General features: G+C 38.2%; 3 long non-coding RNA genes and 1 pseudogene across 3 annotated transcripts; 1 reads left to right on the top strand and 3 right to left on the bottom strand.

Moving 5' to 3' along the window:
* Window positions 1–27,677: 27,677 nt before the first annotated feature.
* On the bottom strand, window positions 27,678–45,284 carry LOC122120127. Its single transcript, XR_006149664.1, has 3 exons — window positions 45,088–45,284; window positions 42,932–42,936; window positions 27,678–27,689 (listed from the first exon to the last, which is right to left on the bottom strand). It is a non-coding gene; the product is annotated as an uncharacterized LOC122120127 (long non-coding RNA).
* Window positions 45,285–48,874: 3,590 nt separating this feature from the next.
* LOC122120119 lies at window positions 48,875–59,759 on the bottom strand. The gene is made up of 4 exons (XR_006149662.1): window positions 59,350–59,759; window positions 54,801–54,896; window positions 51,286–51,493; window positions 48,875–48,933 (listed from the first exon to the last, which is right to left on the bottom strand). It is a non-coding gene; the product is annotated as an uncharacterized LOC122120119 (long non-coding RNA).
* A 5,013-nt stretch (window positions 59,760–64,772) lies between these two features.
* Window positions 64,773–140,277, top strand: LOC122120042. The gene is made up of 3 exons (XR_006149658.1): window positions 64,773–64,947; window positions 65,190–65,272; window positions 140,199–140,277. It is a non-coding gene; the product is annotated as an uncharacterized LOC122120042 (long non-coding RNA).
* Window positions 119,431–119,658, bottom strand: LOC122120155 (annotated as a pseudogene).
* Window positions 140,278–144,179: the final 3,902 nt, after the last annotated feature.

The following is a 144,179-nucleotide window of genomic DNA, read 5'->3' as shown; positions in this document are numbered from 1 at the left end:
TCCTGTCGATTGGCCTGCAGAAACTATCCTAAATTGCCTATGTTACACAATAGGTAAATCCTGTGAAATTGTTAATGTTCAGCCAATTTTACCTTAAAAATGTCAGTTTCACATGCTACAACCATCCACACTTGACCCTCTCTAAACTTTTCATGTAGATTCTACACGAATACCCTCAGAAGAACATGGGTAAATGTATTTGAAGACTTTATTTAAATTCCACTCGTTTTTCGTCTGCAAAATACCAGGCAAGCTGCCTGATCCAGCCTCAATGATTCGTGTATTACTTGACATTTTCTAATGATTTTGTAATTAATCTTCGTATTTTTTAAATCAGCATTATTGCTTTCTGACCAGATGAGCTTCTACCATGAGTTTTGCTCTTACTGACTGATGAACTTGAGCACATTTTACTGTGATGACTTTTACATTACTTCCTGATTCCTTCTGTTCTCAGATCAGTGATGTTGGAGTAGTTATTGTTCTTCATACTTTCCAAATGTAAGAACAGATTTTAAAAACATAAACTACATGGAGGTAATTGTATTAAGTTCTCTGGGTAATTGTATTAAGTTCTCCAGGGGGACAAAAACTTACCATAATTACATGTGTCTAAGCTATAGTTGAGTAGCCATTTTAATAGAAAAAAATCCTTTTAGATGGCATAAAATGATTTATAAAATGTATTACGTGGAATGTCTGCATAAATAAATGATTGAGCACGTTAGTATTTATTATCTGTGTTTCAGATTTACAGCTAATTAAGGTGTTGGATTTATAAGCTTTATTCCCTCCCTCCCAGTAACTCTGTATCTATCTTTGCCTATCACTATAATCAGATAGTCCTTTTAGAAGGAATTTCACTATTTCACTGCTCCTATGTCTTCACTGCCACTTTTTAAACTTTTTTCCTTTCCCAGTTTACTTACTTATTTTTTTTAATTTAGTACTAAGGATTAAACTCAAGGTCTTAGCTATGCTTGCTAAGCAAGTACTGTACCACTGGAGCCAGTCTTCCCCCCACCCCCCAACTTCTTTCTGGGGTTTAGCTTGTTATCAGATAGGGTCTTGCACTAAGTTTGCCAAGGATGGCCTGGAACTGAGATCCTCCTATCTCAACCTCCCAAGCAGCTAGGATTACAGATGTGTGCTAACACATCCAATTTGTTCTGTTCTCTTCTTCCTCTTCTTCTTCTTCCTCTTCTTCTTCTTCTTCTTCTTCTTCTTCTTCTTCTTCTTCTTCTTCTTCTTCTTCTTCTTCTTCTGCTTCTGCTTCTGCTTCTGCTTCTGCTTCTGCTTCTGCTTCTGCTTCTTCTGCTTCTTCTGCTTCTTCTTCCTTTTTGGCCAATCCTGAGGCTTGAACTCAGGGCCTGGTTGTCCCAGAGCTTCTTTTGCTCAAGGCTAGCACTCTACCACTTGAACCATAGTGCCACTTCTGCCCTTTTCTGTTTATGTGGTACTGAGGAATCGAACCCAGGGCTTTATGCATGCTAAGCAAGCACTTTACCACTAAGCCACATTCCTAGGCCTGATTTTTGTTTTTTGTTTTTTTGAGATCAGGTCTTTATATGGGCTTTATTGCCGACAGTTGGATTGAACTCTTGAGTTCAAGGCACCCAACTCCTGACTTAGCTTCCTGAGTATCTGGAACTACAGGAATGAACCACCACATCTCCTTGCCCTTGCTTTGCCTTTTTTTTTTCTTTTTTTCTTTTTATTTTTTTGGGTCCAGTCATGGGGCCTGAACTCTGGGCCTGGGCGCTGTCCCTCAGCTCTTCAGCTCAAGGCTAGCGCTCTACCACTTGAGCCACAGCGCCACTTCTGGCTTTTTTCTTTTCTTTTCTTTTCTTTTTTTTTTTTGCTTATGTGGTGCTGAGGAATCAAACCAAGGGCCTCATGCATGAAAGGCAAGTGCTCTACCACTGAGCCACCTTCCCAGCCCCCTTGTGGTTTCTTTTGGAAGATATATTTCCTCAATTTATGGTAGTAGGAACATTTATCAGATACATTCAGTTGTCTTTTGTCCACTTCATCCAAAGAGATTGTTCGTGAAGTACAATGCTTTATTTGCTCTTGCTTAGCAGCTTTTACTTTTGGAGAGAACTTCTATTATTGCTATCATTTTACATGAACATTACACTTACAATATCCATTTCTCTCACTTTCTTTCTTATTTTCCATTTGTAAGCATGTGGGGTTGAACGCAGGCTTTATGCTCGTAAATCTGGCACTCTACCACTTGAACCATACCTTCAGCACTATTTGCTCCAGTTATTGTTGAGATCGGATCTCCCTTTTTGTCCAGGGTGGCCTGGACCACAATCCTCCTATTTACACTTCCTTCTATAATGGCAGTGACAACAGGTGCATTCTATCATGTTCAGATTTTTCTGTTGAAGGGTCTTACTAAGTTTTCCTTAGGCTGTTCTCAAACAGAATTTTTCATCTTGTCTATCACAAGAATAGCTAGGATTATAAATATAATCCTAGTATATAATCCTGGTATCTGTCCATTACTTCCTTAATTTAAAAATTATTAGGTGCACTAGTATGTGTTTTGAGCACTGTTTTGTTAGACTATATAGATTTCCTATATTTTCCAGTAAATATCCAGTTTGGAGGTCTTTCCTTATTTTTTTTAATTGTTTTAATTTTAATTTTTATTTTTTGTGAACATACTGTACAGAGGGGTTACAATTACATGGGCAAGATAATGAGTACATTTCTTATCAGGCATTGTAGCCTCCTCCTTTGTTTCCCCTTCCCATCCCTTCCCATCTCCCCTGTCCCCTACACCTCCTCTGCCCTCCTCCCACCCACCCAGTCCTCCCTACTCCTCCCCTCCCCCACCAAAGTTGTAAAGTTTGTTTTTTTGACATAACATCTTGTACATCTCTTTGTTGCAATGGGTCCACCTGTATCCCTATTTAAACAATTTGTTTTTTCGTCTTTGCCCATACTTGTAGACAGCTATTTTCATGGAACACAATAGGATCTAGTGCTCTCTTTAGCTCTGACACTTCGAAACTAAACTTGCTCTGACAAATGTAGACATGCCCCCAATGTGTGCTGGTCTTGCTGTCAGAAAGGCTTACATTAGGAACCATAAATTTCTAAGAAGGTTGACAAAGCTGAGATGTTTTTGGGTTGTCGTCTTTGAGATCATTTAGACTTAAATATTTGAAAAGAATCCTCTAGAGATAATCCTTTTTAAAAAAAAAAAAAAGCAAATTTCCCTGATGATGAAATAGAGAACCCACAAAGCCACTACTACTGTAACAATTTCACATCCTGTTTTTCTCTTATTTTCCTTCTGCTACATGTTCAGAAGTTGCAAAGTGCATTCCTGCATGCTTATTGGAGGATGCCACAGCTATTTCCTCATTTTGTGCAGCTATTGTTATAAGGTTGAGGGCAATGTGCACACTGGCATGTGAAGGGTTAACCGCCAGCAGTGTTGTTGCTGTGTCCTCCTTCACAATATGTTTCCTTTGAAGCAAGGGTAAAGTGCTTCAGAAGACAATCACTATAATTCTATGCAGATTTTTCCTGATTGATGAATAGGAATTTTCAATTGAATCTTTAAATGAATCAGAACCATGTAATAGATGAATATAATCTTTACATTTTTCTTATTAAAAGGAGTTTCAAAATTGAAAAGCTTTGACATTGTATATGTATCTGATTTATTGCCCTATGTGTTTCTTGCATCATAAAGCTGTTGTAAGAGTTATATAATGCTTCCCCCCACCAAAAAAAATAGTGTGGTCTCTTTGTGAAGCTAAATAAAATAAAATATAAAGTTTGTGATACATTAAATCACAAGCATAAATATGTACTTTATGGCCAGCTGTTATTCCTAAATGTGCACATTTTAAAACAGAAACATTTACCCAACATGCTGATTAGCAATTTCCCAGTTCCAAAAGCCCAATTGCATTTAAGATGCAAAAGATTAAAATGCCTAAATAGATAAAGTTAATAGTTCATCTTCCTAAATGCTTTTATATGTTTTAAGTCTTACAGTCCCTTCCACCCCATGGACTCCAGGGCTGGAGCTACTTTGATGTGGATTTGCATTCTGTGCACATGCTGTCAGTGAGACAGAATCTGACACCCAGAGACCTGATGAGTGCATGAGCAGAGGCCATGTGGTCCTGTGTACTGCATGCTATGTGCATGGGTTCCTGAGACAGTGAACTGTGCTTCTAATATCATGTCACAATATCCAACCTTCATTTTGGCTAAAAATCATTTCATCTGCTAATATTCCATCTCCCAATGATTTTACTCCTCCCTTGCATAAAAATTGGTCAAGGAGAACATGCCAGATTGCATTGGCTAGAAAATGCAATTCCACAGGGATGCCTTCTTTGCTAGTTCATGCAGTATCTCTATCTCTGTAGGTAGAGCCGAATTTGTAAATGCCTCCAGTCCTTTAGGACACACAGGCAATTGGCAGTTCAAAAGTTCATATGATGCCACATGTCCTAATAATTTTTATGTACATCTAAAACAATACCAGACTGTCAAATAAAATCCCATATGCAAACAAATGATGGAATGCAGGGGTACCCTCTGCTCTAGCCTTTTCTTCTTTGTCCGACAAGCTAATGCAATAAGGCCAATAATAAAAGGTTGTATACTAGGCCTAAAGCCTATGACAGATAAAAAAGAAATGTTGGAAACCAATGAAGCTTTTGCACAATTAGATTTTTTGAGGCTGTGCTGTAAGGATTGCCCAGAGCCTGTTCAGTCCTGATTGATGGTAAAATCATAACTACATCATATTAGCTGTAGAGTTCACTGACAGGTTACTACAGATTAATATTGCCACTGCTGTTCACTTACCATCAAACCAGTGGAAATATGAATTGAGCCGTTCTTCTAACAAACCCCGCATATTAAAAGGTAAGGTGTTCTAAGGCACAATCTCGCCCGTCACTGAGGAAAGACACAAACAATGTCTATTTGAGCGATATACAGATATGTTGCAGCATACTAATTAGTTTTCTGCTCAGAGAGCCCCAGCATATCCTGGATGGCTAACGACCCTTCATGTGAGCTTGTTTCTTTGGAGCTCTTGGCTACAGGATTGCAAACGACACCCTAAAACGTGGAGATGCAATCTTGGTGATTTAAACGCCGGCTGCCAGGCAAATTGCAGCAACATAAATTTGGTCCATGTGTTTTGCATCGTGTGAATACAAAAACAGGGAGCACCATGGAGCTCAGTTTTGTTTGCATTGGACTGTGGAGGTTTGACGTAGGCTATTTTCAGAGACTTCTACCCATGGCCAAGGACTGTGTAGCAGAGACTTTTTTTTACTTGAAAATGTTGAGAATGCAAGAAATAAACAAAAAATAAACACATGCTGTCCTAATTTGACCATCCTGATACTATTGATATTCTAAAATAAAAATGTTTCTTATCCTTTTTTTTTTTGCCATCCCTTGTTTTGGATAAAAAGTCAACTTGAAACAGACTCACAGCTCACTCTACTGAATCTGAAGTGCAAAGGTCATTCCCAATTAGTTGAACTTCAAAGGAGAGAGATGTGTTCCTGCCCTGCATGGTATGATGCCAAGAACCTCTGCCTGGAAGTAAGCAGGAGACCTCTACCCTGGTCCTTTGGTCAAGATGCAGTCTCCTTGAGGCTTGGTATAATGTATCTGTAAGGGAGGAGGCTGAACTAGAAGATCTCTCCATTTGAAGCTGAGCTCTGTCTCCTGGGTCCTGTTTCTAATTGGTGGCCTTTGAATTTCAGCACCAGTATCCCTAAGGAGTTTATTACAGATGCTAAGTCTGGGTCCCACCACACATGGTTAATACCCTGAAGAACCACCATCATGAGAATGGCAAAGCATGGCCAAAATCATTATTGACCTCCCATGGTTATTTTAGAGATAACATTCACTCTCTCTCTCTCTCTCTCTCTCTCTCTCTCTCACACACACACACACACACACACACACACACACATACACACTGCTAAAGGGTCATCCAGAGCCTAGGGAAGGAAGATAAACAAGTCTTATTTGCTGAGAAAAAATTGTCCAGCTATTGTTTAACTATTTTATCTATTTATTTAAAGAGAAAAAGATGACCTTGATCATTGTAAACTGTGTCATAGTGACCTTATAGTTTACAGAGTGGGAGTAAATATTGCATTGCTTTCAATTCACAAGGAAAATGCATGAAGCTCAATTAATACCTAGACTGTATGAAAATAAAACTTCCTACAAAAGGACCAGAAAAAGACAAGGAACTCCAAAGAAAAATGCATATAGTATACGAAACACAAATGAAGAGCTCCCTCTGAAGACCAACTCAAGCACACTGGTCATTGGCACGACAGTGACCAATTTCATCATGTCAGAATGTCAATGATTTAGAAAACTGGTTTTCACCTGGTGTTGGCAAGAATCACTTTTTTTGTTGCTAGAGAAGGAGGAAATGATGACACAGAAAACAACCTGACAACCTTAAGGAAATTTTGAGTATGTCCTAAGACTCATGAGACAAAGATGCTTTTCTTACTGAGGATAGCGTGAAAATTGAGATGAGCTTCAGGAGGATTTATAAATAGTGTCCCTTTCCACTTCCTCATATATCTTTGTGAATTCTACTTAAAAGCACATGTCTCAGAGAAATTATTAAAGAAAGCATATGCAAAAATGTCTAGCTAAACCAGCTGTAAGCCTAGCTTACATGCCTGTTAGCCTAGCTACTCAAGAAGCTGAGATTTCAGAATCTCAGTTCCAAACCAGCCTGGGCTGGAAAGTCCCCATGAGACTCTTATTGCCAATTAACCACTCAAAAAGCCAGAAGTGGCACCATGGCTCAAAGTGGTAGCTACTCTTGAGCAAAAGAGCTCAGAGACAGTAACAAAAACAAAGTCTTGTTAACATTAGTTGTGCAAATGGGGAATTAAAATCAAATCTGATGCCTTCCATTAGAAGAATGGATAAATATACTAGCTGGTTTCCTTCTCTCAACACCATACAGAAGATGCTGATGATATTTCACATGTACATATAGTAATGTTGATTAATTATAAAAAAACAACATAATGAGTAAAATCCAACAAAGAATAAATTTTAAAGTGAAAAGCCATTTTGACTAGCTTTTAAAGCCAACTTGGAATTTGTTAAAGATGAAATAACAAGAGATATAAAATATTAGAATGCTTCTGTGAAGGGGAGAAGGGAGAGGATGAGACGAGGTGAGGAAAGAACAATAATGAAATGAGACAAGTGCTAGGTGTGGACTTGCTAGGAAGAGAGGTGTAGTATTAGTACTGTAGACCTCTGCTCTAGTGGTCAAAAATGGAGAGAAGCTCTTTGTTGCTTTGTATGTCCCTCCCCCACGGTATAAACCCTGCTTTCACTGTCTTTGGTGTTGGCATAATTTGTGGAGGGGAAGGGGAAAAACAAATTGTTTAAATAGGGATACAAGTGGACCCATTGCAACAATGAGACATAGAAGTCATTATGTCGAAAACGAACTTTACAACTTTGGTGGGGGGGAAGGAGGGTCAGTGGGGGGGGGGACAGGGGAGGATGGGATGGGAAGGGGAAACAAAGGAGGAAGCTACAATGCTTGATAAGAAATGTACTCATTATCTTGCTCATGTAATTGTAACCCCTCTATACAGTATTTTCATAATAAAACAAAAAAAAATGGAGAGAAGAATTGGATGCTGGTGGTTCATGTCTGTAATCCTAGCTACAATTTAAAGCCAGACTGGGCAGGAAAGTCTGTGAGACTCTTTATCTTCAATTAACCACCAAAATTCCAGAAAGAGAACTATGGCTCAAGTGGAATGCTAGCCAAAAGAAGCTCAGGAACAGTGCTTCAGCCCCAAGTTCAAGCTCTAGTACCAGCACAAGAACAAATTGGAGAAAAGAGCAACTACTTTTAATTTGTCTTTGGAAAAAAAATGACATTTTATTTCTTTAGTGCAAATGTGATAGTTATCAAAATGAAAGTTAAAAATAAAGAAGTCTTTGAGTCTGTCCTACACAAACTATTCACCAGGACAGAATGTTTAGTTCAAATAGTTCTAGCTAATCATCTAATGAACAGAAGAGCTCTAGCATTTATTATTATTATTAATTTATTTGCTTGTGGCTTAATCCAGGAGACTACACATGCCAGGAAATCACTGTTCCATTGAACTACATTTCCAGTCTTACCTATGGCATTTCAAGCAACAAGTGACTTGGATGTCACAGAAGAGAGGGTACCATATTGTATTTTGAAAATGCTTATTGGTAACTCTCCTGTAACTTCCAGTAGCTCCCTGTTTCCTCTCATATAAAGTCAAACTTTGAAGTCAACCTAAACACCTTCTACCATTTGACATCAAATGCCTTTCCCCCATTTCATTCTCTAATTGATCTATATTGATATTTTATTCTCCTCAACCAGTCTTGTCATTTCTCACACTGCATGTCCTGCCTGGCATGCCTATCTATTCCTCTCCATGTATAATTCTTACTGACTTTCAGGACTGTATTGGACCCAACTGACTTTGCTTGTCTCCTTGATACAGCTGTTCTAGTCCTTTCATACCTGTGTTTTCTCTGCAAAGACTTGGTTTTTATATTCTCAATTACTCCTCAGCTTCTACAAAACTATGGTTGAATAAAAGGGTTGCTTTTCTGCTTGGAGATTGAGGGAGAATAGAGTAATTCCCAGGAAACTGTTCCTCATTGCAAATGAGCTTGTCTTCCACTGGGGAAATATGTCAATGGCAAGAAAGTGAAAGGTATGATGAGGTGTGTTGGGATAGGCTGGGGCTGGGAACATGCTGCAGTGAGGCTCCAGATGAATCTAAGTACCTCCTCTCCATCTTATGTACAATGCATTCAATCCAGTCAGTGCTCAGGAGAGTTATACACAAAGATTTTCAAGAGCTCTGAAGTCCCCATCTTGCTTTGCCTGGTGATTATATAGTCATGAAATAATTTCCCCACTACAGAGCCAAAGATTCTCTTTTCTGTCTGGTATGTTCTAGGGACAAAATAGTTACCGAGTGAGTCTGGACTTTGACGAGTGAAATATTAACTGCTAAATGAAAATGAAAATGGGTGCTTACCTGATTCCGTATTCTGGTCTGGTTCTCAAAATAGGCAAAGTTGTCATGGGCTTATGTTGTGTGCAACATGGAAAGGCAGTAAGTAACAGAATACTTACCCAAAGAATATGCTAAATAGCTAATGATCTCTTGTATCCAGATGTTTGGGACAGGTGTTCCCACAGATGATTTAGTGACTTAATCACAGATTGAGGATGCAGGTCTTCCTCCATCTTCACTCCTCTATGCTTGGCATGCTCTCTGTTCATTCTCAGAGATACTGGATGGCTGCCATGCTTCTATTCGGGAAAACAGTTTTGAGCGTTTCTTCAACACAGAGGTCAAAAGGTGAAAAAGGTGAAAAAGGTCGATGGTTTTAAAAAGCTGGGCAGAATGAGCTCGTGGCAAAACAGGACTCCAAGAGTCTTATGCTGTGCTTTCTATATGATATGAGACAGCTTTGACCAGTAAAGACATATGACAAGACAACAGTGACCTTGTTGAGTTTTGTTCACTGTGTAACCTGCAGTGCTAATAATACTGCATCAAGTAGTGACTGAAAGAAGAAAATCTAAGGCTTGGAGCTTCTAATTCCTAGGCCAGAGTGTTAGAGTCCATTTTGTGTGGAGTAACATTTGCTTGTGAGTATCTGCCCAGTCAGTTCCTAAACCAGTGTCTCCTACCACTGCCATTGCCCTCAACCTCCACATTCTCTATTCTTCTCTTTCTAGCCAAACAAAGGATTGAATTCAATGCCTCACACTTGCTAGGGCAGGTACTCTACCACTTGAACCACATCCCAGTCTTTTTCCTTTTACTTTGTTTTCAAAAAAAGGTTTCTTACTTATTTCAGGGATAGCCCCAGACCAGAATCCTCCAGTTGACGGGTGTACCACCATGTGCATGTGTTTATAGGGGTAAGGCCTACAGATGTGGATGGAGTTTACATATTAAGGAGCTCTAACCCCACTATGTTATCAGGACCCACCCAGTGATCCACTGACTGCTCCCTTAGTCCCTTGGTTCCTAAAGCCATGTTCTAGATTTCCAGGGTTTTCTTTGTCTTTTTTAGCAACAGTCCCTACCAACAATCCCCATAAACAATGACCAGTATTCACAAAAACCTAACTTACAATATGTCTTATACATAGATGTGCATAAACTTCCCATGAAATAAGGTAAGGATGGAGAATGCATCAAATAGGATCAGAGGACCTGGAGTCCTGAGAAGAGGGAATGTCTCCTTAGATGTCTGAGTTGGAAGGGAGCTCAGAACATGGCTAGGCTTCCTTTGGCACACCATTGTACAGGTAAAATGAAAAGGCTGAACTTGATCCATCAACCATGGACTTAATTAGAACTGAAGAAGTTATCTTAACCTTTCAGACTAATCATCTTTATCTCTAAGATAAAGGCTTTGAAACATATGTCTTTGAAAATCCTGGCTAAGTATAAAAATCTATTATCTTAAATCATAGCGGACTCTTTCCCTGTACATGAGTCTAACTTTCCCACTAAGTTTCTCACTAAATGTAGCATTTTCATTTTCTTCCAGGAAAGATTGACATATACTTGAAATTTTAAAATTGATCCATTTTTTTTGTCATATGGAGACTCTTTTTTTTTTTAGTGGTTACCCTATGATTCATGAGCCAATTTACTGCACAAATCCAGTGAATTATTCAGGAAACATAGTAACTTTTTCATCAGTTAAAATATTTCCCAGATTCTCTGTCTGCATTAAAAATAAAGATCTAGTAAATACATACATTTTCTCTGTTTTGGAATATCTATGAGAACTCTGCATTGTGAGCAATGTGTTTGTAGCTAAACTGGGAAAATTTACCTAACTAGGTAGTCTTAGTTCCAGTTGCTGAGAAATGTCATTGTGAATGATAGGAAAATCCCGATGTCAGTTTCCTTATTTGATTTAATCAGTAGCTTAGTTCTTTAAGTGAGAGATAACCTATTTGACAGCCAGATGAATAGGAATAAAGTTTGCAAAGCACTTAAGATATCTACAGAATGACTTGAAGAGAAAAAGATAATAATCCATTTGGATCATTCTTGGATGACATGGTGGATTAGCCTGGTGACATAATTTATAAGTCCTTTTCTTTGTTAACAAAGAGGTCACAGGATCTGTAGTTGTGTTTCTTTGAATTGTATTACTTTTTGACATAGTCAGGTTTTGACCATGACCTAGATCTTGAATAGAAGATCAAGCAAGGCCAGATTAGATCATCAGAGTTCTCCAAGTCTACAAGCATGTAAACATTTAAAAAAAGAACGAAATGTGAAAAAAAGCTTCTTTAAAAACTCCATCATGAGAATTTTACCTAAGAATCCTTGTAGATAGGCACTGTTCTTTTGTAGGGTATCTTATAAAATATTACTTGGAAAAGGTATGTATCATAATTAAGGGATCTTAGAAAATCAGACACATAAGGATGACATTCCAAAGGACAAAAGTCATTGAGTAAAACAGTACAAAATTTCTAGAAGTTTATAATTTGATTTTTGAGAGTAGCCTATGTCTTTGGCGCAAGAAACCCAGCTCTTTTACAATGGAGTCTTGCCTCTAACATCACAGCAGACAGAGTATGCCTTACATAATAAGTCTGTTCTCAAGAGCCACACTTCTTAGTTGTCTGCTACTTTAACAAAACATTTTCTGGAGTTACAGTTCAAACTGTATATCAGTTACTTCTTTTATGGATCAAATTCAAAACTTTAACCTAGTGTCAGATTCTCATGGATTTTTTTTAATGTACTAAGTTTAATTGGAATGTCATACTTCTACTTTGAGGTTTTGGCATTTTAAGAAAATCATTGGTCTTTAAACTGAAAGGTTTGATGGAATATTAAATTTGATGAATCATAGCTAGTGTCTGTGTTTGTTAGCTTTTATAGACCACATTAAAGCATTCATTAATAAAGTCACACTACATTGCCTTGAGTAGGTCCTAAGAGGTTAACGACTTGATGCAGGCGGCTGTTCTTAGCTTTACTGTTTCAGGGTAGCTTGTGGCAAATGTAGTTCATTTTAAAATTATATTACAAGAGAAAAAATTTATTTCCTGTCTCATAGTCTAGGATTTCTTCGTCCTTTTCCTCCTCCTTTCTAGGCTCCAATTCCCCTCCCTCCCAATCTTGCATCCTCAGATATATGTAGTGAGAACCTGCTGGCTAGTTGAGGCAGGATGGCCCTGGAAGGGTGGGGGCATCACCAGAGAAGGCTTTGTTCCTGCAAACACATTTGGCAGTGACCTTCCAGCAAGCAGGAGCTGACTGACTCAGAGTCATCCATTTGGGTGAATAAGAGCTGTTACTTGAAAAGTATCAACTATTTGATTCTTGTTCATTTGGAGGTTCCATTTTAGAAGACAAAAATATAACTTTACTTCACTGTTACAGTATCACTTATCCAGTGCCTTGATTCTGTTATAAATTATTAGTAAAATAAATTACTCATTTGTTTTATATGGGAGACAAGGCAAAGCTTGTCCATAAGGTCATAGAGCTGATCTGTAGCCATTTAACCATTTCCTGAGTGTGTAGAAGCCACTCCATACTATTTAAGGCATACTTTGTCTGCTGTGATGTTAGAGGCAAGACCCTATTGTAAAACAGCTGGGTTTCTTGCTCCAAAAACATATTCTACTCTCAAAAATTAGAAACTTCTAGAAATTTTGGACTGTTTTACTCATATATAGGTGATCATTCCCAAGCTAATCATTGTGGAAAGAAAAATCAAAGTGCATACAAAAGAGGCCACCCAGGGTTATATGGCTGCAATTGTTTCCAGGCTGAAACAACTTTGTATGTATTTATTATGGTCAGTATCTTGTTATAGTGTTCCTTCAGAATCAATAAAAGCTAACCTCTCTCCATAGTTTTACTACTAAAGTCTCCTGGCTTAATGTGTTGAGCTGAAAGTCAAGAATGGAAAAATAGGGAAGAGACAGAACTGATCATGACAAGTAGAGTTAAACCCTACTTCCTTTGCCAACCTTTGAGAGGAAGTTATTCTACTAATATAAAGCACATGGGAAAATTCCTACTGTTTTTGTTTTTATTGTTTTGTTAATGTGTCAGGTAGTGTTTTTCTTTCTCTTTTTTGTCTTTTCTTTCTTGGTAATGGGGATTGAACCCAGGACCTTGTGCTTGCTAGGCAAACGCTTTGCCACTGAGCTACATCCCAGTTCATGTTTTTCTTTAAAACAAAACAAAATCGAAACATATATAGTAGTAAGGTTTTTCTTTTGATTAAGATCTGTCATTTTTAGAAAGTTCCTTACTCTTTACAAAAGTTTCTAGCCATCAGTTTTTATTAAAGGAGGTTCAATGTATCCTATTATCCTTTTAATATTAAACTAAACGTTTTATTTGAAACTGAATTAATGAGCATAACGATTTGCTTTCCCCAATTCTCTGTGTTGTATCATTCATTCATAAGTGTTTCAGGTGTTAGCCACAATAAGTTATAATAATAATAATTATTATAATTATAAGCATCTCGTGTATATCAGTGATTACAAATCCATAAATAGCCTTAACTAGCTTTGGGGTTCAGGGGGAGATCACAATTCTGCTACAGTTGTGGGTGATGCTGAATGTTTCACACCCACTTCCTGGGGCTGATGGCAGGAAGCAGAAATATTTGCCCTTGCACAAAGTTAAAACCTGCTTTTGTGTCTAATTCAAAGCTTCTAAACTTCATTGCTGAGAATGGAGCTAAGAAGAGATGTACGCATCTGGCTTTTACCAGCCAATTATGAATGATTCCTATACTATTCCATAGTGTGGCCCCCTCGGTGACAGGACTATGATTCCATGATTAATTACTAGAAGGAAAAAAAGAGCTCTGTTGGTTTATTTATTTGAATTTTTATTTTAGTCAAAAACTATGAAAACAATTATATCCAAGACTACTAATACTGCCTCTAGATATCAATATGTGATGACTTTATCCAAGCACTACAAAAAACCAGTTCTGGCGCACTTCATTTTCTAAAAATTCTTAGCTAACATCGTCTCTAATAGAACATTCTAAGGAAAATTCTCAGCACAAGAAAAAAAAAAGAAAAAGAAAAATAACAGCAGCAGCATCACCATCATCATCTTCTTCTTCATCATAGTTGTCATCATCATTGTCATCATCATCATTTCTCCTGAGCTTTCTCGAGGTAGTTGATAAACAACAATTGCTTAAATTTAGAGCTGGATTTAGTGGTACATGCCTGTAATCCCAACTACTTGGGAGGTAGAGAGCAAGAGGAGCTAAGTTCAAGACTATTCCAAATAAAAAAGTTATTGAGACCCCCGTCTTAATCAATAAGCCAGATGTGATATGGTACAAAACTGTTATAGCAACTATGTAGAGGGCAAATCATGGTCTGAAGCTGACCTTGGGCAAACAATATGAGATGCTAAGAAATAACTAAAGCAAGCAAAAGAAGTGGTTTGGGGAGTATTAAAGTACCTGAAAGATTCTTAATGCGAATCCCAGTACTGGAAAGAAAAGGAAGGAAGAGAGGAAGGAAGGAAAGAAAGTGGAGAAAGAAGGAAGGAGCATGGAAAGAAAGGAAGGCAGGAAAGGAGAGAAATTGTGTATATTAAGAGTGCACAATGTGCTGTTTTGATGTATGTATATATTGTGGAACCACAATCAAGCTAATGAACACACATGCTAGTTACCATGTATATAGTAACAACATTTAAGATTTCCTCTCTGAAATTTTTATTTATTATATAGTAACTTATTACTCACTTTAAAACGGAAGATGCATAGCCTCTCCAAAGCTCCAACCATCAGCCCTGGAAACCACCATGGCCACTCTCGGTTGCTGTGAATTTTAGGGTTCCCCCACACACATAGAAGTAAGATTGTGTGGTACTTATCTTTCAGTGTCTGGCTTATTTAATTTAGCTTATTTAATTTAGTCCTCAAAGTTTATCCATGTTGTTGAAAACAAAGATTTTCTTCTTTTTAAGGCTGAGTACAAGTGGAATGGTAGATTATAATGGGCAATCTAGCTGTATAACTTAGAAATGTATTTTTAGGCATATTGACTCATTACTAGAATTAGAACATCTGTAGAACAGAATGGCTTTGAAGGATACATTCAGAGAGTCAATAGAAAACAATGGACATTGAAATCTCTAGATCTGTAATAAAGCAACAGGAGAAAGAGCCTATCACATGCATACTTGCTGGTATCTCTGAGATACTTTATGGAAAGTTGTGGGGAGCAGGCTTATCATTTGCAGCTGTTTAGAAGGAATGTCTGCAATGTGAGCAGCCTGGGTTTGAAGATAATGGATTTATGAGTTGCAGGAAGCCAAATGTGCAATCACTTGGGCCAGAATCTGTTAAGTGTCATGTTGCTCTTTCCCCCTTTCTTCTCCATCTCTAGTCACATCTCAACTATGAACAGCACCCAGAGGTTACCCAGGTGATCCCAGGCCATCCTGGGTGTGCAGCTGTGCAGGACTTCACCTTGAGGGACAGATGGCATAAGAAGGAATTCTTTATAACTTGCACCAGCCAGGGCTCCATTTCTGACATTTCTATCTTCAGACAACAAAAGGCTTTTGCTGTGAGCTGCTTTCTGATGCACGCTTAAAACCAAGCTGAATGCATTAAAACGGCAAAGAGCAGAAACCTTTCACTGTGCTTTGTGAAGAGCTAAATAAAATTTTAGTGGGAGTAGGTGGAAGGAAAACTAAATTTTCACAAAAACATTTTGTGCCTTTTGTCATAAAAATGGGTGCAATGTTTAATTTTCTATTCATTCTAATGTATAGTATGCATGTCTCGTATTTCCTTTAAAATAGAAAAATAATTAGAATAAAAGATACGGAGAATAAAATGTTTAATGCAAATTCTATTTAGCTGAATTTAATTTCCTTTTCTGTATTGTATAAATTATCATTCTTTTCTTCATTTTCTCCCATCCCTCAATCCAAGGTACTGGGGTTTGAACTCAGGACTTCAGACTTGGTAGGCAGGCACTGTACCACTTAAAACACATCGCTAGCCCTGTCTCTCCCCGCTTAGCTTATCTGTAATTGCAGAAAGGGGTTTCAACTTAACATGTCAGTTTGTATGTACAGTATATCTTGATCAATGTCACCCCTTCCATCATTTTCCAGCACCTTTTCCTGTCATTGTTTTCCAAATGGTAGGGTCACATGTTTTTGTTTTTGTTTTCACTCATGGCTGCCTCAGGCCATGATCCTCCTAATTTCTGCCTCTTGGGAAACTTGTAATGCTTCTAACAAATCTCTTGGTAAAAATTTAATGTCACTGGGGCAGGACATGCTTTCAGAGTCCTTATTCTTTTTTAACTAGAAGAATACATTCACAGTTTTATTTCTCTTTAGTGTTACCAAGTTTCTTTGAAGTATTATCTGATTTCAGAACAAAGGCTTAGCCATCTTCTTTCATAATTTCTTTTTTTAAATTTTATTTTATTGTAAAGATGCAGTTACAGTTACATGAGTAAGGTAATGAGTACATTTCTTGTTGAACTTTGTTACCCCCCCTTTCCTCCCCCACCTCCTTCACTCCTCCCCCCCCACAAGTTGTAAAGTTCATTTCCAACATAGTGTCTTGTGAGTATCATTGTTACAATGGGTCATCCTGTGTCCTTGTTTCAAATTAGCTATGCTCTTTTTAGGAGACTTAAAATAATTCCTATGGCCTAATTCAGCACTTCATTCTACCATATATCTACTTTAGTCCTATTGATACATCCAAGTTATGAAAAAATTAGGCAAAATTTGTAGGTAATATATTCATTCAAGCAGACTATGTACTTGAATGGAAAATAATTATAGCTAACATTTCTAAAGTGCTTTTATGTCCCAGGCATCATTTTTAAGGCCACATGTGCATTCTTCTCTTAATGTTTGCAATGAGGAGCTACGTGGTATTTTTCTTATCCTACTCATTTTCCAGATGAGAAAACTGAGGGAAAGAAAAACCATGAAACATTTGTAAAGTCACAGGACATACCAATAAGGCAAGATTTGAACTCAGGCATGGACCCAGGGATCGACATTGTTATCCACTACACCATGCTTCATAGAGTAGCCTCACGAATCATTTTGAAATCCATATATTCAAAGGCAGTATGGGGTGAGGTGGTCAGAAGAAGAGTTCTACACCTTAATCTAATTAGTTGTGGAAATGTGGCAAATTGACTAGTCTGGAAAAATATAGAGACTAAAATTAATTATAGTAAGTCCATTTTGTATTATATTTATTCTGTTTCACAGCTCTCAGTGAGCGACTATTTAGGCAGAGATATTAAGATCAATAACAAATACAGTTCTGGAGTTTGACACTGTGGTTGACACAATGTGGTCTTCCTGGGTGGAGTCCTTTTCTGCTGCCTCTTACCAAATGTGAGACATGGACATTTTAGTCACCCTGTGGGAGTCTCATTTTCTCATGTATAAAGCACAGACTATAAAAGCTATCCATCTCAGAAGATTGTGGAGGATGGAATACCTTATGGCATTTAGCACAACATAGTATGTGCTTTTCTGTGTAATCCTCTGAAGTCACTGTCATTACCCACATTGTACAAGCAAACAAAGGTCTATCAAAATCAAATAATGTTACCCAAAGATATGCATCTTGTTCATGATGGAGTCAACATTCTAACCCCAGGCAGGAGAGAAGTTAGCCAAAGCAGCATTATTCTAGGACTGAAATGGTATCATATATTGTCTGTTCCTGCGCTGCCAGCCCCTTTCCCAGAATATCCTACACCTTCTCACAGTTCAATAGCCAAAGAATTAAATTGGTGCTTACAGAAGACATTAGGATTCCTCTACCAAGATCTACAACCCCTTGTGATTTACTGGAAAGGACCTCCCTCTATTCTCATTGGTCAGTGCTATAAACTCAGCAACCCTACACCATCAACAAAAGAAGAGAAAAGGTTTCTTTAAACCTTCAATCCTAGCTTTTATGAGGCACCAACACTCTCAGTTCTACCTACCTTCCCACACGGCCTCAAAGACATTTGTTTTTTAAAGGCTGATTTCTGATTTAGTACAAAATATTAAAATTAATATTAGAAAAACAACCACTAGTAGAAATGGCCTTAGGACATACAGAAACTCACTTACGTCAAGTGATTATGAAAATGGCATGTTAATACTCAAGAAATCAGAACATGGAACAATGCTGTGAGTCAGTAGACCATATATTCAACACAAGAGAATTACTGCCCAGATTTCACTATATGTCAGGTGTTAATTCATTTCTATTTAAGACTTCAGAGAACTCTCTAGCCTTTGAACTACTGGGCACTTACTGAAGAGAATACAAGCTCTTGTAGAGGTTGTATCCAATTTTCTGAATATGTTTTTCCTTTTTAATCAACAGCTGATATATTAAATTTTCACATATTTTGCTACTTGCCTGTTTGATTCCCAAAGCTCCTAAAAGGTACCTTATTATCTCCAAATGGATTCCAACAGACACACAGTTTTCATCTGCCTCGGTTCTGTTGGGCTGAGAAGAACTCATCGCAGTAGTTACCAGTTTGTACCTCGGTATGGACTTCTTCCACACCAAACTTCTTTTTACTTCTCAGGTTTCACAATGAAGCCGTTCAGAGTCAGAATTCCCAGGAATGCAGTTGTTTTGTAAAATGTGTCTCATTCCTAGTTCTTCTCACTGCTGTCTCTGCAGCCCTTAAGATCTCTGGTGCAAAGCCAGAGAGCCACCAATTTCTGTGTGAGGTAGGTCTGCATCCACAGAGAAGTGACACCCAGGCCTCTGTAATTTATTTCTAACCTGAGCTCCATCCTTAATTCATTGTTATCTTGTCATTCAGACATCCTGCTCTTTCTTTGTGCTGTGTGTTAAAGTGGCTGGAGATTTCCCACAGAGAAACACCTTTAACATAGAAGGTCCTGTGCTCAAGATCCTGAGCTCAAGATCCAGCTTGTCAGAAGTTCTCCAGTTTTAAACCTGATCTTTCATCTTGTGATACTTGACATAGATGATAAAATGATGCAAGGTGGTAAGTAAATAGTATACAGATGCCAAAATACCAAAGTGTTTTCTTTTGCTATTGCTACTGTAGGAAAATGAGCAATAATATCATTTATTTTGCACTTGTAGGTGAGAACCCCAGATCCTTCATTAGGACGCTAAATCTTATTTTTGTTTGAGACCAGCATGAACGCTGACCTCTGCCCTTTGAATGATCTTTCCATCTCCCAGAAAGTTCATGAAAAGGTCATGGAACTGTGCTGACTTCCTCTGTGTGAGCATGGACGTGTCTTTGCTATTGATCTGGGGAAAGACCATCCCATGGCTTTGCTTATTTTGTTTTTAATGGAAACCTGATTGGTAATTATAGAATTTTTCTACCAGAATTCATACCTGAGTAAGTGCAGAAAAGGAAACCTCATTTCATTTTGTTTGTTTAACCTTGGCCATAATTCCCAATTAACAACAAATATGTGGCACTTAATGATCATAAGTTTAAAGCAGGAGAGAGGGGAAAATGCCGTAATAGTTGGAAATAAAAACATCACTGAATTTTTCTTACGGACTCCTTCATGTCAAATTCATATCATGAGTGACTGAGTTTTCCCTTTAGATCATCTTGGCATGATCGAAGAGCAAAAATAAAAATGATTTTCAGTATATTCTTGAGGTGATTCCTTCTTTTGATGCTGCCTGTCACCGTAAAAGGGGTTATGAATCTCCAGAAACCTTCTCTGCTGTCAACAGAACAGCTCGGGGTTTCAAATCAGACTGCGGTAACTGGCACAGTTGGAGGGCTTTAAATCTCTACTAGAAAACTATTGCCATTTACAAACAACAAGGATGGTGCGGAAATGGTGAAAAATGCACTAGCGTCATATTTAGAATGATTGTGTGTGGAGGATATAACAATACTTTTCAAGACTGTAAGCAATACGTATATTCATATCTGCTGCTATTTATCTTGTAGATATAGAGCGCTGGACGTTCTCGGCTGCTGGCTGTTAGACTCCCAGCACGGAGAAGGAAGGATTCTGAGGTTTGTCACTGCCGTACATCACTGCTGCTGTGCCCTTTGATTACACTGGGGTGCCACCAGTCATTAATAACAGCGAAAGCTTTTTGTCTGGCAAATACATCGCTGTACAGTCCTTTTCTTAACACCTAGGCATCTTGATGGGGCAATGAAGGTAAATTAAAGAGGAAGCTTGTTTATTTTATAGCCGGACTTGTGAAGATAGAGGTTGTCTTTCTAGAACTATTCAAGGATATGGATTTTTCCTGGGCTTAAAAACTGGAAACATTTTCAATTTTTTATTTTTTGCCTTTGCTCGAGAGTCCTGTCATTATGTGTCACCTGAACAAAAAATCGCAGCACAATTGAGGGTTTAATTTCATCACTGTTCCATTCATTTGGTGCCAGAGGGTTACAGCATAAGCAAGCTATCTTCCAAGGTGACAATTACTATGTAGATATATAAGCTCAAGGCTCACCATAGTTAAAGATCTCTTCAAGAGCAGAGTGTGCGTGGGATTTGTGAAGTCAAGTCCTTTCAGTGTGGAAAACTAAGAGTCAAATTTGATGTATACTAAGTACGTTGCTTTGAAAGAAACTACTTATTTTTTCCAGGAAGAAGCACTTTTCCATCAAAAGACATCCCAATGTTGACCCAATTGCTAGAGGCTCAATTCTTACTAAGAAAATTGAGCAATGGATTTATGAATGCTGCTTCCCTAATCTCAAATAGTTTTAACTTTAAAAAAAAGGTGAGATAGAATAATCACACTCTGTGTTGCCTCTTTTGTTTTGATTGTCCTTAGAATCCTAGACTACTCATTTCTGGCATCAGCTATTACAACAGTCTCTCTAGCTATATTCCCCAAATTCAGAATTGCTTAGTGCAGATTTTCCTAACCTACTAGAGGATTAGTAAGATCAATGTAGTGTTCCCTGACAGTGTCAGAAACAGAAAACAGATAGGCAGGAGAGAAACTGGCTAGAATAAGGCATAGCACCACACACAGAACAGAAGGGTGAACATTATTGCCTGAAATGCTTTCCTTCTGTTGTCTCTGTGTGCACATGCATATTCTCACTAGTTCCAAATGAAACATGTGCTTCTTCTGTAGATACTGAGTCACAAAGTTTAAAACCTCAGCTTTGGTGTGTTTCCCAATGTAGGCTCAGAGCATTGGAACAGGTGATGGCATTTTTACTACCTTTTCAGTTCTTTATCCAATTGAAGTGGGCAAGAGGAAAGTCTCAGGCTGTACTAATACATCTCTAATACCCATCTGATACTTGCCAAGTCTTCCCCAACTCTTTTTTTTCATTTTTAACCTAATGAGAACATTTTTCAGGCTCAGTTTTTGACAAGTATCTGAATTGAGTCATGTTTTTTTAAATATTTGCTTCCATTGTGTTTATTTTTAAAGTAAGTGACACCGTCTTCCCCTGATGTCCAATTTTAAGTAATTTAAAGACAAGAAGGCAATTGATTTAAAGAAAACATTAAAGAATTTGGAAAACAGGATTATCAAAAATTTTACTGAAATTGAAAAAACAACCCTATTAATCTAAATTTAAGGTTAGGCACCAGAAGCTTGTGCCTGAAATCCTAACTACTTGGAGTCTAAGATTTGAGGACTGCTGGTTGAAGCCAGCCTGGGCAGGAAAGTCTGTAAGACTTTTGGTCTCCAATTAACCACCAAAAAGCTGGATGTGGAGCTGTGGCTCAAGTGGTAGAATGCTAGTCTTGAACACAAAAGCTCAGGCCCTAAGTTCAAACCCCAGGATCAGCACACACACGCACGCACACACACACACATACACACACACACACACACACACACACACACACACACACACACAATCCCTCAGCAGAGTTCCACCATTCCCAGAATTTGAGGTTACATCCTTTTCTAAAGGCATCTTCTCCTGCAACTCCGCCCAACTCCCAATCCTGCCCCTTCTGCTGGATAGTCAACCCCTGAAATGGGAAGTCTGCAGACCTCCACCTGGCCGACCTCTACCTGGCTGCACTCTGTTCTTCTGCCGTATCTCCTTATAGGGAGCACCTCCATGCTGTTTATTGCAATGACCTCCACCTTTGCCGTTTTTTGTTTTGCAACATTTTTAGTTACCCTAAAGAACAACATGCTGTTTTTAGTGTTGTTCCTCAGGTCCTAAGACAGTTCCCTACACATATACATTGTAGACAAACAAAAACATTTGAGAATGAGTAAATTGTTCATTTGGCCCAAGACCAGGACCAGACATGATTTAGGAGCAATTAGCAAATCTGAAACTTGCTTCATCTGAACCAACAAGACCAAAGAGGATTTGAAATTAGTAACCCTAGTAATCCCTGAATTTATTAAGTTCACAGCATGTATATGACCTTATACATGCATTGTCCCACTGAGTCTTTACAACAGCTCTATGAGAAAGGAACAATTATTGCCTTCCATGTGGAAATGGAGGCTCAGTGAAGCTGTCACTTGTCCAGGGTCAATAGATCTTTAGCATTAAGATACAGAGCCAGAACTTTCTGCCTCCAGCCACCAGGCTGTGGGTGAGAATGGCACACTCTCCTCTGCTCCCAAAGAGGAGTAGGATTAGCTTTAAAATCTCTTCCCCCTCAACTCTATTGTGCTTGGTCTGAGCTATGCCTGTGTCTGTTGAGAACAGTTCTGGCATCTTTGCATCCACCACAAACACTGCCTTCCTGGCTCCTGGCCCATGCAGAAATTCCCTAAAGTAGATTCTAGCCCACGGGTCTGAACACACACTTCCCTCAAAACTGCCTGGTTCATGAAAGTAGGGCTACTCCTACTTAAGAACAGACTCTGCTGCCAGACTGTAGCTGGGCAGCTCAGCTGTTTGACTTCAGGCAACTTACTGAACTCCTCTACGCCTCAGTCTTTTGAAGATTAAATGAGTTCTTACTTCAGCAGTGCTTAGAACCATGCCAGGCATATAAGAAATATAAATGTATGTTAAGGAAAGTGCAAACCCTCTGGGCAATGCCATTTCCAAATGTTTCTGGTTCACACTTGTTTAATCAAGTCCCATCAATTTCCCACTCCTTTTACATCCTCCATGGAGGTTGTTACTCACTTGAATATCTTTTCTTTAGATCGAAGATTATTTTTGTTATTATCTTTACGTTGTTGTATAAAGAAGCTACTATTTAATAAGGCAGTTTATAAATACAATCCATCTTGATTAATGTCTCCCCTTTCAACATTCTTACCTATCCCTTCTCTATTCACCCCATCCCTCACTCTTCTTAATTTTGTAGGATAAACATTAAATTCTTGATTACAATCGCCCCCTCTTCTCCTCTTCACTTATCTACTCCTTTCTCCTTTACCCTACCCCACACTACTTAAGATCTCCCTCGAATCAATCATATTTCAGTTAAGGCATTGTGTACACTTGCACACCACTCAATATCTTTGCTTATAAGCTAATAAGCTGAATCTAGCTAGTACATATAAGGGAAAACATGTATTCTTTGTCTCTATGGGCCAGACTTAAAAGTTTTTTATCAAGTCTTTCCATTTCATTACAAATGGTTCAATATCATTCTTTTAAAAGGATGAGTAAAACTCCATTGTGCATATATATCACTTTTTTATCCATACATCTACTGAGGGGCCTCTGGACTGATTTCATACCTTGGCTATGGTGAATAGTACTGCAATAAACCTGGTGTTGATGGCTTTACTATATCCTGGTTTGTAATCTTGGGGTAAATGCCCAGGAGTGGAATCACCTTCCATACTGCTTTCCAGAGTGGTTGAAAAAGTTTACATTACCACTAACAGTGTATTAAGGTTCCCTTTTGGTTGCATCTTAGCAAATATCTGTTACTGTTTGTTTTCTTGGTAATGGTCAATCTAATTGCATTGAGTGGAATCTCTGGTCTAAATGATCTAAAGAGAGTCTTCTCAGAAGGAGCAAAAATGGCCAATAGACACATAAAGAAATACTCACCCCTCTAGTCATAAAGAAAATGCAAATCACTTGAATGAGAACACCATCCACTTCTTGATGTGTCCTACTTCATTCCTAAACAATTCTTTGTTTGGGGGCATACTTGAATGGAGCAGCAGCACCACAGGATCAAGAGGATCCTGACTGTGCCCATTCACTCTGAGTCCTGGCAAGACTGGACCTGAGCACCAAGTCTAGGACATGTGCCTCCTAGAGAAGCTCCCTAGATAGGAAGAAGACTGGGTGTTTACTGATGCCATGGTGGTCAAGCTGGGCCTAACAAGAGCACAGAGCAGCTAATGACCTCTGTGTGTTCCCCAAAAGGATTCACGGTAGCACTATAAATGACAGCAATGTAAGCTGCTCAAACCTAGAAGACTAGATGCTTTACAGGAGTGATTTTTTTTTTGAGGACGGAGAATGACAGTAAGCTAACCCTGGTGAGATGTAAGTGTAGGTATGTCTTGTGCAGGTAGAGTTGGCACAGGGACATTCTCTGTGTGGACAGTGGAGGAGGAACAGGGTGAAAAGGCAAGAGGGCAGGTGAGCTAGTTTTAGAAGATTTTAGGCTTAGAAAGTGAACATTGGGCAGTGAAATTGGTACTGTCTTTTGAATTATCACATTAATTTCCTTATTCTATGTCTAATCTCTAGATTAATGCATTATTTACGTATCCCTTTTTGACAGCAGCCCTGTCAATAACAGAAATGTGTCAGTGGTCTTCCTTCAGTAGGTAAAAAGGTGAGATAGTTTTGGTGAGGGCAAATTGCATTTGATCATTTTTAAGATTTCTTCTGGTCCATTTCAGAGCTGTCTTCCCTCTGCTTGTTTATAGTAATATCGTCATCTCAAAGGATGTAAAATGTAAAGGAGTCAGAAACATTTCAATTTAAGAAAAGCAGCTACAACTTTTTTTTAAATCCCACAACAGGGTATTGATATTAGCAACCTTGGAGATGAAATACAATTATTCTAGTAGCTACATACTGCATACTTACTGTGTACACTAAAGGTGCTATGACCAGACAGCATGAAATATGAGTGCGATGTGGTTCCTTACCTCATGGAACTCACAATTTATGAAGGTCACACTCAAACACTAAAGTAGACAAGGCATTGTAACACAATGTTTGAGAAAGTGGATGCTAAACAGTATTGTATTGGCAAATATCTAACACCTGGTGATCTGGAACAAATGGTAGATGTCCTGAGTTATATTTCCTTTTTCTACAGTATAATTACTTGCCCTGTAGTTTATTTCAAGTAACATGATGTCATTGAATACATTGAATGCAGAGATGATAACAATGGACCCCTTAAAGTTGGTAGGAGCTGATTCTAGAAATGATCTGTCTGTATTTAAGTTTCAGCTCTGGAACATACTGGTATACAACATGTACCAGTTTCCTAATTTGTTAGCTTCAGAATCTTCATTTGAAAATTAGGTGGGAAGTATTGCTTACCTCATGGAATCATTTGAGGGTTCCATGAGACAGTTCCATGTTCCACTTAGAACAGCCTCTGATGTGTATTCTCATAAGTGAAAAATGCATTATTATTATTATGAAGTACGAAGAGGATGAAGAGATGGTTTTCAGACCTGAGGTTCTGGGATTTAAGAAAGGGATACATCTTTCTATGGATGGGATGATTGGAGTTGTGGATTGAGTTTTTCCCCATCTCAAGATTTGATGGACAGTGTATCAAAGCCAGGAAAAAAAGAAAGTCATGTTCTGAATTTTTTTTATATAGCTCAGTTTGGCTGGCATATAGGTTATATTATTTTAGAAGCAAGGAGACTGTATGATTTGAAATTTAGCTAGATCTTCTGAGGGATCTAGAAGGCCAGAAAAGTAGACCTACTTCAGAAAACAGTGACTTAAAGGTAGAAGAGTGATATGAGTCCAGGTATTCCCCACAAAACTTTAAATGAGGAGTGACACAAGTATCCAAGTGATGTGAGGCAACGACTTCATTTTTATTCTATCAGTAAGAACAAGTTTTGACAAGTCTACTGTAGTACTGAAGAAAACCTAGACACACTCAGGCTCAACCTTCATTCAGTGCTGCAACTGGAAGCCCAGTTGGGCCAATGGCAGCTTTCAGATAGTTTCAGATGGGTGTGTCTTCCTTATTGATGGCTACAAAATTTCCAGTCAGGTAGATGTTACAGAGATAGATGATCTCACTGAGTGGGGTCTTCAGTTCACAGAATCACTAATACAAAATAAATTGCTGCCCTTTCAAAGAGACTTGCATATAGAACTTGCTCAAATATTACTGAATAGGAGACTGACTTTCAACAGAGCTGATTGAGGGAAAAATTGCTTGGTTAATATTGTTTTCAGAATGTTATTTCTTTAGAAAACACTTCGTTTCAAAATGGTTCATTTGCTCTGGATTTAATTTTTAGCATTCCAGGCTTTGTTTTATAAACAATGTTCAAAGAGCCAAGTTTTATTTAACAGTTTACAAATTGCCTCAGACCAGACTAATTTTCTAATAGCTTTATTTGTAAACTGTTGTAAATGTGCACTGGCAAATGTTGTCCCTTTTTATCCCTGTGAGACGGGAATTAGAAGAGTTTAGAGTTAGAGGGACCTGTGCAATCTAGTTAAAGACTCCCAGTCTTCATAAGATTCCTTCGTTGTATTCGTTGTTATGGGTACTTGACAGAAACTCTGCCAGGATTATTCATGGTGAGTAAGAAAGAAAGTTCTCAAGTAATTTATGTTCTCAATGGGAGGCAGGCAGTAAACAAAAATGAAATCCAGATAATTAAACATTGTGGTGTATGCTCTGAAGGGAATAAAGAGTTTCATGATAGTGAGGATATGGGTGGAAAGAATACTTCAGATATCATTGTCAGAAGGTGATATTTGAACTGAGACTTGAATGAAATGGAGCCAGTCATTAAGAGCTTGGGCATGAACATTGAAGGCAGAGAGAACCCTGGTACAAAAGCAACAGTGAGCTTGGTATTGTTAAAGCAGCACAGTGGGTAGGTAATGAGGAAAAAAGGCATAGGTGACATAGACAAGGACAGGATTTTGAGGACTTGGAATTTCTGAGAATGAGGAGGTTTCAGAGGAGAAGGATCGCGCATGTGCTGGGAGATGAATCAGCCTGTTGAGTTACCAAGAGTGCCAGCAGCAAGGTTATGCAGGAAACGAAAATGTAAAGAGGAAACAAATAACTCAGTCAAAACCATTTAGATAATTGGTGGTAAAATTAACCTAGAACCTAGGTTTTGTACCTCAAGATCCAGTGTTTTTGTACTTTTCCATGAAAGAAAATGACTATGGAACTTTAGCACTTATAAAGAAATATCTGAAACAATCATTTTCCTAGTCAGCAAAATAAAGTCACATAGAGAGCTTTGTACTCAGTGCGTATGTGGCATGTGTGTGAGCGTGTGTATGTGTGTATGTATGTATGCACATGTGGACTAGAAAAATTGAGAGCTATATGCACTGTACTATCATGAGAACCATGCATGAGGCAGACATACATACTGTCTAACATCATCTCCATTCTTTTTTTTCTCTAACACACAGATCTCTTATTTTGTTTAAGGTGACACTGTGGTATGTGTGAGAGAAATTAATATATAGTTGCTATAGTCTGATGATAAATGCTCATAAAAATATGGGATAGGATGAGCTATGTGGTAAAGTCAAAAGCTATGGATTTTTCTAAATTTAAGAAGTATTTAAAGACAACTATAACAAAGCCCTAGTATCACTTTTAGGACAAATTCAGCCATCAGCTTTCACAGAAAAAAAATGTAGGCTCATGAATCAGGGATTGTTAAAATATGGGCATTTGAATTATATTAGGAGAGGGAGACCAAAGGGCATGAATGACGGCACTGCATATTAGCTTAATGTGATTAAAAAGACTAGGCAAGTTGGAGGTTCCTTGAGACCCTATGAGAATGCATCTGAAGGCAGCTCAGGAGATCTTGATACTTTGGGGGGGGATTAAAGGTCATAGCACTTCCTCTCTCCAGGTTAGTCTCAAGCAAGATGTTGGTGGTCTTTGGAAGGTCACCCCTAAGCTCATTCTAGGAATTTCCATATCATTGAGAATCAACCCTCCCCCCCATAGATTCACTTTACCCATACTGACGTTGCCCTTTGAATGTGTATTTTTCCCCTTATACATACACAGTAGTGGACCTTAGACTATATCTCTCATTAACTGTTTACTTGTAGTGATTGCTACATAATTTAAAACCCTAGGACAGCATGAAGTAGTACTATATGTTACCCCATGTATGTGACTCTTATCTAACTCATGAGAATAGATAAATGATCATTAAGCTGGTATATAGGAGCAAGAAGAACCCCAGCCTCTCCATTCTCCCAAAAGTGTCTAGGTGCATGATCATTACATACCCTTCCTTGTGTTCTAACCCTGGACTTGACTAAGTAATTCAAATGAGTATTGTCTACTTTAGTTGTGATATTGAGCACTGATTTCTATTTTCTAGATTTGTGTTCACCTCATGTCATCCACCCACTAATCTACCCCTGTGGCATGTACTAATGGTTTTCTGATTTCCATTATTTAAAGTTCTCTTTCCTTGTGGGGGCATCTAGAAAGTAAAATATTTGGAAGGTTGGAAAGGCTGGCCATAAACTAGCAAAGACCGGTGGTAGAGGCAGCTCAGAACCACCAACAGCTTACATACAGAGTGATGAGATCCCAGTAGGTATTTTAGTCCTTACAACATCCTCTCTTAATGTGGCCTGTACTTCATATTAAAAGCAGAATTTGTATGAGATGTGAAAACTGCTTATGGCTCATGTGTGGGGAATGCAGTTATCGTGGCAATTTATTTTTTGTTTAAAAACTAAATCTTAATGTATTTCTTGACTTTACTTGGCTTCAAGTCCAAGTGATGTCCCAGGAAACACTGGCTTTGTGCTCATTACTGGTTCTGAGGTGGGAATTTAAATAATTTTCAGGTTTGGGCAGAGGAGAGGAAAGAGATCAGGCAGCAAGGATACGCTTTTCAAAAATGCACAGCCTCATGAAAGTTTGGTTTCCCATCACCATTTATATTCCTGAGGAATAGACGTGTCTCTCACTCTGCAGCAGTGTTTCGTGACATTTGGATTTACAATGTTCAAGTTGAAGTCTCTAGCCCCTTGCAGTCTGTCAAAAACAGCTTCTTTGTCCATTTATTTTTGTCTTCCACACCCAGTCTGAATATCTTTTGTAAATTTATACTTGACAACCCTCGTATTTCAGTAGCTAGCTTCGGTTTCACAATCTACCTTGCTTGCTTGGTTACATTAGCTGAAACAACAAATTTAATCCATGATGTCAATAGTAAATTATAGCAGAGAAGTAATATATGTCTGACATCATAAAGGTCAAGGCCATGGTAAAAACTGCAAATTCGGGAGCCATTGTGTTTGACCAAGCGGTAGGCTTTTGCTAAACACTAACATTATGAAAATCAGATTAGCACTAAAAGCTGCATTTGGCTAATCTTATTTTTTAATATCTTTTTTAATGGAAAATTTCTAGAAGCAGAAAGCTCTTCTACTCTATACTGCACCATGGATTTTGTTCCCATGGACATTGGCTATGTAATTATATTTTATATTTGGTAGTGGATAAATAATTAAAACGAGAATTACTTTCCTGAAAAGATTCATTTAGAGCCCACATTTTCTATTACCATAGCTATTCGATGGGGGAGGGGACATTGCCTCCTACCTACCTAAACTACCTTACCATTAAAGTATCTAAATTACCTTGGTGAATTCTGAGCACAGAAGTGGTTGATGAATTGCTTTTGCATAAATGCACTTCCCTTTGCTAGAATCTAATTTTATGGAACACTCGTGTGTGCGCTAACACATACACACACACACACTCACCAAGAGACACACATATACCAAAGCAACCACTGAACCCTCTCAAGAAGAAAAATTGAAGGCTGGAATTTTCTCTATATAATGAAGTTTTTTTAAACGTTGCCAGTAATATAAGCATCTCTGAGGAAAGCCCAAATGGTTTCATCTCCTGTAGGGAAGAGCAGTTCATGAATCATTGTTTCCATGCAAAAGGGTTTCATTCCTTTAACTGGTGCTATCAATTGTACAGGCAGATTTTTTTTTTTAAGGATCAGAATTTGATTCTGGTTTAAACTCATTTATTATAAGTAGAAAGAAAAAATAAACCTTCTTCATAGTGAACCTAAAAGCCATTGTGTGGGTGAGGATGAAAACAGGGTCTGAGAATCTGTGTCTCTTTGTCCTTACAAAGCGCTTAAGTAGTTTGGTCTGTCACTGGGCACAGTTTCAGCAGCCCAGGAGGGTTCTTAAGCAGTGACATCGCTCATTTGGCTCAGATGTATTTTCATTTGTTAATGAGAAGCATTCATTAGAGTTTCCATGTGTCTTTACTGAAAGTGTTAGGAAGAATCCTGTGTCTGAACCCTAAGATCTGACATGGTAGAATTCTTTGGTGTTAAGTATTAGCTCATGGTAAAACCATTCTCTGTTTGTGGCCCTGAGAAAGGAAAAAATGACTTTAGTCTTCCATGTACACAGGGATAACCAACTACTTATGGGACTGAGTTTTATGTGTAAGCAAATTGGAGCAATGGATCCAATAACCTTGACACAAACAAGATGACAAAGTGGAAGGAGCTTGCAGTGCCTTTACTGAGGCTCATCGGGGCGATCTTCCTGCCTCCATTTACTGCACAATATGTATTGAGTTTGGCCCTTGATTAGAGGAGAAGAGGGAATGAAGCACAAGTGGAGGAATCCACGTGTCTGGGCTTGTTTCTCTGCCTGGCTTTCCCTCACCACTAGCAAGCTGAAGAAACATCGCTTAAATTGACCATGGCTCAAGTTCATACATGGAAAGAAAATGACTCCTGGTACCAAGATTATTACAATTAGTAACTATCTATTTTTATTTCCAAGATTTCATTAACTTGTTGATTGGTACCCATGGATTGCCCAAAAGAATGAGAATGAGATACAATTCGTGCCTTCAAGAACATTCAAATACAAAGTGATGTTAAAAAAAAAAAACAAGGCCCTGAAATTGTCTCTCAATCTTTTCATTTTATTTTTTGTTGGTCTTGGGGCCTGAACTCTGGGCCTAGGCGCTGTCCCTCAGCTCTTCAGCTCAAGGCTAGCGCTTTACCACTTCTACAACTTGAGCCACTGCGCCACAGCACCACGTCTGGCTTTTTCTGCTTATGTGGTGCTGAGGAATGGAACCCAGGGCCTCATGCATGCAAGGCAAGCACTCTACCACTGGGCCACCTTCCCAGCCCCTTGTCTCTCTATCTTAATCCTTCTCTCTGTCAACTGCTACAGGGAAAGGTGGGACAGAAGAGTGCGGTGTGGCATTCATGAATAGGATCATCACAATCTAACATGGAGCATACTAACACACTGGCAGCAGTACCAGCACTGACTTAACATGACAATATAAGCCACTGATGACTTGGATTTGTTCATTTTCTCTTACTGGACTTTTCCTTCACTTGACTATGAGTAGAAGCTTGCATAAAGTTGTCCTTCTGCTCTAGGCTATGTGGCTGCTGTTTTGGATAAACAACAGCCATAATTAACAATTATTGAGTGCATTCGTTTGCTCTGTGCTTTGCATTTCAATATCTGTTTCTTATTCAATATTTGGAACAACCCTTGGAGTTAGCTATTTTCCCATTTTACAAGTAGAACATTGGTACTCTGGAAGCTGAAGCAAGAGAATCTTGATTTCATCCTGGGCTATGTAGTGAGACCCTATCTAAAATGAAACAAGCAAATCTTTTAAGATTACATGCATAGTAGCTTGAAGTTGGCCTTGACTTGATTTCATTTGAGTCAAGTTGTCTACTCCTGTTTGAAAAATCCATTTAATCCATCCATTCCTGCCTACCTCAAATGATCAGATTCCTAACAATTAGCCACTTGCCAATCCCAATTCGGTACTGCTTCATCTTATGAGGTTCTTGTAGTGTGGATTATTCTCTTAATCCTAGGAAGACATCTGGACTTCCTTTAATATTTAGGAAGCACAGGTTCCCTAGGCTCTCCTCACCCCAAGCAAGCCTGCTAGCTGCTGTTCTTGGCAAGGGAACTGGGAATGTGATGAATGATGATGTCTGCTCCAAAAATAAACTCTTCATTATTCCATTAGCTATTTTCCATCTCCTGCTAAGCCTAACAATTTATTAGCACTATTTAGGTTAATGTATGGCGATATTATTTTACATATTTACTTTTTGTACTTCATAAGGTGATGCATTTAGGTGTGAAAATCCTCTGAGTGGGTTTTCTGAAGTCAGAATCGGATGAGTTTGAGAACATTCTCTGTCAGCACTTGCGAGATGACCACTAATTCCCTTGTGCAGCCCCTTTCCTCCTCCAAAAGGGCTGAGGACACAATCATAAGGCCATAGTCAATCAAGTAGGTTTAAAATGTAGAGCAGCATTAGAGGAAACGTTTGTGCTTGCTTCTCAGTCCTCCTATATTGGAAGTAAATACTGTACAATATTTACTATAGAAACTATAGAGCCCAGGATATCCTATTCCTAGAGTTCCATTGTGGAGAGTATTCACAAAAATATGCAAAACGTATGGGAAAAAACCCTCAAACTCCTGTCTTTCACTCTGACCTTCTGATATAAGGGCGTTTATTGTAATATCAGATGTGGACTGAAATAGAGAGGGAAGACAGAGTCCTAAGGGATGGAAGGTGGTGTAGGGTCTCTTCTGCATCCCCCCTCAGGTGACATGGTCTCGATCAAGTACCTGTTCTTTGGGACCTTGCTGTCCTCTCAATATGTTTATTGCATTCTTTTCGTTGTCCAATTTCTTTCTTTCCTTTCTTCAAGGATTAAGAAGATGATCAAGGAGCCACCTATGCATGTATTTTATTTGGTTGGTTCAAGGTTTAGAACAAATTTTAAAATCTTAGTACTTTTGTCAAGGCACCTCTTATTATCTAATTGTTTCAAATTTACTTACTTTATTCCGATGAAGCCTTTGATGCACCATAGACTATGTACGTTTCTCTACTGTTTTTTGCTGCTTATTCACACTTTTTGCTGCTGCTTAACTTTCTGTAGGTCCTCATCCCCTCAACTCCCCTCCAATAATATGCTCTGCCATACAAATATATTCTCACTGTTAACACTAATTGAACAATTTATTTCCATTTCCATTCAGAGAAAGAACTTTGGTGGGAAGAAGGTATGGGGAAAGAGCAATAGAGTGGTTATTCTGATTAAAACATAATGCATGAACATGCAAAATATCATGGTGAAAACCCGATGTACAATACACACTAAGTAAAATTTTAAAATGAAAGTAAAGGAGGCTCCGTTGAGAAGTGGGTGTTAGAGGTAGTCAGTGGAACAAACAAGGTGAATAAGGGTGAATATGATTGATGTACTTTATATGCATATGTGAAAATATGGCAGTGAAACCTGTTAAAAGAAGGAAGGAAGGAAGGAGAATTTTATGGAGTAGGTGAGTTAACTGGGGTGCATTGTATATATGTATGGAAGTATAACAATGAAATCCTCCCCTGTTAAAGTAATGTGTGCTAATAAAGATCAATTTTTTAAAGAATGGTGCTACATACAACATAATAGGTCAGTCCAAATTATCTTCAGTGATTTTTTTTGTTATAAGTGGGAATGCACTTTCGAGCTTGGTATACAAATGTAAGGTATCCATTATTATTATCATTATTAACTGGTAATATATGTTAGGGTTATATAAATTGATCTAGCTTCTACATTTTTTTCTCTCCTGGCACACATAATGATTTATTGCTTTGGAGTTTATCCAAAGACCTTAACTAAAGAACACAGCAGTTAAGCTATGGACCAATATTTTTACTGATGTGAACTTACCCATGGGTCTTCTGTAAGCATCTATGGGGGAATCATTTCAGGTTCAGACAAATGGCTTAGATTCTTGGTGGAGTGGATACTGTGTAGGCATAGTCAAGGCACCCTGGAGATAGCTGGGCAGGAATAGGTCATTTAGGGCTGTTTTAAAAACAGTTTTTCATTTTTTTTTCTTACAACAAAGCCATCAATATTGAAAAATGTGTGTGATCTTAAACGTGCTTTCAAAACTGGCTCCTTTCTTACCTTTGATGCACCCACTATCTCTATTAACACAAAAATTCACCTTCATTCTGTTCCAAATTCCTCTGCCAATATAAGCTTAGATTAAAAATGAAGCACAGAAAAGAAATGAAGGGGGAACTAGAAGCTTTTCCACTTTCTGAAAACTCTGGGCACTAAAGTTGGATCTGTCTGTCTGTCTGTCTGTCTTTCTCTCTCTCTTTCTCATTTTATAGAGATAAAGACAGCCACTATTAAAGAAACCAAAAATGCTACCAACTGAAAGACTGTGTGTGTGTGTGTGTGTGTGTGTGTGTGTGTGTGTGTGTGTGTGTGTGTGTGTGTGTGTGTGTGTGTGTGTGTGTGTGTGTGTGTGTGTGTGTGTACATGTCCTGGGGCTTGCCATGGTGCTATCTCTGAAATTTTTTTGCTCAAAACTATTTGCTATCACTTGCGCCACAGCTCCACTTCCAGCTTTTAGGGGAGTTTATTAGAGATAAGAGTCTTGTAAGTTTTCCTGCCCTTGCTGGCTGAACTATGATCCTCTGGTCTCAGCTAGTATTTCAGGTATGAGCTACCAGTGCCCAGCTGATTGAAAGATTTTATAAATACTTAAGCAACTAATATAGCAACATATGTTTACAAAGAAGATAGCCTTCAACATCTCACAACTAGAACTCATTAAGGTAATTAACTTTGGAACGAACCCAAAGCAAACAATTAGACAAATGATCTTAGTCTAGAAGATGCAAATTTTCGAAAGCACCTTTGACTCACTTGAGTATCACACAAGCTTTCCACTAGAAGCATGGAAACCCAAAAGACTATGTATCTTAGCCTTTGTGTTATCTGTCTTGTCTCAATTCTCAGGAGTGGTGTGGAGACTGAAGATCAGAGATGTAAAATGTTGTCAATGCATTTGAAAAGAAAGGTGCTATACATATGAATATCCAAGGTATTATCACTATTACCTTTCTAGAGGGTCTTCTATTTCAAGAATTATTGCATGACATTCAGTTGTAAAAAGCCCAAGAAGTGGAAACAAACAACACTGACAAAGCACACAATAAATCTGGTGAGTCAACCCAGGAGTTCCTGAGTCAATCCATGGGTGCCTGGGTTCAGTGTCTATTTGTCTGTGTGGTTTGAAGGCTGTAAGAGACTGAGTACAAAACTATGGAACATCATTAAAATTGAATCCTATTACTGGATTCATGGTGTGTGTGTGTGTGTGTGTGTGTGTGTGTGTGTGTGTGTGTTAGAGCAAGGATAGTGCTGTTAACCTTTTCTTGTTCAATATGATGCACAGAGCCAGAACATGGAAGAATTAAACCTACACAGATGCTAAAAATTGTAATGTAATCCTGCCAATGATCTGCTGCTCTTTTCAGATGCTAATGCCTTCACACCAATCCCCAAATGACAGGAATCTGTGCAGTTAGCCTGCACAGTTAGATGAGTGTCTTCATTTGTGTTCCTCCCAAAATGGAATCTGATGAAAAGTCTTGTGGACATGAGGTGTCTTTGGAGTTCATGGCAAGGATCAAGGGTAAAAAACAGACAGCGTTTAATGGTAGGGAGGGAAAGCCAGTTGAGTGCCCTATGGAATTGATTCCTGATGCAGTAGCTGGTGGCATGGGTCAGGCCATTGGGATCCAAGTGGATGCCCAAGAGACTGACCTGGCAGGTTTTCCTTAGCCTCTTTTATGTAATGGACTTACTCTAATAGAGGAGTTGACATTTACTCCTCTTCAATTCTTTCTCAGTGATTTTTAATTTTTTGTGTGGAAATCTGGCTCAGAAAATATTTCAAATACGCTTTCACTGGCCAATTTTGCTTGCCCACTTATGCAGTTCAGACCTTTGACTGGCTCTACTTCTAACTAGCAGATTGACTTCAGTAAAATTGTTAACTTGTCCTATCTTTAAATTGGAGCTAGTTACTATCTACATTGTAGAATTTCTGTTCTAAAAATTGAATACAATATTCCTTATAAAATAGTTATCCTAATATATGGGTCATCCAAAATAAATTCTTAGTATATAGCAACTATATTTTAAGTCATCTCACTCATTGGTAAAAGTATTAAATAGAAAATGTTCAAATAAAGAACTAAACAGCAATTTGCTGAACCTTTCTTTTAGATTAACATTATTTGAATGAATCATAACATCTGTCTGACAATCAAGAGGAAATCCAATTCATCATATTAAAATTAAAGGTTGATATATAAGTTCATTAAAAGTGTGTATAAAGGCTTCTACTATGACAAATTTGTTCTACTCAAATTTTTTGTATTATGATTGCAAATTAAAATAGTTGTAAGCATAAAAACATTTCTCCATTTCTCTCTATAACTGTTTTCAATAAACAATGTGTGAGATTTGTTTTAAAAATCATCTCTTGCTAGGCCTACACCTGTCATTGCAGCACTTGAGGCTGAGGAAGGAAGATCACAATATTAATATTTACATCAGTCTAGGCTGCATAGTCAGTTGCAGGGCAGCCTGGTCTCCACAGCAAGGCCCTACCTCAAAAAAAGCCCATTACTTTTTTCTATGTTATATTTGTGTCTATTGAATCTAATATTGAAGAGGAGCATGCATTTTGCATGCCTCTTTTTTAAGTTGGAAATTTCTTCTTACTGGTTTTTAAAAGTGATCACTCTCTGGAGAGTTTCTTAAAAACCTGATTTTTCACCATAGATAGTTTGAGGAGCATTATTCTATGCTGTCCACTTGATTTATGAACTCTTAAAAATAAGATAAGTAACTTTTATAAAAACTGATGTAATCCTTATAAGATTTTCTTCCCTATAAAACAATGAAATTCTGTCACACAAGGCATCATGTAAAATACCTTTGGAGACAGGTTAAAAAAATAAACATCAATTTTCACATTCACAGTCTGTCAATCTTATCCATAATCACAGTGTTAGAGGTGGACCGTGTCACAGAAGATGCGCCTTCTGGATCATGATGCCCACCAGAGAGGGTAGAGGCAGTGTAGAGGCCCTTGAAGGCTTTATTCTGAGTCACTTTCACTTTTTCTTTTTCTTTTTTTTTTTTAATTTAATTTTATTTTATTTGAGAGCATACTGTACAGAGGGGTTACAATTACATGGGCAGGATAATGCATACATTTCTTACCAAGCATTGCAGCCTCCTCCTTTGTTTACCCTTCACCTCCCTTCCCAGCCTCCCCCCTCCCCCCCACCCAATCTCACTTTCACTTTTTCAAATAGGTTTTTTTCTTTTTCTGGGAAAAATATTGTTGATTGACTATCGGACCTCATGCTTGGTAGGCAAGCCCTCTACATCTTGAACCATGCTCCTAATCCATTTTGTTTGTTTGTTGTTGTTGTTGTTTAACTTCCCAGATTGGCCTCAAAGTCCAGATCCTCTGCCTCCACTTACCAAATTGCTTGGGATGTAAGAGTGGTAATAGATACCACACATAGCTGCTTTTGGGATTTTTTCTTGCTCATCTCATGACATCAGATAATAGGACCTGCCCTTCCCTGAAAACCCTGAAAATGGAAAAAGGCTACAATATATTAGCAAATCCTAATCAATCTTGGAGTATAGCCTTTTACACTGCGACTACCAAGACTTGAAAAAGGTAAAAGTATAAAAAGAAGTCCAGTAATAATAACTCAGTGCCTTTTTAGGACAAAAATATATAAATACATGCATACTTAAATGCATCTTTATTGAGATATAATTCAAATGAATATGAAATCTAATTTAAATGTATATTTTAATGGTTTTGTTATTCACAGAATTCTGCAACCATCATCACGATCTAAGTTTAAAACATTTAAATAAAAAGACACTTTAATACATTGACATTTGTGTACATATAAACCATGCACGTGTGTATTGTTTTAGTGAATACTAAAATGAACCTAAGGAACTAAGCTCCTTGTACATCTGTCCGTTGCTCCAGAGAGGAGCTGAGGATTCTCTTTGCCCCCTCAGAGGTAGCTGGAGTGAGCTGCTCTCTTCTCCAGCTACGACACTTCCTGACTGTAGGTAGCACTTGGCTGCTAGCTATGCTTGACCTAGTCTTGGTCGGTGGAGTTTGTAGTTTCTCAATGTTCATTCTTGTCTGGTTGCAACTCCTAATCTGCTTTTGAGGCAGTCACAGAACACTAGATAATGATTTTACCTCCCACTAGCATGGATTAGGTTCAAAATGGTTGTCTACAGGAAAGATCTATGTGCTCCTTATCTTTTTCTGTATTCTAAATCCTAAATCCCTTCAGCAACTTCTGCTTCCAAAGTGTGGCTTTTGCTTTGGTCTCTCTCTCTCCCCACAATTCCCACCCTTCTCTTGGACTCTTTAGGAACTCTAGTTGCCACTCTTGGAAGGGCATCTGAGATTAACTGTATTTGATGAGCTGTTATTATTTTAGTGACTAGACATAGAGCCAAAGAAGTATATTTTCAGATGCAAATAGTTTGTTCCTTCCCAAGTGCTTCACTCCAGAGGGTCACAGCCACCAACCATAGCCCATGTGGAAGCCTTCATGGATTAAGACAGTAAATGTGTTCATCAGGAAAGAAGGAAGAGAATGGGAATGTTATTTTATTGGAAACCCCAAATGATTTAAAAATAAATTTAAGGAAAATACAGCTCCCTAAGGTAAACTTTCCTGTGAAAAGGCAAACATCATAAAAATGTGGTCTCTGTTTCAGGTATTCTGGAAACAAATGCACTTTCAGGGTTGGGAGAGCTAGCCCAAGCATCAACAGAATTAAGGGCTGAATCCTGTGTTTGAGGCTTATGTGGCACTTTCCTTCCTCTCTCAAATAGTTTTTTCTGTCTTACGGAACTTTTAAGGTTGGAATTTTGACCCTGATAAATGACTAACTGGTGCTTCCACTAACATGTATTTAAGTAACTTAGAATTTGCAAATGTTAGACAAAAGCCTAGAGGTTTGCCCTTTTCTTGCCTATAGGGACAAACTGATGGTTCAACTAAATCATGTAGGGAATTTTGATAACAGAAAATTACAGCCTAATCAGAGCTCTTCCACAATTTTTGAGCCCTCACCATGACTGGGGATAGAATGAGCCTGCTCTAAACTCATAAAGACAGTGTCTCTCGAGTAGAGACAACTATTAAGTAGCTATGGTATAGCCTAACTATGCTAGACAAGTATTGAGGCCTGGGAAAGTTCATGGCAGAGAAAGTAACATCTCCATGGCAACTATCACTCTCATGTCATTCTCAGAAGTAGTGATTATTTACTTCACTGCTTAATTCTTGGATCAACGGACACCACTACAGAATTCAAACTGAGAAGCTCTTTCCCAAACTCAGGAAAGTGCAAAACAGAAATGCTCCCTCAACAACAAAATTGAATTGCATATCTAAACAAAAGCAAACTGACATTTTTTCTCAGTTTTCTTTGTTCTCTACCACGTTGGCACTGGTACCTACTCTGATGGTAAGATTTTCATTTTTAAAAAGTAAAACATCTACAATTCTTTTCTATTATTAATATATACTGTCTTTTCTGAGTGATGAATTCAGACAAGTAAAGTATCCCTGTCTTTATTTTCCATCATGGTCGGTCATAAATCCTGGAAGCTAGAAGTGATAATGTGGTTTGGCTTTGGGTAATTGTGCTGGCTAGAGCTCTAGATGTTCATGTCTCCAGTTTTATTGTGTTGGGAAGACAGACAGCTCTTCCAAGTTGCTGATGGAGATGCTGGCGGTGGCCCAGCTCTCTTGGGTGATGATATGTGGATTGCTTACTCTCAGGGATTGCTTTCTTTTGGCCAGAAATTTCCTTCATGGCAGTGTGTCCATCACTTGGAAGGTCATGAACAAAATAGCAGTATTCCTCTTCTCTCCAGCAGTTACTGGGAGGGTAGGAGTAGGAGGGGTGGGAATGAGCACACTGAATTTAAGAGCATAAAAGAAAACAAGTGAGTCATCCTAAACGCATACACATGAGTTCAATCTCCTTCACTCCCTTCTTCACTCCTTTCCACATGCACTCAACAAACATCTTATATGCCCAGAACTACGCTGGACATCATGAAAGTCCTAAAGGAGTTCACAGTACGGCACAGGAAGTACTAATATAAAGACAAATTTAGAGACAAGTGTCAGTTTTGATGGGGGTATGTTTAGGGTCACATTAGCTGCTATAATAATAAACTTCAAATATTCAATGACTTAATGCAATAGAAGTTATTTCTCAGATAGCAATGTAAAGCAGATGTTCCTTATCTTCCGGAGGCTTCTCTCTGTGTAGTGATAAAGGATTCAGGCTTCTCTCTTAGGGGGTGACCTTTCTCTTGTGTAAAATCATTTCTGGCCCTTAGAGGTAGTGAAGAGGGCATGTAAGCCACTTCCCAGAAACTCTACTTTTGTTCATTTTCCATGGGTGAAAACTTGTCACATGACCCCAGCTAGAGGCAAAGGATGCTGGAAAACGCAGTCTCTGATCAGGTAGCTGTATTCCACAGTAATGGAATAGAAGGAACTAGAAGAACAGTAAGCCATGAGGAAAACGATATCTCTCTGTCTCTCTGTCTCTCTCTGTCTCTCTCTCTCTCTCATTCTCTTTTTTCTCTCTGTCTCCCTAGCCCTACCCCCAAATAATATTTTAGATGCTAATGAAACACTGAGTAGGGAAAACACCTGGTGGAAACACAGAGATAAGTTAGAAAGGACATCAAAATTTGTGAGTCCAAAGATTGAAATACAAGCAGGCCCAACCTTTTAATTAAGAAAACATGATAGTGTTTATGTCACGTCTCATTTTCAAATCTTCCATGACAGTGTAATTTGGCTCATTTTCTCTTTTTTTCTTGAAGGGATCATAAAAATTAAATCTAAAACAAATTCAGTTCTTCAGCTAGCAGGTTTGGTTGCCCTTCATGATACCTAATTTACAAAGCTCCATTTAATGGGGACCATCTTCCAGTCTGGGAAATGAGCCACTACCTTGGAAGTCAGGTTTGTTAGCTTTTTTTTTTTTTTGCCTGAATCCCCTCCATTTTTCTCACAGCCTCAGTGAGCACAGTTTCTTTTCATCCTAATGTGGTAGAGAATAAGATGAAAGGAAAATTTCCTTAATTCAATAGTGAAACTTTCCAGTTGTGAAGCACTTTGAAATACAACTAATTAATAAACACAACTCTCTTCCAAGGCAGTAAGGATTGCTCTTCTCATTTTTCACAGCTGAGAAGGCTGCAGTTAAAATAGGTTGCCCCGGGCTGCACACCTCATCTGTGGAAGAACTTTGAGGCACCAGCCCTGAATTCTCGCAGGATGGCATGTTGCCTCTCTGGAGAGTAATCGGCTTTTATACGGGTTATAGCTAACAGTGACTTCCTCAATGACTCCAGAGTGCCCCTGGCACCAGCTAGGCAATTAGTAATGTTCTTGTCACCGACTCTGAGTAACCCATTAAAGAGAATAAAGAAAAAGTGACTTACTGGATAGCCCTATCTCTCACAAATGCTTCTGGAGACTGGAGAAATGGTTTTGCAATCACAAAACTATTTAGTATGTACTAAACTGGGAATCAAAGATGAAAAGCATTGTTCATATCCGCATGACATTAAGACTTCCAGACCACAATTATCATTGTCATTTCACTGAGAAATTGAGGCCCAGAGTTTGTTGCTCCCAATGGTAATCATGATTGGGTTCCATCCGACTGTCATGATTTTGTCTTGGATCAACAATGAATCTGCTTGTAGATAAATAGCTCTTTTGGCAGCTATTTCAGTGAGAAAAGCTATTACGAGTAGTATTATGTGCGAGAACTTATCTTGACCATATCTTTTGTGATGGAATTGGTTCAGAATTGTTTCACACAAAGGCTCAATAGCTATGCACATATGATCATATAAAATAATCTCCATCGAAATGAACCCCAAGAAATAGACATAAGAAGTTTTTTTTCTCTTTGTTGCTATTTTTGCTTTCTTTACCTTTTGTCTTGTTAGTTTATCTGTCTCTGGAAGGGAGAGGGGGGACACAGAAAGAGCAGGACAAAGGGTGAACAAACACAGTAGTGATACTAGACACTATGTTGAAAGCGAACTATACAACTTGTGGGTAAGGACCAGAGGAAAACTGGGATAGAGCAAGAGAAGCAGTGTCACTGTTCAAAAAGACAGGTACTCATTACCTGACTTATGTAACTATAGCCCCTCCGTCCATCACCTCCACAATAACTATTGTATATATAATATATAATAATATAGTACAATATATAATAACACATATAATACATATAATAATATACAATACATATAATAATACATACTGAAGAGTTGCCAATTACTCCTAGTAGTAATGGAATCCACGGCCACCCTATGAAGCCCAAAATGCTTTTAGTATACCCACAGTAAAAATTTATTTTACCAGGGCTGTATCATAATTTAGTTATGTGGTATAGGACTTGTCATTATAAACATTGAAAGTTGCCAAGGACAAGAGAAGTCCCAAAGAGAAAACATTGATCTTAGAATCTTTGCCTCCATTCTTGAAGTGCATCCTGTTTATGTTACTGAGGGATTGATAGCAATTAATAAATCCAGCCAGGACACTCTGAGTTCTATTTTATTTGTGATTATAGTGAGATTTGATGCTGATATTACAACATTGCACTCTTTGGTATGAGAATGGTTACATCTTGCAATGTGACTTCTATAACATATACATGACCTATATAATACACAGCATACTTGAAAGACCATATGAAAGCAGATTGAAAAATATTTTATTATTTTTATATTCATTACATGTTGCAATAATAATGCTTTGGAAATCCTGGGTAAATTATATTGTGCTTTACAAAGCCACTATTAGAACATTTTAAATTCTGTGTGAGGTTCACACATTACTACTGAAAAATAGTCACAGAATGTCAACCTTTGTAAGAATTTCTTAAATATGAAAGCATATTCAATTACTCAGACCCAAAGACTATCAGAAAAATCAACTGTTAGCTTTCCTCACAACAAATGGTATTCAAGTGAAATGGTATTTTCTGACTTGAATAATTAGTCTGTAATGTGTTTTTGCTTCTTCTAGCATTAGAAAAATATGGTAAGGAAAATGGTCTTCCTTTTCTACTTTTTTTTCAGTACTAGTTAATCAAAGAACTCAGTCTCTGTGCCTGCTCGACAAATTCTCACTGAACACATTCCTAGCCAGGAAAACATTTCTCTTATCTTTCTCTTCAGGTTACTGATACATGTCCTCCAGGACAGAACTACCTCACTGCCTCTTGAAAGCCTTCCCCACTACCATATTACTTCAGACTGTCTCCATGTCTGGGGGCCTGGAGCTACAGTAGGTGCTCCGATCGTATGCCATAGCAAAAGTATACTTAACATCTTACTGTTCCTTTCACTTCCTTTTGTCTAGAAACTCTGCACATTTTTATTTTTTATTTTTGTTGTTATTATTACTACTATTATTTGGGTATATGTCAGGCCTGGGGCTTGAACTCAGGGCCTGAGTGATGTTCCTAAGCTTTTATACTCAAGGGTAGAGTTCTACCACTTGAGCCACGACTCTATTTTCAGATTTTTGGTAGTTAATTAGATAAGAGTTTCATGAGCTTTTATGCCTTCGCTACTTTGAATCTGAATGGTCAGATCTCAGCCTCCTGAGTAGCTAGGATTACAAGTGTGAGCCACCAGCAATAGGCTATTTCTATTAATTTTAGAAAATTTCCTGTATCTAGTACAATGTTAGAAACCTTTCATAGTTAATTAAAATGTAATGAATAAAAATAATTCTTTAACCAACATTGTTGTTTCAGAACTAATAGTAGTGTACATTTGATTGGCACTTTGTGAAAGTCGTATTAGTTGCCGTACAAGAGGTTTGGTGGACCATTCTTCCACATTAAAGACACCACATATGATTTAAATATTTTTGAAATACTCTATCTTATGTATCACAATTCTTTAGCCATTCTCCTCAAGAATATTGTGATAGTAACATTGATGACCATGGATTGCTATTAGAAAGTAAAAATAATAATAAGCAAATCACTTGTATTTATATAGCACAAGCCAACCAACTTTGTAGTGGAAAGGGTACTAGTGATTTACATGGAGCATTTGTTGGGAGTTGAGAAAGTACCTATAGAAAAAATTAATGTCTAGGCTTTACATAATCTATTGTCCATCCTAAGACAACCTAAGAGGTTTTGATGGACAGGAAGGAAAGAATCCTGATGTGTAACAGAAGACCCAGGAGTTAGGCCCAGCTGCCCAAGATCCCCTCTTTTCCCATGGCCACCTCCAAGTGGACAAAACCTATGAAAAGCCCAAGTGGCACTACCTCATGAACTTCAAATGGCTTGTCACTTGTCACTTGTGGCTTGTCAACTGGCTGTCTGCTCACTCAAAAAAGTCTGAGAGAATTCTGTCTTCTCCATGGTGAAGAGTTTCAGCTTAATAATGCCACAGATCTGTTTCACTGGACTAGCTCTGGAAGAAAACTAGTCACTCTGCTTTCTTGATCAATGCATTCAATTAAACCTAGTGTATTATTATTATTGTCTTCTTTTGAGGGAAGTAAGAAATGGCAACATTAAGAAGACACATGTTGAAAATGAACTTTGCAACTTGGGGGGGCGAGGGAAGGGAGGAGTTGGGAAGATGGAGAGGTAAGGGATGGTAGGGGAAAAAACAAAGGAGGAGGTAACAATCCTAGATAGGAAATGTACTCATTACTCATGTAACTGTAACCCCTCTGTACAGTATTTTTACAATTAAAAAAACATAAAGAAAGAATTTGCCCAATTGTTCGCTTTGTAATTTCGTATTGTATATGGGATTTTTTAAGGTTAAGCTAAACATTTTTAAATGCATAGTCACAAATGAAAGAAACAAGAGTATAATGATTTCCTGAAAACTGCAATGTTGAATTCAGAGGCAGTTTCAGAAGATACATTGGTGGTGATTACTCACTGGGCTTTTTTTAGTAGGCAATAACTCCAAAGAAGCAACCTGCGGATATGCCCAACCTTCCCCCATTTAAGTTTAGAATAAGCCCCAAGTCAAACAGTGAAAATGTATATAGCACTACTGGTTCCTTCATGGTTTAATTATATCAAGATAAATAAATTTTACTTACTTTTGTGTAGGCAAACTATCCATTTTTGTCCATTTTACTGTTTGTTAGAATAACATCCCTCTCCTGCATATTCTTTGCTTGACCCCAACTGACATATTAACCTAAGGTCAAGAGGAGGAGAGAGAAATGACTGAAATGAATGTCTTTACTAAAATACCAATAAATTTTGTCACACTCAAGGGAAAAAAATTTTCCCAAGGAGAGAACCATGGTGGGGATCTTGGAGACAACAGTCTAGAGAATCTTCCACTGCACCACACTGCATGGAAACCCCTCAGGAAGATCTCCCTGGCTTCCTTTACTTTATGATACAAGCCCAAATGTTTCCAGAGACACGATGTGTGGTCACTTTGCCTCCCATGGACATGGTTACCCTGTGCAACTCCGTGGGCTTCTTCTCCTTGAGTCAACATGATTCCACAGCCCAAACAACCACAGCAAGTCTAGCAGGCGCCTGTGCTGCTGGAGCCACTATGCTGCCCAGCATTATTTAAGTTTTCATTCAAACCTCCTTTAGGGTGACTTCCATGCACCTGCAGTGCCCATTCAAGAAGATCAACAAATGGCTGAAGACAGATTTCTCAGCCAGAGGAAAGAATTATTACCTTACCATCAGTCTAATGAAAACAGAGGTGAAATACCAACCTGCGCTAGATAAACAGCACACGGAGCCATCCATCACGCTCAGCCGGGCTGAGCAGAACACCCTAACCGACTTCACCTGAATGCTGTGTCTAGCTCAGACAGGCACACACAGCATCTGGGAGCTAAGACCTTTCCCCGCAAGTTTCTGTCAAAATAAAGACCTGGACAGGAATCCTTTAAGCCCTTCCTTTTCCCAATCTAAATTTCTTTTTCTCTCTCTGGCCACAGATAGCAGTAGCTTCTTACTGGCTTATATTTCACCTGCATGCTTTGTTAACTCTTTTTCCTGTTCTGTGTGGTTTCTCCCTTTGGATCTAGTCATCACCACACCGCTGGTGGCAGCTCTTTCTCAAGACCTCCTCATTGATTCTTTGCATATCCATTCACCTAACAGAAATGCCTACCTGATCACTCTGGGCATGGTGCACAAAGTAACTGTGCAAAGCCTAGGGGAGAAGATAGAAATCTCAAATAAGAAAAGACCTTTCCATGGCTTTACACATAGATCATCACCCATTTTGCTTTCACAGTATTCTGTGTGGTGGTAGTGTGTGTGTGTGGGGGAGACACTATTAAAACTCATTTCAAAACAAGAAGCCATGACTTGGGTAGGTGTCATTAAAGTCATAGAAGAAAACTAGGACCTTGCGTATTCTTTTAACATGTGATTATACTGAGGTTTACTAACTCAATTTGCTGATTTCCTTTCACCCTATCAGACTTCTTTGGTCCTGTTTTCAGATTTCTCCTTTGTCTCAGAAATCTTAAAACCAAATCTTGTGTAAGATCTACCAAGTTAGTTGCAATAGAAGACTCCCTACCTGACTATCCTCTTCTTTTTTTTTTTTTCTTTTAGAAGTCAGTACATTGATGGGCTCAGGGAATCTAGGCAGCTTGTAACATGCGTACTGAACTATAATAGAAGCTTTTAGGTGTGGCTATCACCAAACCGAGTGTCTGGGATAAATAAAAGCAAGTGGTTACTGTTAAGATCCAGGTGGATTTTTTTTTTGGGGGGGGGGTGTTAGGGATTCTCAATCCATGCATTCTGAAATCTATGCTCAGTGATCTGTTCCATCCAGCAGCAGTGATTCTGGCAGACAAAGTGACATTCCTGCTTCTGACAGTGTAAGTAGATGGAAACAGGTGAGAATCAGTTCTTCACACTGAGCAAACAGGAAGAACTCAATGCAACCAGGATCAGTATTGTCACGAACCATAGTCATTCATCACTCAGGGCAAAACAGTTTATTGGTGGATACAGAGTAAAGCAGTACTGTGTTCTCCACTGGTTTGTTGCTAATAGTTAACTCTAGTAAAAAGAAATTAAATAGAACATTCTAGAAACAAGCCGTTCCTATGTTTTCAATTGTGCACCCTTCTTAGTAGTGTGGTAACTTCTTGTTCTGTCTGTTGTCCATCCAGTATATGACTTAGTCCTTTGGTCGGTGTATTCACACTGTATGCATACATACATACATACCTGTTAGTCATTAGAAGTCATCTATGTCATCAGATTGACTGTCACAGTGTCACATGCTTGTGTCTAAATAAAGCTTATTTCACTCATTAAGGGTTTTAAAGCACAAGTGTGATGATGCTGACAATAGAAACATGCCAAAGGGAAGCCATGAAGTGTTTTTTTTAATGTGAAAAGGTGAACATTCTTTACTTAAAGAGAAAGAACATCAGATGTTGAGGTTGCTAAGATCTACAGCATGAATGGAGCTTTTAGCCATGAATTTGTAAAGAAAAAGAAATTCGTGATCATTTTTCCTTCCACTCAAACTGCCAAAGTTACAGTTATAGTTATATAGTAATACAGGATAAGTGTCTCACGAAGATGATTAAGGCATTAAATTTGTGTATGTATAAATAGGCTCAGTACTGTTCTCAGTATCAAATATCCACTATGGGTCTTGAAATATGCATCGGGATCACTGTTTATAAGCCATCCTTCCTCAGCAGTTTCTTATTCCTTCTATCATATGCAATCTGCATAGAAATCTCACTTGGCCCACATTGCAAAGCTTGAGCAACAAACACATCAACTGCCAATATTGATTTTTTTTTACTTTCCAATCCTACTTAGTATAAAGCACAATGAATGTTTATAAAGAAAATGTAACTATTTCAAATGTGAATTAAATGCTTTAAAAACTGTTAACACGTTCAAATGCACTGTTCTTAGTAGCAACAAAGCCAGAGAGCTGTTTTTTTGTATTTCCAACTCAACTGTACTCATAAATACTTGATTTTGTAAAGGTTCACAGTCTAAACCACCAAATACCTACCAATGTTTGGATCATTTTCCAGGAAAAAATACATTCTGACTTTCATTGTTATCATAATGATATTGACAGCACAGATCCCAAACCTGGAGTAAAATTGTTAAATTGAGGACCATATTGCTAGCCTCCTTGAGTTTTCCAAGATGAACACCTGTTGTGTTTGATTAAATCTTCCCAACAGTAAATAAAATGCAGCATCAGAAATTTTATTAACAATGGTTTGTTGAGGAACAGATTTTAAATGCTCTAACACATTATGATTTGTGTTGATGTATGCTGATTTTTGATGTAAGGATTCATAATAGAAAGAATACTGAATATTAAACAGATTTGTGCAATGCTTATGTGTGACAGGCGCTGTCATATTTAATACTTATTGTAACACCATAATGTTTTAGGATTACCAATATGCAAATGAAGAAAGCAGGCCCACCTAAATATTTCATATCTAGTAAATTGAAAACTACTATTTGGGCCCTATGTTTTTCAGGTTAATTCACAAGAAACCAATGGTAAAGTGAAAACATAGTCCACTTAGTCAATGTTAGCAGAATGTACCTTCTTGAGGGTGGAGTATGACTTTTCTCCCAGCCATGATGCCTTATCACTGTTCATTTCTGTGATAGAATATCTGAAAGAGGGGCTGGGAAGGTGGCTCAGTGGTAGAGCGCTTGCCTTGCATGCCTGAGGCCCTGGGTTCAATTCCTCAGCACCACATAAGCAAAAAGAAAAAAAGCCAGAAGTGGCGCTGTGGCTCAGGTGGTAGAGCGTTAGCCTTGAGCTGAAGAGCTAAGGGACATCGCCTAGGCCCAGAGTTCAGACCCCATGACGGGACCCCCCCCCAAAAAAAAAATATCTGAAAGAGACCAATGTGAGGGGAGAAGGATTTATTTTGACTTATAGCTTTAGTCCATGGTCATGTGGCCTGTGCTCCTGAACCCGCACATGGTAAGGCCAAATACCATGGTAGGAGCATGTAGTACAGAAAGTGGGTAGAGCAAGTGGCTTACCTCTATAAACTTTGGATTGAGGATCACACCGTCAACACATGAGATTCATATTGAGACCCTAACACACAGCAACACTTTCTGGCATATTATTTGGCAAGCTGTAGTCTCAGTAATCTGAAAAGAGAGGCATGGATGGTATTGGAGGATATCCTATGCAGCTTGTGTTAAAATCATGACATTGCAAGTTATTCCCCTTCGTCCAAACACACACATACACAGCACTCTACTCCGTTCTGGTAATAGAGGTACCCACTTTCTCAGATAATTCTAAACAAATTGCAGAAAACTGCCTTTCTGATTACTTATTTTGTGTTGCAGTGCAGCTCACTCAAGGTTGCACACTATCTCTAGCTTGGGCTTTGCTAGAGTAGATATGTTTTACAAATTCATATCTTAATATATGAATGAAGATGACCTTAAAAAAAAGCTGGAGGGGCTGGGAAGGTGGCTCAGTGGTAGAGCGCTTGCCTTGCATGCTCGAGGCCCTGGGTTCGATTCCTCAGCACCACATAAGCAAAAAGAAAAAAAGCCGGAATTAGTGCTGTGGCTCAAGTGGTAGAGCGCTAGCCTTGAGCTGAAGAGCTGAGGGACAGCGCCCAGGCCCAGAGTTCAGGCCCCACGACCGGACCCAAAAAAAAAAAAAAAAAGCTGGAGATGATGAAAAACCATGGTTAAAAAATGTTTTGAGAAATACAAATGCAAATAAAGTTCAACTGTCATTAAGACTATCAAAGATTACCCCACGCTGGTCTGGATAGAACTGCAGGACGCCATGTTCTTCACGACTTTGTGCTATCCCCTCTTCTTTTTCTGAAGTCATTTTTCCCATAGGATAAGGAAACATTTTGTCTCCTTCTATTAGACTTTTACTTAAACAATCTGCTGTTCTGTTTAGAGATCAATCACTTGTCCTCTTTTTAAGTTTCAGAAAGACATCCCGCTGTCATCCCCAAGGACCATCTGCCATTCATTTCCATCGCTTCTATCCTGTACACTTAGTGGAGGAATGAACTTTTAAGTAATCATTGTTTTCCTGAAACTGTGACTAATCTCATTAGCATGTCACCCACCATGGCTGGTTCATGAAATGTGAAATGATAAGAAAAGCTGAGGTTTTGGACTTTTCTTCTGTGGTTATGAAACTTGGATGTAATCCAGCTGTCAGGTCAAAGACAAACTTCACCTGTACTGTTTCAGATCCATCATGCATGGGAAATGGAAAGATAAGGTTACACCCAGTGAGGTGCTGAAACATGGGAAATGGAACCGACCCGAGGGCCATGTTAATTAAAGCAGAGCTCTGCCAAGCAGAGCTTATCAACCGAAAGGACCGTGGACTCCTCAAATGTGCACAGTTCAAGATCAAACCCAGCAAGCCCTTGCCTGTGGCTGACAGTCACTTGGAGGACCCATTTGAGGCACAACCTGAACTTTGTTGGCACTCGTCCAAATGCCTACAGTGGACTTTGATCATGTAGTTCTAAGTGTCCTAGGATTTTAGACCAAATTGAGGCTCAACTACCTTCACTATGACAAAGAGAGAGATTAGAGGAAAGCCCAAATTTTCAACCCCATACCAGCACTGTCTTGAGATATAGTCAATGCCTCAGAAACTTTCTTTGAACCACAGATCAGAGCAGAAGCACCATCATCTGTCTCATTGTGGCTTCTAAGATATTATGTCTTTTCACATTTCTCCTGTGTTATTAAGCACATAGGCATAGTAGCTTTATGTATAGTATCACTTATTTTTCTAGTACATTTGTATTCTTTAGGCCATATTTTGAGCTATGCCGGTCATAGAATTTTAATATGGAGTAAACATAATAAAGATTTGGACAAACAAAATGAAGATTTGTTTTTCTTTGGTATGACAGAGTTCAAACCAAATCCTAGACTGAAAAGCTGTCCTCACAATCAGTTTTATGGTTTTGATGGTTATGGTGTTGGTACAACCCTTACTTCTTGTGTACCTTGGCCTTGGGAGGTTCCATCCATAGGGTCTGTGGCTGGCTGGAAGCCAAGTGTTGAGAGAAGGGAAGCTGATGCTTGTGGTTGTGCTGATGGAGAGCGGGTGGCCTGGGGAGTCATCTCGTGTTGAGTGACACTCTGCACCTTAGCCTGGGCCAGATGTGCTACCCAGCAGGGATCTGTGAAACCACATGTCATGACCTCTGGAGTCTAGCAACACAGAGGTTTTGTAAGAAAAGAACTCCTTTCATGGAATCCCCTTGCTGGCATGCTTGATACTCACTGAGTAATTATATATGATGCTAAATATCACTTGATTAAATATTTAATTGTTAACCAAACTTGTACAGATGTTCTTTGACATACAATAAGGTTCTATCCCAATGAACATATATAAGTTGGAAACTTCAAGCCAAAAGGAGTTTTGGATGTAGCTCAGAGGTAGAGCACTTACCTAGGACAGACAAATTCTGAGTTCAATCTCTACTACTGTTTTAAAGAAGTAAAAAATGCATTAATAGATTTAATCTGCCATAGTTCAGCCTAACCTATCTCAACATACTCAGAACACATTAGCTTATATTTGGCAAAATCACCTAACCGAATGTTTATTTTATAGAGAGTATATTGCACCAAATATTATGTTGGAAAACAGATGAGAAGCATATTTTTACATCTTTATACAGATAAAAAAATTAAGTCAAACTACTTTATGATTTTGGCAGCCAAAGGACAATGGATTAGCACAACATAAAACCATAACTATTTTCTATGCTGTTGCTATTAGGTTTTCCTTACCTTCCTCTGTGAAGGTGGATTCCAGAACCAAATGTTTTATGAACTGAAGTTTCTTCTTGTTCCTTCACCTACATCCAAAGGCATCTTATGGGGTCCTATGCTCCCTCTGTGACATGAAGACTTCTGCATTTTGCATCAGATCCCACATCAGAATGGTGCTTGATTTTCTTTTTTTGGTTGGTCATGGGGCTTGAACTCTGTGCCTGGGCACTGTCTCTCAGCATTTCAGCCAGCTAGCACGCTATCACCACTGTGATAGAGCCACAGTGACACGTCCAGCTTTTTCTGTTTATGTGGTGCTGAAGAATCGAACCCAGGGCCTTATGCATGTGAGGCAAGTGCTCTACCACTGAGCCACCTTCCCAGCCAGGTGCTTGATTGTGTAGGGATCTTTTGACTATAAGCTTATGATAGGTGAATTTTGTTTCTTGTTAAATTATTGTACTATTAGAATTCACTGCAAGAACCTTTGAATCAGAAAACAGCACAGCCTAGTCTATACATGTCTTCCAGTCGAAGTACACATGTTAAATAATAAGACACCACCCTTCTTCTACCCTTTACTTCAGTGTGCCTCCTTCCTGTCCTGCCTCCTGCTTTCTACCTCTTGCTCTTTGGGCTTCAGCCATCCAGTTGGCCCCCTTAGTGTTCCTGAGGCGCAGCAGTTGGGCCTTTGTGCGTGCTGCTTCCTCAGCCTGACTGCTCTTCTCATCTGACTGCATGGCTGCCCCTTCTCGTCTACCGTCTTTGTCCAAATGCCACTATCTTAGCATGGCCTCCCTACCCCAGTCACTTCTGTTCCTTTCCTTGTTTCATGTTTCTCTTAAGTCCTTATTGCTGTACTCTAAATACATGCATACTATAGATTTCATTTTTAGCTCATTTTAGTGACTATCCCCATAACCAGAGTGTGAAGATAGAGAATTTTGGTTTGTTTTGTTCCCTACTGCATAAGAGTACAGCTGGAAGTGTTTAATATGAATTTCTGAATTAAAGAAAAATGATGAAATGAGTGAATGAATGAGAGAATTAAGGCCAGGTTCTCTATTTGTCATTTATAACCATGTCAAACATAATTTCGCACAGTAAGAAGTTTATAGTCTCTTGCAAACGACAGATATTAAGTAACTAAAATAAAAATAGATCCACAAAAACATCTGCACAACATGTTTGTAGTACTTTGTTCATACCAAAACTTGGAAACAACGGTAGATGGATAAACTGTGGTATATCCAGATAACAGACTATCTATATGACAAAAAAGAAACACAAGCTATCAAGCCATGGAAAGACACAGAGGAAATTAAAGTGCATATGACTAAGTTAGTGAAAGAAGCTACATACTGTGTCCAACTCCAGGACCCTAGGAAAAGCAGAACCATCGAGACAGTGGAAAGATCAGTGGTGTCCATGAGTTAGGGAAGAGGAGGAATAAACAGATCACCGGAAATTTTTACAATGGCAGTGAAACTGCTCTGTATGATACTATAATGGTAAATGTAGAAACCTATAGAAGGTCAACACTGAGCATGGACCCTGGGTGAAAATGATGTGATAATGTTTGTCCATCAACTGCAGTCAATGTACCGCTCTGGTGGGGGATGTTCATAAGAAGAGAGGCTTAGATATGTGTGGACAGAGGGGGATCTCTGTACTATCTGCTCTGTTTGGTGGTGAAATTAAAAATGCTCTACAAAACAGAATAAAAATAAATGCTTAATTTGTTAGCAAAATCCAAGTGTCTCCAAGATAACTAGTTTGGACATTATAAAGGTAGTATACAGGGCTGGGAAGGTGGCTCAGTGGTAGAGTGCTTGCTTTGCATGCATGAAGCCCTGGGTTCGATTCCTCAGCACCACATAAGCAGAGAAAAAAAAGCCAGAAGTGCGCTATGGCTCAAGTGGTAGAGCGCCAGCCTTGAGCTGAAGAGCTGAGGGACATTGCCTAGGACCAAGAGTGCAGGCCCCACAACAGGATCCAAAAAAAATAAATAAATAAAGGCAGTATACACACTATGAGCAAAATGCTTACTGCAGGGGCCCTGTGAAGGCCAAATCTGTGACACATCACTTGGTCCCCTGCAGAGGTGATTTATAAACCAAGTCCTGGGCTCTGTGTGAAGAACCAAGGTAAGAGAGGAGTTGGGTCTTAAGGAAGGAGAAGGACCTAAAAGAGGGAACCAAGTCTTGAAGTTTTGACAGCAGTCTCTGGAAGACTGAGCCTGGGAGGTGTTGTTGTTGTTGTTGTTGTTGTTTTTAGCAGATGGTATGATCCAAATTGGATTTTAAAAGACTTGAGAGAAGTAACACCTAAGGCTAAAATGGAGAAGTAGAACTCACTGTGCACAGACAGTCCAACCCATCCCTGTGAAAACTGGCCAACTTTGAACAAACAAAAATAGGAAGCGCATGCAGCATGCAAATGAGATAATGGCTTGGGATCATTGGAATTCCAGTAACACACTGAGCCCATCCTAACCTGGGTATCTTTTCTTGAACATCTGCCTTACTGGCAGATAGATAGATAGATAGATAGATAGATAGATAGATAGATAGATAGATAGATAGATAGATAGATAGATAGATAGATAGATTGATGGATTGATAGATATAGACATATATATAGATAGATAGATCTCTCTGTCTTTCTGTCTCTGTCTCTCTGTCTCTGTCTCTACCTTTCTTTGTTCTTTTTTTCCCATCCAGGCAAAGCTACTCACCCTTCACAAAGACAGTTGTAATTGCCTCCTCCAGAGAGCCATTTTGCAGTTCTTTCTGTCCTTGGGGAACCTTCTTTCCTTTGATCTCCTGAAGTCCTCAGGTACACAGTACACACTTCAGTTTTTGATGGTCCACCTTTCTGAATAACCTTATTACCCCAAGCAGAACATCTTCTCCTCGCTAACAAGAACAGCACACCCCATCTACCCCCACCCCACCCACACAGAAATGGGATGAGAACACATAATGTTCTCTCCACATGTGCCAATTAATTTAGGTCCAAATCACTGAGTAGACCCTGGGACCCTGCACTAGCAGAAGGACTCTTTAGAGACTCAAACTTTATAAGTGAGAATGCCTAGGTCTGTGAGGAAAGCCAGGGAAAGAACTGAAATTTATTATCTGGCTATAATTTAGTCGTGACCCTCAAGTTTTCCCTCCCTTCTAAAATAAATCAGAAAGCCTTCTAAGATGATTGGACATTTTTTACAACAAAAATAAAAAATAAAAGAAACAAAAACAGACATTTCAAAAATTCTCCTAAATTAGGCGATTGCCACCTTCGCATGACACACACACACACACACACACACACACACACACACACACACACACACACACACACACACACACACACACACACACACACACACACACCCTCTATCCATTAGCACCTAGAAAAAACAAACAGTGAATTTGGCCAACTGAATAATAGACAAATCTCATTGATGGTCAGTATTAATTCAGAAAAATGGGTGCAATACATTAAGAATGGCTCTATTTCTGGATGTGATGGGATTCTTCTCCCTTGCCTCCCCCTCCCCTTATATTGGAAATATTAAACAGATTCATGAATGATGACTTGCTTTATGAAGTGTGCCAGTGTCTTTTCATTGGCTGACAAGGAACACTCACTGGATTTATATAAAATAGTGAGCATTAATCTGCAGTTTCAAACTCTCTATCATAGTAAACTATCATTTAGGTGAAAACTTGATGATGTTTTCGTTGCCTAGAGAAGTGGCAATAAATGGATTCCACATTACTGATCCAAATCAAGAAGCTTGTCATCGATTACAGTGTACATGTCTGTAAACATGATAGTGGGCCCCTCTACCATGTGGCAATTATCCCTAGTTTACTTTGTGTTTCACTCAGGGCAAGGAGGATGCCAATCACATAGCTTCTCCTACAGGAGTGACAGCACTTCTTTTCTAGGTCCTTATGTTCAAGAGTTTATAACTTGGCTATAAAAACCAATTACAGGATGAATCTTGGCATATAAAACTCACTTCCCAGAAGAATTTTTTTTAATATAAATGAAAGGGGGAAAAAAACCTCCACATGCTTTGCCATTTGTACATTCCCATAGGCCCCAGAATGAATTAGCAAATCTTTTCCCCTAATCTTATAGAAATGAAGTACTTCTGGGCTTTTGGGTCAGTTTTTAACCGGACTTGTCTGGTAAAGGTTATCACTTAGAATAAAAAGAATTAAATTCTTTGGGGCTATAAGAAAATATTTTCCTTCGGGTGAAGGCAGCGGAGGAAGGCTGGCTCACACAAATCTCAAGTTTGAGTCCATGGCTATGTTTTCTGAGAACAAACAAGATGTAGTGCTGTGCCTATGCTTTCAGCTGCTCTTTCTTGTCCTTGACCAACTTTAGGTCTACAACTTCAGGAAATGAATAACTTGTGAGTTCAAAGACTCAGTCTTGTTTACTCTTTGCAACTGCTGGATCAGACAGTTCCTGACTACAAGCCATGTTCCAGATAACATTATACCACTTAATACCAACATCAATACTTCAAAGAGGCACTAATTATTGCCTTCATTTTACAAATGAGGAAACCAACACTCAGACCAGATAAGTAATCTGTTATAGGGCAAACGTGGGGCTGAAACCAAACCCAGACACAAGGCCAAAGGTTAGATCTGTTTGTATTCTATTTAGTCATAACTGAGGAAGGTCTTGTTAGATAAGGACCATTTAATAAATAGCACAAACTATTCACAGTCAAATATATATTCCAAAGGGCTTAAATTTGCAAGTGTTTTTGATGACAATTGCTAGAGCTTTGCAAAGCTGGGTCTAAGCAACACAAGCAGGTCCAGTTTTGTCTATATTGTCTTTGTCAATTTCCCTGGTCATCTTCAATTTATTCAAAATTTACATTATGCAGTCAATTGATTATGATAGTTACTAAGCAGTATTAGCTCAAAGCTAAAAGTATATTATTCTCAAAAGACAAATCTCATACAGGACCTGGACTGAGCTAGGCTAAGCTCCATGGGTTACTCTTAAATGATGACTCATATTTATGTAAGGTGAACCTATCCTTATATAGCTGCTAGTTATTAAAGTTTGATCTGGATCAGATGTCCCTGGGAAATTTAGTAGTAAAAATCCAATTCACCAAGTTATAGTGTTTTTTTAATAGTCACATTTTCTTCTCACGGTTAATAATTTTAATTGAAAGAGAAAGGAAGAAAAAATTCTCAAAAAAAACATACAAAAAGCTTGTACTATCTTTCATCTGTTTTTAGTAGTATGTATATTTCTTATCATAAGCCAAACAGGAAGAGAGTGAGTCATTTTCTGAATCTGGCATGCAGTCTGCAACAACATTGATGATATAATATCAATCAGGATGATATGCTATCTTGTTATCATTATATAAATATTATTTTCTAAGCCTTAATAAGATGCTTGAGATTTTAAGATGAATGGTTTAAAAGTCTAAATCTACATTTATGCCAAATTCATAGGACATATTTGTCATAATTGTTCTTGTCCCTTGGGTCAGCAATACAGTTTATAATCATCATAAAATTTCATTCTTAATTCCTTTGCATTTATCAGAAGGAAAATATGGATGGTTATTACCCAATTAAAATACTCCTGATGCTTTTAAGGTAAATGTTATGGGGTTTTGGAGTTTCACTGAAGACAATTAAAAAGCAAAGAGCAGCTGGGTGGCTTCAAAGTGGTTGTAAGTGTACCAAGTCTGGAGCTCTTCAGCTGTTCAAGGGTGCCCTGTTCCTACCTGTCTTGTTCTTCTATCATCTGTAACTTAATCAAGAAATGATCAGAACGTTTTTCCCAGATAAAAAGTGAGGGAGCAGGTGCCTAAAGGAAGGATTTTCATTCAGAAGCTAAAGAACCCATTGCAATGTTCACACTTGGCTTACAGTTGCTCCCTTCCCCAAGCCTATAAGCAAAGCATAAATCTGGAGTCTGCTCTCTTCGCTGGATATTGTATCATTTGTCTGGAGAGGCACAAGAGGGGTGACCTTGGGATGGATGCTTTAGGAAGGCGTTTCTTGGGGTGTTTTCTCCAGGTAATTCTTATAGACTGGCTAGAAAGCAACCTTGTGGGTGCCTAGAGCTCCAGGAGAGTGGGTTCCGTTACCAAGGCTACAATTTCTTCCAGAGAAATTAAATGGGTCAAAGTGATTAATGTCCACAAAAAGAAAATGCATAAGCATCAATATTGTATTCTAATTCATTATAAAAGGATCACAAAAAAGAACTTAGGCCCACACTCCTTTTTTGAGCAAATTCAATTTCTATCTGGTTTCTTTTTAATTTCTGATCTTAAATTAGAACGAGGTTGATATTTAGTTTTATCTGTTTACAATCACGTATCCATATATCTCCCCCACCCCAAACTCAGAGCTTTGAGTGTATTAGGCAAGCACTTTATCTCTGAGTTTACATCCCAAGCCAAAATAATAATTTCATCAAGACATGCATCTAATTCTTTAAAAAGAGAGCTCCTAAAGTCCATAAGCTTCTAAGTATTTAATTAATAATTAGCTAATATTATTAACTTTTCAATGCAAAGATGACTTGTTTGTACTCTGAAAGAGGACAAGTTGAGACTTTGCACTGGGACACAAAAATTAGTGGGTGTAGTAAAGGCTATCAGTTACTTAAATACTGCGAACAGCTTACATTTGTAAGGTGTAAGTACTGGGACTTGAACTCAGGACCTTGTTTTCCTGGTTAGCCTTTTCACTCAAAGATGGTGCTCTTTAACTTGAACCACAATTTTCAGCTTTTTGGTGCTTAATTGAAGATAAGAGTCTCATGGACTTTCTTGCCTGATATGACTTTGAAACACCATCCTTAGATTTCATCGACCTGAGTAGCCAGAATTAAAGGTGTAAGCCTTCAGTGTTTAGCTTGCGATGCTATAATTTACAAAAAGTTTTGCATTGGGTTATTGTATATAAATAAATACTAAGCGCAACAATTCAAAATTGTCTCCTAACTCACTTGTGTGTGTGAGTGATGTTCTTTAAAGTAGACAAATTTTCACTAGAAACATTTGATGATAACATCTGTAGCATAAAAAATGATGAAGTGGTTATATATTTTAAAAGACATGAGTTGGCTTACTGGAGGGTTTCACCCACTGTGGCACATTTGGCACTAGTTACTGTGTGTTGCTCTGGCATGCTTTCTAATGCTTGAGCACTAGTTACTCCGGTTCTGGAAAGCTATGAATTTTGATATATTGGTCCCTCATTATGAAAGCTTACCTCTTTATGGCTTTATCCAGGTAAGTGTATGGCTTCAGGCTTTTCTTCTGGGCTCTTTGACCTAGAGGAATGAAGGTTGGAACAGGATCCACAGGCACTGACTTGCCAAAGAGAGTCTTACCCACAGCTGCAGGTAACCCTGCAGTCAGCAAGCTGGGAACTTGAGCCAGGGACCATGGAGCCACTAATAGTCTCAACTTTTAAGGAGGTTAGCCAAACAGGTGACAGACTGCTACACTTCAAAGACAGGAAATCCCTTCAAACGTTAAATTGTGAGGACACAAAATGACCTACCATCAGGAAAACAGGGCGTTAGTGATTCAACGCCATGTTTGTTCCAGTTTAACGAAGCATGTTTGGTGGATATTAATTGACCCTGACAAACAATACTCCAAGTAGATGACAGCCTTTTCCACCGGAAGCCCACATTTTCAAGATATGTATTTTTTAAAGTTACTTGAGCTCACAGCAGCATGAAGTTATTGGGTAAAGCCTTTCTCTGGACCAGTTTTTGCCCTTTAAAAAACCTAGTCTGGTTTAAAATTTTCATTTCTTTGGAATGCATAAGAAGATCCATGAAAATGTTCAAAAGTTCCTGAACATCAAAACTAAGGGAAGGTATTAACCTACAGTACAGTATTGTCAAAGGAGCAGATGGAGTGCTTAAGTCTGAATGATAGCATGGAGGACCCCTACTATCAAGGCATGGGATTCCCAATCATTTTCCCAGCTTAGAATGAAAAATCTAGATGGATCTCTTGTCATCTCCCTAAAGTCCCTAGGGCTGTGGATGTAGCAGTTTGAACCATATGTCAGTGTTAAATTCCTGTCTGATTCACTCAGAATAAAGGAAAGGCTGGGAGTGGTGATGGTGAAGGCGGTAGAGAAATGGCATCTGCTGTTTTCTCATTGCAAGGCCTCTGTTACCCCAGTACTTAGAAGAATTACTGGACAAATGTATAAGCAGGAAGGAAACGGATGACAGAAAAGCAATGCCACCTTAGAAGAAGAATAACAGGGTGTCCTTCTGGGTTTACAGTTTCAAAAAAGTGAATATCTTTAAAAAAGTTGAGATTGGAAGATTCCTGAAAAACAGAGGCTTAACCTACGTTCTGTAGTTTTATCAAATTGAACCTCTCTGAGCAAGGTCAAAGTAAGCTCTGTTTCCCGCTTACAAAGCAAGTCAACTTATTTTGGATGTGTAAGTATAAACTGTGTGCAAGTTTCCTAAGGCAGGCACTTGGGATGAATTATGAATGGAATTAGCTACCTTGACTAGGAATTTCCTCACTTTTACTGGTCTTTAGACAAGAATTTGATATTATTCATATGTAATCAATAGGACCAACAAATGAAATGCCCTTGCCATAAAACATTGTTTTAGAATGATTTTGCAGTTAAGGAAACTTAAATAGGGACTTCCAATATGAAGACGGTAGTTTTTACTTGCAAGTTTGAAACCGATCTGGAAAAGTGATGAGCTGGCCACAAGATTGCTGTCAGAAACTGAAGTTTAGTTTATATTTTGAAATACAATGTTAAATGTGTGCTTGCTTTCACAAAGCCAATCTTCTTCTCTTATTCATAGCCTTAGTCTCCATAAAAATAAATAAATTGCTATTTGGTTATTAAATTTTGAAGTTATGGGTAGAATAATTTAGGTATTCATAAATACAGAACATGAAGAAATCCTTCCAGAGTGCAAAGTACCTTAAAAATTATCATCCAAAAAATGACTTTAAGCTGGCTTAAAGTCAGCTATTAGCTATTTTATAACTTAATAAATATTCTTCTGTATTAACTTGCACTGCTTAAAAATTTTCTTACATATTATCATGTCTAAATTGATTTGAAAAGCAATTTGTGTGAAACCAGGATTAATGCCAAGTGTTAGACAGAAATGAAGTTAAATTGTTTTTTACTCCAACAACTTCAATTTATTCCATGTATATATAAAAAGGATAAATATAACATATTTAGCACTTTTCTATGCAGAAAGTGAAATCATGCAGAATCCAATTTTTTTAATCATATAGCTGATATAACTATTTGGAATATTTTTAAGGCACTGATTATGTAATTTTCAAAGTTGAAAATACAGATAAAGCAATTGTGCTTTTTAGAACACTTATGCACTTAATGATCACAGATTTCAACAGTAAAATGTGTTTACTAACTCCTTTCCAAGTCCCTCAAACATAAAAAGTAAAAAAAAAATCCTTGTATTTTCTTCATAATACAAAAAGTATCAGTGTTTTGATGAAATTTTTACACCTGATTATATCATTTCTACAAGAGAAAATAGCCTGATTTTTAAAAAATTTTTAGAAGGAGGAGGATTGGTATAGGAAAACTACTTTACATGCCCTTATGTCCATTTAAAATACATACATTTCCAAGTTTTTTGTCAAAACGTCTACTCTCATATAGATAGACTACATTTACAGGTTTGAAAATCCCCTTCTTATAAAAGTTTTTGAATGGGGCTGAATTCATCTTATTTAAAAATTTGAAATGACTGTTCCCAGTAATCCTGTCTATCTGGAGAGGTAAAAATACAGTAGTCATGTTTAATATTAAAAAAATACTTTTTTGGAGGATGGATTAATTTTTAATCTGAGGATAAAATAATCCAAGTATAAAGTTTCCTTTTGAACTTTGTAAATCAAGGAAGATAAGGTTTATCATATAATTCTTAGTGAAAAACTTTGAGTTTGAATTATTGAGAAAATCCTAGATGATAAAAAGAAGTATATCTGTAAATCCATAAACATCCCTCACCTACATTTTCAAAGGCAACATGGAGTTACCACTACAGTGGCTGTCTTTAGGGAATGGCTTAAAAGCAAGTAAGTGTGAGTGTTGACCACGGCCTCCCAAGGGCAGGCTCATGGAGTCAAATGGAATTTTGTTATTTATATAGGTTCCTTTTAATTCTGTTTCTATTAGCTTTCTAAGCCTTTGGTAGCAAATGTCAAACCACATTTAAGTTGACTTGTTAGCCATTTCTAAAGCCGGCTGTTCCTGCCTATTTCAAATTCAATGTATTGCTTTGCAAATAGCAAGAAACATTGTCATTTTAAAAAATTGTTAAGCACCTTGTTATATAGCATAATAGCATAACAAAAAGACCTACAGCGTGGAGATCTAATTCCTACCGTGAATTTCCTTTGTTTCAAGCTGAAAGTATTAAGGGAACGTTACTTATCCGGACAACTTTGGAGGCTCCATTTGCCCTTGAACCTGCTACCTTGAAATTAAATGCTTTTGTCATGGGGAAAAGTAAAAGTAAAGATGTCTTCACATGAGTAACCTATGCAACTTTCTATTGGAGACCATAGAATGGTGAGGAGTGATTTTACCTTACTTCAAGGCTTTAGTAAACTAACTGGAACTGTTTACTTTCTGGCCAAAAAACAAAAACCAAAAACACAAACCAAAAAAATGTGGCTAATTCTGAAATGCCGTTTAAAACCTTGGACATCCCTCAGGACAAATGATGCCATGCAACACGTCACTGCCCATTTATTTCCTATTTCACTAGCTTCCAATTAACACACCGACGCCGCCACCAACTCGTCAGAGGCGGCGTTGGCACCATTTTGGAACCTCAAAGCAAGACGTGGCAACTTGACTCTACCTTAAATTTAACCAACCAAAAATACTCCCACTTTTTCATCCACGGGGTACCCTAGCCAACATCTTTCTCCCCTAAAAGACGAATCCTTTCCGGACGTTTACAAACCTGAGTGGGGCTTTCGTGGGGGAGGGGAGACAAGACTTGGGTGGGAGCTGCTGGTCTCCAGCGCAGCCGGGCCGGTCTGCCGAGGCGCGGGCCACGCGTCCGAGCCATTTCCTGCCGGTTCCAGGGTCCAGCGCGAGCAGCCAGCGTGGAGAGGAAGGCGGACTCCTTTCCCAGGCGGAGGCTCCGCCACGGCCTCCGAGGGACACTCCCAAGCCGAGGGCCGCGCCAGGCCGGGGCGGCGCGGAGTGGGTACCGCGGAGTGGGGGCGGGGGGGCGCTCCCTGCCCCATCTGCGCCCCGCGGTAGCGGCTCAGAGCCAGACCCGCGGGTACGAGCCCCAGGCGGGCAGCTCAGAGTGGCAGGGGTGTGTGTAGAAGGGGGGTCCCCAGGGTAGCGAGGGACACCCCGAACGCCGTAGAGGGGGCTGGGCAAGGGAGACCTCGCGCTGGAAGCGCGGTGTCCAGTGCGGGAATGCACTTGACCCGCGACCGGGCTGTCGGAGCGCACCGGCGCCTCGCGCGGGGCTGGACGTCCCCCTCGATGGACTCGAGGCTTCTCTGGGTGGAGTGGCTAGTCCCCGGGCACTAGCCCAGGGCGGGAGGGGTAGAGCGGGGGATCCACCCTGTCCCCCCGAGGTGTAGCAGGGGCCAAAGAGAGCGCATCCCGCTCCTGGGCTCCCGATCTGAAAGCGGAGATGGAGGGCTGCCTGCGGCAAGGCTCGACTTACACTTCATTTTCTTCTGATTTGGAGAAAATGTCACAGCAGGGGGGTGGGGAGCCCTCTCACTGTAAATATGACTTGGAGGGGGGCGAGGCGAGGCGAGGCGGGCGCGGCGCGCGGCCCCGGGCGGCGTGGGCGCCCGGGCCCGGGATTCTCGGTCTCGCAGCGCGCCCTAGTGGACAGCGCGCCCCTCGCCGCCGCCCCCCGCGCGGACGCTCGCCGCGTCTCGCCGCGCTCGTTACCATCCTCTGCCGTATATTATTTCTTCCAAAGTATTGACAATGTGTGAGACTCCGGTCACCCCGGAGCTCTCGTCTGTAATCAGCACATTTATTCACATTTAGGACGAGAGGGGGAAAAAAATCCGAATTAAATCCCCGTGACCCTGCTTGGGTTACAGTGTCATTTTCCCTGGATCCTCTTTTAAATCCACTCCACACTGCTTCTCTGTCTATTACATGCTAATTTAATTTTACTGTGGACGATATTTTCAGCATTTGCTGAGGACAGTAAATTTTGTAGTTTATGTTATTTCACTTTTTATGACTTTTTAACACTTAATAAAATTTTATTAGAGCACTTTTGTGTTTACAAGGCCACAAAACTCTTGGCAGGTTGTCAGAAGTCCTTTTTATTATGATCCTACTGATATACTGCGAGTAATGAAATAATCATGTCCAGAAATGTATCAAAGGCCAGAGGGATTATCCCACTTAATAGCTCCACAGATGCGCCCAGAAGAATGCGGACCCGCGGTGGGACGGGCTGCGGGGCTGCGTGAGGACTGAGGCAGCTTCCCTCCTTTCTTTCCCATTTCAGTTGCTTTCCTAAAAGGCTACTTTCAGGGTCACGTGACTTTCCGCGGTCTCAATAAAAAAACACACACACACAGAATTTATTCTATTGCAAAATGTGCTTTTCTTTTTTATTCTCCTTGTGTGGGCATTTAAGACTGTGCTGGTGGCAGTGGGGCTGGCTCAGCATATCCGTGTCAGTCACTTTGCTCTTATTTCTAAGTGTACTTTTGTGCCATTTAAGCGGCCGATGGTGGATGGTGACACGGGTGTGGAGCCGAGCCGAGCAGCTCCTCCAGTCCTCGCTGAAGGAATTGGGAGGGACCACGAGGGCACAAGGTATTTGAAGGTTCTTCCTGTCTGCGAATCTATACTTTCTGCTGTGGCTTTTTTGGTTTTATTTTGTTTCACAAACTAGGGCATCTGTGACTTCGAGACTCTGCTTTCTGCTACCCTATGCTGCTTTTGTTTTATTTTTATTTAAAAGAAAATTTTATTTTCTGGTTAAAACTTGGGATGAGAATTAAGACATTGCAGCTTGTATTTCTTTTGTTTTTTAAGTTTCCTTTTCTTTTAAATAGATACGCCATCACTTAACACAGAGGTGTTAAGTTCATTCTTGCAGCAGAAGAAGGCCATTGTATTTCCTGACCCTGAAAGCAAGGTGGGTGGCTTTGTTTTATAAGTTAATTTTCTGTCTTTCAGCTTCATATTTATTTCTCTTTTGCTTCCTCAGTAGTGTGCCAAAGTGATATTTTAAAAAAGGCCATGAGGAATAGGCTCATAGAGGAGTAGTTTTCAAATGTCTGTTGCCACGTCCCCAACACGTGTTTGCCTAAACTTTTGGCTTTAAAAGACTTTGGCAGTGTTTTTCGTGTGTGTGTGTCTGTGTGTGTGTGTGGTGTGTGTGTGTGTATGATATGTTCCAGCTTCTTGTGTTAGGATTTTGTAATCTGTCATTGTTGAACACAACCGCTGGGAAGCGCATGCCTCTCCCTGGATTACCTCTATTACACACATGTGTGTAGCTCTCCAGCTTGCATGCACATAAGATTACTCAGGAGGGCTCTTTGACTTTAAGTTCAAGGGAGCAGGTTTGTTGTTGTTGTTTTTTTTAATATCATTTGCTATCTAACCATGAACACGGTCTGGTCTAGTATTCTGCTCTGTGACTATACTGATCTAAGTTTTGGAAAGAGCATAAAGAAGCATTACTCCCATCTTTGAGAGAGAAACAGAGAGATTGGGGGAGAGAGAGGGAATGGGAGAGGGAAAGGTACTGGAACTATTTTGGCAGCCATTTTCCCCTTTCTTTATCAGCTTTACATGTGAAAAGACAAAGCAGTTTTTCTTTTTTCTTTTTCTCAAATGATTTCTCCAGCGGTGGAAACACAGGGGAGGAAATGACACAGGGATCTAAGTAAACACTCTTCCTCCATTCCTGCTGTTATTGGTAGCTCGCTATGTTCTTTGCTGTTCATTGCAACAGGTTGAATAATTTCACAGTATTTTAAGTAAGAGAATTTATACCCAAGGGCAGGTGCATATTAATTATCTTGTTGTAAAGTGACAGTTTAATTTTACAAGTAACTTGTGTCTAGGATGACTTAAATAAAACTTTGAAAGTTGCAATAGCTATCAAGCTAAAAATCTGTTTAATTAGATAATGAAGTGAACCTGCACTGGGTTCTTGCATGTATTGAATTTGTAACTCTTACTCAAAGAGAGAGACTGGCTTACTTAAGTAGGATAACTGATGACACGGCTTGGTCCACGAGGATAGAGCTAGTGTCCACAAAGATACTTCTGTCCCTTTTGCAGTTGTCAGTGCACGAAGGAAAGGAGTCCTATCCTCTCATCCAAGGAATCCACTTCAAACAGAGGAGTCAAAGAACCAAACTCAAGGCCTGAAACTAGGCCTCCCAGATAACCACGTGGGAAAGAGTAGTCGGCCTTGGGTGATCAGCACCTTTCATAAAATACTTTGACTCAGTTCTCATTTCTTAGGTGAACTTGGACCTTTGTGACCAGTTTATTCCTCTACAAAATGGTGCTGAGGGACAAAGAGTTAATCTCTATGACATAATTAAAACAGATCTTACATACTGCTGAAAACAAACCTGAAGCACTGGCTGACTCCCATCAAGTGACAAAGGGCACAAAGCAAGTTAGTAGACTTTGGGTGGATGAATGTTGAGCCAATACTACCCCACTGGCTGCCTGGTGGGATCAGGTGTAGACCGTAAGGGAAATAAGGTGCTATCAGCCTTCTTGGGTTTGGACTTGACTCTCTTGAAAATGGTCAACCCCAAGAGGGGTTGTGTCCTACTGCTGTTCTGTTTTATTCTTTGGGTTTCTTTGCAGCTATTGTTGTTGTTGTTGTTAGCTGTGTAAAGAGATTACAATTCCATAAGTCAGGTCATAAGGACAATGCTTCTTGATCAGTGCCACTTCTTCCACCATTTCCCCCCATTTCCTCCCTTACTCGTACCCTCAAGAGTCTAAAATTTTTTGAGTCTTCAAACTGTTGTGTACAATTCTTTACACATAACAGATAACTTAGACAAACAAATATGCTACATATACTACAGCACTATATTATGATCTGTTGTTAAATACTCAGTAGTTTCAAGTACCATGCTAAATTCTTTACATACATTGTTTCACTCCATGCTCACACTGACCATACAGGTAGTTATCTCACAACCTATTCTACAGGTAAGGATTATGAGGCTCAGAGAAGTTGAGAGTGGCTAGTGGCTAGAGAGAGCTAGTAAAGGATGTGGACATTTAGCCAATGTCTATGGGAATGGAAAAGTATGCAATTGGCACTATCTTTACTATTTCCTCCATATGTTTGGCTTCCTAGAGCCTCTAACCTCTAACAGTGCAATTACTGTGTAAACCATGAGGAAAACGGATATGGGTAGGCCCTCAGCTTGTTAGGTGTGACTCATCATAAAGCTTGAACAGACTGGATTGTCTTCTTGCCTAATCTCAGCTCATTCCACTACAACAAGGCAATGTTCAGAAGGAGTCAGAGAAGTCAGAGGTACTTTTTCCTTCCTTTGAAAACTATGATTATGCTGAATTTACTTCAACTAATTTCAAAACATCTAGGGAACAGACTTATATGGGCATTAAAGACTCAGAAATCATTACTCAGACAAATGAGTGCCCGAACCATTAATTTTAACTCAAAGATCTTTAGGAACTTTAAAGATCATCATTCTGTCAAGGTACTTGATTATGTTCTGACCATTTCAGGAAAGGAAGAGTACCTTGGAGAGCTAGAAGGTCTGGTACATGCACAAGGTTATTTTGTGAGTAAACAGGAGTCATATAGGACTGCTTTGCCTGAACCACACAAGGAATTCTACACCTAGAACCCCCAAGAAGGAAACTAGGAAGCCCAGGAGTTTTCCTAAAGAATGGTTCAGTAACCTCTTAGTAAAAAAGATTAAATCCATCTCAAAAATTTCATAAATGGGTGAGGAAAGAAAGATGAAAGCCAAGGCAATGACAGCTATCTAGTAAATTCTTGCTTTTCCTGAGAAGATAGGACTCTGTCCTAGGTGGGCTAAGACTCCAGCCATCACCAAAACAAGTAGAATTAATCTTTGACTTGTGACTGGTAGAAAGAAGGGAGCGAAAGGGAGAGGAAATGAGGTCTATTTCCAAAGAACTTGATCAACCCCACAGAGCTCAGGCTCACTGCACAAATCCAAAAGCAGCGTATTCAAAGCTGGGAACCTAGGGTAGCACCAGGATTTGGTGGCCTTGCTGGGAAAGACTGGTTTTCTATTTCTCCACATGTATGACTTTGCATTCTTGATTCAATTAAACCCTTCTGTTCTGTCTCTGGGTTGTCCTTTATTGAGAGAGAAAAGAAATCAGATTTTTTTGACTCATATTTTGAGGTTTTTGGGAAATAAAGATGTACTTAGAGTTAGCTGTGAGCTCATTGGTATGAGGTCTGAACATTTTTAAAAATAATGAACATATTATCTAGATGAATAATTGGTGAGAAGAAAAGAAAACTAAAATGCAGCAGTAACAGCTAAACCCAATCCCATTCAAATAAAACTGTAGGGTCACGAACATTAAGCCTGAGATTAGAAATCTCTAGAAAGAACGTAGAGTAAAGAGGTGTTCACCTCATATTTCAGCAGATATAATTTTAAGCCATCGAAAAGTTTTAAAGATCTTGAGCCATTTTCTTCAAATCTGACTTGCCTTTCTTTCTGCATCTCTTTCTTTCTGCATCTGTGAATTTGCCAAGTTAAATTTTATTGCTAGAACAGGCTTTGAATGATAGTGCCTATCTTTGAAAAAGGTCTGAGTACTTTTTGATTATTTGATGGAAAAAAATGCATGCTTTCCCCTTTTTATGCACCTTTCAAACCAACTGCTCTGATATAAATAAAGTCTTTTAAAAATGTACTCAACTCACCCTTTCCAGAATAAGACCAAGCATTTCTTACCATGAAAGTCATGAATGATCCCTGGAAGGACATTATGAATGAAATAATATCTTAGCTTTTATCTAAACAGCCAGCTCTCAGATCATACCATTCCTGAAAGTTTCAGAATCTAGAATAAATGCATTGATCCGCAAGGCAAAAATACAAAACCATGGCCAATAAAGCAGCAAGCCCAGCCGGCTGGCTTCCAGGACAGGAAGCCACTAGAATCTGGTTGCTAGGAGACACTTGTCTTTCTCTGGCAGCAGGAAGATGTCCTTGAGCATGGCTTCCCCTGTGGTTGGCTTTGGACAAGCTGTGAATCAGACTCTCTTCTCTAGCACAGTCCTCCAAGCAGGATCAATCAGCCCACAGAACAGGTGTTACCGAGGGGGCAATGGTGGGAAAGTTTCTCACACAATGGTGGGCAAGTTTCTCTTATTTTGCTGATGTACATATCTGATACCAATATGCATTTGATATGTATACTCTGGATAATTAGCATATGGATAAATACCTTCTGGTATGGTAACAATTAAATGGTACAAAATAAAATCACACTCTTAGTTCTTCAAAAGGACTATAGGGGAAAAGAGAAGAGTGAGATAATTCACAGGTGGTAATGAGAAGGGATTTTCAGGCCTGGGAATGCTATGTCTGCCATGGAAGCTCTCTTAGAGGGCCCAAGAGAACTTGGAGGCATGGACTTGGCTTTCTGGCTCATGGAGGCATCCCCAGCCCCTGGGACAGTGTTTGGCCAAGAGCATGTGCTCAGTGTCCAAGGACTGGAAGGTGTAGGAGAAGGAAGGTGCTGGATAAGTGTCTGGGCTTGATCATTATTGGTATTCCAGAGGAAAGCCTGATAAAGCACAGAAACTAGTGTAGGCTGGCTTTTTATCTGACGATCTCTATCTGAAATTAGTAAGAAACTAGGCTGGCTAGACAAGGTACAGCCTGGCTATGAAGTTCTCAAAGAAGAAAAAGAAAAGCAATCTGAAAATGAGTGCCTTAAAAAAAAAATTGGGAGCCATGATGCAAATCAAGAAGAGACTGAAGTTCAGTGTCTGACAAATGCTCTTTCAAATATATCATTTGTGGAAGTGGTGCTGTGGCTCAAAGTGGTAGAACACTAGCCTTGAGCAAAAGAGCTTAGGGATGGTACCCAGGCCCTGAGTTCAAGCCCCACGACTAACCAAATTAATATATATATATAAATTTGTCTCTTAAATATATTCCATATATTACTGTCAATAAAGACATAAAGCTGTTAAAACAGTCTCATTAAAAGTCCAGTATTGGGGCTAGGAAGGTGGCTCAGTGGTAGAGTGCTTGCTTTGCATGCATGAGGCCCTGGGTTCAATTCCTCAGCACCACATAAGCCAAAAAGGCCGAAAGTTGAGCTATGGCTCAAGTGGTAGAATGCTAGCCTTGAGCTGAAGAGCTCAGGGACAGCGCCCAGGCCTAGAGTTCAGGCCCCATGACTGACAAAAACAAAAAACAAAAAAAGAAGTCCAGTATTTGCTGAAATGGATCTTACCATTATTGGATTTTTACAGATGAGGAAACTAAAACCCAAAGAGGTTCCTAGCTTGCCCTAATTCAGATAACAAGCCAAGACTTCCAGTTTTCTGCCTTCTTACTCCTCATTTGCTCAGATAGCAGCTCTCTAGTGAGGGACTTGGGGCAAGCCTAGCCTGTTGGTGGAAAGGCTAGCTGGGAGATGATGGTAGAGGGCTTGAAGTGACCACATTGTTAGCTGTGGGATCGAAGGGGAGGATGGGAAAATTGTTTTTCCTTCTTTCTTCTTTGCTTCCTTGTTTATCCCATTCCTTTTCCTTCTCAGTCAGTGTTTCACCTCAAGGATACTCCTAAACAGCTGGCTATCCCCTACTGCTGTATGGTCAGATTTGGGACACTGCCATACTGACTGGGAGAAGAAAGACAATTGTTTACATTGGATACATTGTATCTGTGCCACCTTCCCCCAAAATTTGGAAAATTCTGATGAAAAAAGAGAGGATAAAGAATAAGATCTGTAGTCTATACAATATTACTAAGATTTCTATAATGCATGGAAACATGTATTTACATAATACTTCAAAGGTCACTCTAACAGTCATTTAGACCCGGTTTCAGTATCATTCACCCATCCCTCACATGCATGAATGGCAGAAAAGCACTTGGATTTTGACCTGCAGATAAAATGAACCCAACTATCAGCAACTTTATAGAGCCCTTTAGAGAGTTAGTTTAGTGTTCTGGACTTCAGAGACACACGACTTAAAAATTTTCCAACCTCCTTGAGCCTCAGTTTTCTCATGTGTCAATTGGAAGAGCAAGTCTTACCGGGAAAGTTTATTGCAGTAAAAATATAATAAAATATGGCTGAGCACAATACCAGGCATCTTTTGAGCCTTCCTGATGTGAAGCACTCTCATCACCTGCTTTACCTGAAATACTAGAGAAAGCTAACTTGTTTTTATTTTTTTGTTGTCAGATTTTTCTCAGGCTGAAGAGTATATTCATAATGCTATGAATACTTCCAACCTGTTCCCCCCCACCCCCACAACAGCTACATCTGCAGCCTTTCTTTTCTCCCATCTGCATATAGTTCTATTCAGCAAATGACACTGAAGAGTTTTAGGGAATGTATGTTGAGTGAACATATGAAATGACCACCACATCCAAAGCTTGTGTAGTTTCTTCCATGGTTTCCAGAGGGGAATTGTTGGGTTTCTGAGAGTCGCTGTGTTATGCTGATGAGCACCACACCTCCTAAAGCAGGAGCTTGGCTTGGGTAGGTGGGACTGTGGAGGTGAGGAAATTACTAGCTGCACACCATTCATTACCCTGTAAAGCAACCAGATGGGAAAGAAAACTAGAGCCAGCTAGTTTTTTTTTAAATGGAAAGCATCAAGTTGGCATGAGTTTCTTTTTGTCAGAGTCCTTCCCCTCTCTTCCCTAATGACCTGAGTAGATTGATGTATTGTTCTCAATGAGTGTAGTCTAGGACATGAATATCAAGCAGTTGAATGCATGGCAAAGGACATAGTCCAAAATCAAACCAACAGCAAAGGAGTCGAGAAGATGGCCAGAATAAAAGCTAGTTTGTGGAAGCAAGATATCTTTCCAGGGGCACTCTATATATACTAAAACTAGAGGTCTCATTTTCAATGTAGTCAGTCAGACACATGTTTTAGTTACACTTTGAAAGTAAAAATAATTAATGCATTAAGGCTGTATTTTCCTTTCTTACTAGAGACTCCTGCAAGAATATTGCTCTAATAATGATTTTCAAACAAGTTGCAAGGTTCTGGAAACCTCAGCTGAATATAGAGCCCTGGTTAGTGGCTCAGATCATGGTGTCAGCACCTGTTTTTAGGCCCATGGTGAGACCAGTCCCACCACTAGCTTGTCTTGAGACATTACTCCTCAGGATCAGGCTCTCTATCATTCTTTGAATGTGCTTAGTCCAGAGATTTCATCCTAAATGGATGTCAGATTAGACCACCAGGTTTGTGCCTGAGAAATACTTTCTCCCCCCACCCCAGCACACATTTCCCCATCCATCCATTTATCTATCTATTTTCCTTTTATTCATTCTCCCACCCATTCATTCATCTCTTCAACAAATGTCCTCACTCAGGTTGTAGTCTCTGAAAGGTGAATAGGACACCCATCTTCTTGTTACATCATCTCTAAAACATAGCCAGCAATGTTTATTCAGTGAGTGAATGTACAGTTATCAATTGCCTATTGTGTTTTGGAATGGGGGCAGTAATAGGACAAAGCAAAAAATAGATTTTGAGGCTGCTCATGCCCATTTTATATTCAATTGACTAGCTGCTTCAGCAATTGACAATGTAATAGACTAAAACAGATGCCTTGATCTCTTCAGAGAGAGATGACAAAAAAAAAAAAAACCCTCTGGCTTCCCATCAGACTGGTTCTGATCATTTCTTCCTGAAGTGTACAACACCTTCAGCCACTAATGGTTTGTAAGAGACTTTGGGGACACAAATCTTAATGTGCTGTTTCCTATAGGTCTTGTTAGTTCCTAAAACCATCTGTAAGAAGTTATTGTATTTGGCTTTCTTGAGCCATATTTTTTAAGCACAACATTTAATTAGTGCTTGTTAAGATGTTTCAAGTGCTTTGGCTGTTTCTCTCACCCCTGCTGTTTCTTCCTGGTCAGCATATTTTCTGGAAGTGCTGTTTCCAGGAAAGGGTATCTGATGTTTCTGTTTAGGGAATTGCTCTGTATGTCCACACAAAGCAAAGTCTCAGGTGGCAGCTGGAAAGATCAGCTTCCATGTCCACACAGCTACCTTGAAACTACCTTATGACATTCTGGGAGAAATTGAGATACCCCTCCTCTCCCTAATGGGTTTGGAACCAATAACTACAGAAGTGCACACTGGAGCCCCACGAAGAATGTCACAAAAGAGGAAATATAGTTGAAATACCAAAGCTAAGCACTTTTGTAAAATCTTCATAAAAAGGAATTTTCTTGAGGAGCATAGTTTTTAGTTACTCTAAAAGATATTACAAAATAGCTCATGGTGCTAAAAAATACCTACTGGTACTCATTAAAAGAAATAAAAGATATTCAATATCGTTCTATTATTCTGGCAAATATTTCAAACAGTTTTAAAATTATGACATTTTTACTGAGTTCCCCTGAAATCCTTTATGGATATTGGAATTAAAATGGTTTGATACTTGTGATACCTTATGAATCCTAAACACAAGTCAGATGTGGTTATGTAAAAGGAAAGTATTTTAAGACAATTTGGAATCTTTGAAAAATGAGTAAATATGTATCTAGATAAATTAAGAAATGTTATAATCTACTAAGAGAGTTTACTGTTTTTATTTCTAAAACATGTATTTAAGGCACAAAGTACACTTAATGGTGATTAGAAATTTTCTTTTGAATTGAATATCTTCCTCTTTAAGAAGGATAATATTGAATATTTAAGAAGGAAGTAAAAGTAACAGCTAAATTGTTGTCTCCATATTACACAAGTAAGATGGTTTGTATTGGAATCCTATTTGCCTCCATAATTTCAACACTAAATATATTGAAGAATTCAGTGATAGATTAGTATTTGATACTGAGTGTCAAAACATTCTGCTAGGCCCTCAACCACTACCAACCTTTTCCGTTTGGGAACAAGTGGAGTCTAGGAGACAGAGGTAGAGAAGACTATTGAGTTGACTAATTCTTGATATCTGAAATCTTTACTGATATATCAACCTTTTCAGTTCATGTTAATGATTTATAATTTGTTTTATCTGTGAATTATTCCCTTAAACTTACTGTTTAGCTACTATGGTCTCAGGACCATCTACAATCTTGCTGGATAATTATATCACTCTTGGCCAAACATCTGGCTGTCTCTTGTAGCTGCATCCCTGCTTCTAAACTTGATGTCGGATACTTTTGATCCTCTTCTAACATACTACTGCAATGCACAATGCTTTCAGGCCACTGATGTGACAGGAGGAGTGGATTCTTGGCTTTAGTGTAGTTGGGAAAGGATTTATGCAGTGAAAGATTTATGCAATGAGGAGGGAGAATCCATTTTGCTGGTAGCTGTTTTCATCTGCATTGGATTTAATGATGAAGCTGTTTCCTCTGCAGGCTATGCAACATGTTCTTTGAATGCGGGGAGAAATAGTGCATCCGAAAATTATTTTCATGGTGTTGCCATGTTTACTATTTCCTGTTGTCTTAGCCTGCAAGTGCTTTTAGAGTTGAGCATAAAAACATTTGGGCTAGGGGATGAAAGGAGTTGTTCTGTTTCCCTTCCAGGTTAATGTGGTTGCCTTTGATTTAAGTACTATAGACTGAAGACAGGATATGACACCAATTAAAAACATAGAACTTAATTTTTTGGACTAAACGATCACATAATCTTTCTTGTGGGATCTGATTGAGGGCTACTGACATGACATTTATGTCTCAGTCACAATCCTGAATTTATTGGGTTGGCTTTATTTGAAGTACACAGGGCAACTAATATTAGTACATGTAAAAGCCTAGTGATGTCTCAAAATTGTAAGGCAGCTGTTATGAAGGAACATATTTTCCCCTGGTGTCTGTCATCATGAGGATAAGAACTCAAACAAACTCCATGAACTCTGCACCCCTCATCTTAGTTGGAGGTAGATTTTGATTTAAGATGTAAACAAATTCAAAGTAATTTTTTTGCTAAAAAGCACAACAGGAGAAATTATAACTAAGAAGTTCTTTCAATTTAAGTTGCATCTTTAGAGACTATTAAAATTTCTTGAAAATTAAGTTTGGACAATCATCACAAAGAAACGCATTCATGTGAAAGAGAAAAATGAATGCATTGGTGTCACATTGAAATTATAAAATTAAATGTATTTAATTTTAATGCTAAGAAAAAATTAAGAGGAAGGTATGCGAATAGAATGAGTCAGGTCAATCCCCCATCTTTTCGATTTGGCACGTTGTTTAACACTAGCTAATGATCCTATGAAAAAGGTATTAGCGGCTTCACTTCAGCCCCTGGTGGCCCATGTCACATACTGCATAACCTGCTGGTGGGTCTTCGAAGCTATTTCCCACAGGCAGTGGCCTTTTGTAATTCTGTCTAGAAGTGGCAGGAATGTAGAGGGAAGGTGTCCTATTAAACCTGTTTATTATGCACTTGAAAACAGTGAAAATGTTTATAGAAACAGAGTCAAATCAAATTTTGTGAGATACTTTAGTGTGTTCACATGTTCAAATTTGAACCAACCACACCATCCCGAGCTCAAGCCATTATGTGTAAATATTTTAAACAACAACAACAACAACAACAAAAAAAACCCTTCACTCCTGACTTCTATTCCAAGTGGAAAATTACCAAAGACTGCAGATTTTCTAGCCACACACATTGTCATTCCCCATGTGCAGTTGCATATCCCTTTACTGTATCCCTAAGAAATCTGTGTGAGTCTGAAACCCTGAAGAAAAAAAGAGAATTTCTACCCTTAAAAAGAGCCACACAGCATTTGGAATGATTGAAAAAAAAAAAAAAAAGACAGAAGTGGAAAAGAAGGGAAAGATGGGTCCTCATTTTCTCCCCTAATCCCTTCACCTACATAAAAAAAAAAATTGAGTGTGTCATGTCTAGGTGAAAGCTGAATTTGTGTTTGTTTTCCTTTTTTTTTTTTTTTTTAAGGCATGGGGTGGGAGAGAGTAAAAGAAAAAGCAGCTCTCTTGTATTTCCTAATTGCAAGCAGTGAGAGCAAAATGAAAGGAATCCTCAAGGCCAAATTCATTACACAGCCTGGCGCACGGTTAGAAGCGTTTCCAGGAGTTGTGCTTTTGATTTAGGCTCGCTTTCACTCTCAACTTGTGTGTTAATTTTTTGACCGGTCCTTTTTGTCCTCTCATCAGTTGTTCACAGCTGATTCTTTCAGCATTACACAAACACACACACACATGCATGCACACGTGCATGCATACGCACATGCACACACACTAATCCATCTATTTAAAGAAACCAAATACTTCTAACCACTCAGTAACACTATTCTATAAGCAGCTTGATATTTGGATTAGGGAGAATAGAATCTTCTCCAAGACAACTCTCATGGGCTCAATTTGTTAACTGTTTGCTGTGCCACCATTTTATTGTGTGCAAGCGGTCGGCAAAATGGTGGTAGAACATTTTGCTGCAGAAGGGCTCCTTTGCCTGCCTGCGTTCAGCCTCAGATGGCAGAGACAGTTTGTATATCAATAGGAGAAAGCCAGCTTTCTCAGACCTGGGAAATAGAGCACACACACTTCCACTTACTACTCTCTGCAGATGCGTAAGCAAAAATTTATAAAATGAGAGTACAAACTGAGAGAGTCCTGGTTAAAATGAAAAAATTCAACAGAAATGATATTTCAGCTAGATATGGATTCCATGATGTTGATAAATGCATCAGTATTAGTAATCTACCTTAAGAGAAAGCTCCAGAGCAGAGTTAATTCAGAGAATGTGAATGTTTTACTAAGGAAGAAATGATCTTTCCAGATCAAGGTGGAGGTCACTGGCAAGCTCATTTAGGTGAGCTCATTCCACAGTTATTTGCACATGCAAATCGGGGTTCTTTTTTTTTCTGTTTTAGTCACGGCCTTTTGTTATGAGAAGAACTCTGATTAATTTATTTAAATTATTGAGATAACTAATCTTTACTAATAGTGTTCACTTTTGCTTAGCTTCTAAACAGAACTAAAAGTAAGTTGGATTTTGACTTACTCCTGACTTTTCCCTCTTTTCAAATTGAAGAGAGAGAAATTCAACTAAGAATTAGACATTACCCTTTCCTACCAACAGCTGTCTTTTGTCTAAAAAATATTGTCTTCCAGACAAAGTGTATGTTTTTAAGACTGAAGCAAACTGAATCTCAGAGTACCTCCTATTTGCTGCTTTTCTCTTTTTGACAGCAGTTGCCAAACCTCTGAGATTATAAAAAAAATAGTACAACATAAAATAGACCTGTAGCAACACTGTTTATGGCACACACAATATTATTTTCTGCTATTTGGTGTGCAAAAGTTGTAAATAGGAAAATGTGCAAGCTATTAAATCTAGTAGCAATAGGACTCTTAAAGCAAGGTTTATTATACCAATGTCTGAAAAGCTTTACTTTTGTTTTTATCTCTCTGTGTTAAATTTTCATGTTTGCAACAGTATTTTTATTTTTAAGCTGTGGAGCTATTTATCTGGTAGCATCTTCAGGGAGAAAAAAAAAAAGGAAAAAGAAAATGGACAGATGTCCATAAACAAAGGGCTCCACCTGGTGGTAAAGAGAAAGTATGGAATGCTGATGCCACTAATGCTGGCAAAGGCAGATGGAAGGGTGTGTGTGTGTGTGTGTGTGTGTGTGTGTGTGTGTGTGTGTGTGTGTGTGTGTGTGTGTGTGTGTGTGTGTGTTGCCACGAATATGTTTGAATGAAACAGAATGGGACTCTTTCCCAGATTTGATTCGAATGTGATAGCTTCCTAGCTAACTGTATTTAATTGTTTCTTTCCAATTCAGTCCTTTCATATTTACACTTGAAAATTATTTTCCCTGATGCATACATGTTGTCCTGACATATATTAAGAACAATAGAAGACAAATTTCCCATCATCTGATCATCTAAGTTTTAACTAGAATCCCATCTTGCGGACCCACTTAAACAAAGGATGCATTTGCTCCAGCACAAGGGTGATCTGAGGTTGTCTTTGTGGCTCACCTAGTCAGGAAGATGTGGAAAAGATGCAGAAGATGGCTCAGAGTGGGGAAGAATGACTTCGAATCATTTTTAAATGACATCTGTGGCTGACATGTTGAAGACTCTTAATCTGTGTATTGTGAGTCTTCTACCTTTTCAAGCTCTAAAATTAAGCCAGGAATTACATATATCAAATGCTATGCAAAATGTAAAATAGGCCTGCCGTTTATGACTCTCTACGTAAGGTGGAAATTAAATCTTCAGCCTCCAATAAAATTGTATTTCTGTAATAAAACTGCTGCACCTTGACTCTAGACTACATTGAATCCCAAATTAAACACCCCATTTACCGTACTGTAACAAGCAAAAGGGTTTGCTACACTGAGCAATATTACAGATAGGAAAAAAGTATTATATTTATGTTACCACCTATGCAGAATTCACCAAAACAGGTTCATTCCCCACCCATTTTTAAGAACACAATGAACAAGAAAGAAAGAATTTTTTTAAGGTTTACCATCCTTTACTAGAACTTATATTTCTTCCTAAATTATACAAATCAGCTTAAGTGGCTATGCCTAAAAAAGTCAATCAAGCAGAATATTTACTACAAATGTCCTACTGTATTTCCTGGAGAATTCAGGCTTATAAGCAGAAACAGCTGGTGTGCTAAAGGCTAGATGCATTTCTTTATGCACTATATGTAATGTAGATGCTGTCCCTACAATGCATAGACATCGTTCACTCCATAATCAATGCACTGAACACACACCACTGCAAAACCTATGGACATTTCAAACTCAGCCTCATGTTATGTTTCTATTTCACTCAAGTGTTGATTTTGATGAATAAGACTGGATGTCATTTTTAGGCAATCTAATATTATAGGTTCATTTCTTTCCTCCCATCCTGTTGTGGCCTGAACAACTCTGACTTCTAGCATTGATGAAGTGGTTTTAGTGGAGAAAACCTAACGGAGGGCGAAGACTAGAGAGCACAGACACTGAGGCTGCTTTGTTTAGCAGATCAGGGTGCTGCGCTTGGCCCTCTGCCTCTGCCTCTGTGTCCTCCTCCACTGGGCCAAACCACCCTCTAGCGGACTGAGGCGGATATGGCCTCTCCTGCCTGCCACAGGCTGCTCTCCATTTCATGAGTATGCTTCCTCCACCCCCACCTCTCCTGCCCACGAGATGGCAGGTATTATTAACCTTCAAGCATAGTACAGAGAGATGAATGTTAATCATGAAGGAATTTCTAATCAAGTTTAATGGTGTAGGACATGGAGAAGTTGTGTTAGCAGTTTCAGTCCTGCTAAAAATGCTAATTGTTATGTTTCATGTGATAGATGAGGACAATATGAAAATGGCAGTAGCTTTGGTGCTTCAGTTTGGAAGTTGTCTAAAATTTTGAGGTAAATATTTGGGGGTAAGGGAGGTGACAGTCCTGAGCATGACTGACTTGTCAAGATGATGTTTTAGGGTTGATTCTTAAGACAGTAGAGAGTTAAGGTTTTCCAGAAGGTTTTAGAAAAGAGAATTGGGTTGGACGTGGCGGCCATACCTGTAACCCCAACTATTTGGGAGATGGAGGTAGGAAGATCAGTCTCAGAAGGTGGCCTCTGCAAAAGTGTGAGACTCTATCTGAAAAACAAATGGAAGTAAAAAAGGCTGATGGTATAGCTCAAGTGGTAGAGTGGGGGGGGGGGTAGAAGAGGATGGAGGGCAGAAAGGGGGAGAGAGAGAGACAGAGAGAGACAGAGAGAGACAGAGAGAGACAGAGACAGAGAGAGAGAACATTTTTTTACTAGAAGAAATCCTTCATATCAGAAGCCAATAGAAGTTTCTGACTTGGGAAAAACACCAGTGGTATAGTGTGTAGTGCTGAGCACTGATCTTTTGAGCATTTTTCACCATTAGTACTTCCTTCTTTGGTTCATTGTCACTTTTGCCAACAGATAAAATAATTTTTAATTAAGTTTTTTATTGTGAAACTACTGTATGGAGGGGTTACAGTTACATGAGCAAAGTAATGAGTACATTTCTTATCCAGCATTGTTGCCTCCTCCTTTGTTTTTCCCCTACCATCCCTTCCCCAATAATTTTTAAAGCGGAGATTTCATCCTGACCTAGGAATCCTAGTAAGATGACGTTTGGGAAGACCATTTTGATTTCCTCAGTCGTTCGTTCGTTACCTGTGCTCTAGTATCGGGACATCCTACTGTCTCCAGCTTCAATACTCCCACGATTGCCATGTTGACGTCTTAAGAATCTCAGTTGTCTGTCTCGGCCTCCAGTTTCTTGTGCTGGGGTTCTTATGAGGTAGTGGTAGATGAGTGATAACTTCAATGTACACTTGATATTTGATATCAAATACCCTAATTTCTGTAACTCTAGCCTCCTAATAAGCCATGGTATCACTTAACAGTGAGTTGGTGAGTATTGCTACAATGTAGTTTACCAGTTGATTGTGGGCCTTGGAATGTTTCTTTGTTTTTGTAGTTTACATTTTTAGTCTGAGTTTAGAAAAGGTTTAAATGGTAAATGCAAATTATAAGAAACAAATCCATTAAGGCTATGACCTTATGTGATGAAAGACAAGGTTACCTGAATTGTCCCAGCTTCCATATGTGGCTTTTGTCATCACTTTTTTTACAGACTCTTATAAAACGAATCAATAGAGAAGCAATATAAATGATTCCCAGTGCTCACATGAGATATGATATCAGTGACCAACATTATTTTCCCATCAATAATGATAATTATACTAATTAGTCCAGGCTCACACCTGTGCAGAACCCTTATCCCTATTTTACAGATGAAGTAACTGAGACACTAAAGGTTAATTGCTTGCCCAAAGCCATGTAGCAACTTGGTAAGTACCACAATTCAAACCTCACACTCTTGCTTTGTTGACAATAGAATAATTATACCTCTCTTCAAAGGAGAAAAATTATTTATTGCTTGTATCCTAGGAGATGGGTATTGATGAACAGTAGAGCAAAGAGATCACTTATTATTGGCTTTAAAATTGTAGCATTTTCTTCCTAGGAGTAGAGATTTTACAATTTTTCTAGATAGTAGTTATTATCACAATCACTGTACTTTCACAAACTCTACGTTGTTCCTTTAACAGTCAGTAATCACCTGTGCAAATCAGGAGATAGTAATTAAGATGAGACAGATCCCAATATATCCTTTGTTTCAAGATAGAGTATATTTGGGAAGATAATGAATTCTTTTCATTATTTTCCACATAAAGATATGGGTTTTCCTCCTGACACTCAAATGTCTCAGTGAAAACGATGATTGTGTACCAGGAATCCGTTTTGCATGCATGTGTTCAGAGAACAATGTGGAGAATTTATCCCTTGGGATTAAAAGAAAAGAAAAGAAAATGAAACAGCAAACTTGAAAACAGATGGTTCTGATACAGTCTGATAAGAATGTAAACAGGAAAATATCTTTGTTGACTTAGTTCTTAGTAATCAGTAATAATTAATTATTGCATAGAGATGAACTACAGATTTCACAGAGTCCCTGAATCACCTCAGAAATGTGAAGTTACATTTCTGATTTGGGCGAGGAACTAGAGAATCCTGTCAAATCTTCCTCATTAACACTCCCCTTGATTGATATAAAACAACAAAACCCTCAGAGAGGATGATGTTTGCATACTTTCTTATTTCCTTTGTCAAAATTTGATTTAGAAATATGATACTCCATAGATCAGGCCATAAATGAATTCATTTGGAAAAAATTAAATTTTTTCTATAGCTTACAGAACAAAAACTCTCTTTGTTTCCTTCCTTCATTGTGTCCTCCCCTCCCCTCCCCGGGATGAATATTAATCAAGATGAAGACAAAATATTCTCTTTTCAGAGTCTGTACAAGCATTCCATAAACTCCGTATTTCCTTACCAGACTTTTTTTCTTGATGGGCATTTAGGTTCTGTACACAATAATTTCTTCCTATTTTGCCTAGTGCTAGGCACTAGTGGTACATGAACTGGTCACACTGTAGAGCTATAGAGCCTATAGTTTAGCTGGAGAGATGGGCCCATCAATGAACACTCGTTTCAGTTTGTTAAGAAGTGGGCAAAGTGGTATGGATAGGAGAGAGAAGGATAGATCCTTCTGGAGAGCTGAAAGCTCTATGGAGGAGATATTAGATCCAGTATTAAATATTGCTACTAGCAGGTCCTAACAGCAGCAATGTCCAGGCTTTTAGCTGTGACATCCCAAATGCATGCTGAAAATCCAAACTGCTGTCCAGTACCTTCCTTGAGTAGTTGTATACTTGAAGTCATTTGGACAGCACATAGATAAGATGATGCGATCCTGGTATGTTTTGAACATATAACACTTACAATAGATGACTTGGGCTGTTATCCTCCATGGTAAACTGCTTTTGGAAAGAACTGTCCCTTTGTTAATATGTAATTCCACTACCCCCAAAATAACCATTAATAAAACAAGTCAAAATAGATGGTATATGTGGTATATCCCAGAAACCCTCAGCTTTTTTCCCTTTGTCCAACAATATTCAGTAAGTAATTATTACCTGCCAATGTCCTAAGGCCTCTCTTTGTAGAACAAAGAATATGGATACTTACCTAAGTTACTCATTAATGAAACTGTGACCAGTGCGATTATATACAGTGATAAATGTTGTTTTGCTACCTTGTTTCTATTCTTCTTGTTTCTATTTCTTCAAGATAGTATCTTGACTTTGTTTTGTTTGTTTGTTTGTTTTTGAGAATCATTCTATATGACTGCATGCTACCTCAGTGGACTATCAATCAAGAAGCCAGGTCAGCAAAATACTCTTTTCCAGAAATGCACATTCCCTCTCTTAGTAGTTGTATAGCCTAAATATTCTGAAAAATTGTACTTAATTCATCCTTAGCTTTCCATTTCATTTTGAGAGTTACCTTCTAACCTTGCAACAAATTTCTTAAGTGGATCAATTTCAATTGCTTGCAATCATTTGTACTGTTTATATTAGTGCCTAGAAAGCTTTGATCAAAAGGAAGTAAAGTGAACCAGGATTTAATTTTACCATAATTTTGCTAAAGTTTAAGGTTAGAGGACCCATTGGATGTTGATGCTAAGAGCATTTTATTTTAACACAAATTTGACAACACAGGATTGTTTTTCTTTGTATCAATAAAAAGTAACATTTTGATAATAATATAAGTAACAAATTAAATATTACAAATTTAGGCAATAGTAAATTTATACCATGACAGAAGTTCAGAGGTGTGCTGTATGTTAACTATCTTCTCTATAAAAATTATTTTTTTAGCCAGTGCCATTGGCTCACATATAATCCTACTTACTTGGGAGGCTCAGATTGAGTGAACTATAGTTTAAAACTAGCCAGAGGATACAGACAGGATTCTGTGCCAACCAATAGCTGGGCATAGTGGTGCAAAGCCTATCATTTTAGCTATGGCAAGAAGTGAAAAATAGAACAATTGGATTCCAGGTATATACCCAGGCAGTAAGTGAAACCCTACCTCAAAAATAACCAGTGAAAAAACAGGCTGGAATTGTGGCTTGCAGAGTGATTGAACATAGAACAACCAGTTCTAAAACTTTTGAAATACTTTAGAAGTAAGATAGTACTATTTATTTTCAAAACCAGGATTTGTACCACTTTGAGTCATGTTTTAAAAATATTACATGCACTTTGCATAGTTAGAAGTCTGTGGATTTACATATGGGGAAAGGTTAATATAAAGTAGTCTAAATAGTCCCGCCTTGGCTATGGTTCCCAGGTAATAACTCATTAGGGGAAAAAAATCAATATTTACAATTATTTTCACTGAAGTACTGTGCTAACTATTGAGTCCTTTAATACATACTATATATATGCACACATATCACTTGGTATATTATGTTTAAAAAATTAATATATTTTAGTAGAGTTATCACATTCTGAGTTTGTACCATTATAGAAATATCTATGGCTTATTTTCTTGACCAAAAACTATATATATATATATGTATATATACATGTATATATATAATTTCATTATTTATTTATTTTTGCTCCTCTTGTGGCTTGAACTCTGGGCCTGAGTGCTATCCCTAAGCTTCTTTTGCTCAAGGCTAGCACTCTACCACTAGAGCCACAGCGCCACTTCTGGCTTTTTCTGAATAGTTTATTGGAGGTAAGGGTCTCATGGACTTTCCTGACTGGGCTGGCTTCAAACCATAATCCTCAGATCCCAGCCTTCTGAGTAGCTAGCATTACAGGTGTGAGCCACCAGTGCCTGTCTACAATAAATTTTTAATGCAGGAAAATTTCAGAGACACACAAAACACAAGAAATATAGTCTTTTGTCATTAAAAAGTAAGCAAACAAACAAAATACATAAACAAGTTTGTACTGCCCTTTCCTGAATGCAGCTGAGGTGGTCCAGCTGGGTTTCCCCTTGTCAGGCATCTTCTCCTTGGCTCATCCTTTCAGGAATAGGGGAGAAGCTGATCAGCAGCATCACGACCTTCCCTCTCTGCAGCTGGAGCTCACTTCCCATTCTCTGACACTTAAGTATTAGAGCAATTATAGGAAGGTGGTGATGGAGTATTGGCTTAGTTGGCATCCATTCAGGGCTACTCCTTTTTAAAAGGTGTCTGTGCAATCTGCAGATCCCAGCACTTGTAGTTAAGACACTGCAATTAACATCTGGGTGTTGGCTCAGGCCTTGTGTGTGTGTGTGTGTACACACGCGTGCGCACGTGTGTGTGTGTTTTAACACTTTGATTCCAACTCTGAATTTTGGCTCTCAAGAATTACCCTGACTACTGAAGGTCTTGATTGCTTAGAACTTCCTGCCAGAGAATAGGAATAGAGTGTGTGGTGGGAGGATGATTATTAGAGCTATTAACCAATGGCGCCCACAACAGCAGAGTTTTCCAGACAGAGAAGAAGTTTGAACATTATGGACCATGTTGATTGTGGTGACATAAGCTGGTCTCACTGGCCAGATCTTTCAGTGCAAGCTCAGACTTGAGATATGTATGTGTCTTGTTTCAAGTTTGTGCAGTTCTTACTCTGCCCATTGCCACTATCCATTCCTCTTGAAGTCTTTAATTAGAATGATATTCTGGTGGGTCTTGATTTTCCCTGGACAAAGACACCCCCTTTTTCTAGATCATCTCCTATTGATAAAAAGGGTTTTGTGTAACACACAGGAACTTCTGCCTTCATTTCATGCAGCTGCTATTCCAATGAGCTTATACATTTAATCCTTTTCTAACAACTTGTGTTTCCTGGTTGCAGTGGTTGTACCCACATCTGCCCTGAGCCACATGTGAGACTCGTCCAGTCAGTTGTTCAGTGGCTCTGCATGCTGAACTTAAACTTTCAAGTTAGAAAGAAACACGAGGGGCTGCTTGCTCCTTTAAGCTTTGGATTTTCAGATAAAAAAAGAATTCAAGACCCAAGAGACGAGATGTGTTGCCCAATACCATCTAGATGCTTACTGGCAGATCTCAGACTGGAGTGTAAGTCGTTTATTTCCTAGAATCCTGCTGCTTCTTCCAGAAAGGACAGTGTGAGAAGCCAACAGCAGCTGTATGCTCTCATCAACAGCCCTCCCTGTTCTGCTCTGCTCATAAGTTTTCAGGAGCACAGATGTGTTCCCTGGTGAGCCACTGGTTCCCACAGTTGATAGTTTACTATTTAAGAAACATCTTCATTATTAGGCATCCTCTGTAACTTGGCGTAGTTATATTCCCCAATGCCATTTTCTATAACATTGGTATTTATACAGCAAGTGGGGCTTTATTTAAGATCTTCTTAGACAAAGAGTTACGTTTTATGACACCAATTAATTCTTCTTCTCATTTTACTTTCTAAAAATTCAAGGAGCACATGATTTTTGCTATTTCAAGAGCAAGAGTTTAGTTTCAAATTTCGGTTTTTATATCTATAAAATAAAGCACTGCTGCTGGGAAAGACAGTTATAAGATCCCTTTAAGACCTGAAAAACTGCTGGCTGCAGGTGGTTAATGCCTGTAATCCTATCTACTTTAGATGCTGAGATCTGAGGATCAAGGTTTGAAGCCAGCCTGGGCAAGAAAGTCCAAGACAGCATTATCTCCAATTAACCATGAAAAAGCCAGAAGTAGAGTTGTGGTAGAGCACAGGGTAGAGCACTAGCCTTGAGCACAAAAGCTCTGGGACAGAGCGTAAGCCCCAGGACTGGTGCACACAAGCATGTGGCATACACCTACCCCACCACCACCCCTGAAAAATTGAGCTGATAATGCACATAGCAGTTCAGGAGTTGAGCGCTTGGCTAGCATGCATGAAAGCCTAGGTTGGATCTCTAGCATAGAAAAAAAATGATTTCTCGTTTGTGTGTGTGTGTGTGTGTGTGTGTTCTTCCCCCTATGGTATATCCCCTGTTGTCACTGTATTTGATTTTGGTACCATTGTACTGTATATACATTTATCTGAATTAGAGAAGGGAAGGGAAACAACAGAATGACTGGACAAAGGACAAGGGGAGAACCAATGCCACAGCGATATACACAAAACAATATGTTGGAAATAATCTGTACAACTTGGAGAGAAGGGTATGGGGGGAGGGGAAGTAGGGGAAAAATGAGGGAAGGGGTAACAAGTCTGACAAGAAATGTACTTATTACCTTACCTATGTAACTGTAACCTCTCTGTACATCACCTTGACAATAAAAAATTTTAAAAAACAAAACAAAACAAAAAACCTTGGAACTCTGTGTTTGGGTCATCTGGAGAGCTGAGATTTGAATGCTTTACCATAACTTTGAATGACTACATTTGTCCACTCTTCCTCTCTCCAGAACAGTTTCTAATGAAGCCTTACTAAAATGTATTTCTCTCACTTGCTGCTGTGAACAGTACAGGAGGAAGATACTGGAATCCTTCCTCAGTAGACAGCAGAACACGGTGTGCCTGAGATGCATTCAAATCCCACCCTCAGCATCTAAAACAGTTTGCACTCAGACTGTTGGCCTTTTGAGTTCCTTTATCAGAAATGATACAATTTCCAAAAGAGCAGAAAACAACAGGAAGAGAAGTAAAGAAAGCTCAGAGTTCAGTAATGAATCAGGAAATTGGCCAATGGCAAAATGCCAAATGCCTTTTTTATTTTTTAACAACCAAAATGTCTTTCACTAGTCTCTTTTACTTCTGGCATCTGTGCATACCTTCTAAGTGACTTTCCCACTTCTAGTCGTGCTCTAAAGTTTGACTGGTTTAACTGTAAGGAATACCAAGGGATTAGGGAATGGGTTGATTATCAAAAGAACTGGGAATCACTACCAGGGTTAAGATGTGGCACTTATTGCAGCATTATTTACCATAGCTAAGATATGGAACCAACCCAGATGCCCCTCAGTAGATGAATGGATCAAGAAAATGTGGTATATATACAGAATGGAATTCTATGCCCCCATCAGAAAGAATGACATTGCCCTATTTGTTAGGAAATGCAAAGACTTGAAAAAAATTATATTAAGTGAAGTAAGCCAGGCCCAAAGAAACATAGGTCCCATGGTTTCCCTTATTTGCAATAACTAGTATATGTCTGAGTCAAGCAGAAAAGGTCAGATAAATTGATGTTAGGGGAATGAACCCCAAGATAAGTATTCAATTTTTTTTGTTTTTTTTTCTTTTCATGCAATTGTTTCTATTATATTTATAAGATGATTTCTATGTTGCTTTGTATGTCCCTCCCCTACATTATAACCCATACTTTCACTGTATTTGATGTTGGTATAATTTGTGGAGGGGAAGGGAAAAAAACAAATCATTTAACTAGGGATACAGGTGGACCTATTGCAACAATGAGATGTACAAGTCGTTATGTCAAAAACAAACTTTACAACTTTGGTCGGGGGTGAGGGGAGAAACAGGTGGGGGAGGGCAGGAGGATGGGAAGGGATGGGAAGGGGAAACAAAGGAGGAGGCAACAATGCTTGATAAGAAATGTACTCATTATCTTGCCCATGGAATTGTAACTCCTCTGTATGGTATTCTCACAATAAAAAAAATATTCACCTAGAGGTGAATATCTTGTCCAGTTATGTTGTCAACCCTATGTACATACACAGGGTTTCTATGTATGTACATAGGTATATGTGAATGCATACATATGTATATAATCTTGAAGTAGTTGTACAAAAGAGTTACCATTTCACAAATCAGTTTATAGTACAATGCGTCCTGATCGATGCCACCCTTTCACCATCCTCTCTCATCCCTCCCAACTCAATTCCTCCCCTCAAATTTCCTAGTTCCATTGGATATGTATTGAATATTCTGACTGCATTCTCTCCCAGGCCTTACTTTCTAGGTTTTGACAGTCCCAATCATTCACATGGAATGTGTACATGTGACATAGCTATTAGGACTCTAAATAAATAAACCACTGATTCTGGGTTGTAGGATCTAATTGTTCTCCTTCTAGGAGTACTTTGCCCTTATTCTTTTCTTAAATATATATCTTTTTATTGTAAAGATATTGTACAGAGGGGTTACAGTTACATGAGTAAGGTAATGAGTATGTTTCCTATCCAGCATTGTTACCCTCTCCTTTGTTTTTTCCCCTACCATCCCTTCCCTCCCCACCTCCCCAACTCTTCCCTCCCCTGCTGAAATCGTAAAGTTTGTTTTCAACATAGTGTCTTCCACATCTCATTGTTATAACAACTCAATCTATATCCTTATGTCAGCATTTTGTTATCTCCCTTCCCCTCCCAAATTAGAAAAGTATATATATACAAGATGCAGGGCACTGAAATCAAATACAGTGAAAACTGGGGTTATACCATGGGGAAAGAACATACAAAAGAAACAAAAAAAAATCACATGGTGCATTATAAGTACTTTAAGAACAGCAGTAACAAAGAGAAAAAACCTATTTTGTCCCTATTTTGGGGTTCATTTTGCTTAGCACCATCTTAGATGGTCATATGTGCATAGCTTTTGACCTCTTCTGCTTGTCCTAGACATATACTAGTTTTTGCAAATAAAGGAAAACATGGAACCCATGTTTCTTTGGGCTTGGCTTACTTCACTTAATATAATTTTTCCAAGTCTTTCCATTTCCTAACAAATGGGGTCGTGTCATTCTTTCTGATGGAGGCATAGAATTCCATTATATACATGTATATATGTGTATATATATATATATATATATATATCACATTTTCCTGATCTATTTCATCTACTGAGGGGCATCTGGGTTGGTTCCATATCTTAGCTATGGTAAATAATGCTGCGATAAACATAGTTGTGCTGGTAGCTTTAGTGTGGTCTTGTTTGTGATCATTTGGGTAAATGTCTAGTGGGATTGCTCTTATTCTTTCACTCTTGATGTTCCAGGATGAAAAAATGACTTTAGTATGTCCTCTCTCTAGCTAGGCAGGAAAGGTGGACACTGAGGTCATGAGTTAGTCACTGACCATATCACAAATTTCACCATAACAAGTCAAATCACCTGGTCAAATTCTTTCTATTTATTCTATTCTTTTGATTTGATTTGATTTTATGTTCTATTCTATTGCATTCACGTTGTGAAAATTACATCCAGTCTTCACATCCTGGACAGGTAGTAGAGTGACATACAGTTATAGATATAGATAAGTTTGTGATGTATTTAAATGTACACATGCATGTGTCTACACATGTATTGACAGCACACATATACATACATACATGTTTTCAAAGCTTTGTAACCAGCCATCAGACTTTGGCAAATCACATACATTTCTGTGTCTGTAAAAGTGAGACTTGAAATGTCTATGGTGCTAAGCTTTTAGACATTAATTTTATTGACTACCATGCCTGTGATATTTGTGGAACACTATGGGGTAGTGAGTTTGTCAGAAATTTTTCAAGTGGGAAACTGGTGAATAATGTAACTTCTGCCTGTCAACCCAGAAAAAGAGTGCTGACTTTTGCCACTTCCAGGCTGGTACATCAGATAGTAAGTGTGTCCTAGCTTCTCTGGGGGTCAGTCCTCATCTGATCATAGTCCAGATTGTGCCATGGAAATGGCAAGCAAGCAGAACTGCACCCTTGCCCAAGGGAACCCACAGAACTTTTATACCTTCATTTTGGAAGAGATGGAAAATTCCATCCTGATGAGCAAGACCATCCAAAACTTAAAGTGTGTTTAAGGTAAGATTTCCAGTTGTCCCCCTTTCTTTGACTCAGGACATATCAAAAAGCCCCTTTCCTGTCATTTGGCTTACTAGTTAGAACTGTATACAAGGATAGGAAAAGTTGGTGTATTTCCTTTTCTGTAATAATTATCCATCATAGTTTCGTTTTTGTTTTTGTTTTTGTTGGTCATGGAGCTTGAATTCTGGGGCCTAGGCACTGACCCAGAGCTCTTCAGCTCAAGGCTAGCTCTCTACCACTTGAACCACAGCCACTTCTGGTTTTCTGGTGGAAAATTGGAGATAAGAATCTCATGGACTTTTCTGCCCAGGCTGGCTTTGAACCATAATCCTCAGATCTCAGCCGCCTGCGTAGCTAGGATTACAGGCTTGAGTCACTGGTGCCTTGCCATCATAAAATTTTTACAAAAGAAATAGCATTGATGTTGAGAAAAGATTTTTATTTATCTTTGGTCTTTTTGTATCCGCTTAGTAGTTGCACAAAGTTTCAATTCAGCATATAAGTTTATGAGTGCAATGCATCTCAGTCAGTGCCATCCACTTCATCATTCACCCATATCTCCCAACCCCAGTCATTACCTCAATCTACCCAGTTCTGTCTTCACAGCTACACATGGACTATTCTGACTGCATTTGTTCACTCTTCCTCATCTGGCCCCCTACCCTTGACCTCACTCCCACCCCTAAAGACGTAAAGAGGACAGAACATATTAGAGAAGTAGTGAAGAGTGGAGGAGGGGCACAATATTGGGCAGAAGTGGCTCCCTTTTTGTAGGATGTAGAGATATAGTTTAGAGGTTATACCTGTCTGTACCATATGTACCATCCATGTGATCTGGTGTAGATGTCAGTGGATTTGTTGTGTTACCAAGCTTGGCATTTTTTTGCAATCCATCTTTAAGAAGAATGTAAGTAGTTTTCTAAGACTGGTTTTCATTATGAATAGTATTTATTGCAAATAAATAAATAGCTCAGTGGTCACAAACTGAATAAGAATTTATTTTAAATGGGGCTTAGCATGAAATGGTATCAGAGATACCTCAATTGAGCATTATAAAAATCTCTTTATGTGGAAATCCTCTGAATTTGTAGACTAGCATATTCTCATATACTTATAGTTAGACTGCTGTTAATGATGGGAAAAACTTGATCATTTCAAAAATAGAGCAGTTTTAAAGAGATTTCAGATTTATAGAACATTATAGGTAACAGGGGGACGTATACATCTTAACGGTCATTTAAAATGCACTACAAGTATTAAGTAGGTAGGTTTATACGTTTCTTAAACCTCGAACAAAATTCTTCAGGAAACAACACAAATACCCTCACTCAAAAACAGGATGCTTAGCAATCTAAGGAGAATATAATTAAAGAAGCCAACTTTATGCATAGACGCAATTATTTTAAGATATCCTCATAATTTACATGTAGTAGCACGATCGTGTTATGAAGCACACAACTTACCACCTTTTGTTATCATATTAACAGACATAAAATGTCCAGAAAATTCAGGCAGTTGATTAGTAATCTATTATTTCTACTAATTGTAGGAAGGCACATTATAAGTTATAAATGTATAAGACAAAAATTACAAGTTCCTTGAGTGCAAAAAATAAACTTTCTTATATTTTGAGAAGCATTGCCTTGTATGAACTATTTATAATGCTTTAGAGGATACTAGCACTTTTTTTTGGTAATATAAAAAGTAATAGAATCTTAGTAATATGAGGTCCCACTAGAGATATTTGCTATTAAATTGTTGCTGAGTGTGCTGAGGTTTGGGGGAGAATTATCGAGTTTGCAGATTAGCAAAGCAAGTTCTGGCAATGTTTTAAAATTGAATCAGTGATGCTTTAAAATGGGGTATATTTTAAGGATTCACAATAAGAATATAAACATAGATAAAAACATTGTTTTGTTATCTAAAAGCAATATATGTTAATTAGCGGTTTTATGTAAACTGATTTCCTGTTTGCTTACAGGCTTAAATACACACAAGCACAGAGTTCAGAGTACACTAATTGAAATAGAAGTGTGATACTGATTTTAAATAAGGATTTTTCCCATTTTACTTCTGCTTTTAAAACAATCTAATTGGTCTTTTTTTCCCCTGTCATATCTTTCTCTATCAACTATTACCAGAATTGCAAACAAACATGGCCCAACTATGGGACATTTGACCTTTTGTTTGTGGATTCTAATTCTGAGTTAATACACTTTCAGTTTCATCCTGCATGTTGATGATTTCAGTTCTCTTCTCTCCTGGGTACTGTAAAAAATCCTTATGTGGTACTACAGGGAGGGATATGCCATGAGTCCTCTGTGTGTGTGTGTGTGTGTGTGTGTGCCATGGGGAATCTTTTGTTTGTGTTATTATTGAAACTTGCTCAGTAGTGATGGAAATTGCTTAATCTAATAAAGTTACTTTATGCAAGCAGAATAGTTGAATTGTCTCTCTTGACTGTGTCTATTCACAGGCATAAAATTGAAAAGGTCAGTGATAGGACAAGCATTCTTTATAGTTGCCAAGTAACTTTAATTATTTTTATTATCCTATATTCCATTCTGGAATTAGCTCTGGTGGGGAGGTACTTACTGGAAGTTCAAGGAAGGAGTCTTAGTAGTTTGTCAGCAGTGTTTCTACCGCTCATTTCAATTTTTTGAAGCTGCTTCTTAAGCCCCAATTATTGTATTACATATAAAATAGTTTTTATCGTATGAGTAATTCATTATCATTCAACATCTGTACTGGAAAAACAAATGCTTCATAAGTTAAGCTAATTTTCATAATAATTATCATTATACCTATTTGTGGTAGGGCCTTTGTTAATTACTCATATTAATTGTTGCCAAGGCTAATCTTAGATTTACATGCTTTGGAGGAATTGAGGAAGACTATATAAACTTATCTTGAAAACTCTGCTAGTCCTTAACAATCTTGGTATTTGATCAACACCTTGAATTGGAACATGTTATAAGTGCTCAATACCTTGGAATTGATCTAATCTAATCTCCATTTTATAGACAATGAAAAAGTGAAAAGCACTTGCTAAAGACATTGCTACTTAGCTGACAGAATTTAGAGCAGAATTCCTGTCTTATTAATTCCAGTTCTAGAATTCTCTATTCACAATGTCACTGGTTGTTAATTCCAGCATATATTACCTACTTTAGGATCTCCCTTCACATGAACACTCTGCTATGTATAGATTTGTTCATCTGAATGAATGAATCATTGTAAATGTTTGAGGTACCAGCCCAATGTTTTTCCTTTGTGCATTCATAGATTGGTGACAGTTTATTATGCTACTGATGTATTCTGACATCAGTAGTTCTGGTAACTAATTTATAACATCCAGGTATTCTACATTTTTTTGAACTTATGATCTTTTCCCTGTCTAAATTCCATGTCTTTTAGATTGTTCATAATGGATGGTTGGGAAATAACATCTTCATCATTCACTACTGATCCAAATAGGGAAAACCAGGTCAGTGAGTTGTATATCTGTATCAGCTAATGAGAAAGGTCCTTCTTCAGCATTCTCAGACATGTAGCTAAGCAAGTCTGGGACTATCTGCCCTTACATAATTTCTCTGATAAAATAGAGGTCTTATTAAGTTTACTGTGCAGCCACATCTTACAGTTGGATCAGAAGGATATTCATTCAAAGCTCAGTTTCATTATTTGTCCAGCCTCATGCTCATTCCCCAGGTAGAGAAGCTTTCTTCCAGACTTGACTGGTTTTTCAGATACTACTGAGTGACTTTTCTGTAAATGAGAACAGTGATGAATTTTCATTTGCGAAAGATGTTATCTCATTTCTAATTTTAGTCCAAGTCATTTTAAGGAAAAGAACCACCCATTCTTTCTAACTAACTTTTAAAAAAAGATGAAAAGATCTTAGCACATATAATATCAGAAAGCATATGACAATCTAAGTTTTTGAACTCTGAGATAGCTGATGTATCCAGCGTGGTATGATTTTCTTCAGCCACTTCAGCACACGTGTGTGTGTGTGTGTGTGTGTGTGTGTATGTGTGTGTGAGAGAGAAAGAAAGAGAGAGAGAGAGAAGAGAGAGAGAGAAAGAGGAGAGAGATATCAGAGTAGATCATAAACAACCCTGTGTCACTTGGGAAATCTTCATTTATTGACTCAGTAGAGTTTCTGGGTAGAAATTAGCATCTCATCACAAATGGCAGGACCCTGTGTATAGGAAATTCAGCCAAGCCCTTTTGCTGTCATTTGAATATGTTCTGCTTTAGCTTCCCTGAACTCTATTTAGTATTGTGGAATGCTTTTTGGATGAGATGATCCTGAAATCTTTCTCAGAATGGAGACTTTGAATATCAAACACTTGGTTAAAAGTGCCTCTGTGTGTGTGTGTGTGTGTGTGTGTGTGTGTATGTGTGTCTGTGTGTGTCTGTGTATGAATGAATTAGAGGCATATTGTAAAAACCTCACCCATGATCAGTGACACATCCAGGAAGTGACAGGCAGGAGTAGTCACTGCTGTTCTTCCCTCCAAATCAATTTAAGAACCATCACAGAACTGCTAACTCTTTGAAGTGAGGGACAGAACACAACCAGCTCAAAATTTTCATATTGCATAACCCCTCTGTACAGTATCTTTACAATAAAAAATATCAAAAAGTTTTAAAAAATATTCATATTGCAATGTGAGAAGACTTTAATACAGATTTTTTTTTTTGTCAGTCATGGGCCTTGAACTCTGGGTTCGGGCGCTGTCTCTGTGCTCTCCAGCTCAAGGCAAGCGCTCTACCGCTTGAGCCACAGCACCACTTCTGGTTTTCTAGTGGTTTTTATTGGAGATAAGAGTCTCACAGACTTTCCTGCCCGGGCTGGCTTCGAACTGTGATCCTCAGATCTCAGCCTCTTGAGTAGCTAGGATTACAGGTATGAGCCACCGGCAACCGTCTGGAATTTTTTTTAATATAATAAATTTAATTTCAGGAAAGTCCCTACATTTCATCATGTTAAGAAATAAAAAAACGTTCCCTTCTCTCTGAACCTTTGAAAACACTTGTACAGAACTGCATTTGGGAAAATCATCATGAAACTCGGTCTGCATAGGGCTACCATAGAGCCTTGTTTGTAGCTCAGGTTAACATCTGTGTGCATGATACACCTTCTAAAATTCAGGGTGAAAGTCATGAAGTGTTGGATGGAACCTTGTTCAATAGTTGGAGTGGATGATGCTAATTGGATGGTATACTAATTCATTTGTCCATTTACTATTTAACCAATCAGATTATATGTTGGAGAGATAAATTCTCTGCCCTGAAGGAACTTTAAACCCTTGCTTCAATTTTTTAAAAAAAGAAAACCAAATTTACAACAAATCTCCCACTATCTTTTTTTTACAGAGAACATAAGTAGAAAATATGAAATGGCATTTTTCTGAAGATCATGAATACAGATTCTTTGGGGAACAATTCTCTCTCTGCCTCTTCTTTCCTTTCTTTACTCAAAAACATCCAATAAAAGAATGCTAAAGTAATGTAGAAGTTACTCTTCTAGATAAAACTCTGATAGCAAAACTTGTGCAGCAACATCTGATATGACTTAAGGGTACCAAAATTCATCAAAGTATTTAGTGCATGTTCAGCCCATGGCTTCTGTTGATCAGTCAATGCATTCACCAAAATGACTGTTCAGATCTTCTTCATACCATCTCTTAAACACTCCAAACATTAACAGCAACAATAGTAAGTAAAAATATAGGGGAAAAGGAAGGCAAATATTCTTAGGGGAAATTCTAAGTTGCTTTCTGCAAAGTTTAAAATTAAATGAAGATTTACCCAATAGCTAAGTTACTTTTCACTCTGTAGGCCCAGCCTTTGGTAACTCAAGGAGATGTCTTACAGCTGATGAAGTAGGTAAATTATAGCATTTGCTTTAAATAGAATGGTATGCGTAGAAGTCCTACTTGGTTTGTGTGCAAGAGTTTCCTTGTGTGCAGTGAGAAATGCAAATATCGTATCCCAGTTTTTGTGATGATAGGACAAAACGACCACAGGAAATGTCTTTATAACCTATTAATCTATAAAGAGATGTCAAAATAGGCATTATTACTGGTGGTAATATTTTTATAATCCTTACTATTCTGAGTATAAAATTAATATTCACTGCAGAAAATTACTAATGTGCTGAAAACTGTAGGATTTTGCAGTATCTGCAGGGTCTCAAGCATCACCTTACATTTATAGAGTTTGCCAGCTGGCTGGCTCAGGAAGTGCTTTGGAGCTTAGGGTGACCACCAACTACCCATAACACTTGAACTCCTAGGACCACTTAGACTTTCCACTCCAAATCTCAGAAGTAACCAACCAGTAAAAGTGCTGATCCCCTAAATTCTATGGGGCAGGCTGAGTGCTAGAAAGAGACCTCTGGGATGGAAATCAGTACAGAGCTCCAGTCTCAACTTCTTTTTTACCTTACATTTCTTGGTCTCAGATTTCTTGTAGCTAAATGATCAATTTGAATAGTATATTCTCTGAAGTAGATTCTGGGCATAGTTTTGCTCAATCTGTGTGTGTGTGTGTGTGTGTGTGTGTGTGTGTGTGTGTGTGTGTGTGTGTGTGTGTGATGTGTTGTGTATGTTTCAGGTACTAATGGATGTGAACTAAGAAGGTGAAATCTATCTGGTGTTAGCTTTGGGCATCTCCCCACAGTATTTCTAACTGCCCTCAGGAAATCTTGAACAATACTCTTTTTCTATACCATCTATAAGATTGTGAGAATAGTTTGTAGCTCAATTTCACATGTCTCCATATCTCTCTTACTTCCCCAAATGGATTCAGGAAAACCAAACCAAAACAAATCCCACAAATATTGCTGGAAAGCCAGGAACGTGAATTTCATTACAGATTGCTCTTCTAGGAGCATAAGACATAGGTAGATTGGGTTGAAAAGATGAGACTAAATGAGAGGGAGCAAGACAAAGAAGCAGCTATTGGGGGAGGACCAGAATTCCTTTGGCCTCTCAAGGGAAAAGTAGTATGTTTCAGAGCATTTTAAACATTGCTTCCATCCATGGATTTCAGCCCACATGAAGCCTTCAGAATGTTCTGGAATGAAAAACCCCAAACTTTAATGTTGAGATTCTTCAACCCCAGATTAATATCCACTTCTACAGTGATTAAAACAAGTTTTAATAAGGGTTTTGGACCTTTCCAGTATTGGCATGTTCAAGGCAATTAACTGAAAATTTAGGTCAGATTTTATAATAATACAATAAAGAATAGAATCCCTTTTATTCTTTAAAACTTGCGATTAAGGTATTTTCTGTCAGAAGCCGAAGCAAATATTAAAATATTATTTTGGAACAAACTGGTTTTGCTTTCACTTTAGTGTGAGGACACTATCAGTCTCTGGAAGACCTGGAGCTAAAAACACAAGTGGTGATTAAAAATGAATTCTTGAAAGCATCAGAAATCTAAAAAGTGGGTTATTTTTAGAACATTGTGAAATATAAGTTGAAAGGTGACGTGCCAAAGTGACACTGCTTTTATAATATTACTGGAATAGTCTTCCTAACTGAATCAGTAATATACTATTTTTTTTTTAAATTAAAGAGAAGCTGATGTACTGACATTAAGTTTCCCACAAATATTCTGGTTATTTAATTGTAATTGTAATTTATTGTATTTTTACTGGAAAATTTCTCTTTTTAGTTCTTAAAAGGTTTTACAGGTTCAATTAGCACCTTTACTCCTAATAATCAACATTGATTTTTTTTTTTTAATTTGGTAGGTTCATAGATTGAACTCAAGTCATGTCTCCAGCTCTCCCCGCCTCTTTCGTGTGTGTGTGTGTGTGTGTGTGTGTGTGTGTGTGTGTGTGTGTGTGTGTGTGTGTGTGTGTTGGTACTGGGGCTTGAACTGAAAGTCTAGGAACTATCAGTGCCCTTTTTAGCTCTTAGCTAGCATTCTGCCATTTGAGCCACAGCTCCACTTCCAGCTTTTTTGGTGATTAATGGGAGATAAGAATGCATTTTCCTTTCCTGGGCTGGCTTTGAACTGTGATTCTCAGATCACAGCCTCCTGAGTAGCTAGGATTACAGATGAGAGCCTCAGGTACCTGGCTTCTAGTCACTTTTTGCTTCAGATATTTTTAAAGTACCGACTTTAATCTCTTTCCTGTGCTCCCTCAGGTCTCTAAGATTATAGAAGTGCATCACCATGCCCAGCCATTTGTTAAGAAAGTTGCACAAACATTTTCGCCAGGGCTGGCCTCAATGTAAACCTCCAACATAGCTTTACAGGCTGGAGATGCTGCTACTGTATCCATTTTAGATTTTAATTTTTTTCCTTAGAGCCCACATGTTAGCTATTTTTAAAATAACAACCCAATAAAAAATTCAGACTAATTGGGAAGACCTTCACTGCCATCTGGAAAATGATAAATTCACATTTGTTTGATTTGAGCTCCTTATTCAGAAAATAAATTTCAGTTCTATTAACATGAACTCTTAGGATTTGGAATTGTTGGCAAATGTTAAACAAGAAGAATCTGTGCATCATTTTCCAGTCTTAAAATGGCGTAGCAGTGGTTACTAAAATTTTTTATTTTATTGTAAAGATGCTGTGGGGGGGGGGCAGGTTACAGTTACATAAGAAGGGTAATGAGTACATTTCTTGTCGAACATTGTTAGCCCCTCCTTTGTTTTTCTCCTTACTATCCCTTCCCTCTCCCACCTCCCCCACTCCACTGCTCCCCCACCACCAAGAAGTTGTAAAGTTTGTTTCCAACATAGTGCCTTTGAGTATCAATGTTGCAATGGGTCATCCTGTGTCCTTGTCTGCAGTGGTTATTTTTTAATCATACTGCAGATTCAGTTCTTAGACTATTTATCTCCAAACTTCAAAAGACATGATGGGTTTAGGAGTCCGTTCTCTAGCTCAGAACTTATGTTGATCTCCCAGGACACACTGCCTGACTGGGGACCCCAGAAGTAGCCCCAGTGAATAACCAGATGTCCTGCCAGAAAGAATAAGCTACAATCAGGGGCTGTGACAGATTCCTGCTCATTCATTGGACTATGGCAGTGCGCAGGGAGTTATGTATTTATTTTACATTATTAGTCTTTCCCTCTTACATGACTGGCTTTCTGCGGTAATATGCAGAACACAAACACTTCACCAAAACATTCAGTTAAATCCTGCAAATGTTCTTTGCGTGTTTCCTGTGATCATTTATGTATCTCTCCATTCCATCTTGTGCAATTTGAAACATTTTGTTTTGCTTTCATTCAGTGACACTAGTAGAAAATGAACAGGGTTTCTAAGGACTACTTTTTTCAGTTGCACATTTTCAACAAGCATCCGAGTCTACCTTGGGTTGGCCAGGAAATGTCTGCCGCCACATTAGTGATGTGATAATGGGCTTCACATATCACCTGAACATTAATAGGATGAAATCACTCACTGCTACTGAAAGCAGCTTTGTTCTCTGTGCTATCCTGAAGGCCCTGTATGAGTCTGGGTGGACTTGCTTTCACAGAAGTGAAAGTCAGAAATAACCTCCATTGCTCTGTAGCATGTGTGTGTGTGTGTGTGTGTGTGTGTGTGAGAGAGAGAGAGAGAGAGAGAGAGAGAGAGAGAGAGAGAGCTTCATCTAACAAGTCTACTAATATTAGATGGAAATGACCAAAAGTTAGCTCACAGCATAAAGTATTGCTCCACCCAATGACATGCAAAACTTCTTCTGACTGGGGACCTCTAACTTGACTGCAATAACCCATCAAAGGTGCAACTTTATTCGCTCCTAACAGCCTTGTAATGTGATCAGCAGACCTATCTGCAAACTTTTCCCTGAGCTGCACAGATGTGGCCATAAAAGAGGCATGTATGCCATTGTATATTTTCTACTTTCCTGCGAAAATGAATTTGTTTTGTGATTATGGCCGAGTGGCTGCTGTATAAAATTTCCCACAGGTGCACACACTCTTAAAGCAAGCCTGATCTATGAAAAATGGGAGCTACAAATGAGAACAATTCCTGGCTACCATTACATTTATTTTTTTAAAAAAACCTTTTGTTTTGTGAAGGTATTTAGTATAGAATTCCATGAATCAAAGCTTCTCCGTTACATGTATGATATTCTCCAGTTACTCAAAATTGGCTGCCGTTATTTTTCACTAGAAACATGCTTATCATAAATTAAAATGAACATTATTAAATAATTAATCTTGTAATTTTTTATTAGGTAAAACTGTAAACTCTGAATTGATTAGTTGTACATTGGCTTTGTTTTTTTTTAAGTGGGTGTACACATTTTACCTGAAAAAGAACCAAGACTTGCATTACTGTTGACAAAAATATATATGTAGTTTCTAAGACTTTATGTTGAATTTTAACCTCTTTCTCCTCTGAGGAATGTGGGCTTGTGAATAGACTGAATTCTTCTTATCACATTCAAAGTCTAATCTGGTTTTTCTAGCAATCACATGGATAGGTGTAAACAGATAAATAGTCACTATATACCACTGAATGCCATGGCTCATTTTTCATCTTTTGAAATAAAAGCCCAAGAGAATTTTTGTCAGGATAAATTGGAGATACAAAAAAGTTCTCTTTTGAAGTAGATACTTTGAACATGGCAGATTTGTGGAGAATTTTCTTTTGTCTTTGACTCCTTTTAAGATCTCGAAGACTCTACAAAATAAGAATTTTAGCACATTTCTGTAAACTATTTATCTGAGCCTGAGTGAAACAAGTAATCCTTTTGAGTCAGGGCTAGAGTTGTTTTGGTATTTGTAATTTCATCTACATTATCAGGCTTAACACTAAATTTAAACATTATAAATTAAATTAGTTGACATTTCTCTTAATTAGCCTCAGCTACATTCCTATAGAAAAGCTAAAAATATGAATACTTAGCATTTCTTTCTACAGGCATCTAATTACATTATTATCTGAAATAATTCCTCCCTAACGATTCTTTGAACAATACTGCCTATGTTTTCTTCCTTCATGCAGACGTTTTATAAATAACACAGTCTACAACAAAACAAACAGTACATTCAAACAACTGTCGCCATACAGAAAAAGGCAAGTTACAGAAAACAAACGTCTGCATTTGTAACAAGCTTCAAGACCACTTTAATGTAGAATTCACAATAGATGTATGTATTGTTCATTGGAGTACTTTAATATTTATTTCATAAATGTCATCCATCAACTATCCAAAGAAGGCAAACTACTAAAAGAGAAGAATCTGAAGAAGCTAAGAAATACTGAGCCACATATTGTCTCATCACAAAGATAAAATATGCACTGAACAACAATACTACAACTAACTGCTAAGCAGGGAAACACTGCAGTTAGATTACTGTTCATATTTCTTAAAGTGTTTTTTATTTAAGGCCAAAGAGAAAACGACCCTATCAATTTAGATCTATCTTATTTAAAATGAAATCCAACAATGCTCCTAGCAAGTCCCTCTACACATTTAAGATCCAACATAAGATAATATAATTAAAGAGCATTTCTAGACTCTCAGATGACACAACTACAGAACTTTCATCCATTCCATTGTAAGAAATGGCTTCCCCTAGTGTCCCACCTCTCAGTAACTCTTCCTAACCATTTAGTGAGGCTAGATCTATGGTAATTACATTTTCAAAGGAATTTTATGCAGAGAATTACATTACATCAAGATGCTACCTGTTGTCTTTAACACAAGTTTGTTTTCCAAGACAATTTTATTATGTTTATTCATTTCTTTAAGGGCTACTTGAGTTCATTAGCAACAACAAAAATCCTTATACGTGCTACATGCCATGGACCCATGAGCATAAATAACATGATTTGAATCAAATACACATCCTTTTCCCATTCGTTTCCATTCGCAGTGCCAACTTTGGCTCAATAAACAATGACCTTGGTCTTAGTATGAAGGAAGCATCTAGTAAGAATGCACGCGGGGTGCCCTTCCAAAGAATGAAAATTCTTGAGTGGCCAAGGGTGAGACTAGAACGGAAGCTCTTGAGAGCAGGCTACAAAACAAGGGTACTTCCCAGTTCATCTGACATGACATTATCTCTGTTTTCAAACTGATCACTCTTAAATATATGATGCAGGAATAAAGCTAGAAGATGTTCATAAAGCATGGAATTGAAATGGTGGTAAAATTGAACATGAACTGAGACTGATTGATTCATTCCTTATTTCACATCATCCTCAAGAGTGTCTCCTGCAAAAAACTGGAGGCATTAATCCATTCCACATTTCTCAAAAGCATGTTTTAAGGATTAAAGAATTCAAGGTGGTAAAGGATCAAATTACTATTTATCTAGGATTCTTTCTAACCAGCCAGGCATCATGTAGTACACTGGAAAAACTTATTTATTGGATTCTCAATTGAATTGGCCTCAGAGAGTTAATACAACATCCACAGTGACAAATTTACTCACCATGAATGAATTGCATTAGTTCCATTATTTGCAAAGTACTTTCCCATCTGGGAAGAAAGTTGTGGTATAAATTCCATTCTTTTCAATATCTTGGCTAAGGAGTTTCCAAAGAAATGAGATCAATCTTTTATGAGCTGAGAAAGTCTCACAACTTTTCTTCTATTAATTTGTTAAGTATTCTCTGTCCCATGAGTCTAAACACATGGGGATCATGGCAGCTGCAGAGGATGAGGGCAAAGGAGAAACATAGGCTCTCTATTCCATTCAATCCTTTGGAGGCTTGTGGTTTCACAGGATTTGTTGTTGACTTTGGCGCCAAATAGGACCCAGCATTAACAGCTAGAAGGTTCACTTTAATGGAGAGTTCTTACAGGTCTGAAAGCATCTCAAAATCTTAATTGATACAGCATAGTCCCAGAGTTCCAAAATCATAGGATTTTAACTCCTAGGCAGAGGTATTGTTATATACAATATGTTATTCTACAGTGTATTTTTATTATTAGAAATAACACTCCACAGAAGCAGGATTGTATAATATTGGGGGTATATGCTACAGAGTCCAAGAATCTAGATTCAAGTTTGGAGTGCCACCATTGCTCATTGTTGATTTTGGCTAAATGGGTTGTATCTTGTTGAACCTCCCTTCTGTAAAATGAGAATAAGAACCACAGCACTTTAGTGTTACAGTAAGATCAAAATGATAATTTAGGAGGTAAATCTTCAGCTGAAGTGGTAGAATGCTAACAAGGGATAGTACCTAGGCCCTGAGTTCAAGCCCTACTATTAGCACCCAAAAAAAAAAATTACTAACCATTCCTCCAGGATAGTCTGTCCTGTTAAGACTTAATCTGTTCACCATGTCACCATGCTGTATTGATCAAACACAACTGAGCTTGCTAGACAGGAACTTTACCACTTGAGCCAAATTCTTAGCCATTGTTTTCTTTTTCTTTCTCACTTTGAATGGTGGCCCTCCTATTTACAGTTCCCAAGTAGCTGGAATGATAAGCATGCTTCTCTATGCCCAGCTTTTCTCAGATGAGAAAAGTCTTGTGAACATTTTGCCGAGGCTGATCTGGAACCGTGATCTTCCCAATCCCTGACTCCTAGTAGTTAGGATTATAGGTATGTGCCACCACACTGCGTTCATAATCTTTTATACTCTTATCCCAGCTTCCAGTTTCAGAGAGTTTTGATATATCTATATCTATATCATCTACATATCTACACCTCATGCTTTACCAGAAAGTTTTCGGATTCTTATTTGTATAGTTTTAGGTAGAAGATCGCGGGTACCCCCATTACGGGCAGTGTCACTCCACTAAGGGAAAAGGAAATCAGGTATTGTAATCCAACTAAATAATGAAATCATTGTTAGACTTTTTAAACTAACATAATGTGTGTTACACAATCAAAGCACGAGTGATGTTTATTTTTTCCCATCCTAGAGTTTAAACTCAAGACTTCACATTTTCTTCGCTAGTGCTCTATCACTTGAGCTGTATCGTCTGGGTTTTTATTTTCCTTGGTCATGGGGTTGGAACTCAGGGCCTAGGTGCTGTCCCCAAGCTCTTTTTGCTCAAGGCCAGAGCTCTACCATTGAGCCAGCTACAATTCTGGTTTTTTGAGTGCTAATTGGAGACAAGACTCGTGGGGACTTTTCTGCCAGGGCTGGATTCGATCTGTGATCCTCTGATCTCAGCTTGCTGAGTAGCTAGGGTTACAGGCAGGAGTCATCAACTTAGCCTGGGTTTTTCTTACCAAGCATTGCAGCCTCCTCCTTTGTTTATCCTTCACCTCCCTTCCCAGCCTCCCCCCTCCCCCCCACCCAATAATACTCCCCCCCCACACACACACCGACATTGTAAAGCTGGTTTTGACATGCCATTTTGTACTTCTCATTGTTGCAACAGGTCCACCTGAATCCTTAAACGACTTGTTTGTCCCCGTCTCCTCCACATGTTATACTGACATCAAATATAGTGAAAGCGGGGGTTACACTATGGGGGAGGGACATACAAAGCTAGCCTGGGTTTTTGTTGGTAAACAATAACATCTTTCTTCCTTCACAATTAATCAACATACTGAATCTCCAAGTGCTATACATTGTCAGGGAGGCAAAATTAAGTAAGGCCTCAAGGAACTTATTTGAAAGGGGAAATCAACATTTTTCCTCCACATTTTCACTCTATAAATAAATAAATGATGATGATGGTGATGATGATGATGATGATGATGATGATGATGATATTATGACAAAGGCCTAAGGGAAGGACTGGAGTTCAAGGGACTGAGGGAGTCCTTGTGGCTAGTTTGAAGTCCTCTCCAAAAGCTGGTTTACTCAAAGAACTGGTTATTTGGTTATGGGCCAGAAGGGACTGTTTTTCTTTGATATAAATGTGAAACACATCATTGTTTGTTTTACCCTTTCTACCAATTGCTTTGTTTTCATGGAGAAAATGGAAAAGATTCTATGAACTCAGATGACAGGTTTCACACTCCAAATGAGCACCTCTGAAATTTCTATTTTCATTTCTTTTCCTATTTAAGATTTTCTTTAAAAGTACCCCATGCCATTCAATTTCTGCATTGAAAACACCTCTCAGTAATTCCCTTATGCAGTTTCCCTTTAAGAAAAGATTCTGAATCTGTTTTTTAGATGGTCATTCGGTGATACAAACCTGCAGGACTGAGATAAATTGCTCCTGGAAACATTTTCCTCTTGGAAAATCACAGATGAGACTAAATGAGACATTTTATAAATATAGTAGCAAACAGTCATAGGTACATTTCAGTTTGAAAGTCTCATCTGTCTTGCAATCCAAACAGGTCTGACACTACAGAGCGATTGCAGCATCTCAGAATACAGGAAGAACAAGTGGTTCACATCAGGATTTGGAAGAACCTACTGTGTCCTTACCAGTTGACTCTTTTAAAAAGCAAACATAATTAAGACTGCACGTATGTCCCTTGATGTATGTGACCACAGTATTTTGCGAAGTATAACTTGAATACTTCAGTTTTGCATTGAAGTATAACCGCCATTGTTCCAACAAGAGAACCAGCAAAGCTTTTTGCTAAGATTAGAATTTTAATTGGTGTCATTATAGCTAAAAGTTTGAACATGATGGGAATAATGATTCTGGTGGGGTTTTTTTGGCACCTTATTATTCATTTTACATCTTTATGTCAGCTATGTGCTCAAGTCCACAGAGTCTGTAATATTTAAATTAATAATGTAAATTTAACTATTGCCATTAAAGCAAAGAGCTAATTAGGTCCCGGCTTGCTGACTGGCAGTGTGATGCAATGAATAAAATGGTCTGCTCTAAGAGCTAATGCTGCCAGGAAAACGTACATTGCACCCACTGGAGATCAAATACCCTCTGTGCTTCCAAAAGAGGGAGAAAATAGCTAGATCTAACCCCATTTATCTAAAAAACAATCATTCTATGAAGAGATGCACATAGCTAATCAGCAGTGAGGCACCAGGTTGCTGAGACATTATGGCATTTTTTTTTTTGCGCTTCTCAGTCAATGACTTTTCTTCAAGCACTCTGTACACATGCAGTTTTTCTCAGCTCTCAGACTGTGTGTCTTATTTATTTCCATGTTTGAAACCAGTAAGGTGAGCAAGATGGGCTTTACCTGGTTGTAGACACATCTTTTAAATAAGCTCAGCCTTTAAATTTTCATGTAAAGTTAAATGGCATTCCTGTGTGCCATCACTCTCATTTCAGCAAAACAAACCAAAATAGAAAGCAAACAATGGAGAGGTAACACAAATATTTACATAACTTAAAGCATACTTCAAATTCAGGTTAGGACAGTTTGCCCTGGAGCTTCTGGAGGCTGCAAACAGTGTAGAAAGGAATAAAAGGTGTAAGTCCATCCACACTCCATTTAACAGAGAAAAGTCTGCCCATTGTCACAGAAAAAAACGGGAGTGTTCTTATAATGGGTCTCCCCTGCCCCTCTCCTAATGAAAAACCAGGTTGATTAGGTAGCCCTGTCTGAAAGGTACAAAGAATGAGGAATGATGCCTGGGAACAGTAAAAGGGAAATTGGCTTAACATATTAAAAATAATTTTGACACAAAACCCCTAAAAATAGACCTAGCATACCACTCTTGGGCATACATACCAAGGAAAGTTAATCAATAAACAAGGAAGATGCCTGCATAACTATGTTTAATGCAGCACTGTTCATACTAGCAAAAGATGAAATCAGCTGAGGTGCCTAATGAGATGAATGGATAAGGAAGATGTAACACACACACACACACACACACACACACACACACACACCACACACCATGGAACATTACACTGCCATAGGCAGAAATAAAATCATGTCATTTGCAGGAAAAGAGGTGGAATTGGAGGACATCATCTTGAACAACATAAGCCAAGCTCAATATGTTTGTCTCCTATGCAGAAGCTTGACCTAAAAGTTGTACATACTGGTGGACACGTACATATGTACCTATACATAAATATAGAGAGACATATGCATAGAATAATGATTCTAACTGTTGGACTATTTAGAGGATACAGGAAATGAGAAAGGGGTGAAGAAACACAGAGGGTGAATAACTTTGAAATATGTTGCAACTGCATACAGAGACAGCTAAAAGAATCTAAATAGAAGCTGTGGATCGATAGAGGATTGGGAGTAAAGAGATAATAGGCTGAGTTGGGGGAGTACTAGTAGAAGGGGGTTGGGTTAAGAAAGAGTGTGCGTAAGGATGAATATGGTCAAAGTAGTTTGGTTGCACGTTAAAAATGAACAAAGAAACGTGTTGAAATTGCTCTAGGAAGGAGGGAAGCACTAAGAAGAGGTATAGAGGGGGTAACATTGATTGGAATGCATTGCATACATATGTGGAAATATCACAATGAAACTTCCTTTGTAACAATTAATGCAATGAATTCCAAACTAAAATAGTTTTGAATTTCATGAAAGGTAGACATTCTATTCATTGAGGAATAGTTTCAGATGCCATGTGTGATGATTCCATTAAAAAACAACAACAACAACATTCTTGGGGCTGGGAAAGTGGCTCAGTGGTAGAGCGCTTGCCTTGCATGCATGAGGCCCTGGGTTTGATTCCTCAGTACCACGTAAGCAGAAAAAGCCAGACGTGGCACCGTGGCTCAAGTGGTAGAGCACTAGTCTTGAGTTGAAGAGCTCAGTGACAGAGCCCAGGCCTAGAATTCAGACCCCATGACCAACAGAAAAAAAAAATGGAAAAAAAACCTCTTACTCTAAGGAAAGTGATTATTTCATTGAATTGCTGCAGTCTAAGACCATCAAATATTTGCCTCATCCAATTTTCATCAAATGACAGTTCCTATATCTGTGATAATAAGTCCATTTATGAAGAATATTTTCTCACAGTGTATTTACTCCATTCTCTCATATTTTCTCAAATTTCTCCTTCCAGCTCCCTACCCTCTCTCCTGTCCCCAATTCTAAGACATGACTCTGTGAGAATATGTTGTTCTGGTTCTTCTTTGCTGCCAAAGGCTGTCACATGGGAATGAGGAAGAACTGTATTAATAAAAGCATCCTTTGTGTCTTTCCCCAGCTTGGCAAGGAGCAGCCTTAGTGACAGGATAGAAGTCTCAGTTACTAAAATGCTATGCTGGTTGAAGGTGTGGGTCTAGTTACTTTTCTGGAACTTGTCTACGTGGCATCAATGGTTTTTGCTTGCAGACTAAAGATTCCTTTTTATTTTTTAAAATTGTATTATGTAACATTACTGAAAGTAATGTGGCTTAGAGGTCTGTAAAAAAATAACAGCTGCTATGCATTGAGAAGTTTTGATGGCTTCACACACAAAGCATTATCCAATCCTCAGGACAACTTAGGACTGGCTTTGAACTTACACAGATCAGTGGCATTGCTTTGGCACTTAGTTTCCCTGTCTGAAAAAAGAGGTAATAGGGTCTCTTGGTTTTTTTTTTTAAGGGTAAAATGAAATTACGTATGTAGCTTGACTAATAGCATTGCCTACTGTCTACAAGAAGAAGAAGCCTGGGTGGTCATTCCTGTGCTACTGATGTGTTTGGTACCTACCAAGAACCACCTACTATTTGGCTGCATATCTTGAATATAACTCTTTTCAAAAAGAGGCTGTGTCAGAAAGGCCACAGAGTTTCTTCTTTTGAATACTCCTTCCAGGCTAAACCACTATTGAATCTTTTTGAAATTTCCCAGTTGGACCTCAATGTTGAGTTTCTCTTGATTGAATGTGTCAGTATGAATTTAACCTCAACTCTATAGGTAGGTATTTAGGGTGTTTGAAATTTTGAATTACTCTAACTTGTACTATAGATAATATATTTATATTCATTTTTTTCCTCAACATCTTGAATGCTTTATTCAGGAATGGTCCATGGAAATGAGAGGTAACTAAATTTAAAATTGCATTTTAATGGATTTTGATCATATATTGCCCAATTGCTTTTACCACTCACTGCATGAATGTAGTTTCAGCAAACCGTAACCTAAAAATAAATTCTTTTCTCTTACAGAAAATCTTCAATTCAAAAATATTTGCTGAAAGGTAGCACAAAGTAGAAAGACAGAGTATTTACTGAATGACACGAAAAAGGAAATATGAACGCAAACTCATAGGAATCCTTGGAAGTTGGTAGATAAGAAAGAAATATCATTTTAGTAGATAAGAGAGAAATATCATTGTAAAAATCAGCAGTATTGGTTACAATAAAGAGATATATTTAACCAGACTGGCTCACAAAAACCCTTAGACAGTGTCACTAATATTTATCAAGATCTTATAATTGCCAGGTATGTGCTGAGTTCTTTATATAAACTGTCTTTTAAAATCAGATCCTCTATTTTACAGTTTTGTAAACATACTATCATTAGGAAGCAAAGTTTCCAAGGGAAAGCAACAGTTCATAAAAATCAGCCTGATCATCCCATTTTTTGCACCCAGATTAACCATCACCGTATCTTTCTTTTGTAAAGGCAGTGTAGGGAGAGGGGATCTCCTCTCCTAGCTTTAGGGTTAAGCAAGAAGAAAGGAAGGAAGAAAAAAAGCAATTGAACTGAATCCTTCCAGAAGGCCATGGCGGTGGTTGGCCATGGTAAGCCTGTGGCACTAGCCAACCACTGCCTAGAAGATTTCCATAATGGAAACAGCTAATGATGCTCAAACATTGCCAGGCACCACAAGGGGGGTAAAAGTGAACAGATGAGTCTTTCATGAAGCTTTTCTTCATTTCTAAATAAATGCATACACATTCCTGTCTAGATCAGACATTTAGGCTTGCCCGCTCACTTTTTGTTCCCTAAACCCAACATATTTATGATGGTCAATGCATGAGAATTGTACCTTTTGTGCAAATACCCTCTGTCCATTTTTTCCCCTTGTCTTAGGCATCAAACTCAAGACTGACATTTTGTAGGATTCACCACTGAGATTTCTGCTTCACAGAAGCAGCTGGGAGTATTCAATGTGCCTTGGTACCAACCACTATTTTGGGAGTCGTTTCATTGGTTTTTATGTCTGAACTCACAGGAAGAACTGGTACTTTGCCTCAGTTCTGTCCTCCTGGGACACTTAAAAGGAAGGAAGAAAAGGGAAATAAAGGGGGAAATGATAAGGTGATAGTTTATGCTACTTTCAGAAGTACAGCTATGAGGTAGAGTAACCAGAACTACCTTCCTGTTGTATTTTAAAATGCAACTGTGGTCTTACCCACATTAAAAGTCCCTAGGGCTCTTAGAGTAAAGCCCAAGCTCTTTCCTGTACTGCATACAGCCCTTCAGGACTCTGCTCCTTCTTCCAGTGGCCACCACTTGACTTGTATTAGGTACACTTTACTCTTAACCATTTTCAGTTCTAGGATTATGTAAGTCTCTTGCGTAGAGGACTCAGTACCTGCTGATTCCTTTGCCTTAGGGACTTTCTCCTCTTTCATCCCTCTCTTAGCTACTTTATATGCCACCTCTTCTAGGATGCATTCTCTGGCTACCCAAGGCACGATCTTGTTCTTAATGGTCCTTCTAAATCCCTATTGTTCTGTAGTTATTAAAACGCTGCTCCCAGTTATTGAAAGTTACCCTTACTTGTCTGTTTCCTTTCTGGGCTACAAGCTGGCTGGAGAGAAGAGACTGTGTCTTACTCCATTTTTCCATGTTTGATTCTTAAAATGACACTTGACTCAGAGAAAGCCCTTTGTAAGTGTTTGTTATTATGAAAGCCCTAACTTTGGTTACTTCCTTAGATGACCTGCTCTTGATGCTGAATGCACCAAGTATGTGGAGATTAGTACTCGTGAGTCTATTCTACTGAGTTACTTCACTGAGTTTCACACTGAATACACCATACTGCTTGTTCTTTCTGTCTCTATCACTTCTCTTTCTATCTTTCATACCTACACTCACCCAAGCAATCATGTACCACATATACGTACACATAAAATTATTAAAATACATCATTTAATTTTGTTTTGTGCTGGTACTGGGGTTGAACTCAGAGCCTGGCCACTCTGCCGTAGCTCTTCCACTAAAAGCTAACACTTTACTACTTGAGCCACAGTTCCACCTCTGTTTTCTTGCTGGTTAGTTAGAGATAAGTCTTGAGGATTTCCCTGCCCAGGCTGGCTTCAAACCACAATCCTCAGATTTTAGCCTCTTGAGTAGCTAAGACGACCTGTGTGAACCACTGGAGCCCAGCAAGATATACTGTTAAAATTGAATCTTGCATATCCTATCACCTATGCTCAGAAAGTAATCTCAACATACCCATTCTTCATTTAACCAGACGATCTGGCTACTAACTCTAAAAACTATCCATACAACATTGGAAATCAATCTGTATAAACCCAAAGGTGGCTGTAGTGTCCCATCCTCCTTCCATTCTAAGTAGCTGTGCTTGAGTTCCTAAGTTCATAAAAAGGCTTCTCACAACCGCTAGGCTGGCTGAGGAGTAAAAAAATAAAAAAAAATAAAAAAGCTGCATTTTTATTGTGGAGGTTGTTTCCCAAATGCAGCTCAGGCCTAAATAGATAAACGCAAAATGTATCATAGAAGTAGCTTATTATTCTTAGGATAGCTGTGACTATCCCCAGAGCCTTGCAAATCATCCATGAAAAATACAAGATACTTTCACAGGATTAAAATGTTTGTTGGGCAAATGGCTTGAGTACAAAGGCTGACTTTGTTTTAGCCCCACCTGCTGACATTTTTCTCAGTCCCTGGATATAGCATAGGGGCTGCTACTTACCATCTACCCCCTGCCCTCGTAACCCAGAGCTTGTTACATTAAGGTAGGAAAGTTTTATGTGTATAATTTGGGAAGTTCTCTTGAGCAGACAGTGCTGTATAAATGTGAAATGCTGTTATTAATAATAAAGGTTGGCTAACCTAAGAATACTGTAGAATTAAAATAATGAGATTCTATTTTTAGGAAGACTTGCCAATAACATGCAAGTATGATAAGGTTATGATTTAAAGCTCCCTTTAGCCTTCCATAGAGTACATTTTCTGGGCTGCCTGCACACAGTTGTCAGCCATACAGCTCTCTATTAAGGCTAATGGTAGATCCACATTTGAATCCCAGAATGCCCAGCTAAAAATAGGCTCTCGACTTTCAGACATGGGACTGTGTCTTACAGACAACTTGCTTTAAAAAAGTATAGATTGGGCTCTTCAGGAACCTTGCAAATCCTGATCACTGTCTTTGCAGTGATCAAATAAACCTCTAGAATGTGTTTTAAATTTTTTATGTGCCTGTAATTACACGAAGATATAGGGTGTGTTTGGGAGACTCAGTTACATTTGTTTTCACATGAGAAAATATATTCCACAAAGGCCCAATTCAAAGTGATTCATAACTAGAAAAGAAGTCTTACTCCTCAGGACAAAAAAAATAATTAGCTCTTCCTCCACTAATGTTCAGGTCAATGCTTTGTCAATAACAGTAACTCTTCTTCACCAATTTAGTGCAGCCTATAAAGAATCATTATGACTCATAATTACAGATGCAGATTTATGTTGAAATGTATGTATAAATCTCTAGTTCTGGTGATGGATTGCTTCTTAGCAGAAAAAAAAATTGTGTAAAGAGACACTCTCCTTGATCTCTTTGAGTATTTTTCTTTTTCCATTTTGGGGTGGAATCATAAGGGTTTGCATTCAATGACACAATATGACCCAGGGCACTTTATGGATTCTCAACTGAAGGGAGGAAGGTACCATCCACAGGCTGCTGTGGAAGGTAACAGTGGGGGTGTGGGAGGAGAAGAGAAGGTGATATAACTGTGAAAATATGCTTTGTGGGGTTTTTGCTAACTGCCTAAAAGAAGAACAGTTTTTCAACACCTGCAGGCCAGATACTGTAAATCAAAAGAAAGATGATTATCTGGACAGAGGAGATAGGTTTTGAAATGACTGAGCCTTGTAGAGGTTGAAGTCTACAGCTTGATTCTGAACACATGCAAGTCATAATCATGATATCAAATTCTGTGGAAGCCTGAATGGCCAAATGAGATATGAGGTTGTCCTTGCCAAGGATTTTGTGTTTTTTATACATTTCCTATAGGAAATCTAAGTTTTTCAGCATCAGCAGTCTTCAGAGAATAATGTCCTTGATGAGAAAGAAGCAAGATTTTCCCTGTTGTAGAGGATGCATTGCCCTCCAAGGGTGCTAAGGTAATTTCTAAGACACAGTTGAATGCTGGATTTTTGAGAATTACTATGCAAATGCCCAGAAAATCCACTTTTTTCTGCTCAAGATATCACTCATACATATCTAGAAAAGATAATTCATGTTTAATATGCTATCTCTTAGATAGTGTTAATCAAAACATACAGAAAGCTGAGCACTCACTCTGCAACCAAGAAATTCTACTTTGGAAGCAAACCAAAAGAAGCAAGAAGAGCCACACCAGAATCATAGCAGCCCAATCCTGAAGACAACCCAAATGTCCAGCAGTATGTAAAGCAATACACAAAGGGTCATATACCCCAGCAATAAAAAGCATCCAACTGGTTATGCCTTAACATAGAGAATCTTTAAACTATTGTATTAAGTGAAAGAACACAGACATAAGGAACCCAGAATATGGAATCCATTTATAAGAATTTCACAAATAGTATAAAACTAATTCATGAAAACACATCAGAATTCTAGCTACTTCTATGGCGTTGAGGGTTATTGACTAAGAAGACACACAAGGGAACTCTGGGCGATGAAAATGTTTTATATCCCAATCTGCTTAGTGGTTAACATGGTATATACATATGTAAAAAGATCATTGGGCTGTACATTTAAGATTTGTGCATTTTACTGTTTGTAAATTACAGCTCAATAAATAGAAGTTTTAAAAAGCTTAATGAAAAATGCATATAGAAAAGCTCATTTTACAAGAGTAAGCATGAATAGGCAAAAGCAAAATCAAGTAGATGTTTTAAAGAGCAAAGTAAATCGATAAATGAAAAAAATAAAAATCTTTCGCTTTTTCTCACTCATCATATGACACAGAAATGCTAAACCATCATACACGTTAAGCAATTCATCACGTATTCTTCGAAGATTTACTTCTATACAATTCCTCTTAAGTTCAGATGTGCTTCATTTCCAAGCTACTCATTTGGAAATGGTATTATTAAGCATAAACAACCAGGAGATAAATATTTTCAGTTGGTTCATTTTGTGTCTGAACAAAGGATCATGAGTTAATGATACTGTTGACCTTAACTAGACTTCATATGCATTTAATTTTCTTGAATATTTAGAGTAATTAAGATGGAAGACAATGTTATTTTATAAAATGGGTATTAATTATATCTCTCCCATCTTTTATACAGTATCTCTAATTTTTTGTCTTCGTCTTATTAGAGATTTTGGTAAGATACCTGCCTTACTGTGTCACTAATGAAGCAAACAAGCTTAGTTTTCAAGAATCATCATGATGGCACATCCACATGATATCTGCCACTCATTATTAAGATGACATTTCCTTTTTTGGAATTCTAAAGTTTGTCTGAAATTGCTAGTGCTGAATTTTGAACTGCACTCTAGAGATCACCATGTCCTTCCTCCTCTTGTAAGATGAGGAAACAGATCAAGGAAGGTTAAGTGGTTTTCCTGGGCTTGGTTTCTATTGATTTTTTTGGTGCAGAATTCGGATGCCTTTCTTGAACTCTACCATAATGGTAGCTCCTAGGATCAAAGTAATATTGCTATTGTATACTTTGTGAGCACATGAGCATTGTATAGAATGGAGGAGGGTGTGTCCAGATAAGGATTGTCTTTGGGATCTAGCAAAGGTCCTTGTGATGCAATTCCGTTTCCAAACTCTAGATTGTTTGTCCAAGAAGCCTCTATCATTTACTTAGGCTAAGCCTATTTATGTCCCTTATGAATGACAATGCCCCTAGAACTCTATGAATGAGTGCAGTGTGTACAATGTGCATTCCCTATATTCATGTCTCATTTACAAGCTGATGTGAATTACTTGCTCTGTAAATCTCAGTTTCCTCATCTGGAAAGTAGATATAATAATATCTTCTCTTTTTTAAGGTTTAAATTGAATAATGTAAATCAAGTCAGTCTGGCTCTTAATATATATTCAGTAAGTGTTAGTTGCCAGATTATCCTGGGATTTTGCTATCATATTTTTTGTGGTTTTTCCCATTTCCTGTTCTTGCACACACAATGTCCTTTTCTCTCAGCTTGAGTTCCTTCCATCATTAACTTGTCTTCCACACATTCCCTCATCTTGATTTCCAATCACAGTACACATTTTAACATCTAATTCTTTCATCTCAAAATGCTCTTCTATTATTTCAGTGGAAGTGTTTAGAAGTCAGAGATCACTTAAATATTTATTTTGCATCTTTAATGGGACCCAACATGGAAAAAATACTTGAAAAGCATTACAACAAAGGAACTAAAAGATACCATGTAAGTGGTATTGTGTTGTATTTCTTTTCCCTTGACAGCTTATTTTACTTAACATAATGTCTTCTAGATTCTTCCATATTGTCATAAATGTCAGAATTTCCTTATATTTTGTAGCACTGACAAATAGGCATCTGTTAGTTGATACTTTTTTGTAGTCCATATCTTGGCTATTGTGGTTAGTGCTACAATGAACACAAAAGTGCAGAAATCTCTTTTACATACCAATTTTTTTTACTTTGAATATATATCCATAAGTGTGATTTAATATTTAATTTTCTGTATTATCTTCTAATTTTACTTCATTTCTGTATCCTTCATCTGTTAAACTACTATTGGATGCTAATTGTATGTACCAAGATAACTCTAACAGCTCTATCCTCAGCTTAATTCTAAGCTTTTTGTTTTTCTTGAGCCTCTTCAACTTCGGCCTTTGTTCTATTTCTACCATAGAGTTTTTCACAATAGCAGGTAGATCTCTCAATGCCTGTGGCTAGTGTAGATTTTAATTTTAGTCTTTAGTTATAGCTTTGGGCTACGTGTTAGACCTTTTGTTGCTGTGACAAATGCCTAAGAAAATGCCCTAGTGGATGACCTTCACTTTCTGGGAGGATCTTCCCCCCTTTGTTAGTCATCCCTGGAAATGCCCTCAGAGAAACACCTAGTTCTAATCTCCTACCTATTTCACAATCCAAATTGACAATGTAAATGAATTATCATATGCTATGTTACCTTTCATATGCTATCATGTGCTAAATGTCACAGCCTCAAAACATAACCAAACACATAGTAATTGGTTTTAGAATATGGTATCTTTCTTTCCGTTAGTGTTTCTGTAGTATAGGATTTTCTTAATAAAGCCTATAATGGGAATCTTTTGCTTTGGAGGGTGAGGGATGGTGTTGGGTATTTGAACTAGGATCCTAATACTTGATAAGCTAGTGTACTACTACTTGAGCCACACATCCAGCCCTAGTTGTTGCTTGCTATTTGGAGATGGAGTCTAGCAAACTTTTCTACCCTATCTGACAGTGAAACACAATTCTTAGATCTTAGCCTCCTGAGATCTAAGGTTGATCTGAGATTATAGGTATGAGCCACCAACACTCAGTGGGAACATTTTTTTGAATGAAGATAATTGGAATTATTTTAACTTAACTTATATGTACATTTGGACAATTAATTACTGGATGAATAGGTCTATTAATGTTTCCAGAAGCTACTTATTTCTTAATAACTTATTTTTTATATTTTTCATATTCAAAAATGGAATTTACTGTTTTGTGATTTCACCTACCTTGCTGTTCTCTGCTATTGTGCAAATGCTAATGATAGTATTTTGGAGTCTGATAGCTTTAGCATGGACCAACACATTCAAATATGACTGGTGAACATAATACGAAACTCACAGCTAGGTTTTTACCCTCATCAAGGGTAATTGACAGACTATGTGATTCAGTTTCACACCAAAATTGGTAGCAACTTACATTGTGCTACATGAAGCAAAAGTCAATCAAAAACCTAAATTGTTAATTGTTCTTTTAGGTAATAGTGATTTGATTAAGTATTGGAAGGTGATATCCTGATAAAGATTAAGTGGAATTTCTCTGTTCCATAGGAGCTATTTTCAGAATTGTTAATCATCCCTGCAACCACAGTTAGATTAATAGGAAATGAAGAAACCTTTGCTAATAGAATAGGTCCAAAAAATGAGAGGACACACAAGCTGTGTCCTGCCTTAAAGGACGGTGTTTCACAGCACTGCCTATAGCAATCCCTCATTACTCCACTCTGGAGAAATGCTTGATTGTTCCTATCACATGTGTGCATTGCAGGGTAGACAGCTGCGTAAAAATATAATCTGAAAGAACAGGTGAGAAATTATGGATTCCATTAGGAATGGAAGTTCTGGATGGCAGCTAAATTAGTTGGGTCTATATCTATGAATATGAAATAGATTTGAGATTTTTGCCTTTATTTTCCAAACAGAAGTTCCAAAGAATTCCTTTTTCTTTTTGAGTTCAGAACTACATGAAAATAGTAGCATAAAATAATTAAAACAATATAACAGTAATATTTTTAGAGTGCTTTTCATTTGTTAACCATAAAAGTACCAGCATTGGTTTGTATTACTTCTGCTCTAGTCCTGAGACTAGCATGCTTTATTAACCTTTTAAGAAGCAAAGAAACTGAGGCATGGAGAACTTCCACAGCCTTCCCTAGCTCCCATAATCATCTATGGGGACTCCATAGTTCATGCATAACTTCAACCATCTTTTTTATTTTTATTTTTTATAATGCTTCTCAGGCTTTGGCAGGAGAAAAGGAAATTTTGTACTATTCTTTTGTACTATTCTCATGCTATTTAGCATGAGATTCATATTCAAAGGTTAAATTCACATCTCTTCCAAATGGACATTTTGTGGTTCTTGGAGGAAGATGGTTCATGAATCTTTTCAAAGATCTCCTTGACTTAAGGTGCTCATACACAACTTCAAAAATTTCCCCATTTTCGTAGCTTAAAATTATCAGGTGCTTACTTACAACCTTTTTAGTAAATGCCCTTCTAGCTTGGGGTAGCTTTGGTATTTCATATTTAGTAAAAGTGCCTGCTACCTGCCCTTAGAAAATATCTTGGTTTTATGTCTCCCAGACTGCTTGTTGCTAAAGGCAAAATGTGAAATGGAGAGCATTGGACTTTCACTGTGCTGTAGAAATAAGGTCCAACTACTACATTAAGAGCAACGGCAGGTGCTGTAAATCTGAACATTGGGGAAGAAAAGGAATAAAATGTGATAGACTAGCCTGGAAATTACTAAGGTGAAGACAATTTTCCTAAAGAAATAATTATACTTTCCTACAAAGGAATTGTGTTTTATTTTGGACTGCACTTTGAATGGGAAAGTTTAACATGGATTCCTGAATAATTAATCATGTACTCAGTTTCTATAAAGACATTTTACCTCTTTTAGGCTCTTTCATCTCTTCTCCAAAAGTAAAAAAATCTTATTAAAGTAATTTATGTTTATTGTAGAGCATTTAGAAATGCATAAATGACCCCCAAATATCACAAGACTGAAATAACCACCCTTAACATTTTAGTATGTATCATTCCAATAGTTCTTTTACGCTTTTTTACTTAATGTAGTCTTTTCATTTATCAATATATTACAGAATCTGTCTTAGTAAATATATTTTCTAGCATTGTATTTTGGTGTTCATGTGTGATTTCAACCATTACACTAGAAATTGAGGTTGCTTTCAATTATTTTATTTTATTTTATTATTATTTTTTTTTGGTCGGTCATTGGGCCTGAACTCTGGGCCTGGGCACTGACTGCCCTCAGCTCTTCAGCTCAAGACTAGCGCTCTACCACTTGAGCCACAGCGCCACTTCCCACTTTTTCTGCTTATGTGATGCTGAGGAATCAAACCCAGGGCCTCATGCATGCAAGACAAGCACTCTACCACTGAGCCACCTTTCCAGCCCACAGCTACATTTTGATATACATTTGTGACTATTTTTCTTGGAATATAATGACATATTGACCCCATGGACTTGGGAAATACACTGCTTAATGTATCCTTCAGAAAGATGCCAATTTGCATTCATACATGTGACATTTCTGATGTTTGAGCATTTCGAGAGCTGTTATTTCTGAGACAAAAATACCAAGTGCCAGCTTCACGCTCAGGAGAGAGCACTGTACCTCTTCCTTGTAGCTTCTGGTACTCTACACGATCGGTGAGATTTCTCTAGTAACGAACTATAGAAATGATCCTTGAAAGTATAGTCTTTCGAGAGCTGTTATTTCTATATGGACAAAGCCCACTTTGTGGGCATATTTTGACAATGGATGTGCTGGGAAGATTGAGCATCACTTTTCTACTCATTTGCATAGTGGGCTAAGGCTTAATATTTTAGTCTATTGTACTTTGGTAAAGTCAGTGTAAAGAAGAGAACTTGTAGGGCAGTAAATTGGGGAGAAAACGAAGAGGTATTCTAAACCAAACTGGGCATAGTGTTTTCCTCATGAGAAACTTAGGACAGAAAGCGCGCTCCTAATTTACATTTATTTTCCATAATGACTAACGTTTGGGATACTGCAATGGGGTATGTGAAAAGGAACAAACAAATCCTGTTGGAATGTGTCAGTGCTCTGTGCATCCTCTACATAGCGACTGGAGTTTCCCCTCTGTAAGGGTCTGCTCCTCATCAATACACAAATGGCTGTAGGAAGTGGAAATGACTCTAGTCTTCAGAATCCCTAAAAAATGTCATTAGGAATTGAGCTGATGATTTGGAGAGATATTTGCCTTCAATTATTAAAGGACAATTTGAAAAAAGTGAAATATCACCCTTTTCACAAAATGTTTTGGAATGGTAAATCTTTTTCCCTTCCCATTTGTATTATGGATGAACACTATAGGGAAAATGGACCCCCAGGAAACAATTTTTAATATAGGAAAAGAAAAAAATATAATACTCAAACAAGAGGAGTCCATTCTGAATAAAATTAGTGATAAACTACCAACCCTTCATTATTCAATCATATCTATGTAATGACATTACAAGTTAGACTTCTTTAATTCTACACAATGAACTTGTAGAGTCACATAGAGCAGAACTATTGTTTTCATTTCTTTTTGTGCACAAGTCAAATAAGTAATATAGTAGAAAAGGTCCAAGGTGAGCTGATTCGCTTCACTGACCACAAGGAAGAAAATAGAGCTCTGATAATAAAATGCCTTACTAATTGAGTATAGTTAAAGCAAAACTACATGTCATACCCCAAGCATGAACCCCAGTATTGACAATATTCCTCAGATAGCTGATAGAAGCAAACAATCCAAAGCACACACAAAGTAGAAATTGTCATGCATTGATCTTAGGGATAACTGGAGGCCAGTTAGCCTAAATATGATTTTTTCTAGTTTTATTTTCAATTCAAAGAATAAGTTTATTTTATCTTATATATTTCTTAACCAAACACAATAGTTTGAGAACCCTTAACAAGCTTTATCAATGTGTACACTTGGTGTATCATCATTTTGACTTGCTGACTGTTCTTCACCCATTTGCTCCCAATACAATAGCCTTTGCAGATCTAGAGATGGAAATATTGAAGACAAGCTGAGAATTTGGCTGAGGTGCTCCAGGAGGTTCTGGGGATGAGACTCCTTCATGTAGAGAAGTCCTGCTTTTTCTGAGTTCTTCCTTGAGCTTCTTTATAAATGTTCCTTTAAAGGAAGTCTTCCTAGCAACAATAGTAGAAAAGTACCCATGTAGCTACAAAAATATGATTAAATATGAAGTTTATAACAAAACCCTGAGCTTTGCATATGATAGGTGCTCAATAATGTTTGTGAAACAAATGAATAAGCCAGTGGAGGAGAGAGTTGTGATTAACACAGTGGTTTAAAGACCCAGATCCAGATTCTGACTTTGGATGGCTTTTCTCTGAGATTCTATTTCTCAAACTGTGTACCAAGCACTTATACGACGTAAGTTTTGAGATCTCAACAATCTCTATGTAGTTTTGTTTTGTTTTTATTTTTACCAGATAAATGGGTGCTGGAGTGGAAAGCACTAAAAAGAGCAACTTCTGAGTGTTGAAGGTCAGACAGGCCAATACAAATTAAGCCACCAATAGTATCTAACACTACGCACTACAACCTGCGAGGAGGGCTGTACACGCTTTTCTTATCAATAGCAGTTCTGCATACATCTTCAGAAGTCCTTCAGCCCATTTCATAAATGACAAAACTGAGGTTCTGATCCATAGCAGAGCTAATATTAGGTATTGAATATAAGCCTCTGTCACTCTACAGACTCAATGTACAGTAAGCTTTTGTAACCTGGTTACCTAGCTGGGAAGGAAAAGGAAAGTGACAGAACAATACCACAGAGTGTGGGTGGCCCAGTTCTCCTTCAGGAGGGAGGCCCATAACCTAAGTCTCATAATTTCCTATCCAGACTTTCATGCATGAAACTTTATGGCCTCTTGAAAGGTGAATGAGTAGACTTGATTCATTGAAAGTCAGAAACAGCTTTTTAAACATTTGAAAATCAAGATAGGTAGTTAGTCTGCCTTGTAAAAATTTCTTATGGATGTCACTATTAGAAAAATTTATTTTAGCATATTATACTGCAAAGCTTATTTAAACTCATCACATCTTCAGATTCAGTCATTGTTAGTTGGGGATTTTAACATTAATCCTAGCCATATCTTAATTCATAGGGTCTTGGAAAGTAGTGATTTGTTTTGCTATCACCAGATTTCATCCATGTAAAATAGGTCACTGACATGTCACATTTTATGAGGTTATTTATACCACCTCTCCCATTTGGGCTGCTGTTTCACAGGTTATTTTTCTTCTCTATATTAATGAGAGGAGTTCAGGGTACTGAATTTTGTTTATTGAAAAAATTGGCACCTGGAAATCCTGAGCAAACCAAAGTGCAAAATGTGAAATATGAAATACTTTAGCCTTGAAGAGATAAATTTTATCTTCAGAAATATTAGTCAAAAGATTCTTAAAATTCTAAAAAAATAGTTATTAGTTTCCTGGTATATTTGTAACATGTAACTTTCAAAATCACCCAGTTAAATTTTCACAGTCTCACATGTTGTGTGCATGTCTGTGTGTATAAATATTTATGCACATACATATTCCAGCATAAAAATCAACTTGATGCCTTTCTAAAAATGTAAAAGATCTTGTCTAGTAACTACAGTTTGTGATCATATTTATGTGTGTTAACAAATACCAACTATATGTCCATTAAATATTAATAGCTATAAGTTCTAGCTTGCCCTAATTATTTCTAATAATCTTTGTGGAGACTAATATCTTTAAAAACTATATATGTGTTGATGATAGAAAACAGGTTGAAAAGTACTGATTTATTACAAGCGATCATTAAGTTTAAAAGCATTCCAGGGAGATGAAGACATCTGCCTTGTATTTTCACATTGCAAGAGAAAAAGACAGGAAGAACAAAAAGAAAGGAAACGATGTTGCAAGCTAGGTTTGAAGAAAACAGTTCCTTCTTTCTATCAACAAAAGTCATTTTTTTTTAAAAAAAATTCATGCTAATGGCTATCACTTATTATGCTAACAAGTATGTTTAATGTTATACATTAACAATGAAAATGATATATGTCCCTAAATTGTTTTTTGGCTTATACACAGTATGTGAACACATGCATCTCTAGTTTGTTCTTTCTACAAAAAACAATTACAGAAAGTGGATATCAGAATGAGTTAAGATGGATTAATTATGTCTTGGAAAAATAGTTTGAAATGGACTGTGTTTTTATTCTTCATTAAAGGTAAGACTTGGTAAGACTCAATTATAAGAGTTTAGTAAATAGTCATTTGATATCTTGGAAATCAAAGGAAAGGGCCACTGTTGAGAAGCTGAACTTAGCTGTTGTAGGAGTTTCATCTCTCTAAATGAGTGCTACTGACAGGAACCATATGTGTCACTTACTATGGCTGAGAAAGAGAACATGGGTGGTTTTCCAAGGAGCTATGACCTCCTGTGCATACGTGTCTACTGTGCATGCAGGGACAAATCTGATATATTTATGATGTTGAATTAATACTCAGAGCCACATGTGAGCTTGGGGGCTGTAGATTTTTCTATTTAAAGGATTATATGTGAATATCCAGATTGATTTTGCCTTCATTTTAAATCAATTTTTGTATTTAGTGGTGTTTGTACCAGACAGAGACATTCGTGAATGTGTAAGGTCCCCTTTGAAATGACAAAAGAATGATGAAGTGGTTCTTAAGCATATATTTTGCCCAGCTGAAATAAAGAAATACCTTAAGTAGATCTGATCGCTCAAAACAATAGGTTAAGGACTTCGTTTAAGGAATCAGACCTATTGTAACATCAGGGTTCTTGAATGGCAGACATTTTCCTAGGAAAAGCAGCTGGAAACAAAATTTTACCTTGTGTTCTTGCAGAATATCCTTTGCTATCTTCTTACATTTTTCTTACCTATATGGTTATATGTTCAGTGAGTTTTTATAGAACACACACAGTAAGAGATAGAGAGGACTCGTGCTTGTTTGTTTTAAAATCTTTTCTGATCATTTGTTTTGGATGATGCATAAATACCATTTGTATTTAATGTACATATTGAAATATTTTTGTTTGTCTATATATTTCTTTTCTGATTGATCTCTTTTAGATTCACCTGCTTTCCCTGCCTTCTTTTGGATTTATATAGTCTTTGTGATTGCTCTAAAGATTGTATGATACATAGTTCGCTTTCCATAAACTACTTGGAATCATTATGTCCCATTTCAAGTGAACACAGAAAATATGCTGCTATATTGGTCCTGTTTTACTACCCTCTCATGATGTTATGAAGTCATATGTTACATCCACATTCTCTGAAACTCCTATCGGACAATGCACTAATACTTCCCTTCCAATCTCTTTTTTTTCTTTGATTTTTTTAATTTTTTAATTTTTTTATTATGAAAATACCATACAGAAGGGTTACAATTACATGGACAAGGTAATTAGTACGTTTCTTATCAAGCATTGTTGTCTCCTCCTTTGCTTCCCCTTCCCATTCCTTCCCATCCCTCCCCCCTCCCCACTCCTCCTTTCCCAACCCCCCCCCCCCCCCCCCCCGCCAAAATTGTAAAGTTTGTTTTTCGACATAACATCTTGTACATCTCATTGTTGCATTAGGTCCACCTGTATCCCTATCTAAACAATTTGTTTTTTCCCTTCCCCTCCACAAATTATACCTGCATCAAATACAGTGAAAACAGGGGTTATACCGTGGGGGAAGGACATACAAAGCAATAAAGAAATCATCTTATAAATATGTTAGAAACAATTGCAAGAAAGAAAAAACATTTGAGTCCTTATTTTGAGGTTCATTTCGCCTAACATCAACTTATCTGATCTTTTCTGCTTGTCTCAGACATATACTAGTAATTGTAAATAAGGGAAACCATGAGACCTATGTTCTTTGGGCCCGGCTTCAATCTCTTTTTAAAGAAAAAAAATACTATGTCACATGTCCCAAAGTATTTGCCATTTCTCTCACATTCCCTTTATTCTCAATGTTCTGAGTTTCCTTCTGGTATCATTTCCTTTCTTTCTGAAAACTTCCGTTAGCAATGAATTGTTTACGTTTTCCTTTAGCTAAGAATGTTTATTTCACTCTTATTTCTGAAAGATGTTTTTCTCTAGAGAATTCAGTGTTGTGAAGGCTCTGATGTCATGCGCCACTGTTCTCCATGGTCTCCAATGAGAAATCTGCAATCTCCTATAAGTTTTTCTTCTGGATGTTCTCAGCATTCTTAAAAAAATTTTGTTTTAGTTTTCAGCAATTTGATTATGATGTCATGAAATTCTTTTGAGTTTATTCTCTAGAGGGTTCATTGAGCTTTTTTTTTTTCATTGAGCTTTATGACTCTTCAGGTTTATAGCTTCAGGTTTATGTCTTTCACCAAATTTGAGAATTCTACAGCTATAATTTCTTCAATTTTTTTTAAACAAAGTACAGTCTTCTAAATTTTAGGGAGAGTGTGCTCAATAATAAAAGTTTTTAAAAGAAATGTTTAGATATTTAGGTTCAAAATCCTTTCATGTTATGCTAATCTTTTAATGCCATGCACTCATAACAAATCAAAAAATAGCTGTGATAAAATCAATATAGGATCATATAACATAAGTTATTCATATATCTTCACACAATACCTATACAATGCTAAAAGTTTCTCATTCTGATTCTTGTTTTTTGTAGGTGATGAGAGATAATAAGATAATACTATAGCATGAAAATGTTTACCTCAATGTAATTATTCTGTATGTACATATGTATGTGTATATATAGCACGACCTTACCCTCAAAAAATAATTTGTTTAGAATTAAATTTCCTTAAGACAGCCATGATTAAACTTGAATATGTTTTGCCATCAAAGTTTCTGATTCAGTAATTCTAGGGTAGGGCCTTAAGAACTTGCATGGTAAGTAGGATGCTAGATTATGTCAGTGTTGTGGGGTTTAGGATTATCAATCTTGAGAATTAATACTATAAGTGAAAGAACAGAGTACCCAGAATTTCATGTGGTCCATCAAAAGGCATGAATTAGAAAATAAATTGAAATTCATAAGTTTCTGTTAACTTTGTGAGATTTGCAAAGAACAAATTTATTTTGAACTTAAGTTGACTACTTTAAGGTTTTCAGCCATTTCAACTACTCTTAGATGTATGTACAGCCACAAACCCTAATATTGTAAGTCAAAATGACAATACATCCAGTAAGATAAATTGATTTCTCTGGTGTCAAAAACTTTCAAAAATTAGTTATCTTAATTGTTTCTCACTTAACTTTCTTAAGTTTCTTTTCCAAGATGTATTTTTGCTGTGTAACAAAAGGTTTGCCTCAAACTTGAAATCTTCCTGCTTTAACCTCCTGAAGAGTGAGATTACAGACACATGCCCCACTCAAGTAGGTTTAATTTACTTTTTTATCCAGACTAGAAGGTGGCAAAGTATAGGTTATTGATCAGAACTGTTTTGTAGTCTATTATTTTATGACCAGTAAGCTAAGAATGATATTTTCATTTTGTAAAACATCAAGAAGAAGAAAACATAGAAACTATAGGTGGCCCACAAAGCATGGACTATTTAGGATCTCAGCCTTCATAGTTTGTTTAACTGCATTTAGAGCCATTCTGCCAAGGTAGCACATCAAGAAGTGACGGAAGACGGGCAGGAAGTCAAATATGGTTTTACTTGTCCTACTGCCCTTATTTAACTCTTGACACCATTAACTGATTTGTGTAGCATTAGACAAGTAACAAGTTTTCTATGCATCTATATCCTCATTACAAAATGCAGGTGATAAAAGTCAGATATTGTGTGATTCAATTAGTGAATACACAGAAAGTCTTTAGTACACCACTTGGCACATAGCATAGGCACTCTTGTCTATTTCCCACTTGATAGAATACTGTGTAAACACTGAAAATAATATTACACTGAGCAGTAATAAAAACATATTAAGCGGTCTGGTTATGAAGAGGAAGGAGGCAAAGCATAAAATGGACTGTACATTTTCTAGAATATGAAAAAGAGAAATGTACTCATTATCTTGCCCATCTAATTGTAACCACTCTGTACAGTATTTTCATAATAAAAATAAATAAAAATTAAAAAAAAAGAAAAAGAAACAAACAAAAACACACAAACTCTTCAGGGGAAAGTATGGGAAGGAAACACAGAAGTATATTAGGAGTAGTAGTGTTGATTTGATGAGACTACAGACGATTTTCCTTCTTCCCCCCTTCCTTCATTGTTCACCATTTCTCAAAGGCACTATAACTTTTAACTTGATGCTGCACCTCAGAAGTGGCTTAGGCCTTTCCCAAGGTACTTATCTCCAAGATAGGATAGCTAGATGAGCAATGCTCATCATAAGTCTTCTAGTATTTGTTTTGGTCTCTGGAAGTCATTCCCTTCACATTCTTTGTTCATAGTTGTATTTAATTAGGACTTGAGCTAGTCATAAAATGTACATTAATTGTCTGTTATTTCATAAATGATGGCCAAAATAACAGCCCTTGATAAAAACAGTTTTGGAGAGAGCACCATTTGGTCTACTCCTTTTCCAAGGCTCCCTGCTTGCCCCAAGCAAGAGCTTTCTCTTCGTTATCTCCTTTCATCCTGGAGAATTGCTAATCCTGCACTACCATATTAAGTACCAATTAAGCAGAGATTTGTCATTCTTGCTTGAGAACATTGAGCTGGGCTATGGCTGCATATTTCACAGACTTCTGACAGAAATTATTTTAATTAGACTGCTGCAAGCAGCATTTAAAATAGTCTGTATGGCCAGGGAGAGGGAGAATGGCTCCTCAGTCAGATAATTTACTTATTTTTTCTTTTTCACTCACCATAAATCTTAGGACTGTGGTTATTAAACCTTTGGAGGGGGAAGGGGACAGTTAGGAAAAGGAGTCAGCTAAACTTTATCTTATTTTAAATACCAGAAAAGAAAAATCTCCCACAGTTTTGCTGGGGGGAGAAAAAACCCACAAAAACACACTTTTAATGAAAAATGTGTTCAAGCAAAACCTGACACCAGCAGGACAGTTTTACACTGTAAATATCTGACATGTTCAAATGATAAAGAGCATCATGCTCTTCAAGTTGTCATTACTTGTCAATTGGTAGGTTAACCTAATACTAAAATATAAACTACATAAATAACTAAACTAAGCCCCACGTTTAGTAGATCTTGATTACCCAGAGTACAAATTTTATAATTTTGTAGGAATATATTTTAGTTTATGAATCTACTCACTAAGAAATTGAGTGTTTGTGCTACTCTTTAAAAATTTTAAATGAGGAATTATCCTCCTATATATACCCCATTTCAGATCTATATTCAGTTCATTAAAATGTTATCCTGTCTTTATTTGTAAGTGTTCTGACTTATTTAATCAGATCAACTTTGTTTAAGTACATATTACCAAAACATGCTATAACATTTAACCATGAAATACATATTTTCCTTTCAGTTCTACACTCACAAAGGAGATCCAGTTCTCCTTTTATGAAATAACAACAATACCATTGTTAGATTTTTTAAATTTAAATTTAGTGCTTTATAGTTTACTAGAGAGTATTCCCTCTTGAAAACCAACAAACTTCTAAAATATAGGATGATCTCATAGACTGTAGGGATATATCATAAGCTCTTAAAGAGTAAAGTTAAATGAGCCTTTATATGCCCCTCTCTTATTATTGAAAATGGAAAAAAACGGAACAAGAACCACATGACATATCAGAGTCACTTTGATATATCACTGGACCCATCTCTGTAAATCACAATCTCTGCTGCATTATTTTCACTGTTCATTGAAATACATATACTTAAAAGTTGACACTTAAAGAAATGATCACATTTTCAATATAAAGCTTTAGAAATGGTGGCCTGGTTGGAGAACTCACACTACTGAATTGTGAGAAGCCAAAAGTGACCACACTGAATGTGTGGAATAAATAGGGAAGAAGGGATGGTGGCCAGATCCACTAGAGCACGGGAGATGGGTTACTCTATCATGTTTGCATGAATGCTTCATGCCTTGTGCCTGGCTTCAGGTGAGAAGATGGGCACATGATCAGAGAATGATAGGTGAGTGTGAGAGCTGGGTTCCTCCTTCAGCACTTGGTGAGAAATTAAAAATAATTGGCATGGTAATAAAGCCTAGGCTTTATCTGAATGATACCTCTCCAGAGCCAAATTCTCTCCCTCTCTCCCCCTCTTCCTCTCTCTCTCCCCCTCCCTTCCTCCCCCTCCCCCTCTCTCTCCCTCTCCCTTTCTCTCTCTGTTTCCCTCTCTTTCCCCCTCCTTCTCTCTCAACTCTCTCTCTCTCTCTCTCTCTCTCTCTCTCTCTCTCTCTCTCTCTCTCTCTCCCTCTCTCTCTCTCTCCCTTTGGTCAGTCATGGGGCTTGAACGCTGGGCCTGGGCACTGTCCCTGAGCTCTTCATCTCAAAGCTAGAGCTCCACCACTTGAGCCACAGCACCACATCCAGTTTCCTGATTAATTATAGATAAGAGTCTCAGACTTTCCTGCATGGGCTGGCTTTCAATAGTCATCCTCAGATCTCAGCCTCCTGAGTAGCTAAGATTACAGGCATGAGCTGCTGGTGCCCAGCAAGAGACAAATTCTTAAAGGCAAAATTTCTCTGAATAATTCTGACAGAATCCACTGTTTCTGTTTATAGTGCTCCACACAATTTTAATATGACACAGAGCAAATTTGCGTTGGCTAATACAGAAATTTCAAATGAGAGCTTATAAATTCATTTGTTGTGAATCCAGAGCAAAGACATAAGCTTGCTGTTGCACGGTGAATTTTTGCTGCTCCCTAAGTCAGCCATTCTCTTTTCCTGCTGATAGATCTTCTACTGGAAATCTTCTAAAACAAAGCATCTTTATCTCCACTGGGAATCTATTGAAGCAGGTTGCACTGCTTGACCCAACTGTCTTAAGAAAAATTCAGCAACTGCTGTGTCTCCTGCTCAACCAGTGCACATATATATAGCTTTATGTTTCCCTTGAGACTGAAAAGCAAACCATTGGGCATTAAGTGGGGAAAAAAATTATCAAGTGCACTATCACCATAAAGCCAAGAACAAACTCTTAGATTTCTCCCAAATTACTACCATATCCATAGGATCCAAATCTTAAGATTGAGGTGTGGTTCTCAAAGTGTGCTGCCAAAATAGCAGCAAGGGCATAGACTGGAAACTTGTTAGACTTGACTTGTTGGCTATGATCCCAACCTAGTGAAACACAAAGTCTGGAGGTAAGGCCCAATAATTAGTAGCTCATAAGCACTCAGGCAATTCTCCTGCTCATATTTGAGAACCATTACCATGGCCTAAATTTAACTGCACATTGGTTCATATAGAGACCTTTAAATTTTCCTTGTGTCTGTGATACAACAGTAGAAGTTCTAATTTAGTTCATTTGGGGTATGGCCCCTGAATCAATATTTTTAAAGCCTTCTAAGTGATTTGAATGTAACCACAGACTGAAAACCATTATAATAACACAAGCAAATATATATTCCAAATCATCCATTGCTTGGCAATTGTCTATTACAAAGGCATATACCTTTGCACAAGCTGGCAAACTACTCTTTGTCTTCTGAATTATTATTGCATAAAATGTTCCTTTGTGTATTGACAAGTGAGGCTCATTTTCTCCTCCTGGAAACTTCCCATCATAATCACAGGCTTAGTGTTAGGTTTTTGCAGTTCTCAAATATGATGGGATTCATGGAATTTGTTAGTGCCTCAAAATGAAGTACAGACACAAACATGATATGTATGCTATCTATTGCTGGCAGCCATATTCACACACGTCTGCTTTGGAGAATGTTTTTTTTCTCCATCTCAACAGTGTTCCAAGCCAAGGGGCTCAAGCTTGTAAACCTATTTGAGGGATAGAGATAGGGGATGGTGGTTCAAGGACGGCATGGGTTTAAAACTCTGTGAGACTCTATCTAAACAATGCTGGGTGCTGGGGAGCATGCCTGTTATCCCAGATATAGGAGAAGCACAATAGCTGTGACATGTCCCTATTATCCCAAGGGAAGCTGGCGCATTGAGGTAGGGAGATTATAACCCAGGCCAACACCAATGTAAATTGATCTTCTACCTCAAAAATAACACAAAAAGGGGCTGGAGATGGTAGTTTATCCTTCTGGCCCTCTGACATATAATCCCACTCAACTAATCAGATACATATTAAACATCTATCAAATAGTGTTTTAAGCTAGAAGGCATGGGACTGATTCCAAGTAACCAAACTGTAATGTAGCAGTAACAACAGAAAATAGGTGTTAGTGATACATTACTACAGACAGACATTGGTGGTCTCATTTGTCTGGGCTAAAGCATTCTAATTTCCTGGGTAGCCATACCTTCTTGACCATGCCTGGATTACTTGGTGGTTGGTGGTTGCTGAGTTCCATGTGAATAAATGCATTGTCTATTATATGCAGGTTTCACCTTGGAGTAAAAGAAATGGGGACTTTTTTTTTTTAAATGAAAGGAGTTATTCACTGACTAATGGTCCAATGACATTTGGGGAATGTCTGCTATCTGACTCTCCTTTCTGGTGAAAATAAGGAAATACACGTGGGAAGATTACAGTAGGAATGAATACTCTGCATGATTTGGATCCCCTCCCCCACGAAAATAAGTGAAGCATCCCACTGTTTTCCCCCCACCGTGTGGTGCTGTCAGGGTCCCTGGGGCGGTTTTGACCCATTCCCTAGCGTTTGGAGGTTAGGGGTTGATTGCGTTGGGTGCCCCAGACTTTCCAGGGTCCCCACCCCTCAACTCTGAAAACACTGGGTTTTAAAGTTAGCATAACTGAACGATAGGGCATGTGACCAATCCTGAGGCTGAGGAGAGAGGGACAGACGTCAGGGGGATGTGGCCAGGAGGAAATAAGAGCAAATGCTTCCAAAACGCTCTGATAGGAAATGACACCATAGGAGCCTCGTGCCACCCCACTTGGCTGCCTATGGAGGGAAAAGTCCCTCTTCCTAAGCACGGAGCGGTGCCAGAGCGCAGTAGGTGCGGATGATGAAATAATAAAGCATTTCCCGTGTGTGTTTTTCATTAGGCCTGTTTTGTTTCTCTTCCAAGTGTTGAGGAAATAGAACAGAAGCCTGGCTTGGAGCGCACCGCGGTGGCCTCCTACCCCCAGAGCAGCCGCTGGGCTGAGGGGCGGGGCGCCCTGCGAGGAACGGGTTCTAACACCTTCCTAATGGAAAAAATGATTTGCAAAGCCCTCTTTATATCCTTCGCTCCGTAATTAGTAGCCCAAAGAGCTGAAGATTAAGACTGCTGTTCTTAACTCTGTATTTTTTTTTGAAGATTTGGCAAAGCATTATATGTTCCTGGGGAGAGTCAAACAGGTAAGAGATCTTTGAATAGAGCAAGCCCAGACTGGTCTGACTGGCCTTAAATAACTCAACACTTATTACATAAAAATTAGCTGGCTTGATGTCAATTAGTGAGAATTTGTTAGCAGACATAGCCAATGGACACCCACCCCCTGACCCTTGGGTAGTTATCATGGAAAATATCACAAAACTCTCCATCCAAGCTGACTTTGTGTTAGGTACCCAAGTGTGTGAGCTACCTTGACATTGGCTGTGTGTGTCCATGGCCAAAGCTCAACATCAGTCTTTACCCATCAGGGAAGATCATTAAGAGGTGCTCAGAAGGAGGGCGACTGGAAAATTTTCTCCAGCCCTAAGAAATAAGCAGTCCAAAAATGCCTGTTGTTAAATGGGTCATAAAAGCACTGGGAAATCAATATCTGATGTTGGGTTTCAGGAATGGTGGCTGCGGCATGGAGTTTCCAATCAGCCTGCTATCACTGTGCCCAATACCCAAATAATTTCTATGTTAACTCAGAGTGCTTTGAAGAGAGAAATCTCACTTATTTATCTTTTATAAGTAATCATTCCCTTCCACTCCCTATCGCAATATGGGGGTCACCTGTGTAAAATAAACCATGTGATAAATAAAATAAGGAGTCATTTTATTAAATATCCGGGAGAAGCACTCGAGTGACCTGAAAATGTAATTAAACCTCTAAATAAGCAGATTACTGGCTGAAAAGCAAGATTGATAGATGAAGCCCTTCAGCTACATGGGATTGCTTAATGGACTGAGCAACAATTTTGGACTCTTTCCACCTTGGAATCACAAGTCCAGAGAGGCAGGCAGGCTCCATGCCATGATTCCCCCCTCCTAAGATAAATGAAGGTCCAGAAGGCTGCTGTGAAGAGGGCCCAGAGGGGCAACCTGAGGCTGTGTGTGCACACACAGGTGCCCTGCTCCTGGCTAAAATAACCAAGATGCCCAGAGCAAGTATGTCTGAGGGTTCCTGGACTTCCCACTCAGGAGGCCTAAAGAACTTGTTCATCTCAAAAGGTTGAAGTTATTTCTAGCTTTTTGAAAAGAAGATATTCGTTACATTAGAAATGAAAGCCTAGGTCTGCTAAAATAATGAAAAATTACCTGTTGTAATTGTGATTGTGCTTCTTTCATTAAAAGAAAAAAAAATGGGAGCCCAGATTCTACCTTCCTCCCTGTCAAGTATGACTAACTTTCTGATTCTAAGCTTGTTAAGCTTTCTTTTCTGAAGATGGCTTTGCTGAAATTTTAATATCATAAATCTTGGCTTCAGTTTTATAAAACTGATATATTTCATGTTTAAATATTTGGAGCATTTTGGATTTATCATCTTGGTCTTCTGCTTAGTTTAATTTATAAAGCAGAATTAAATGAGCCATTCCCTGTAGTGCTGTGTGACACTTCCAGAAATTGACAATGTCAAAGCATAATGTCTTTTCTTTGATGCTGATGGGGGTTCTGTAACCTACATGATCAATGTCATTTATCATGAAGTAGAGGCAGCAACACAGACTCCGAAGCAGATTGTCCACAACTAGTTGTCTCCATTTGCAGCTGTGGGACACCAGCTTCTTTTGCTTGGTGACTAAAGATCAGTCCTTAAGCCAGCATCTCACTGGCAAATTCATTCACAGAATGATTTGTTCCACAACATTTACTCTCAACCCTGAGAAGATAACCAAATGGGTCCCCTCAGTGTAACCCTGTTTTACAATCTAGTATTGCCAGAAAAAAAAGTCTTGTCTCTCACACTGAAAGAATTCTTTTTTCTTCTTGCTTCTGCAAGATAGCAAGGGTATAGTTTTATTCCCTTTCTGAACTCATGAAACAGCATCATGCAGGTATGACCTGCTAGTTAATAAACTTAATTTTACTTCATGCCTCTAATAGGAAATGGAAAAAAATAGAGTCAAGCATAGAGTGACAAACAAACCACTCTATGCTTGTTCTTAATGGTGAATAGAGCAAAAGATGACTGATATTAACATCAACCTATCTTCCTAGTTAATCGAAAGTAAAAATTAGTATTAGCCAGGTGTCTGTGGCTCACCCCTGTAATCCTAGCTACTCAAGAGGCTGAGATCTGAGGATGGCAGTTCAAAGACAGCCAGGACAGGAAAGTCCATAAGACTCTTATCACCAATTAACCACCAGGAAACTGGATCCTGTGGCTCAAAGTGGCAGAGCACTAGCCTTGAACAGAAGAGCTCAGAGACAGTGCCTAGGCCCTGATTCAAGTTCCCCAACTGACAAAAAATAAGGTACCTTTTCCCCTAATATTTGTCCTGATGTGACACTCAGCAGGGATGATTGAAGTTATCTTCATGTTAAAATAAAAAGAACTGAACAAATAAAAGGTCTCTGATTTACTATGAAGTAGTTCAATGACAGAAAAATGGAGTCCTTAAAGAGAAGAGACAGTTGGAATACTTCTGGGATCTTTTGTAGCATTATTTAATAATTACCAAATTCATAAAGAAAATAGGCCAGAAGCAAATAAATTTGTGAACAAAGAATGAATGCTTATATCTTATATTCTTTGGTTTTATTCCCTAAAGCTTAGTAAATAATGAGCTAGTAATATTGTGAATACATAACTTGACATTTTGCCATCTATGATGAGTGTTCCCCTATGAAATTCTGCAGGAATAGATACATGCTAACTCAGAGTTTAACCCCTATCCTCAATTGCACACCTGCTGTAAGGCATATATATATACACACACATATATATGTATATATATATGTATATATATATGCTGTAAGGCATATATATATACATATATATATATGTATATATTCACTTGAGTGGCTTTTCAACAGCTTGAGAGGTAGGAAACCATTGTAGTTCATCACATAGACCCAAAAGCCAGACTACCTAGTCTTGAATTTCACCTCTACTACTTATTAGCTAGAGTATTCTTGGGAAGTTAAATGACCATTCTGTGTTTTGTTTTCTTATTTATATAATTAGAATATTCCAGAATGGAGTATTGTGAGGATTAAGAGTTGATGTAAGTCACAAATTTAGCTGGCTGTTTAATGCATAGGAAGTGGACTTATTCGGGCCTTTGGCTGTTATAAGTGTTATCTTAATCTGTTGGGTGGTACTTTGCACTGAAGCCAGCTGTGGAGTTTAAGAAATGTACTCATTACTTTATGTAACTGTAATCCCTCTGTACTTCACCTTTACAACAAAAGTAAATTAAATTTAAAGAAGAAAGAGAGAGAGAGAGAGAGAGAGAGAGAAATGTCCTCTCCAACAGTGATGCTTGAGATAGCTGACTGTTGGGAACACAAATGGACTTCACAATGCTCCTCTCTAGCTGAACTCCCATAATCCCTTTCACTTAGCAGATGCTCACTTCGGCTTCCAAAACATTCTCCGTTCTTCCTTTTCTGCCCAAGATTCTTTTAGGTTCTTCTCCAGGCAGTTTATGTTCATATGTATGGAGATGAAGCAAGTTGTTCTGTTTCTCCAGGTTTGTTGGCTCTCTGTCATCTCCTACCCCACCCATTACTCCTGGTACAAAAGAATCCTCCTTGGGAGGCAAAAGAGGGAGAAAGGCTGTGAATAATTATATATCTAATATTTTTATCTCTATTACAGTAAATAACTTTCTAAAATACAAATATGATCCAATGAATCTAATCTGAAGGCAATACCTATAACCTAGCCATTGACTTCTATTGCAGTGACAAATTTTGTTTTTAAAAATATACTATTTGCTGTCGAGCTCACTGGCAGCATAATAGAATCATTACTTTATTTTTATTTGTTTTAAAATTACCATAGCAATCTACATTAAGAAACTACTGAAGCCTATATTTCTCTTTTTTACTGAACCATCAGAATGGATTGAAATTAATTTCAAATCATTTCTTAAAAGGAACATTCAATGCTTCCTTGTTATTCAGTATTTGGTTGACAAAGACAAATTCTATTTTGAAATATTATGTGATATTACCTAATACTGTTATAATATAAAGAGAAAAAGTACACCCATTTTTCTGCGTAATGAGCTAAGATAACTGAAAGCTATGGCACTTGATATTGTCCAATTTTGCAAGATTCATAACCTACAACTCAAATGGAGAAGGCAGGGATGGGCATGAATAGAAAAAACAAATCATTTAACTAGGGATACAGGTGGACCCATTGCAACAATGAGATGTACAAGTCGTTATGTCGAAAACAAACTTTACAACTTTGATGGGGGGGCAGGGGGAGGAGGATTGAGTGGGGGGGCAGGGGGAGGATGGGAAGGGGAAACAAAAGAGGAGGCTACAATGCTTGATAAGAAATGTACTCATTATCTTGCGCATGTAATTGTAACCCCTCTGTATAGTATTTTCACAATAAAAAAAAAGTTGCTAACATGTTGGGTAGTGCTGTTGAGTGTAAAGGCACAATGGTAATAGGAGAAAAGTTCTCCAAATGTACAGCTATTGGCATCAAAGACATATTGACTCTACTCCATTACTACTGAGGGAGAAAAATCTACAAAACCCCCTCAAACTGCCAGATTGGCATGTTCTGTCCTCTCCCTACTGAATTGTTTTTAATATCCATCCTGGAGTGGCAGCCTAAATCTGCCATCTTTTCCCTGGACCTTTTATTCTCATAATGGCTGTGGTGGCTAGCTGACCATTAAGAATGAATAAATGGTCCTTAAGTGTGGTGCTGATGGCTCATGCCTGTAATCCTAGCTACTCAGGTTCTGAGGATCAAGGTTTGAAGCCAACTGGAGCAGAAAAGTCCGTAAGACTCTTATCTTTAATTAACCAGCAAACAGCTGTTAAGTAGAGCTTTGGCTCAAATGCCAGCCATGAGCGAAAAAAGCCAAGTGAGAGCATGAGGCCCTGACTTCCTCAGCACACGCAAATAGAATATGGTTCTCTTCCATAGCCCTGGGAAGTGGCTGCCCAGAGAAAGGACTGTATCCCTAGCACCACTTGTATCTGAGTGGAGCCATGGATTAGCTTGTAATCAGTGGTCTATGAGCAGTTGATGTGTGTTCATTCTTGGTAAAGGCATTTCAGAGGGCTTCTGCATGCACTTTCTTTTCTGCACCTATAAACAAAGGACCTTTAGGGACGCTAGAGCCAAAATGTGGAAGAAGCTGACTCTCTCAATGTCCACATGAAAAAGACTGTCTATTCACCATGACACCTATCTTGTACCATTTCATGATTAAAATATAAACTCTTTTTGTTTTAAGCTATTGGAATGTTATATTGACAGAGAAGCAAGACAGCCTAGATAATAAAGCCTGGTCCTATTCATTCTTACATGAATGCCCAGGGTCAAGTCAAGAGAATGTGACTAGTCTTTCTACTAGAAGATTGTGTTGTGTGATGACACTGTCTTCCACTTTCCCTCCTCAAAGACCACATTGTGTGGTTGTATATGCTGAGCACGTGGGAACTGACACCAGCTCTTTGACACCAGCATGTCAAAGAGAAGCAGCAGTGGTCTGGTTGAAATCTCGAGTTCCTAGTAACATAATCCTTAGTTGGTTTGGAGCAGTTACTTAGCTTCCTGAGCCATAGTTTGTCATCAGGAAAGTGAGTGTAGCAAGCACATTCTCATGTTCAAGGCCTTGAAACCTGATAGTTCCTAGATGAATTAGATGAATTTTTATTGTTATAAAAATGAATTTTTATTGTCATCCTTTGGAGGGAATCTGGGTGAACACTAGGCATGTGCTATCCCAGTCATCACTTGATGACTGATTGCAGCAAATACAAAGCAATGAGTTAACCTTTACCTAAGGATGTAAATATGGTGAATGGGATAGGGGTGAAGACCTTCTGAAGTTCAGATTCAGATTCTCTGAAGACCCAATGAGAAATGGAGGGGAAATTCTAAGATGGGAGTTAATGGTCATAACTTACTCCTTTTGACTCCTCCAATGCAGAGATTAGCACAGAATTCTGGCAGTAGAGAGGTATGGGCAGAGTATTCTCAATCCAGTAGGGTTCTTTTGGAAACTGAATTATGAGATACAGAACTTTTACCAGTGGGCCTGATCAGAGGCAATAGAATCTTAGGGTAGTGGACGTTCCAGAGTGTAGTAGTGGTATTCTTAGAGTAGTGGCATTGCAGAGTGGTAGCTATGGAATCCTCCTTATTCTGGGCTTGGCTGTGCATAGTCCTAATTCTTATAAATAGGATCCAAGGGTCCTAGCTTAATTCTGGAAACAGATTCAGAGATGCTGATGAACATTAGGAAATTTATCGAGGTGTGTCCTTAGATCAGCACCTTGAAGGCACTGCTGTGGTATTGTAAAATAAAATGCAATAGAATTGGGCAGAGAGAAATGGTGAGTTGTGATTGTGTCACAATGAAGGCCTAAGTGGATCTCTTGGGATTCTCTGGATTGAGACAGCCTTTCACAGTTGTTCCCTCATTGATGAAAGTCCTTACTTTTATAGACGTGAATGTCCCGGGAAAGAGATTTGAACTTGGATAAAGTGGCTCTGTACAGAGGAAGTGCAGGGAGGGACTCCGCTGAGAGCTGGTAGTTGTAACAACACTGTAGGAGTGATGCCTGTCATCCTTTGGAGGGAATCTGGGTGAACACTAGGCATGTGCTATCCCAGTGATGCCAAATTTTCACATAGTACATCAGAATCACCCGGAGGGCTTATTAAAACACAGACTTCTGGGCTCCATCCCAGAAGTGTGATTCAATAAGTCTGTAGTCTTTGAATTCATAATTCTAACAATTAAGTGTTCACCTCTGAGATTCTGACTCATCAGGTATTGGTCAGAATGCAGGATACTTTATTTTCACCAGGTATCCCAGGAGTTCCATGGGAGGGAGGGAGTTCATGAACCAAACTTTGGGAAACACTAAGTTTCCTATGATAGAGTCTTTATTTCCCTTTGATATGAACTTGAAATAACCCTGAAAAATACAGTGTAATAGAAGTGTGTATTTACCCCTATGTGAATATATGTGTAGTTGATACATATAATTAAAAGCTTAGAGAAAAATTAACTAATAAAAAGATAAGATTCCTTTAGAAAGGGAGAATTGATGGTAATGCTTACTCATTTCCTTCAAGAGAAGATTAAATTTCCCATGACAATCATTTTATCAAACAACACACTCACAAACACATAATTTTCCTTTGAAAAAATTCAATATACAGTTCACCTCGAGGGCCTTTGTTTTGTAGTGGAAGGGTTTATATAATTTCACACCTTAGCAACATTCTTTGAGTTCTTATTGATAATTGTACATGATTTGTTAGGAGGACAAACACACATCAATAGCATTGAGCCCTACAAATTATAAACACAAATAAAATGAAGCAATTGTGTGTACTTGCTTGTGTATTAGCTTGTCTGGCAAACACATTTTATGTACTGTGACCTTGAAAATGAGACTAGGTTTTAATCAATTATTCAGTCACTTTGAGGCAGATTTGAATATGGTTTTCATTCAATTAATTTTGCAATTATAATATCCCAATTGAATAAAAATATTTTAAAAGACTTCCCTATATGGCTTTCTAATTTTCAATACATGATTGCTATAGTAAGACGTTATTAATGCCTATTTGTTAATTCACAAGCTTGCTCATTTTCCTTTGGCAGTCAATAGCCTCTTGGTTTGTAACAAAGGTTTAATGAGCAAAGTTGAAAGTATTGTAGCATTCTAAGCTAAAAGGTTAACAAAATACATCACAAGACAGTTATTAGCAGGCAATATGTATTATCAAGTGTAATTAAAACAACATTATCCTTGTCAAAATGAATGAAAAAAATGAGCTTTATGATGTGCTTTTCTTGTTTTATCATATTTGTGTCTCATCTACCTATTAGGATGATTCCTGTGGTCTCCCAGTGCAGCTTCTACATAGTTGAGAGCAATATTGGAAAGAAATATGTAAGAAGGCAATGAAATCATCGTTTGTTTGTGCACCAGAAACTCATTGTGCAAAATCCTACAAGCTGAAGTGTCTCCCCATTGTCATTAGTGTGGAAGCAAAGTCTTGCTTGCCTTACCATTCAGGAAAGTATTTGAATTCTGTCTTTACTTCTGCCTTTAATTTCTGATACACATATACCTCCCTTGTTTATGAAACAAAAATTTCTGAAAATAGATGGTGATTAAAACAGAGACAAAGAACATTGTAATTGTTCTTTCTTTTCCATAGCAGGCTGCCTATTTGTTCGACCACATGTCATTATGTGAGTACGTGGGCCTGCCACAGGGAGAAAGACTAAAATCAATAAGATAGTTTCTGTCCAGGAACTCGTGTTCAGATTGCAGAGACCCATAATTGAGACAGAATATGAAAAATGCAGTGAAATACACATGTGACCAACACATGACACATCCAAACAGCAGTGCAGAAGGAATATGTGGGTTGATTTGGGGGCAATGGTGTCACCCTTCTTGGGCCCCTATTTTCACTCTTGTAAAATGGGGACGGTTGCCTCATACATAATCTCCATGATCTCACATTAGACATCTTTCTCTACAAATCTCCCTTCATGTCCTCCACACTGTGATCCTTTTAACTACCTCATAGGCTTTAACCTGATTGGACTCAAGTGGTCACTTGACATAGGATAGTCAATCGGGCTCCTCCTTTCAAGACTTTGGGGTGAAAGGGAGTCACATTGGTTAGGTATTAGTGACTGCTATGGTCCGAGTATGTGTGATAATCCTCAAATTCCTGAGTTACAACTTAAATGCTCAATTCAATAGTATTGGAGGTGTGACCTTTGAGAGATTATTGATCACAAGAGTTTTAATCTCATGAATGATGTTAGTGTTACATAAGAAGTTTAAAGGAGACTGCTTGCCTTGTCACCATGTGTTTAGCAAGAAGATGACAAAAATTTGGTCCTTACAAATCTCCAAATCTGTCAGTCTTGATCATGGGCTTCCCAGTCCCCAAATCTGTAAGAAATGGATTATTATTGTTTCTAATGTATCCAATCTAAACTATTTTATTGCAGAAGCTCAAACTGGCTAAGACAGAAACCAAGTCACATGAATAAGAACAAGGTTTTGACATCCTAGTCATATGTTTTCTGAATAGCTTCTATTTGTGCTTTTTCTAAGACATGGTTGTTGAACTTTTCCCAGAATTTGCCTTGAGTTTACACCTTCATATGCTTAAATTCTTTTTCTATTTAAGTGAGCTTGAGTCATTTTTTTTTTAGAACTGAACAATATCATCCAAAGTACTTCCTGGTCTATCAGGAGGTGCATCTGAGACAAAGGTATGACCAGCATTTGTAGAGGATTCAGGGCCAGCTAATATCCAATCAAGAATGGAGAAGAGGTTGTTACCCAATTATAAAATCCCAGTCCTCTGGTATATCTCTGAAATTCCATGATGGCAGTCACACTTAGGAGCAAGGAATCTCTACAGAGCCACTGTCAGAACAGTCTTAGGATTATCGGGTTCATTTCTTATTCTATTGGAAATAAACTTTTTTTTTTGGCAGTCATGGGGTTTGAACTCTGGTCCTGGGCACTGTCCCTCGGCTCTTCAGCTCAAGGCTAGTGCTCTACCACTTGAGCCACAGTGCCACTTCGGGTTTTGTGGTGGTTAATTAGAGATAAGAGTCTCATGGATTTCCCTCCTGGGCTGGCCTTGAACCCCAATCCTCAGATCTTAGCCTCCTGAGTAGCTAGGTTACAGGTGTAAGCCACCAGCACCTGGCTGGAAAAAGATTTTTAAAAGGAATTGTTCTGAGAATAGATAGTGTTAGGAAATACACAGACCAACACCATCTGAAGGACACAAGTGATATTTTAGGTGCTGAGAACTACTGATAATAATCCAAATAATGGGGCCTAAACAATGCCTGACATAGGGGAAGAGGATGGCACTTCAAATGAGAGAATAGAGAAGCACCCATCAGTGAAGTCACCCAATACAGAATTCATCATAGTTCTGGTTGACCTTTAGCCAGATTAGGGCTTTGATGAACTTCTGTGATAGTATGACTTGAGTCCTCACTTTCTCCATGAAGAACTGTTTTCCTTTCCAAAGTGTGAGGTTACACTTGAGTCCCAAGCTTGTATAGCCCCTCAAAGGCCAAAGCCAAGTCACTCAATTTCCTGAGCTTCAGTTCTATTTATTATAAAGTAGCTATGAATAGAAATCAAGAGAGATGGAATAGGAGGAGGTGTTTGGTAAGAGTTCACGTTGAAAGTGGTCAAATAAAACCATACTTATCACTTCACTGATAATAGTTTATTTTTTTAATAGTTTAGATCTTAAATACCCTCCACAAGTCATGATGCTTTGGGGAACGGATAGAGGTGGAACCTACTGGAAAGGACTTAGGTCACTGGGTGGTGTGCCCATGAACTGGATATTGGAGCCATGGCTTCTCTTTGCTTCACAGCTACCATAAAGTGAGCAGTTTCCGCCACTGAGTGTTCCTGTCATGACTTCCTGTGCTGCCACAAGCCCAAAATGACAGCAAAGACTGGCCAAGTGCTGAAACCTCCCACAATGAGCCCAAACAAACCTTTCCTGCCTGTAAGTCACCGCGGGTGTTTTGTCACAACAATGGAAAACTGACCTAAACACTACCAAAGTCAAATAGCACCCTTCTTACTCAAAAACTTTTACCAAGAACCCTTTACTGTTAAATGAGAAAAAACTGAAAAATAGTTGGTATGGCACAGATCCATTAGATGTTTATGTATTGCTCCAAACTGTAATTTCAAGAACTTTCCTTATGGTAAGTATGACTTCGCAGAAAGGCTTTTGTCCTGCTTTAATAACATTATGCCCTTCAGGATAGCATTTTGTTGGTATTTAGGCAAGGTTATTCTGGTGAAAACTCAAAGCCCTATTAGAATTCTCCTCCCTCTGTGTACTCTGAAGCAGATGGCCAGCTTCTCTGTGTGGCAGCTTCTTTATGTTTCTAAACAAACTCAAGCCTGCTGCCCTATCATATGGCTTCTCCATAGGAAGTAAGCAACAAAAGTGACAACTGAGAATTCACACCCCAATCAAGCGCAACATATATGTGTGTGTATGTGTGTGTGTGTGTGTGTGTATGTGTGTGTGTGTGTATTTTAAGTTAACCTGAGAAATAGGTGCTCATCTCATTCAAGCAAATTATAATGTATTTCAACAGAAGTAGCACACACTTGTAATCCCAGCTCTCAGGAGTCTGGGACAGGAGGATAGTGAGTTTGAGGCCTGAGGTACATAGCTATACCATGTCTCAAAATATGTTTTTACCCAAAAGACAAAAAAAAAATTTGGGGGGGGGGGAAGAAGGCTAGAGGAGCAATAAATTGTTCCTCTTTTATTTCCTATTATTATTATTATTATGTGAGTAGGTATAGTCATATATCTACTTCTGACATTTTTAGTAACCATATTATTTTATACTTTACATTTTCTTGATAGGACAAGGTAAAGTTGTTCCCACTGCTGGTTTTCTAAAGAACAGAGACCTGTTTGTTCATGTTTGCATCTCTAATACCTCTCACCATACATGATACATAGATGTTTGGTAGATGGATGCTAAATGGATGTATGAATAAATCTGACTGTACTTTTAAAATGTTTTTAAATGTATTTTACTGGAATAGAAAAGCAGGCCAGATGGGAGGGGACAAACAAAGGAGGGGGTAACAATACTCGATAGAAATGTACTCATAACCTTACTCATGTAACTGTAACCCCTCTGTACAGTATCTTTACAATAAAAAATTTTTTTTAAAAAGAAAAGCAGGCCAGTGCTATTCATTTCACCCATGAAGTTCATTCTACATAGCATGGAGCATACTCCTCACAAATACATATGAGCACATCT

Source organism: Dipodomys spectabilis, unplaced genomic scaffold, assembly GCF_019054845.1.
Source record: "Dipodomys spectabilis isolate Male_0828 unplaced genomic scaffold, ASM1905484v1 ptg000174l, whole genome shotgun sequence".
NCBI lineage: Eukaryota > Metazoa > Chordata > Mammalia > Rodentia > Heteromyidae > Dipodomys > Dipodomys spectabilis.
Note: the sequence above shows the minus strand (reverse complement) of the source record. Positions and strands in the feature narration are given on the sequence as shown.